The 143,574-nt window shown below is 44.1% G+C and overlaps 5 protein-coding genes across 9 annotated transcripts in view; 2 read left to right on the top strand and 3 right to left on the bottom strand.

The window, feature by feature from the left end:
* The window catches only part of tmtopsb (teleost multiple tissue opsin b), a 36,085-nt gene extending 31,243 nt beyond the window's left edge, over nt 1-4,842 (bottom strand). Inside the window, exon 1 of the mRNA XM_053861068.1 lies at nt 4,471-4,842. Coding sequence (XP_053717043.1) covers nt 4,471-4,825 — 355 coding nt within the window. The 5' untranslated portion in view covers nt 4,826-4,842. The remainder of the gene's footprint in view (nt 1-4,470) is intronic.
* A 25,440-nt stretch (nt 4,843-30,282) lies between these two features.
* Nucleotides 30,283-53,258, bottom strand: tnk2a (tyrosine kinase, non-receptor, 2a). 2 transcript variants are annotated; one of them, XM_053859809.1, is made up of 21 exons: nt 53,098-53,258; nt 50,195-50,275; nt 45,904-46,066; nt 45,050-45,120; nt 44,556-44,762; nt 44,297-44,446; nt 44,140-44,235; nt 43,360-43,541; nt 43,178-43,304; nt 42,962-43,108; nt 42,806-42,900; nt 41,216-41,410; nt 40,923-41,014; nt 40,810-40,854; nt 40,504-40,739; nt 38,046-38,249; nt 37,315-37,985; nt 37,041-37,167; nt 35,526-35,621; nt 35,126-35,253; nt 30,283-32,366 (listed from the first exon to the last, which is right to left on the bottom strand). In XM_053859809.1, exons 3-21 carry the CDS (start codon nt 46,064-46,066, stop codon nt 32,360-32,362), a joined length of 3,039 nt encoding a protein of 1,012 aa, XP_053715784.1. In that variant the 5' UTR covers nt 50,195-50,275; nt 53,098-53,258; the 3' UTR covers nt 30,283-32,359. The 2 variants fall into 2 exon arrangements, with proteins under 2 accessions (XP_053715784.1, XP_053715783.1); XM_053859808.1 differs by lacking the exons at nt 50,195-50,275; nt 53,098-53,258 and adding an exon at nt 47,075-50,168.
* A 308-nt stretch (nt 53,259-53,566) lies between these two features.
* tfr1b (transferrin receptor 1b) lies at nt 53,567-65,736 on the bottom strand. Its single transcript, XM_053860957.1, has 19 exons — nt 65,625-65,736; nt 61,838-61,886; nt 61,582-61,771; nt 61,294-61,513; nt 60,801-60,938; nt 60,257-60,341; nt 59,467-59,589; nt 59,317-59,412; nt 59,104-59,243; nt 58,757-58,920; nt 58,561-58,680; nt 58,353-58,438; nt 56,867-56,930; nt 56,708-56,775; nt 56,568-56,635; nt 56,306-56,396; nt 55,345-55,572; nt 55,118-55,267; nt 53,567-55,037 (listed from the first exon to the last, which is right to left on the bottom strand). The coding sequence occupies exons 2-19, from the start codon at nt 61,868-61,870 to the stop codon at nt 54,825-54,827; spliced, it is 2,277 nt and encodes a 758-aa protein (XP_053716932.1). The 5' UTR covers nt 61,871-61,886; nt 65,625-65,736; the 3' UTR covers nt 53,567-54,824.
* A 3,091-nt stretch (nt 65,737-68,827) lies between these two features.
* On the top strand, nt 68,828-114,995 carry sh3kbp1 (SH3-domain kinase binding protein 1). 4 transcript variants are annotated; one of them, XM_053859745.1, is made up of 19 exons: nt 68,828-69,050; nt 87,505-87,662; nt 100,094-100,208; nt 102,159-102,265; nt 102,417-102,561; nt 103,122-103,201; nt 104,099-104,188; nt 108,586-108,688; nt 109,622-109,716; nt 109,849-109,944; nt 110,142-110,193; nt 110,276-110,347; nt 111,270-111,417; nt 111,503-111,573; nt 111,683-111,789; nt 112,284-112,394; nt 113,165-113,373; nt 113,578-113,641; nt 113,702-114,994. In XM_053859745.1, exons 1-19 carry the CDS (start codon nt 69,047-69,049, stop codon nt 113,738-113,740), a joined length of 1,866 nt encoding a protein of 621 aa, XP_053715720.1. In that variant the 5' UTR covers nt 68,828-69,046; the 3' UTR covers nt 113,741-114,994. The 4 variants fall into 4 exon arrangements, with proteins under 4 accessions (XP_053715720.1, XP_053715721.1, XP_053715723.1 ...); XM_053859746.1 differs by lacking the exon at nt 110,276-110,347 and having other exon boundaries at nt 113,702-114,995; XM_053859749.1 differs by lacking the exon at nt 87,505-87,662 and having other exon boundaries at nt 68,899-69,050; nt 113,702-114,995.
* A 1,311-nt stretch (nt 114,996-116,306) lies between these two features.
* map3k15 (mitogen-activated protein kinase kinase kinase 15) lies at nt 116,307-143,280 on the top strand. The gene is made up of 29 exons (XM_053860712.1): nt 116,307-117,168; nt 122,089-122,228; nt 122,401-122,424; nt 124,353-124,546; nt 124,614-124,782; nt 124,843-124,949; nt 126,703-126,873; nt 126,944-127,056; nt 128,616-128,775; nt 128,841-128,991; nt 129,051-129,158; nt 129,229-129,278; nt 129,394-129,489; nt 129,600-129,687; nt 129,875-130,008; nt 131,553-131,680; nt 131,743-131,873; nt 131,945-132,050; nt 133,133-133,290; nt 134,435-134,618; nt 134,683-134,860; nt 136,063-136,237; nt 137,310-137,495; nt 137,967-138,072; nt 138,145-138,385; nt 138,724-138,836; nt 141,029-141,135; nt 141,202-141,278; nt 141,359-143,280. The coding sequence occupies exons 1-29, from the start codon at nt 116,865-116,867 to the stop codon at nt 141,450-141,452; spliced, it is 3,993 nt and encodes a 1,330-aa protein (XP_053716687.1). The 5' UTR covers nt 116,307-116,864; the 3' UTR covers nt 141,453-143,280.
* The last annotated feature ends 294 nt before the right edge of the window (nt 143,281-143,574 follow it).

Genomic DNA, 143,574 nt, shown 5'->3' with positions numbered 1-143,574 from the left:
TCATGCTCATCCTTGCTCTCCTTCTGCCTGGTCTCCCTTCGTCCACAGGCTGGTTCCACATCGAGGCTACTCACGTGAGGAGAGTCTGAACAGAAACCCTGCCACCTCTGGACCCAATAAACTGAATGTACAACAGAGGAGTCAGGGTTTCATGCTGCAGGGAAGGTGGAAGCGAAGGTCCACGCTCAGCTTGAGACCAGTTATTAAACAAGCAACTATAGTTCAAGGGTCTGGGTCACTCAGACAGGGTCAGACATGGACGGGTCAAATTTACCATGACTCCAGTGAGTGAACCGCTCGACTCAAACGACTCACTGAATCGAGAGACTCGAGTCCAACCATCCCTCTGGGAGTCTCAGTTCTCTTTGGTCCCACTGGGGCAGAGCATGTGAAATGCATGAGCCACTGACGTCGGGGCGCAACGGCAGGCAGCGCCGCTTCACAAACGGCCGAGTCGGCTCATCGAGTTATTGACTCTGGAGATAATGAGCCCGAGTACCTGACCCAGGGACATTTACATAGGGAGTCCAGGAGTGATCGGGATTTAAAGACTCCTTCATCGTAACATGTCGATCAACTGAGCAATGAAGGAGGGGCAGGACGGAGGAGTCTGTACAGCAAAGTTCAAAGGTCACTGGTGCTTCTTCACACTGGACAAACCTTTAACAACACTGCATCTTCGGCCTCCTTTGTGTTTCATTTTCATGAAGTGTATGAGAGAAGCACTTTTGATACACAGCAACGTTCAGAAGTCTGGAAGTAGCTATGACCTTTGAACGTGTTTGTGCTCCAGCTGCCATCCTCACCTCATACTTTGCTTGATTTACAGAGTTGTTTGATACTTGTTTGTGTGTATTTTTGAATAATGAAATGTTAGTGATCTTGTTTCGAGCATTGACTGAGCTGTACAGAATGTCATGAATTCTAGAGACTATTGGATATTAATATTGGAATTATATAATATATGGCGTTTTATGGGCAAACAAGCTTCATGCTGCCAAAATATTGGGCCACATCACCTAAAAACAGTGAAATCACAGCTTATTTTTTATGTTAAAGCGCTCCAAATGTGCCATTTTAGAAGTCATCCTCTCATAGCTTTAAGCCAGGTACAGTGGAATCTGTGACCTTTTTATGGCGTGGACAGCACCTTATGGAGGTAGGAAGAAAAGCTATTTTCCTTGTTAAGTTTGGTTTTTAATTTAAGGTATTTATGGTTTAAAAGGTATTTTTTAAAAACAATACATTCATATCAATAAGAAGATAAAGGTCATGAATGACTCCAGCCTGGAAAAAGAGGTCGCTTGTTCATCAGGTAAAACCTGTTTGACAATAATTCTTCAAATCCGAGCAAATACAGTGTAAAATAAAATGTGTAAAAAGAAAAATCAGATTTAGAGGTAAATAAGTAACATGTTATTCAAATGTATACAAGGTAACTAGTATATTACTACAATAGAATAATAATACTAACTAAAAAAATACAAATAAATAATAATAATACAGATATCCAACAAAAACAGTGACAAACAGTGAGTCTTCATCTGCACATCTAGAGCAGCTACTTCCAATCGTCACATCCATAACATAAACCTCTCCAAATATTCTGGAAAATTCCAATGAAAATAAATGTTTTTTAAAACAGAATCATCAACAGCATGTGCCTGTCAACTCAAACTCCCTCAGCTACAATCGCAGCAGGGCAGACATCCTGTAGAGAATGTGTGATTTCCCTGCTACTGGCTTCAAGACGGCCCTCGAGACGCGGCTAAACAGAAGCCAGATATCTCTGTTTCTCTGAGGCTGTTACAGGGGTTTAACAAGGAGAATGCGTAACTGCCTTCTGCGCTAAAGTGTCACAAATGGACACTTCAGTTCTCCGTCTTCAGATTATCTGAAGCCACTCATCCTTATCTGTCATTTTCCCATGTATTCAAATTAGAATTCGATCCAGGAGGACTGAGCGTTCTCCAGTGAAGTCTCAGCGTCAGTCGTGGTGTTCACTTCCTCACCAGCGTCTGAGGAGCACAGCACGACCGCGCTCAAACATGCTCAAACAGGCGCGTCACATTACTGGAGGAACGGCGGGAGAATCAATGCTGCAGTGATGACCTGGACACAGGCCAGATCATGGTCATGCCTCATGAAATGAAAAGAAAATAACTCGATGCGGCTGTTATGAAAGGACAAGACTGCAATTTTGCGTTTTATTCCTTCATTTCCTGCTGCTGTGCTCAGTAAGCGGGAGCTCAGGGGAGCATGTCACCAGTACAAGGGGCAAGAGATCAGGGGAGACCCAGGACCGTCCGTCGCCAGCGGCACAGCTACGTGGTGGTCAGTGGCGGAGCTACGTGGTGGCCACGCCCACACCCACCCGGGCGACCAGGCTCTGCGGGTCAACAGAGGGGACCCTTCGTGCAGCGCACTCTTTAGAATGGCCGTTCAAATGATGCATGTTTCATCCATGTTACTGTAAATACAGACCTACAATGCTCATTTTGCATTTCATATTGTTCCCTTGTTTGCGGTGAAAGGTTCGCAGGTTGCATATGGACCTTTGACCTCTTCAACCTGACAGTGGGAGGAGCACGAGACGGCGTAGAAACTCTCAGCCTGATTATGTTTCATCTTGTTTCTGTATACGGAGGTTTGAAGGATGAGACTATTACTCAGTGCCTTTGGCTGCTGACACGAGGTGATGTCTCAACGGGAGTGTACATCAAAGGCTGCCAGAAAGGCTGAGAAAACTCATATAACAGTCATTACAGTAGGAGCCGGGTCTTGTGCAGGAGCACCGCTCAAGCACAAACTCACCAGCAGACAGGGAGCATGAGCACTGAAGAGCTGACGTAACACAGAACAGATGATATTAAAGGAGGAATAGCCGATGGATGCTCCAATGTTTGGGATCTGTGTCACCATATTTCATGTTACGTGCTTGGAAAATGACATTAGAAGGATTAAACACAATACAACAGTCGAGATCAAGTTTCTATTAAAGTTGTAAAGGTTTATTTAAAAAGAGAGCTGAGCCAAAAGGCAAAGGTCTCCATTTACTGATCGCTTTTGGTGCTGACCCTCACCTATGGTCATGAGCTGTGGGTCATGAGGGAGAGAAACAAAACTGAAAAGGAGTCTCCTTTGATGGGTGGCAGGCATCTCCTTTAGAGGTGAGGAGCTCTGTCACTCGGGAGAGGCTCAGAGTAGAGCCACTACTTTATAAGGAGTCAGATGAGTAGGCTTGGGCATCTCATGAGGACGCCCCCTGGAGGCCTCACTTTGGAGGTGTTTCAAGAAGCTGGGAGGAGACCAAGGGGTCGACCCGGGACCAGGTGGAGGGGTCATATCTCTTCACTGGCCTCTCAGGATCCTCCAGTCGGAGCTGGTGGATGTTGCCCAGCAGAAGGGAATTTGGCATGACCTTCTGACGCTGCTGCCCCCGCGACCCGGTGACCGATAAGTGGGTCAGAACAGATGGATGGATAGAGGTTTATTTAAACACAAACTCATTATTTTTTCATAAATATTCAAGTGATACACATGCCAGAGTTTAGTTATACACTCTGCATGAATAAACATGCCAAATACACAGAAGGGAAAACTGACTAGAGACTTTCCTCCAGATATGAGTAACAGCTCTGTTGCAATGCTTGACAAAACTAGTTTCACAGTCAAATCTGCTCCGCCTCATCAGACTCATTTCCACTTCCTTAACCTCTGAGAGTGTCTTATGAACTTCAGGAAAACACGTCGCCTACAGGCGAGTGCCTCAACCCTCATTTGTGCCGGAGAAGCAACGCACAACAACCTCCAACTTCTTGTGCCATCACCCAAGCGCTGCTTGGACGCACCCACTATCAAGAAATGCTATTGATTTCAAATATTTATATATTGATTGATTCAACTTAAGAATAGATTTTATTGTTGTCTATTTGATGGTTCTTTTTTTTTTTACCAATTGCAGTTTCTTGAACTATTTAAATGTTTAAATATTTAAAGAGTGAAAAGTGCGATTAATATTGCAGCCTTGCTATTTATCTTTAACACGCCAGTTATTTGCTAAAAATGCCCCGATGTTGACCTAAAAGTTTTAAAAGAGAGTCTCCGGAGGAGGATGACCTGGCAACAGACCCACATATGAGGACGGAAGTGCGAACTCTGGCGCGTCTGACTGTGACGCAAAAGAAAACATCGGTCCACACATGAAGGCGCATCAGGTCTGCTGTGCAGCAGAAGCAAACATGCATCCAGGTGAAGCACCAGTTGATGGAAGGCGAAGAAGACAACATCAGCCACTGAGATTGAAGAGGAGACCCTGACTTCACTCGTTCTCAACTGACTTGTCTCACTGTTTCACTGAGTTGATCTCATTTCTATGTCATTTCAATACGCAATACGAGGTGCAGTCTATTTGTCTATTAAAGTGCTGATCAGGGATGAAAGAGTAGATGACGGTAGGAAGGTACTGACCCAAACAGGCGTTGATGAAGCCGTACCACACGCAGCCGCTGCGGCCCAACAGCCATCGTCCCTGCGTACTGGCCGCGAAGCTGAACGGGGTTCCGAAGACGCTGACCAGAAGGTCGCTGGCGGAAATACTGACCAGCAGCAGGTTCATGGGAGTCCGCAGAGCCCGGTACCGGCAGAAGAGAGTGACGACCAGCAAGTTACTGAGCAGCCCCACGGTTCCGATGAAGCCCAGACACACGGAGACCACCAGGTGCCCGGTTGCGCTCAGCGTCGGAGGAGCTCCGGAAGCGGATACCGAGCCGCCGCCTGCCTCCGTACAGAACTCGCAGCTGAGGTTCACGCTGGAAACGATCATTCCGGGTCGAGCCGCGAAGTTTGGACCAGCCCGAAGTTTGCACCGCGGGACGGAACCATCCGGCTTCCGCGCGCCGGGGCTGGAGAGCGCGCGCACACACGCGGCGACTCTGGGAGCTTTGGCGACTGGTTTCACCGAGTCCGAGTGGGTCCGCCCTCCTGCGGTCTGGTCCGGAGAGGTGAACCCTTTCCACGCATGCTGCGTCTGAGCTTTTATCACCCGCAGCTCCATGGAGCGCAGCCGCGGGGACAGACGCTCCTGGATCGCTCGCGGACCCTCTCTCTCTCTCTCTCTCTCCTCCTGCGCTCACTTGCGTAACAGCCAACCACTCGCCAGACCGTCGTCGCCAGAGCCGACCCTGGACCCGTTTGGGCCCCGGGCAATGTCTTCATGTCACCCACCCTCATCAAAGTCAAGGGGGTTTCCACCATATCTCGGAGTCTAAATATCATAAATCAGCTGCTAGAAATAGTTTTCTTCAGTTGCTGATGAGTTCTAGTTGGAGGGGTTCACGCATCTCTGGGTCTTGATCACGAGTGATGGGTGTCATGAAACGGTATCGCAGGATGGATGAAACAGTGTCCTAATTTTCACTAGGTGGCGCTCTTTTATATTGAATGAGTCGTTCAAGTCCAAACATTTCACAGCAGACAGCGCCATCTGGTGGCCTCTGAAAATCAGGACACTGTTTCATGAAGCCTCAGCGACCCACCGCTACTGCAGCAGGTTTCTTCAGATGCCCAAGCCACCTCAACTGGCTTCTCTCCATTCTAACTTGAGTCCCTCCCGAATGACTGAATCCTCTATTTCTTAGGGAGGAAACCTGTTCAAGCCCCTTGATCTTGCTCCTGTAAAAGCGACTGCCACCTGGTTTACATGCAGTGCAGTTAAAATCAAACTATGAGTAGTTCACGTCCGTGACCAGGGGTGGCGCCGTGAGCTCTTCAGTCCTTCTGTCTGGGCTGAAAAGCCAGCAGGCGTCTTGCTGGTCAGGTAATGCGACGCAGCAAGAGAAGCTTGGTGTCACAGTCTATGACCTGGATGGCGGTGGTTGAAGCTAACGCCTCGCTGTAACCCCTGTAACCCCTGCGTTTTAAGTGTTGTTTTAGGGTGACAGTAGAGGCCCGTTCGGGAGGGGCGAGCAGAATACAAGGGTGTCACAGTTGGTCTAGGTGGACCATTTCCCGCGGCACACTAGTCAGGTGTGTCGTGGGAAGTGAGCTAGATTCACCCAAGCGAGGCGATGACATGGATTCGGTCACATTCTTTCTATACACTATAGATCTATGCTGATGCGTTGATTCGTCCGTCACTCGCTGCTCTTCCCTCACACTCACAGCAAAGAACTGAGTTCTTTTTAAACCTGATGTGTCTCTAACTTGACCTCACATGCTCATGACAGAACGATGGAGTCCTTGTTGGAGCCTGATGCGAAAGACTGTCTGGAACGCGGAGCTAACACAGCTAACAGAGCTAACGGCTAACCTGACGTCTCCCTTCAAAACTTTATTGACACTCACTGACCAACAAAGTTTGCTTCGTGGTTTTAAAAGTGGAATAAAAACTAAATGCAGAACCAAATAAGCACGCTCCAAAATGAGAAGAGAGAAAGAGTCACTGTTGTTATGAAGCTGAGGCAAAGAATGTTAAAGATTTGTCTGGAAATTCCTCAAACTAGAATAAAATCATGCAAAAGACCTTGTGATAAAATCATAACAGATGTATTTTTGCCGTATTCCCCCCCTGACTAGTAGCATTTTTAAACAAACACATTCTCTACAATTTGTTCCTGCTAATATCATAACAAAATTGAGTGTCAGCAGCTACAATTTTTTCACAAATAAAAAGGGATTTTCCACAGGATTTTCGACAAAACACTATTGTGTGTTGGCCGAGGTTCCTTTGGTGACATGCCTCGGGATTTTTTTTCAATAAACCAAGTGCGCCATGGCTTGGAAAAGGTTGGAAAACACTGGTGTAGGGAACTGAAAACGTCACGACTGGCCTTCAGACAGATTCCTGACAAGGTTGTTGCATGAACATAGAGTCATTTATATTCAGCTCATTTATTGACAAAGGCTTTTTCAGGCTGTGATCCTCAGCTCCACCTGGGTAGATGAAGGTAGACAGTCAGTCGGTGATAGCTCTGATTGGCTCCCAGCGTGATACCAGTGGTCAGGAAGCGGAATTAACTAGTAAGCGCCGTAAGATCAATGGCATCACCTGGATCCCAGCGTGCCTTCCCTCCTGCGTCCCTGGTGCGGAGCTATTTTTCAGCCCGACAGGAACACGTGGGGAACCATCTCTGAAGAGTTCTCCCAGCCAAGGAGTCGTTTGCCAAATATGTCACCAAGCGAGATTCCACAGGACGGTTTATCTCCAGAGAGAAGAGGGTGATTCCTCACGGGCCGAGCACCATCACGACGCCGCGGAGGAATCTGAGCTAATAGAGATGATTTATCATCAGCTGGAAGTGTTGGGCTGCATCAGAGGGACGAAGGAAAAACCCATGGCATTCAGGCAAATGAACGCGGCTGCGGTCAGGGCGCCGCGTTCCACTGCCATCACAGGAGACGCGAGTTTCAGGGTCGCTCTGACACCTTCCTGAATCACATCGACATGACGTCAATCACGCAACATTTTTCAGGGAAGAAAAAGCCAAAGTAAAAAGGTTTGGCTCATATTCAAATTCATTCGAACCCTATTGGTTGACTGAGTCATGTGACATGACTTTTAATGACCTTCCCACCTCTGATATTTTGTCCGGAATAAAAACACCTGTTAAAACTCCTGGATAAAAAAAAAAAAAAAAAACGAAATAAATCAATGTGAAAAATGACACGTGAGAAAAATGTTTCCAGCAAGAGAAAGAGGAATCTGAATGTTTTTACAGCCTTCGATTTTGTCCCAACGCACGTCAGACTGTGCAATATTTCAAACAACAATATTGATTCTGTCTCTGCCAAAACCAGTTAATGCCGCAGATATTAATGTGTTTGTGTTAGTGAATTGGTTTCTGTCGACATGATGACATGCTGGGAATTCAATAGAGCAAGGAAGCTAAGACTGAAAGACTAGACAAACCTAGCAGAGCCTCAGGTTCGATACTGGACGTCTCTGAAAAGCAAGGCAGAGTTTTATCCGATTTTATTGAACTGATCCAAACAGCTGAATCAAAGTGAGTCATCTGGAATCGTCCAGGTTTTAATAAAGGATAGAAATGACTCAAGTAAGAAGAGAGGAGTGAGATACCGGGGGAAGGGGTGAGGGTCGATCATCCAGAGTGATGGACAGAGATGGAGGTGAAGAAGAAGGTGCAGGCAGGATGGAGAATGTGTTTCCAATAACCACATAATCTTTCTTCTTTGTGGCGCTTTTATTCAATATTTCAGATCTTAAAGGCCAACATTGAAGATGGATCCGTCTGTCCACGCGCTGCGTTCGTTTCTTACATATTTCTTCACAAATCTTGTGCATACAGACCAAACGGAGCAGCAGCACCGGAAACCATGTGGGCAGTGTTGCTGTTACCACCCGATACATAGCTCTAATGAGTCACGAAGAAGACATAACAATGGGGGAAACTCTCCGTCCTCCGGTGGTGATACATTTAACCACCTCACCGACCACCTCCTCCTACAACTCTGCCTCTGTTTCCTCTTCTGTGCAAGAGCTACATGATCAATGCTTCTTCCACAGTCGCCATGTTGGTTTGGGAGTTAGTTGTGGTCTTAAACTTTTGACTATGGGCTGCTCCCCCTGGTGGATATATTGGTGAACAGCAACATGTAAAGAACGGATGGAAGCATGTGATCAGTGATGGTAACATGGTTTGACAGACATTTTCATACATAAAAGGCTGTAAACACGCGCATCCCAAAACACTTGCTGATAGTTTGCTGGGCAGTTGCGTCAGGTCGTCTTCCACCCTGCAGTTTTATGACTTTTCCTTCTGATGCACTAGAGGTTTCATACTTCGATCCAGCGAACCAACATCCCACCAATCCCTCTACAGCCCGGCCGTCCTTCAAAATTACAGAAAACAACACTCTGTTGTTGCAGTAGTCACTGACATGTTTGTTTCGAGACTCTGGAGTCAGAGTCAGAAGAGTGAGAGGTGAAGATGCTGAGTAAGTGGAAAGTACCAACTCAGAAATGAGTTCATGAGAGGGACGTGGAGTAAGTTTGGAGACAAAGTCCTGGAGGACAGATGGTTTGTGGAGAGGAGAGACAGAGTTGGACCAACAACGCTGGACAGGAAGACCAGCAGTGACAAATGACTTTGAATGTTGGAAATGAATAATAAAGTTCAAGATAGAAGCAGAAGAAAAGCACCTCTAAATGCTGAAAAATAGAAACGACTCAAGTCACTTCAGCGTTCGTACTGCACGATACTTTGAAGTTTGGAAACAGTCGCACCCGTTCGCCCTCACGGCGACATGAATGATGGATTAAACAGAAAGGCTGAACCGAATGTCTCATGAATATTGGAGCCGTGAAGAAGCCGATCCTGGTGGCTTTTCAAACCTTTAGCGCTCATTTGGCCGCTCAGCGCTTCCCATCTCAGACGCTCTTCAGAGTCGTGGCTCTGCTCAACCCCTTTGTTTCCAGTTAAATAATTACGGAGTCAAAAAGACTTGACACTCGAAGAGCTTCTGTGACAGGAACCGGAGGGGAAATCCTCCGCCTCACATTCATTCTACTCCACTTCCAAAACACTCTGTATGCTCTCAGACTGTGGGAGGAAACCAGAGTGTCCAGGCGATACAGAGATAACACAACATTTCCACACAGCGAGGACACTGGTTTAATTCGGTCCTAGATCTAAACCCTCCACCTTCTTGCTGTGAGGTTGCCAGCAGGTAGGTAAAGTCCTCAGTAGTTCTTCTCGACGTATCTTGACACCATTGGACTACAGTCGAGCGACCCTCCCGGTAACACTTTATCGGCAATCTCAGCATTGAAAGCGAAGTGAAACAGTGCAGGAATAGTATGCGACCGACCGGATATCATTCATCTGAGAGTGTGAGTAACTTGAATCCCGTAATCCTGGAGCGGCGGGCTGCTCTTCACCACCTCGGCATGCTACGCCGGCCGGATCCAACGCAGTCTCCCCCCAGCAGAGGCTCCCCGGCTACATTGGATCTGTCCCCGGCTACATCGGAGGTGGTGCGAGAGGAAGCAGAAGCGCGGTTGTGGCGGAGGACTTACAGCTAAGCTAAAAGCTAAATCGTTCGAGATATACGAGACCATCGTGGACTTCAGGAGATCGAGACCCCTCCACATCGACGACACAGCCGTGGAAGTCGTGAGCACAACAAAGTACCGGGGGGTGCACATCACCGACAACCTCAGCGGGTCTCTCCACACCTCCTCCCAGGTGAAGAAGGTACAGCAGCGCTTGCGCTTCCAGCGGCGGGTCAGAAGAGCCATTCTCCCCCCTCCCGTCCTGACCATCTTCTACAGAGGAACCATCGAGAGCCTGCTGACCAGCTGCATCTCCGTCTGGTCGAGGAACTGCAGGGCCCCAGACTGGACCACGCTCACCAGCATCCAGGACCTGGCGGACCTCTCGGACCCCACCCACCCGCACCATGGACTGTTCTCCATCTGACAGAAGGTTCCGTAGTATCCGCCGCAGAACAACCAGATTCAGGAACAGCTATGTCCTCAGACTGTCCATCTGACTGTTAAACACTGAATGGATGTAACTACCTCCCACTCGTGCGATAACCTCCCCAGCTGCTCCAGTGCTTCCGTCTTTGTTTGTTGGTGCAGTTTACATTTTGGCCATTCAGTTATTCTGTTTTCTGTTTCGCACTTTACTTGCACTTACTTTGCACTTGTAATAATAGTTTTGCATCATTAGTATTTTATTATTATTTGATCCGGAAGCCAAGCAACGACATTTCTTTGCCAAGGTCTCACTGCTGTGTTTTCTTTGTGCCATGACAATTGAAGGAAGTCTAAGTCTAAGTCACGACTGTTTGTGAAAAAGGACCAAACCAAGTGCTTGACCTCCTGTTCGGTGTTTGAGTCTCGAGGATTCACATCGAGACAAAATAATTGTTGAAGCACAATCATAAACGTAGTCGATGAAGCTTCATGAAGCCTCATTTTCAAAGTCTGCTAGATGGCGCTATTAGCTCTAAAATCTTTGGACACGACTGTAATAAGATCTAATGTCATCTTTAAACCAAGAGCGCCACCTACTGACCGCTGAACATGAAGCTTCAAGTCTCAAAGGCCAGGATGGATTCATCTGCTCACTACAACAGACCTGTGTAACCGAGTCGGAGAATACATGAGTCAGAATGAATGAAAACGCCAGCTGAAGAATTTGTTGTTTTTTTTGTTGAAGTGACAGATGAGCATGAAAAATGGATTTGATTTGTGAGAGTGCGTGTGTGTGTGTGTGCGTCTCAGCATGGGGTCCGTGTTTCATAATTCAAAGGAAAATAATCAAAGCTCATGGGGGGAATCTAACGAACTTGACAACCAGCGACGTTCCTGCACACCATCTGAAGATGGAGAACCTCCACACACTTCTGGCTTTAAGTGGACTTTATTTATTTGAGGAAGCAAGCAGCCGAGAGTGAACGTTTTGGACGCGTTTTGGAAGCACAAATCAGGTTCGAGGAAGCCCTTTCACTCGAGAACCTGATTTAGTCACACTGTCCATCTGAGTCCTGTTCCATGGCGTAATGTATTGACCTAGAGAAAGTGGACCTTTGCGTCTTATACTGACACCGACGGCGACCTTCAGCGTTGCCTGTTGACGCTTTGGGTTTTCAACTGAAGCACCTGTTCCTTCCGCGGCATATCCTGACGCCGTGGGCTGCAAGTCGGCCAGGCATTCCAGTCCCAGTGACTTCTGTCAGTAAGAAAGATCTGCAGCCCTTATGACGCATCAACATGCTACGTGAAGAGCGGCCTTCGGCGTCAGTATAGGACGCAAAAGTCTACTTCCCAATATCAATATATAATATATATATTACATGGGCGTGAGGATGGGTTGTCCAAACCGGTTAGCTTAGAGTCCACGATACTTTTACTGCCAGACATTGTACAAGCGCTCAAGAGAAGGTACAACCTGGCACGTCTTCGCCGTCATCAGTCAGATGAACTAACTAACTAATCGCTGGATCTCGTGATTCTGGATTCGCTTGGATGAACAGGTGAACAGGTGATGTTGGACATTGCGGCTTCAGCTATTTCACCTGCGGAGGATCAACATGTGCCCTGTTTGACGTGTGCTCTTATTTGGGCTGTAGTAGGCGGAGCCCATTTGTGTCACACCCCCTGTTATGCTTTAGATTCAGTTCGCTATAAAAGTGATTCAAGTTCACTAGCAGTTAGCATGAGGGGACTAGCAAGCTAAAGAGCAGATTCTGCTCAGCACTGAGCCAGAATCGTGTTAGAAAGTCAGAAAAAAAGCAAGAATATAAATGTCAGGGTGACTGACGTCCCTCATCTGCGCAGCGCAGTCGACCGTGTCGGTCATAAAAGCCGTAATAGGACTCGTGCAAAGCGAGTGAAAAGCTGACGACAGGTGTTTCTGTGGTGTGAGGCAGGAGTGGCTGCAAGAGAACCTGCCGGCAGCGGTTTGTTCTGGAGTGTTTGCAGAGTGTGGAGCGGACCTGTAACGCCATTCCACTACAGATGACATCAGAACCTGAAAAAGCACTTCAACATCAATAATACATCGGTTCTTTCCCCGAGATTTAACACGGAGGAGTCTTTGATCCTTTTCCGCGTCAGGCTCAAAAGCGTCAGGTTTGCTGGAACTGTAGAAATTTCCCACGTCTGCCTCCTCTGCTGCGCTGCCGCTTCATCTTCCCGGCTGCTCCTCATCATGGCGGTGATCATCGGTGCGGAGCGTCATGTTGAGTGGCAAGCGTTGCTGCTGTGAACAAACTCGTGGCCGGAGGCCAAAACGCAGCTTTGATCACTGACAGGGGAACTGGCAGGTGTGCTAATCATTGCTAGCATCATTGTCTGCGCTCGTCTTCGCTTCCGCAGACACCAACACGGAAAGCAGGTCGATATATTTTTAAAGATACTGGTGCATAGTAACATTTTGTGGGATGAATTTCTGTGACACTGTTTCTTTTGTGGTACACAATTCAGACACATTTATGTACCACTTAGCAGTAAAACTGCACAATAATAATAATAATAATATGGATGGCTCTGCGCAGGAAGCAGGACCACAGTCCTCGGGCCACACACCAGACGTGATGCCATTTGGCCGTAAGGTGAGTGGTCTGGCAGCCACTTACATCTGAGCCAGTGTTTTCACGAGGTCAGACATTAACAAGGGCCCTGAAGATCCATATCCCATAATAAGTGACGGCGAAGCCCACTGGGCTCCCAGTTTCTGTATATTAATGAGTAAAGTCAATTACTTCCCCGTGTCAGGGCCTCAAAGGTGCCTGTGCTCTGTGGAATGGTGAGGCGGATCAGAGAATGACATCACTGGAGACTGTCCAGTCCATCGTGCTGCATTTTGGTTATTGTCCCCAGAGTTTTCAAGCAGTGGAAGTGAGCGGGGAAACCATTTCCTCTGATCACCATGATTTCACATTCGCAATATTGGCGTGAGGTTAAGGGGGGGCTGAGTTGCAGCGCCTCCCCTGGTCAAAACACGACAGCGACAGATTCTTCTTGAAGCGACAGAACCAATCCTGTCGAGCACAAACTGTTCCAGATCAGGTCCTAGGAAGGTACCAGAGTCGTTCATGTTCCAACTGATCCACCTGCTGGAGTCGCGTTCTTATTTAGCTTTGCAAAGCAGTGAGGGAAGAGTGGTTTGTACTTTCTTTACAACCTTGTCTCACTGAAAAATTCAACATAAACACCTCAAAAGCTTGGTTTCTGAAGGGCATGGCTTTGGTCACATGTTTCTCTCCTGTCTGAACACAAACATGCTGGACATCCGTTCTATTTTTGCTGGAAATTGCGAGATTTTAACTCAATTAATCACATTTCTAGCGATAAATATGACATAGTAGCATTGTGGTGTTTCCGTCTCTGCCCAGTAACTCCGCTGTAAATTGCAAGATTTGAAAATAATGGCAAGATTTAGTTTCGATGACATTTCTAGTAACAAATATGTTCTTTGCTTTCAAAGTTCATTTCCTGCCTGACTTTGTCACACCATGACCGGCAGGTTTCAATAAGGCAAACAGCAAAACATCTGTTTACAGTTTCATTTCCATTTGACAGTGGAGACGGAGGTCAGAGTTAGAAACTACTGTTCCTCAATAAGTTCCACGACTATCGCCAGGGAAGTTGAAGTGTTGACACCACAGATGTTAGCCGCTAATGTCGGCGCTAGCCTGTTTGGCTGGCTCTATCGACACTATACTGAAATGAGTAGCACACACGGACACGTTTGCTAGCGTCTCAAAAGTAAGTTCCCCACGTTTGATAACACACCTAAGACCCACGGTAAACACAAAGAATGACTCACACGTCCAGTACAAACACTGTCATTTCAGCGTCTCAGCTCTTCAGTCGTCCTGATGTCAGACTCTTGACTGCGAACTCTTGCCTCTGCCACGATGATAATGAATGTTCGCTGCTCAGTTAGCTCGCCGTAAAAAGGTTTTGCTAGACATGAGGGTGGGCGGGGTTATCTCGCTCTCAGGACACGTCCTTGGCTACGTTGTCTGTACTGAGAGACTTGCTGACATCCGTCTGCTCAACGTGAAATCTGTCATCACAGAAAATGTGACGATAACATATTTAAATATCAATATCACCTCTTGCTGCTCTAAGGAAGAGCATGAAAGATGTTCAAAGCCCTCTGTCGTCCGCACCCCAACACCCCTCAAACTCACACCACACATCCTGGGGTGAACCCTCACCACCCAAGTGTGCGCAGCAATGTCAGGCAAGGCAATCCTTGTCAGGCAAGTCTGTGAAAAGGCCCGGCGCGAGCAAGGCTATGCAGCTTAGCATCTAGGACAGAGGTGGGAAATTCAATTTCCTAAAGGGCCACATTAGAAACTGATTGTGAGGTGACATCGTCAGAAGAAAGACAGGGATGACTACAAAACATGATGGAAAAATATCGAAAATATATATTAAGTGACAAGGACAAAATGAATCCTAGAAGATTAAATGTGACTCAGGATGTTAAGAAGTGTAAATATGCCATGGAACCTGTTGAAATATTTCATTTTATATGAGCTTAATTTGAATATGATTCTACATAACTATGGACTAGACGTTCATATTTTAGTTCAATATTTTCAATATTCCATTGATGTATTTTGAGGAACGAGAAAAACACGCAAAAATGGCCAATGAAAAGAAGAAAAATGTAGTCTTCAAACAAGAAGCTGCTATATTTACTGCTGAAGTGGTGGTGGTGACTAAAAGAGATTATTTAATTAGTTGGTTTAGTCCGATGTCAAAAGGGCCATGAAAATACAGGCATCGGGCCGCATATGGCCCCCGGGCCACACTTTGTTTAGGCCTCCTCTGGGAGTTGGTTTTGAAAAAGCATGTTTAAAAGAGGTTCAATGGAACTGGTGAAAACCAAGGCGAGGGCTGTGATGGAGGCCTTCAAAGACACGTTTCACAAACAGAGACAACATGAGAAGCTGCTCCACTCGGTGAATGTTTTTACATGAAAATAAAATTGCAATTTAATTAATTCATGATACACCCCCTTTATTTGATGGCTGTTTTATTTATTTAATGACTTTTTTTTTTTATTCATTGATGTATTTATTTATTTTGTCGCATTAAGTCTCCGGTTCATGAAATAAATGAATAAACTGTATGAAATAAATATATAGGGAAATAAAATACCCTTTTAATGATTTAACAATACATTAAAATATTCAAGGACTATTTTATTTATTTAATGACACATTTATTTAATTACTTATTTATAGATTTCACTTTGTAGCTTTAGAGCCCTGGTTCTATTAAAAATAAATATATTGGGAAATAACGTTTCAATAATGAAATGATAAATTGAAAATAATAATAATAATTAATATTCTATTTAATTCATGACAAATATACATGCATACACATTTATTTAATTTATTTTACCTTGTAGCTTTTGATCCCTGGTCCATGAAATACAGTAAGTATGGAGGGAAATACAATTTTAATAATTTAATGATACATTAAAATATTTAATGCCTATTTTAGTTAATTCATGACACATTTTATTAATAATTGATTTATTTCATTTTGTGGCTTTCGGTCCCCGGTTCATGAAATAAATAGATAAACTGTATGAAATAAAATACCGCTTTAATTATTTAACAATACATTCAAATATTCAAAGCCTATTTAATTTATTTAATGACACATTTATGTAATTATTATTGATATATTTCACTTTGTATCTTTTGATCCCTGGTTCTATGAAAGAAATAAATAGGGAAATAAATTGTATTTTAATTAATTAATGATACATTTAAATATTTCCTGCCTATTTTATTTAGTTTATTAGTCATTTATTTATTTTGTTTTGTCACCTTTGGTCCCCAGTTCATGAAATACATAAATAAGCTGTATGAAACAAATGTACAGGGAAATACATTAACAATACATTGCAATATTTCATGCTTATTTTATTTGATTCTTGACAGATTTATTTATTGATTTCAATGTGTTCTCACACAACATCCATGTTGGTTGTCTGTCAGAGGGAAGGGAAAGAAGCCACCCAATGGAATACATGACCAACGTGGATACTACGCCGATGCTTGAGAGGCGGGGCCTGTGGGCGGGGCGGGAGGAGGCAGAACGCCCCGGTGATCTGAGCTCACCAAACAACAGGTCGGAGAGCATTGGACCCAGATCGTGATAGTGACGTCTTCTTGCTCCGCCACCTTCAGGGAAGTCAGCGGAGGAAGCGCCATATTTGGGAGTCAGAGTGGGGGAAGCCCCGGGGCAGACCCAGGACTCCGCATCCTGGTTGGGGGCTTGTGTGCAGACGGCCGTCCGGACCCTGGTGCTGCAGTTGCTGACCTCTGAGTTCAGCTCGAAGCACTGTCCCGTCTTCTTATCTGACTCAACACAGTTGGACAATGCTTCATTGTGACAGAGTCATGTGCTGTTACCGCCTCTTTCACGCTCCCGTACCAGTCACAGTGCTTTTCCAATTACCCTTCTTCTTCGACGGAACACACTGATGATCGGGAACAGCGTTGCGTAACAGACGCCTCGTCGTCCGGCGGCGTTCGCAGAATCCATCATCCACTGGGAGACACAACCGCTGCGCTGCATATAGACGGATCATTACTGCAACCTGTTGAACTGTCAGTCAAGTTCGCAGCGCACCGTGGTCCGTGCACGTGAGAATCCCTGGCGAGGAAACCTGGAAATATCCACAGGGGGGATGGAAATATCCAGAGAGGAAGAGCGGCCGCTGCTTTAACAAGGCGCAGAGAGCTGCCGCTCCATAACAACTGCCGACCTCCGTGTGTGACTCTGGGCGGCAGCAACTGTCCTGCACCTAGTTCTCCGGACCATCACTGTTGTTTTCTTCCCAGCAAAGCCAAGAGTTTGGTTCCATGCCTGCTGCTGCTTGAGGTACAAGTCAAGGTCGTCAGGCTTTTAGCTCTGATTTCTTCTCAGGGCCGCAGGTCCTGGAACACAGAACGGACTTCAAAGAGAAAAAACGCTGAAGAGGACAATCTGTCGGAGGAAAGAAAATGCAAAATAGATGGGTTTTATGGATATTATACTCATCATTCCGGATGAATTGATCCTGCCTTCAATTCCTTAGAGCAGCGTTTTTCAACCATGGTGCCGTGGCACACGAGCAGCCTCCAGCTGTTTTTAAAGCTGATGCGCCTCTAACTTGACCCACACACTTTCACCACAGAACCATGGAGGGAGGGAGGGAGGGATCCTTGTCGGACCCGCTACACCAAAGACTGTCTGCACCGCAGAGCTAACGGCTAACGCGACGTCTCACTTCAAAACTTTATTGATACTGATACTGATACTGATACTGATACAGACTGTCAAAGTTTGCTTTGTGGTTTAAATGTTGGCGAAAAACTAAATGCACAACAAAATAAATGCGCTCCAAAATGTGAAGAGAGAAAGAATCATTGTCTTTATGAAGCAAGTTCAGGCAAAGAATGCTAAAAACTACAATAAAGTCATGCAAAAGAGAAGTACAGTGGAGCCTCGGTTTTCGATTGTGCCAGACTTCGAACAAATCGGAGTTCAAACAAAAATTTCGAGATTTTTTCTGCTTCGGATTTCGAACATGCGCGGACCGAGCAGCTGAGCCACGAGGCGCTTTGTTATTGTGTATAACGCAGCCTCTGTATGCAGACGTGTCCCGTTAGCTCCATTTACTGACTGTTTTTTCTTCATATTGAGGTGTAAAACCTTTCCTGTCTCCACACTGGACCGTGGTAGAGGGTCACAGGGGAGGTGCTGGAGCGCTCACTCCAGGGTTTGATGTCCTGTTGTGGGCTGGAGCTGGGACAGGGATGAGGCCAGTCTGGGACAGAGCGTGACTTGCTTTATGACTTTGTCACAGCCAAACTGCACAGAAGCGCACATTCAGTTTGACAGTTTGACTGGCAGAGCAACTGTGGATCCCAGTAACCCAGTGCTTCTCAGTTATGTTTCTGTTGCGCCCCCACCAGGAAACACTTCACGCCCCCCGCCCCCCAACTCTCCACCACCTCTGTACAATTTTGTCACTTTAGGCTATAGGGAAATAAATGATCGTTTTAATTATTTAATGATACATTAAAATATTCATTTAATTTATTTAATGACACACACTTATTTATATATTTCACTTTGTAGCTTTTGATCCCTGCTTCTATTAGAAATAAATATATTAATACAATTTTAATAATTTAATGATACATTGAAATATTCAACATTTAATTATATTTAATAAGTGACATATATATCACTTTGTAGCTTTTGATACCGTGTTCTATAAATTAAAGATGGAGGGAAATAAAATGTTCATAATTTAATAAACGTTTTGCGCCCCCCCAACTTTCCGCCACCTCGATAAATAGTATCATATGTCTACAAAATTATTATAAGTACACCTCTGCGTAACACTGTATCCTTGTTAACATTAAAGAAAAAAGGAAGTAATGTAGATCAACTTACAGTACAGAATAACTTTCACATTGTTTTTGTCTGTAACAGAAAAGACTTTAAGTGCATCGCCTGAAAAGTTGTGATGACTCAGTCAGTAACATTGCAAGCCATCGTGACCCCAGTTATCTTCAGTAGTGTAGAATATTCTGACACTCGTGAACGTATCGTCCGCACACATCCGAGATGCGTCGATCAGCGCTTCACACAAGAGAGAGCAACTAAGAACAGCAGCCGAAGCAAACCGCAGCTGTGTACGGTGTACGGTGGCCTGGAGCGGACAAAAAGTATGTATATCACGCTAAAGTGGGATTCATGACAAAGGATTCATATTTGCAGAACGTTCTTGTTCACTGAAAACATGTAATGAGCCTGTGTCTCAGATGGTTTCATAGGAGCCGAATCTAAAGTGAAAGCCACGATGATCATGGTCCGCACCACATCTCAGAACAAACTGAGGCTCTTGACTGGACAACAAGTTGGCCAAAAGAAAGAAAGGCCACTTCAGCAGCTGATCTGGGACGAACTTCAGAAAGCCAAAGTTGTCGTGGCTGATGATCGCGCTCTAACTCCAATTTCAACTCAAAAACCAACTAGTCGTTTTGAACGTGGAGCACAGATAAGGTCGGCGTGTGTTGGCAAAACCTGCGCCGGCGTAATGTATTTATTGACGTTTGGTGAGGAAACAGGAAGGACGATAACAGAACGTGAACTGGTCTGATAAGAAACAGAGTTTTAGGTCGGGGAATTGTCGACGGCGGCTTTATCGCGACAGGCAGCCGCACTGTCAACCCGGTTGTAAGGAGGCGCCAGTGCGCAGTTGGAGTCCGCACTGTCGTGCTTCCGCTAAGCTGATTCTGGGGGATTTACATTTTAATTCCCTGAACAACAGGAAACAACTCGGGATATCAACGCAAACGCAATAGCAAACGACTTGGACGTGAAAGGGGATTTATTCATGTTCAGGTTGGACTGTTTTCGGAATACAGATGGTGAAATTATTCTAATGTTCAGTTGCGAGGGGATAACACAAATTGGGGTTTTGAGATGATCAAATGTCTTAATGTCTTTACTTTGTTTATAGAAGTCTAGTGTCTGACATGATGCTGTAACTTAGCCAAGGAAGCTTGTAAACATTTGAGTCTTCAGTGTGTTGCCGTGGCCTCAAGCACTCGAGTTTCCTCCCACAGTCTGCAACACGCAGAAGAATGGGGTTGAAACAACCCGACCGAGTTTTGTCTCAGAATAACACGTATGTTTACGCAGTGTGGGAGGAAATTTGAGTGACTGAAGGAAACCGCACAAGCACAGCGAGGACTGGAGACCCAAATGTTCAATGTCCTTCCAGTAGCTGGTGATGTTCATTTTGTCCATTCGCTGCAACGTTCCCGACATTTCCAAGAAACATTTCAGTCTCTTTCGTCCACCCCGCGACGTGGCATCATATTCCCTCCCTCCTTGTTGAGATGACGTGCCCACAAATGTTGCCACCAAGGGTCAGGATTCGGACGTGAAGGATCCTGAATCCATTCCTAAATGTCCAAATTCCCATGATGGAAATGTAGAATAGAGGGAAGTAAAAGCACAACTGACTAGTGCAGCGTCACCTGAACACTATACGGGGAGGACGTAAACAAACATGGCTGACGCCAGACCCATCTCTCTCCAGGCTGTTTCTGACCCTTTACATCCCATGAGCAGAAATGGTAAAATATAGATATGCTCCCGCTACACCAAGGTGCCGTACAATCTGATTAGAAAAGTTATTCAAAAACGTATTTCATGTTTTGAACAGGTCCATCATTGCTATCAGCTTCACAGCATGAGGTCACTGACACCAGTGAGCCAGCGACCAATCAGAGGGTCAACAGGATAATTTCCCTGCGGACATTTAGAAATAGAAAGAGAGAGAGAGTGTGTTGGTCCCAGTCATCTGCAACAACCGTGCGGTGCGCTTTTTAAAAACCCAGCAACTGTCATTGTCATTTGCACAAATGTTCCCTTCGGTGGCTCTCGTTCCTTAATAGCTCGGCGATGCCATTTGCTCGGAGGGTCTCCGTCTCGCTGACCCTCGTCACGACGCACGGGCCTGCTCCCGTCTTCATCGCGCATCGCACTGACAGACCGACAAATGGCTGTCTTCTGATGAAACACTTCTCGTCCGCTTTTGCCGAGGTCACTATTACGCGTGACAGAGGGCATGTGGGCTGACGCCTTTTCTCCCGCCATCTTAAAATATGCGCTTCGTTTCCTTTGAGAGGAAATGAACAGAGGCGCTGTCACTCCACAGAAATGAAAACATCATTTTGCCAAATTGCTCTTCCACCTAAGAACACTGTAATTCTCGGGTCCGATGGTTTCACCGAGTCTAGCATCTGTCCTCCTGATGTGGGAAGAAGGACTTGATGTGGCTGGTGGTTGGTCCAGACTGAACTGCATATTTGCCTTCACACAAACCTCCTCAGCTGCCTTCATCACCGTCCAGTAGCGGCTCATTTCAAGACTGGCTTCCTGAGGAACCAGGCGAGCTCCTCAGGCGAGGCACTCGTGCATTTATAGGTCCACCTGCAGAAGGTTAGCTGAGCCTGTGACCTTCCTTTCTTGTCGTCCACGTCATGTTCCATGTCAGAGCTTTTATTTTGTTGTTCCCTGGTTGAGTTTAACTGTTTCCCTTCGTCCACACCCTGGTGCCAGTCTGCTGTGCCAGATGGTTGCTTCGCTTCTCGTGGTAAAGTTCTCCCTGTTATGTTTTTTGATACTATTGGTTGGTGCATGTCTGTTTTCTGTCGCCTTCTTAGTTTATTCTTCCCGTAAAGTTTTTCCTTCACTCTTTTGCTGTATTCCCCGGGTGAGTGTTTGTTTACTCACGTTTTGCTTTCTCCAGTTTTTCTCCCTCGTGTGTGTGTGTGTGTGTGTGTGTATTCCCACCACCGAGTGCGTTCAGTTCTTTGGGCCTCGTGAGTTTTTGCTCCACCTGTTTTCAGGCTTGACTTTGATTTGTCCATTGTCTGTTTTCGGGTTTTTCCTGTGTTTGTTCCCTCGCGCCGGGTTTTGGTGCTTTGGTTCTTGTTTCCTCGATTATCGTTTGTGTTTGTTAAAATACCACACCATACCATATTAATTTATGAAGCACTTAAAAAGCAATGCAAGGTCGACACTAAGTGCTGAACAAATGTTAAATCAGGATAAAGAAAACATTAAAAACAATAAATACATAAAATAAAAACAGGGCAGATACACTAAAAAGGACTAAAAAGATCAGCTGTGCGGTTGCATAAAAGCCAAAGAGTAAAAGTGCATTTTAAGAAGTGTTTTAAAAGTACGTGGGGAGGGAGGGCATGGCATAGCCGGGGCCACAGACTGAGAGAGCCCGGTCTCCTCTCATCTTCCGCTCAGTTTTAGGTACCTGCAGGAGCAGCTGGTCAGCTGACCTCCGTGCTCCTTACACTTTATCTGTTTTCCTGCTCCTCCCATCTCACCCTTGGATATGGTCCTCTGAGCCACCATGACAGTTCATGATGTCAAGTATCCAGTGATACAGTCATGCAGTTCCCCTCCAAATATTTTGACATTTTCAGCAAATTTAGCGAAAGTGCGCTAAAAGAAAGTGCGACTTTATGCCTGTTTCCTTTTGATATTATTTCGCAATCCTTTCGAGGAGAGTGCGTCATGAGAAGATGTCATCAGACAGCGCCTCTCTGCCACAACACAACACACTCGGCTGACGTTTCTTTGCTGGTTCCCATCCAGGAAAGGTTGAGGCAGCACCCACATGAATCCGATCATTTTCCATGCCAGTTTCAAAACGGTTCTCAGTGAAAACCAAACCCCTTTATTGCCGTCCACACGGATCTGCTGTTTACCAGCGATGTGGTTCAGCCCTTGCTACGAGTCAGAGACATGAGAGACAGGAGAGAGTGTCCAGGGACGCCTGTTTCTAGCTGCTCAGCAGGTCACCTGCTTCCATCCGCACCACAGGGAGGCATCAGCTTGATCCATGAGATGGTGCTTTGAGACCGGCTTCTCTGAAGAGTGTGGGCTGCTCACGTCCGAGGCACGATCATAATGACAGTGTAGCTGAAGATGCAGTGAGTGCTATTCAACAGTAATACTGAACAGTCGCCACTGAATGTACGCTCATTTGTAGTGCGCCAGTACTGTTGTGAAGCGGCAACTTTCAGGAGACATCCGAGGCAGACAGGGTCGTGACATCACCGTCTCTCTGCAGAAGCTGTTTCCATAGCAGCGAGACGCGCACGAGCCCCTGCTAGCAACTGTGCAACCACTGTTCCATCCGACATAACAGTCGAGACGCAAGTGACCTGACCATCACTCGAGCTCCACAAGTCGACTTCTGGACCTCCTCTTTTGCTTCGTACCTTTTCTTTAATGGACAGAAAAAAGAGACATTACAGTACATGGATAATGTCCCGCGTCCCACGTGACTTAGAAGGGTGTTGGAAGCATGGTGCAGAAAATACATGAACAAGGATATTCAACCCGAGTGAGCAACGGTGAAGTGCAATGAATTTAAATAATGATAATAACAATCATAATACTGACGGCAGTGAACGATTCAAAGCTAAACAAAACATTTCTGCCTTGAGGTACAACACAGGATCTGATTCGCGGGTCAAGGTGGGTTCCTGCATCAAGGAGCAGCCTGTCGTGACTGGAGCCTCGTGAGGTTTGTGAAGTTGGAGCTTCGAAGAGGGCGAGCGCAGAACATGTACACACACACACACACACACACACACACACACACCGATATGTAGATACAGACAGACAAGACGGAGATCTTCAGCGCTTGATCTCCGCTCCATTCAGGGATGAGTCATGTTGTCGTGCCGGCTCGGCCCGGCTCTTTTCAATTAGCAGTGACCGCACAACTCCGTTGGTTGGTTCGGTGCGTCGTGTGCTGGAGACATGCGCCCACATCAGCAGTGGGAAGTATTTATCGATTTGGATTCTGAGTGAAACTGCTCCGACCGGCTAGGTCTGGTCTGGAACAGTGTTGGGCCTCAGGAGAGTGGACCACCGGTGTGTGTCCTTTCAGGGGAGAGGAATGGAAACACTGCACCGGAGGACAGTGAGAGGAAACCAGAGTGCAGGAGTAAACCCATGCAAGTATGGGAGAACTATGGTGGCCGAGAGGCACAAAACACAACACAACACAAAACACACAACGGCTAAAACATTGTGATTGTGTGCTTTGTTTTAGCGATTGTGTGCTTTGTTCAGTGATTGTGTGTTTTGTTTTGTGACTGTGTGGTTTGTTTTGTGACTGTATGTTTGTGATTATGTGTTTTGTTTTGTGACTGCGTGTTTTGTTCAAGCGATTGTGTTTAGTGATTGTGTGTTTTGTTTTGTGAGTGTGTTTTGTTTGATGTGTTTTCTTTTGTGTTTGTGTGTTTTGTTTTGTTTCGTGATTGTGTGTTTTGTTTTGTGATTGTGTTTAGTGATTGTGTTTTGTTTTCTGGCTGTGTGTTTTGTGATTGTGTTTTCTTTTGTGAATGTGTTTTGTTTTATGTGTGTTCTTTTGTGATTGTGTGTTTTGTTTTGCGATTGTGTCTTTTTTTCTGACTGTGTGTTTTGTTTTGTGTTTTGTTATGTGACTGTGTTTTGTATGGTTTGTTTTGTGATGGTATGTTGTTTTGTGATTGCGTCTTTTTTTCTGACTGTGTGTTTTGTTATGTGACTGTGTTTTGTGTGTTTTCTTTTGTGATTGTGTTTTGTTTTATGTTTTCTTTTGTGATTGTGTCTTTTGTTTTGTGATTGCGTCTTTTTTTCTGACTGTTTTGTGATTGTGTTTTGTTTTGTGATTGTGTTTTGTTTTGTGAGTGTGTGTTTTGTTTTGTGGTGTGTGTTTTGTTTTGTGGTGGTGTGTTTTGTTTTGTGGTGGTGTGTTTTGTTTTGTAGTGGTGTGTTTTGTTTTGTGGTGGTGCGTTTTGTTTTGTGGTGGTGTGTTGTGTTTTGTGGTGGTGTGTTTTGTTTTGTGAGTGTGTCTTTTGTTTTGTGGTGGTGTGTTTCGTTTTGTGGTGGTGTGTTTTGTTTTGTGGTGGTGTGTTGTGTTTTGTGAGTGTGTGTTTTGTTTTGTGGTGGTGTGTTTTGTTTTGTGGTGGTGTGTTTTGTTTTGTGAGTGTGTGTTTTGTTTTGTGGTGGTGTGTTGTGTTTTGTGAGTGTGTGTTTTGTTTGGTGGTGGTGTGTTTCGTTTTGTGGTGGTGTGTTTTGTTTTGTGAGTGTGTGTTTTGTTTTGTGGTGGTGCGTTTTGTTTTGTGGTGGTGTGTTGTGTTTTGTGAGTGTGTGTTTTGTTTTGTGGTGGTGTGTTTTGTTTTGTGGTGGTGTGTTTTGTTTTGTGGTGGTGTGTTGTGTTTTGTGAGTGTGTGTTTTGTTTTGTGGTGGTGTGTTTTGTTTTGTGGTGGTGTGTTTTGTTTTGTGAGTGTGCGTTTTGTTTTGTGGTGGTGTGTTTTGTTTTGTGGTGGTGTGTTTTGTTTTGTGGTGGTGCGTTTTGTTTTGTGGTGGTGTGTTGTGTTTTGTGAGTGTGTGTTTTGTTTTGTGGTGGTGTGTTTTGTTTTGTGAGTGTGTGTTTTGTTTTGTGGTGGTGTGTTTCGTTTTGTGGTGGTGTGTTTTGTTTTGTGGTGGTGTGTTGTGTTTTGTGAGTGTGTGTTTTGTTTTGTGGTGGTGTGTTTTGTTTTGTGAGTGTGCGTTTTGTTTTGTGGTGGTGTGTTTTGTTTTGTGGTGGTGTGTTTTGTTTTGTGAGTGTGTGTTTTGTTTTGTGGTGGTGTGTTGTGTTTTGTGAGTGTGTGTTTTGTTTTGTGGTGGTGTGTTTTGTTTTGTGGTGGTGTGTTTCGTTTTGTGGTGGTGTGTTTTGTTTTGTGGTGGTGTGTTTTGTTTTGTGAGTGTGTGTTTTGTTTTGTGGTGGTGCGTTTTGTTTTGTGGTGGTGTGTTTTGTTTTGTGGTGGTGTGTTGTGTTTTGTGAGTGTGTGTTTTGTTTTGTGGTGGTGTGTTTTGTTTTGTGGTGGTGTGTTTTGTTTTGTGAGTGTGTGTTTTGTTTTGTGGTGGTGTGTTTTGTTTTGTGGTGGTGTGTTTCGTTTTGTGGTGGTGTGTTTTGTTTTGTGAGTGTGTATTTTGTTTTGTGGTGGTGTGTTTTGTTTTGTGGTGGTGTGTTGTGTTTTGTGAGTGTGTGTTTTGTTTTGTGGTGGTGTGTTTTGTTTTGTGGTGGTGTGTTTTGTTTTGTGAGTGTGTGTTTTGTTTTGTGGTGGTGTGTTTTGTTTTGTGGTGGTGTGTTTCGTTTTGTGGTGGTGTGTTTTGTTTTGTGAGTGTGTGTTTTGTTTTGTGAGTGTGTGTTTCGTTTTGTGGTGGTGTGTTTTGTTTTGTGAGTGTGTGTTTTGTTTTGTGGTGGTGTGTTTTGTTTTGTGGTGTACAAGGATGAAGATACTGAACGTGGAGGACTTTGAGCTGAGTGAATGGTGCTGATTCTCCATCCCAGTTCGGGCCACGTGTCCCGGCTCCAGCTCACAGTCCTCCACATCACCGACCAAAAGTCACGGACAGAGAATATCAGGACATTTACGATGAGGTGAGCCGTCAATACTTGAGCATTTGCAGCTGGTAAAAGTGTGAACCAGGACGTGTCAATAAATGTCTTCGCTTGAGACACGCTGCGTTTGTGATCCAGAAAGAAAAACAACACACGATATATACAGTATATAATTCAAACCATTTGAGCCTGATTGAGCTCCACAGCCCCAGAGAGCTTGGAATGAAATTCGATACCAGTTTATCGTCTCCCTCCATGACGTGCTGGGTTTACGATGACTGTCCATGTCTGCGTTAACAAGGAAACCATGAATGGAATAGACAGGGAAGACTAGAGCCAGAAGCCGAGTGATGAAGAAGACTCCGTGTGTTGCGATTCAACAAGATTCAGAATTCCACGTGTGACAGGCGTCTCACTGAGAGAGTAGGGTGAGGAGACTCGATGTAGAGCGGCTGCTTCACTGTGTTGAAAGGAGCCAGTAGAGTTGGACATCTCATGAGGACGCCCCCTGGAGGCCGGCCTTTGAAGGTGTTTCAGGAAGCTCGGAGGAGACCAAGGGGTCGACTGAGTACCATGTGGAGGGGTTGTATCTCTTCTCTGGCCAGGGAGCATCTCGGGATCCCACAGTTGGAGATGGTGGATTATGGGCAGGAGAAGGACGTTTGACGCAATCTTCTGAAGCTGCTGCCCCTGCGACCCTGCAACAGATAAGCAGGCGAGGACGGGTGGATGGATGGATGATGGATGGATGGAAGGATGATGGATGGAAGGACGGATGGTTGGATGATGGATGGATGGATGGACGGTGGAAGGTTGGATGGATGGATGGAATATTGGATGGAATATTAGATGGATGGATGGAAAGATGGTGGACGGATGGATGGACGGATGGAATATTGAATGGATGGATGGGTGGAAGGATGGTGGACGGATGGTTAGATGAGAGAAAGGATTGATGGATGGATGGATGGATGGATGGCAGGAAGGGTGATGGACAGATGGTTAAATGGATGGATGGAAAGGATGGATGAATGGAAGGATGGAAGGATGGATGGGTGGAAAGTTGGATGGATAGATGGATGATTGGATGGATGGATGAAAGGATGGATGATGGACAGATGAAAGGATGGATGGATGGATGGATGATGGAAGGATGGATGGATGGATGGATGGAAGGTTGAATGGATGGATGGATGGATGGATGGAAGGTTGAATGGATGGATGGAAGGATGGATGGATGGATGATTGGTTGGATAACTCAGAAAGCTATTTGGATAACCAAGTTAGTTCATAGTATAACTTGAGTTTCGGGGCTCACTCTCCTGCGGTGACGTAGGATAAATGAAACGTGGACCCACATCATCGAGGGCCTTCACACAGTTTCAGGCTGCTGGAGCGTGAAATCCAAAGTGATTTCCGTCGGATATTTCCATCCAAGGTCAAATGGGAGGCTCCCACGCACGCGGCGGATGGAAAAGGTGACAAAAAGCCGAAGATTTCACCAGGAAATTGCTTCTTTTATCTGGGCTGTTTGCGCAGCAGCACATCAGTCGGGCAGCGCCGGACACCGCGGCCCCAGAGGGTCAGTCGCCAGGGCACTCATTCAGAACTACTGATTCATGCTCCGACCTTTGGCGACTGGAAAAACCGAGGCGGTGAATCACTTTGCTCAATAGGCAGCTTTGGGGAATTCAGTGTCCACTTGATAGAAAGGCCCTGGACAGATGAAGACGCTCGCACAAGTCACCGCTGTTGACTTCAACTGTGGAGTCCCGGGCAAACGCTCGGACTCCTGGCCCATTTTCATGGAGCCAAACCTCTCTGATCAATTAGATCAAGATCACTGGTTTTGATCTGGAGACCAAGTCTGACCGTGTTTGGGAAAATGTCAAAGCTTTGGAGTCTTGGTGACCTGCCCAACTTCAAATTGGGTCTCCGAATGGTGAGCAGTGTCACTGAACCACTTGGAAACATCTGCCTCTGGAAGGGTCTCCAGCACTCTTCACAACCAAGCTGTGCACCCTGAAGCGGATGGGCTTCGGCTTCAGAAGACCACCTGCCCGCTGAGGTCAGGAGAAGCAGAGGCGGCTGTTCGCCGCTTGGACGAGACGGTGCTCGGAAAACCTCGCCTGCTCTGAGACTGGACTCCTGACGGACACTTCTAGAGGAAGAATGTCACGAATGATCTGGCTTCCACGGTCACCAGAGGAACGGTGCCTTGGGATGCGACTGGGAGATTCACCGCGCAGTAGGGATGGGTGAGAACTTATCATGATACGGCGTCCTCTTCCACGTCCCCATGAGGGTTCACTGACACACTCTCACAGGCAGCGCTAATGCTATGACCCAGCATCAGTTAGGGACCATCAACAAATTCTAAAGCGCTCAAAGTATTGGTGAACTCTTCAATAAGGCAATGAAAAACAACCATTTTAGGAGAGAGAAAGTGAAAAGGTTTTTCATCGCACAAGACAAAAGACTGACAGTTTGGATTGAATTTCTCACCTCTACACTATTACATTTAGACACAAACAAATAATGATGTTGGAGACAAACTCCACTAATAAGTTTCATCATAAAACAGTTTCAAGACTGTAGTGTGTCCAACACATGGAAGAGAATGAAAATGGATTTATCCTGATAACTTTGTTGTCCATATCGCCCAACCCTACCGCGGAGCGACTGTTGGAGAGGTGACATGAAGAGTTACAGGTCCTCTCCTGGAGTCCGCGGCTCCAGTTGACCAGGGCCTCACTGGAGGACCAGCAAAGCTCCCAGATGCATCAGGTCACCAGGCCTCACAAATGGTGTCACCAGGGAGACTCATGCTGACCTCGGTGACCCTCGTCCTCAAGTGACCCACGTCCTTGAACCACTCATCAGGACGTGGCAATTAACTGGATGAGCTCCACCAGCGAGCTGCAGCTCCTCAACAACACCTGTCACATGGACTTATCTGGAACACGGTGAGACCTTGTGGTTACATCCTAATTACTCTTCCTGACAAGTGGCCGAGTGCTGACTGCTGTTGCGCCGGAGCGAGCGTCCGCCCGGGGATCCCGCCGTCAATTTGGCAGGAAGTGATGGGAGGGAAAGTGGGCCGGCAGAGCCATCATGGAAAGGTCACAGGTTTGATCCCAGAGGAAGCGGAGGCAAGACATCCATTAGCGACGCTGCCGCACTGTTGGAAGCTCTCAGCCGGTGGCGACAAAGTGACGGGGCCAGGTCGATCGATGGCTCCGGATTCTTTTGAGTTTTTAGATTCAACAAAGTGCGTCGCTCACTGCCAATCTTTTCTGCACCGAAATCATTCAGAACTCAGGTTTCCAGTGGTGACTGGATGCCACAAATTGGTCCACTGGTTTGGTTCGTATCCTGCGCTCTGGCTGAGCTTGGCACCAGCTTGGCTACATGAGGGAATAAGCGTCAATAGACTGATCAATAAAGTCAGTTTCTCAAACTAGAAAGGCACTCAAGACAGCGCACACCTCCGCCAGTAAGCCACGCATCAACCCCCACTTTGTTTTTTTTTTATCCTATGTTGTATATTACATTTATTTTAACTGTATAATTTACATTTCACTGCTCTTAACTCAGTCGCACAGAAGGTGAAAGTCGCAAGGTTCTGTCAACACACAAAGAAGATATATCACAGCCCTTTCAAGTGAATGAGAAAACCTTCACAAAGCCTGATGAAACTACAGAACAAAATGTCATCGCTATCATTCAGTTTCAATACCAATGTAGTGTCTTTTGTCATCAAGCGAAGTGAAAATGAAAGAGCGTCAACAGTACGAGACATTCTGAGAAGGCTTTTATTACAAAACAAAACAAGACGTTTGCATGAAAAAGCTTCACTTTTGACATAAACCATTTGTTTAATAACTCAGTAATACTGACAAAACGGTCCCCGAATATTGCCGCAGACACCTAGCTAACATCGCTGAGGTCAGCTTTGGATCCGTCACCTTTGGGGAGGCTGGTTCTTTTGCTTAAGTCGATTGTATTTAAGCTGCATCATATCCAGTGTTAATAGTTGTACCTACAGTAGCATTTCAGCACATTAGCTAGTTAGCGCGGAAGCCACAGGCCATGCTAACAGACCCCACACTTCAAGGAGGCCTTTGCTGTTTAAAGCAAGTTAAAAAAGTTAAAAATAAAATTCAAACTACTCTGTTGAGCCTCGCCAAGAAAACGGAGCAGCTTCGTTGAATCACAGCTAACAGTTTAGCAAAGTGCACGTCTTCACTGCTAAAGCGAGTTCACACATTTCAGCATCTGACCAGCAGTTTGAATGTAACACCATTTAAATAAAGCAACACACAACCCTGATGAATGAGTCACATGGAGAAGGTCCCGGCCACACTGTCGGACGGAAAAGCAACAAAACCATGCTCAACACTGGAGCGAAGGGGACTGTTTTAACTGTCAAGTCTTTAGCCACATCTTCAGCAGAAGCTATTGGATATGACTCTTCAGTTCTATTTTTGAGAGTAGTACGTTCAAATGTCCAACATTGACAAATTATTGTCAGATATGCACAAGTCAAAGTTAGTTTTTGCGTTTGACCTTGGTTCATATATGTTTAAAAGATGTGCATCAGCACCAGCAAATCTGTGGGAGGCGAGTCTTGACTGTGTGTGAAACTTGAGGTCCACGGTCCAAATGGCCGAATGGCCTGCGACAGAGTTTAATACAAACAGTTGCTCAAGTATATTTACAGCGCAACTGACCCATATCCTCTTTGATGTACGTTAAACTCATCGATGTTCTGTTATTGGACGGTATCCTACGATTCCAGACGCCAAGAATTAATCCGAACTCTTCCAAAAATCGATGAGTTCGAGTTAAGATTATAGGGGTTTAAAAACTAGGGCCGTCCCGATATTATCGGCCCGATATCAGGATAAATTTCGTATACTTGTTAGGAGTTTGCGTATCCGGCTTTCCCCCATAATGAAAACAGATAACGCCATAATGTTCGCGGAAATCTGAAGCGTATTTGTTTAACTTCAGTTGAAGCATGCTTCATACAGGCATCAGAATAGCAGTTATGGATGTGTTCATTTCATCACAGCAGACGTCTTATAGCCTGAAATGCGTGGCATATACTGGTTCCCATTTTTACCGGCATCAGGCAACATGTTGTGTTTGGATAACATCGGCAATTCCTATTTAAAACTAGCCTCCAATAGAGAGACCCTGTAAAATGACGTGGGTTTAGCACCTGTAAAGACTACTTCCTGTTGGAGTGGAGACTGTGTTAAACACAGGAACGAGCCCGACAAATATGAGCGCATAAAAAAAAAAAATCAAGATTCATCACTCAATTCTAACTTTGTTCATCTGCACTTGAGGCTCTCGACTGATCGACTGGTCTGTCACTGCTTCAGAACACCAGCACAACAGTGTAGAAATGATGCGTTCAGGGGCCAACAGAGATGAAGGAAACGGTTCAACAGTGCATGCTTGATAAATATGAACAATTATGACTTTGCTCGTGTGTTGATGCCCATATTTTTTTGTCAATTTTTATGTCAAACTAATGCTTACTTTCATCAGCTCACACGGTCGAACGGTGATGCCGAAGACGTTGAAGTCTGAGTTTAAGCTTAGACTGTGTGTTTTGCTGATGTGACTCAGAGTCCATGGTCATTCATTGCACGTAAACTGCAGAGAAAAACGGTGGACCGTTTACAGCAGCAATTCAAGTGGCGGACCTTTCCATGATCAAACACAATAAGAGATCGTTCAAGTGGAAAGAAAAAGAGCGCGGCTCCGGAGGATTCACAGTCGCTGTCACACGTCTGAGGTCCTGCGATGACTCACTCAGTATTGATGTCGCACCTCATCGACTTGTCGGCAGCTCCACGGTCTCACTTCCTGTGACACAAAAGTTATAAATATGTATTACAGTCATCCCACTGTTGTTTCAGAGCGTGGCATACCTCAGTCCGAGAAACAACGGCGGGGTTATGAGAACTGAGGCGAGAGGCCACCAGGCTGATCCCAACCGGAAACATACGCTGGCCTCATGTCAGTCCAAGTATATATGGCTGTGAAGTGGTGAAGCTTATGTCTCACTTTCATATTAGATTTTCACTGAAAACATGATTCTCATACTTGTTATGATGGTGTCGCTAATTTAATAGAAATATATGAATTATGTAACGACAATTTTGGAAGAAAAATGAGGGACTAGATTTAAAAAGTAAATCAGAGAGTATGAATTGGCCAGAACGATCATAAGTTTATTTCTGATCTTTGTCTGTGGAATCTCATTTACTCTCCGTCATCTTGGGTGTTTTGGTGATGACGTCACACTGTATCATCTGGTGCTCCTGAAACAGGTGACTGAAAAGTGCTCCTTGTTTATACACTAAAGTTAATACACAATAAATATGTGTTTATTTATTTTTCAGTGATAAATTAATGTGGACTTAATGTGTAAGATGCGCGGCTTCAGGTGAAAATATTTCATGCAAAAACATGCCAAAATAACTTCAGTCAGTGTACTCATTTTATTCTTCTCATCGTATTATTTTTCTATTAAAATAAAAATGTTTAAGTCAAATTGATAAGAAAAATGTGGAACCCTTGGAACACGCATACCTTCTGTCGCATACCGTCAGTTTGATTTCTCAGTTTCGTTCTATTGGCTAACTACGGTTTTATTTTGATTGTGTAGTCGCAGCTTCCTGTCTGCATCTTGTCCATCGTGTTATTTATTAGTGACTTCTTCCCCTGATGTGTTGCTCTCCTGGTGTGTATTTTGTGAGTGCGTACCATGGTACTGTCAAGTCTGAGCGTCACGTCGAGTGAAGTCAAGTATTGTCAAGTATTGTCAAGTTTGAGATCCTTCCTTGTGAAGCTCCTTTTGTAGAAGTTTTGAGGATTTAAGTTTTTATCCTTCTGAGTGAGGCGCTCTCTGTTGGAGTTCTGGCGGTTTTAACATGGACTGAGTTTCTACATCACCCTGTTTTGTGGTGCTCCTTTTGTAACTAGTTTCAGTCTGGATTAACCCTTTGTTGAACTCTGAACATCTGCCTGGTCTCCTGCATGTGGGTCCATGGTGATCGTAACATCTCATCAGTTCTGCCCTGCTACGAGCTGAATCGACCGTAGCCTCGCAGCATGCTAACTGTTGCGGCTCCACCTTCATTTTTTCTCCAAAAAAAGAGTTGACAACTTTCTGCTGCACTCAAGAGAAGTCTACGTAGTAGCATCATGTGACGTCACCACCACAGCCCGCGACACAGAGCTCTCCGACAGAATCCCAGAGACAGGAAGTCAGTAGACAACAACTTCAACTCTGCCTCTTTCAACCAACCAATTACTTGGAGCAGATCCCTCCCCCCAGCTGCCACACACGTCAAAGAGACTTCCGTCAACTCCGTGACTTCTCAGCTCACAGCTGGATAGCTGCGAATATCGTGGCTATATTTACCTGCCATGTGGAGAAAGTTGCAGCTTTGATTGTTCCCGGTGGGAATCAAGAGGCCATGCGTCACTGTTTATCCTGAGCAGAGGAGCTGAGTTCGGTTGATTTAAAGATCCCAGGTTGGTGTGAATGCCTCAATGATAGAAGCCTCCCTCATTGTTTTGCCCACTTCTCCTCTCACGTCGCACCATTCCTCTCCACAGTCACTCTGTAACCAGGAGCCGAATCATCCAAACTCTCCTCTCGTAAAACATTCACTGACTGTGGCAGAGTTTTTCTGTCGCTTCATCTTTGGTGTTTTAGTAAAAGCCGAGTTCCTCTGCCGAACTTTCATACATCATTCACAAGCTGCTTAATGATAGTGTTCATATCGACTGCAATCTCTCCTTCTATCGAGCTTATCTCTCCCTTCTTCTGTTGTTTGCACAGGGCCAGGAGTTAGAGACACTGAAAGCGTGCGAGGAATATATATAAAGCATGGATGGTTTTTAAACCCCTGAAATTGCGGTCAGTTTTCTTCACACGTGATTGACTACTTTATTGACAAATAAACTCTTGCATTGCTAAAATTACATTTACAATAGATTAAAAATGTGTGATTAATTTATGTGTGCAAAACATGTAATAGAATTTGGTTTCCATATACTTCTATAAAATACAATGTGATTCTGACAAGGCTCTCTTAAGTGGGTGAAACGTCGGCGCCATCTTGTGGCGTCGCTCGAGGGACCAAACACTGGCGCGCTGTACACTGAAGCAGTGGAAGTAGCAGCAATATCAGCCAATAATGAGGGTTTCGTCAATGCTTTTTGAGGAAGAAGAAAAGGTTTATGTGAACCAAGGACTTGTTTTGAATCCAACGACGTTGCCGTTGAGGCGACGACTCTGACTATTGTGAGAGGATGAAGTGTCTGAACGGATCAGAGACGGACAGCAACACTGCTAATTAGCTGCAAGCTAATTTGACAATCATATTTATTCTTGTTGATATCCTGACTTCTTTCCCCAATTTACTGATACATTTAGCCACTTTTTGCCAGCCTCTGGACGGCCAATAAGAACATTCACTTGCCCACCCAGCTTTGAATGATCTTTTTCCCAAAGTGAATGGCAGCTGGAGCTACAGGAGGAGGAGCCCCACTGGGACGTGGAACAGCAGCTGCGCTGGGCTGCAGCCCTCATCTGGAGCAGCTGAACTCACCTGTGGCGGTGCGGCCCGTATGTGTCCAGCATCAGTGTGCTGGCCTGCTCCAGGTTCCCGTGGTAGCGTTGAAGAATCTCCTCACACTCAGATCTAGATCGCAGACCCAGACGGAACAACTGCTCCACCTACAGCACAGGAAGTAAACAACCGTAGGAGACGTCTCTCTTTGAAGTCTGACTGGAGAGAGATGGGGTGGACTCACTAAGCCCCATTCAGAGAGTTTCAGAGAGCGATACATTCAAATCGACAGTCTCGAAGTTCACCCCTCAAGCAGCTCACAAACACCCGAACCACGGACGACAGGTCCGAGCTGAACATGCCCTGAACTCCCAGTCAAGGATCTGCAACTACATTTAGCGCCGCTATCATTTTGTGACATGAGAAAAGAGGCTTGTACCTTTAAATGATTGATGGCCTGAGTAACGCTCCCGTTGTGAATCTGGAGAGCAGCGCGACACTCCTCCAGCGTGACACCGTGCACAGCTCCCTGGACCTGTGATCAAGGCGACATGTTCAAGCGACAAATTCATCGTCGGACTCTTGACAATGCCCATCAACAATCTTGACTTAAGAGGACGTTAACATTAGCCTGGATGCTAGCCAACTGTTGTTTGTTAAGAAGAAATAAAAACATACTGTTGGACATACATGTTGAATTGTTCATGTTGTCAGACACAGTCGACCATTTGGCTCGATAACGTGTGATACGAGAGAAAGTCAACAAACAGAAGAGTTGTCCTCGCTACTAAAATGTCCCTGTTGTCCTAATCAACATTGTTTTTCAATAAAGTACTTCAGTATCCTGGAAATCCCTCCACACTTCATCTTCCCACTTGGTTTCAAGTCCGCTCCGGAGCTCCCTCGGTTTGAAGGGATCATTTCAAGTGGTGAACGGCGATTAGGACACACTGCACTTACACGTAAACTTGCAAAACCGAGTGTTAGGGTGAGAAATGGGACACAGCCAAACACTACCTTATCCTCCCGATACCTGCCCTCCTCCCACCATACCTCACAACCTACCACTGTCCTTGCCAACCTACCTTCCTACCTACCCCTGTCCCTAGCTAGCTAGCCAGAAACCTCCCCACCTATCTTTCCTGACACCTAGCCGCCTACCTGCTTACCTCTTTCTACCTCACCACCAATTCTAATCGCACTTGGAACACATTTCCGACATTTGCTCACACCTTTCTTGCAAGCACAGCTTGATTTAAAACTGGGAGACACTGGCGTCATATTTCATTCTTTCCGACAAAGATAGGTTGATCGGGAATACTAAACATTTCATGTCTACCCTGGTGATTCAAGGTGTCATGACACGGGATTAACAAGTGAAGAGGCGACCACAGTTAATGGCAGAGTCAGGACCTGTGCCAATGTTAATGGGTGCTCACTGTCCCTCTAACCACAGGGGTGTCAAGGTTTTTATACCAACCTAACAAGCTTCACACACGGACAATCAACTGATTGGTTCAACTGTGTGCTTCGTATCGATTGGACCAAAAGCTTTTGCACTCACATGGCTCTTCAGGGATTCAGTTTGACACCTGCATGCTAAACGCGCTTGATGACATTTGGTGAGACTGTCGGCACGTTGGAAGAATAATGTGGATGTGGTAGAATGAAGAGGATCGGTGGGAGCTCAAAGGAGGGAGAGGACTTGAAATGAAGAAGGCGGCCCATTGTTCTTTAGCTAAAAGTCTGAATAAAAACTCTTGAGGTGGAACTTCTCTCCTCCAGGCAGCAGAGGAAGACACCAGCACATAAATCCAATTTACTGTTGTGCTCGCTGTTAAACTGCGCAGAACTGATCCGAGCGTTACTCGTGACCAATCGAGGAAACTGTGATATCGCGGTAACAGTCCCAGTTTCCAAACATCAGGAATAAATCCTTCACCACTTGTCGTACCTGTGTGAAGCTCTGCTCCAGTTGCGTGCTGGCAGCTGTCCCTCCACCGTTGTTGTTGTTGCTAGAGGAGTTTGGTTTGGCTCCGTGGATCATAGGCTTGACAGCCGCCATGTTGGCTGTTCCATATCTGCGCAAAGACAGAACAAAAACATGAGGCAAGATTGCTCACATGACATGTCCATTTAGCTTGCGCAGCATTGGCGAGCTAATGGCTGCGTTCCAGACAATTTCACATCTTTGTTTATTGTTTCTATTGAATGACAATTTTTAACACCTTTCAAGAAAAGCTGGCCTCTCAGGCAGCGGCATAGGGGCGGAACTCTGGGGGCTGTCAATCAGCGACGACAGTCCACGTCCTTCTCGGTAAGGAAGGGGCTCCAGCAGTGAGGTGGACGAGTAATTGGGGGTTGAAGAGTAAGAGGAGCCGGGAGTCGTGAGGCTAGAAGAATAGGATGAGCCTTTGAGGGGAGAAGTGGCTGAATACGGGGAGGTGCTGGACAGGAGAGGACCCAGCAGGCCGGAGGCCCGGCGAGGAGAGACAGAGAGTGGAGGCGGGGGCAGAGCCACGGGTGAGGAGGAGAGTGGCGGCACCAATGGCAGGGGTGAGGACGACCTCGAGCCCGGCTGAGAGAGGGCGTGGTCTCTCGGTGGAATCTGTGGAGGCGTGTCCTCAAGATCCAGGGAGATGGAGCTCGTACGTCCAGCTGGTTGGGAGGGGCGGGTGGAGAGGGTGAACTTCGAAGGTCTCATTGGGGGAACAGGACTTCGAGGCGGCAGGACTGGTCGATCCTCAAACACTGAGCTGAAGGAGGTGGAGGAGTTTGAGGGTGAGGGAGGAGGCAAACAGATCTGCCGGTGAGGAGCTACCGGAGCCAGAGACAGTGGGAGAGGGGAGGAGGGCAGTGAGCGTCCTGTTGCCATGGGAACCTGCAGTTTCACCATCACCTGCAGAAACAAACACAGTCAAAGCCACTCTCATCATCACCATGTCCATCACTGATCTACCTCCCGCTGAAGTTCTTGAAAGAGGTCAGCAGACTGCGACTCGTTGCGTCCCGGCACAGGAGCACCGGTGGCGACCAGAGGCTCCTCGCTCACTCCCTTATTGATGGAGCGCACTTCCTGGTCTTCAGACAGCTCTTCCTGTTCGGCGGCAACCTCGTCGTAGGACGGCTGCGGCAGAGGCCAGTCAAGGATGGAGGGCGTGTCCTGGCGTGCAGAGGATGAGAAGTCGCTCAAATCAAGTAAAAGACAAAGTGAACGCAGAGATAAAAAGAAAGTTCATGCTGAATTTGTTTGATGCTACAATTGAGAAGGAACAAGAACAACAAACCTTGCAAATTGAAATGATATAAGGCGAATGGAGAAAAGAAGGGACACATGTTTGGGATGGGTGACATTAGAACCAATACAGTGCTGATTCATGGTAGCTGGGAATCAGCATCAGTACTCAATGGCACTATTGCAAAGATGTATTTATGTATGAATACATGTTAGTTTGCTTTTTAACAAAATGCATATGTTTAACATATTTATCCCACAAACATGTTTAACACAGAACCTAAGACCAGCTCTGGTGTCAAACCCGAGGCACCAGATGTCATTACGAGCGTGCCCTGGTGTGTTCATGTCCGGCAGGGAACTGGATCAGTCTTCAGCTCCCTCCATCACACGAGCACTGGAAAACAATGTGCCATTCTCTACTGTAGTCTCTACCTATGAAAGTACCAAAGTCAGTACCCATCCCCACACATGCAGGGATGTGTAGGGAGATATCAAAGATGATATCTTAACATCATCTTTGAAATATCCAGTCTGACATCAAGAGCATCGAATTACTGAAAATGAAAATTACATCTCAGATCAAGAGAGCCGTCTGAGCTTACAAGAAAAAACACACTTTTAGTGATAAAATACAGATTTTCACATCAATGCATGTTTTTAAACCTATCACATCCAATTATGGGGCATTATGATGACCCCTTATTTAAGAATCCAGTATTTCTTTGTGCCATGTCTCACTTTAAGACACCTTTTACTCTTCTTACAACTTTTTTTCCCCAATTTTTGTTTGTTGTGTGTGTCTCACTGCTCTGTGGAGAGGACAGATCTAAGGACTAGACAGTCCTGCACAAAAGTTCATGCACTATAGAAGCAAAGTATTAAAGTTCTGGCAAACAAACATGATAGTAGTTACACGGTCATGGGGTCACAGCATAGGATGTACCACATATGTAACTATACAATTGCAGAGTACACACACCCTTCATTGTTACGTGGCGTGACGCAACACAGGGTTTTTCCACAGTGCACCATAACAAGGGGTGCGACAACATGTTGTCTCTTTACTGGAACATTATGCAAACTGTAAATATGACATAAGATCATTCACAATTCACATTGTGTCATGAAAGAATAAACAACAATAAGAAGCATCTCTCCTTGCACACAACAAAGAGACTTTAGGTGCAATGTGGAGTGTGTTTGGGGGTCCCTTCACCAGGCTTAATAATACCGACGCGTGGCAGGGTCACATGGACAGAACGTGGTGACCTGCCAACGCTTTTCCACAGTCCCTCAACGTTAGCAAGCTGTAGCCTGGGTAACCATGACAAAGAAAAGCACCTTCATAGACTGAAACTCAAACAAGTCCTTTGTTCACTTGGTGAATCAACGTCACTGACTGTGACATTGTCGATTATATGTTTGTGAGTCGCAAGAGTCATCACGTGATTCCTGGCGTAAATGAATGAAACATGCAGGGCTGTGTAGTGGCAGGAATCTGGTGATAGGAAATGTGCGCTGATACAGGAGTGGTGACGCGACATATCTTGAGACGCCTGTGACACATGCTTTTCTATGGATATTGGGACAAATAAAAAGTTGCTTTCACTTTTTGGAATAAAAGTCACAATGAGGGTTTGGAGAGTTGCCAAATTTAGCAACAAGGTCACCAGGTTGGCAACATCATACAGACTAGTTGTAGAAAAGGTTAGCACACCTCCAAATCACAAACACATCTAAGTATTTATTACGTTATGAGGAACGAATTTAGCAACTTCAGCCTCTTTTAAAATGATATTGGACCCCTATTGAACACAGCAGTGTGAGTCTGTTTGCACTAAGCAAAATAAAGAAATAACTTTAAAACAGTTATTCTTTAAGTATCAATATCTATCCCACGCTGTTGCAAAAACATCGACACAGTACTGGGCCATCAATATTTCCTTTGACCCTAATGAAAGTTTGAAAAAAGAAACTGTTTCATATTGACGCCCATATTCATTTCAAAAGCAACCTTGTGTTATGCAACGTGACAAAACACAATGTGAGTCTGGGCCATGCAGCTTGATGTGTTACAGTAAGTAACGCAACATCAGGCAACAGGGCGTTTTGGCAATGCAACCCAGCGTTGTGCATCACAGACAGCGCTCAGCATAACTGCATTCATTATTGCACCTACCTTGAGCGTGTCCTCGTCAGACTGCTTCGTCTCGGTCAGCGGTGACGGCGTGGTGGAGCTGAAGCTGTCGTCGGTGAAGTCGATGAGCGACACTTCACTTTTGGCCGAGCGCACGCTGGAACTCTCCCAGGGTCGCAGCTTCAGGCCCAGGGACACGCCTTGTCTCTTACGGCCCGACGAGGCTCCGCCGTCGTCCTCGTCGTCGTAGTCGTTCATCACAGAGTCGTAGAACGGCTCTGAAGAGAGCGGGAAGACAAATAAGTTGTGTATCTGAAGGTCGGATTTTGACAGGGAAAAGGACCTTACTCTTGAGGAGGACGGCGGGCTGAGGCGGCCGAGGAGGGGGTTGTTCTGAGGGGCATCGAAGAAGGCTGTTGCATTATCACAAGGACCAAAGTTTCTGTGTGGCTGACACTCACTTTTGGCACGATTGGGAAGTTTGGTTGGCCTGGCTGTGTATGGAGCTGATCCCAGAAGGTCAGGTGGGTCCATAGGGTTCCCCAAATACAGACTGAGGTGTGAGGAGAAAAAATGTTTGAATGTAGAAACACATTTTATACTTCACTTAGCAGAGAGTAGGTCCAGCTGGAGAACCAGTGTGGTTTACTGCTGCCCTCATGTGGAGAGTCACAGTACGAGTCCTCTCCTGCCACAGTGCTGCCCTCTGCCGGACAGAGATGTCACACCACTTAACAAGAGCCACATGACTCACGTGTCGATGCGATCCGCGTGTCCCCAGCTCCGATGGGGGTCCGTGTCTCCGTGTCCCGTGTGGATGAAGGAGTGCTTGAGCGGCCGGCTGATGTCTTGGGCTGACAGACCGGCGACGGCCGTCACCACGTGTCGAGGGAACTGACCCACTCGAAGGGTCCGTCTGTTCTGGCCTCTCCACCAGTAATGCTCCGCCCTGTGGACCCCAGACAGACAAAGGTCAGGTCATGGGTCGTTTCCTCTTATATGATCTATTAAACAACATTGCAGACAAAAAGGACCCCCAAAAATAAATGAATGCATAAACCAAAAATTAATATAATAAAGTATTAAAAAGTCTCGATTGACAAAAAAAAACTTCCCTTTTAACCAACAACTGTGATATTAATGTATATAAAACCACGTGACACAAGCCAGTCCACGGCAACATGGACATGTTCAGTGATGAAACACAAATAAATCAGACCATTTTGTTTTCTGTCAGTCTTTCACCCAACACACATCCATCCAAGCGGAACCATCAACTGGCTGTGTTGCAGGGAAATATTCTAAATGGTTTTGTCGATCGCAAAGTCTCTTTGAACGCCATGATATTACTATGCAAATCGAAACAGTGCCCTGGTTGTTTTGCAATTTCGATCGGCCATCATGATGACATCATAGCGCTCGGCATCGATCTAAAGGAACATGCCTACATTTGCAATCGCAAGTGAACAGAGTGAACCAGCTGCAGTGAAAACTGTTGAATATGAAATGGTCATTTTTTTCGCATTTAGTTGGACAGTGATGCCACATTCAGTCTACAAATTCAAACCAGTAGCAAACCCGAACTCAAGGTCTCGGTCAAGCTGGATTTAGGATTTTTAAATGAATAAATAATAACAATAACTTCTCCCTTCAGGGGTGGCCACAGTGGATCATCTTCCTCCATCTCCTCCTGTCCTCTGCTTCCTCTTCTCTCAAACCTACAAACCTCATGTCCTCCTTCACCACCTCCATCAATCTCCTCTGTGGCCTTCCTCTCCACCTTCTGCCTGGCAGTTCCAACATCTCAACATCTTCATCTACCAATGTACTGGCTCTCTCTCCTCTGTACATGTCCAAACCATCTCCATCTATCAATCTCTGACTTGGTCTCCTAAACACCTGAGCACATGTGCTGTCCCTCTGATCCTATCATCATCCTGCTCACTCCCAGAGAGAAGCTCAGCATCTTCATCTCTGCTACCTCCAGCTCTGCCTCCTGTCTTTTCCTCAGTGCCTCTGTTTCCAAACCATACAACATTGCTGGCTTCACCACCCTTTTGGACACTTTCCCTTTCATCCTTGCCGACACCCTTTTGTCACACATCACACCTGACACTTTTCTCCCCCACCTTCTTCATCTCTGCATCCTGTCACTTCACCTGGATCCCTCTCATTCACACACATATATTCCGTCTTACATGTCTTACAAGTGGACTACAACACTAGGAATTACATCACTAAATACTGACTATACCAGTGAACACCCATGTCATGACTCATTTTGAGACTGTGTTTAATATCAAGTGTGAAATTAATGACCGATCCCCTCAAAGTAAAAACTGACCTTCCGTCGATGATAGTGATGACGTCGTTCATCTGGATGGGAAGCTTGTCCTCCTCCTCGAAGTCCTGCAGAGCCCTCATGTCTGTCGGCATCGTCTGCAACACACAAGCCGGTCTGGGATCTGAGCTAGGACTGCTTCAGCTGGGTTTTAACTACCTCCAGGAGAAAGTCCCTGAGGGCCACAAAAGTGGGTCGATCTTCAGGTTTGGGGCTCCAGCACTGCAGCGTGACGTTGTAGATGTCCTGAGGACAGTCGTCGGGTTTACACAGCCTCTCAGCCTCAACGTCCACCTTGTGGAGGATCTGAAACACAGTGGATGAACATCACAAACTGCTCCGAGTGTACTCAAGGAAACAGGTGTTTTGGGTCACCTGGCTGCCGTTCAGGCCCGGCCACGGCTCCTGTCCGTGGGTGAACATCTCCCACAGGGTGACCCCGAACATCCAGGTGTCCGAGGCGTGGGAGAAGCTTCTGGACTTCAGGGACTCAGGTGCGCACCTGCAGGGAGGGCGTGAGTCAGCGAGTCAGAGGGGATTGTGGAGACACGACTCACCAGGGAAAGGGGATCTTGTGCCCTTCCTCCATGATGTACTGGTCAGTGTGTGTGGGGAGCGCCCTCATCAAGCCAAAGTCTCCGATCTTCACAGTTTCGTTGGTGGACAGCAGAACATTCCGTGCAGCCAGGTCTCTGTGGAGGAAGCGCCGCTGCTCCAGGTACGCCATGCCGCACGCCACCTGCACGTGGCGACACAGGAAACCGTGAACGTGGTGAATGAATGTGGTCTGTAAAGGCAGTCGTTCATTGATGACATCACACTGTGGTTCAGAGTCTTCAACACAGTGCAGTCAGCAACGATTTAGTGGGCGGCCGTGCAGTAACAGGGGCGTCATGGTTTGCATGTTGCTGGACTGAGCTCGGACAGGTCGATACCTTTCCTCACCATGGAGGAAGAAGAACCAGGGGTTCAGTTGGGAGTCAGGACTAACTAGGTGTATAAACTGGTCTGATAGTGTCCAGTTCTTCAGATATGTCATGTTCATGTAATGTGCTCTATCAATGGAGTGTCTGGGCAGACCTTACTTCTTGGGTCAACTGACACCGGCCTGTTCTTTTCTCTGTTCTGACAGAGGAAGAAACAGGTTCGGATGCTGAAAAGTTCAAACTCGTGGACCGTGACGTCATTGGTGTGTGTGCCATATTTACAAAATGAGAAGAAGGTTGACGGCGTATCGGAAATGAATGACATGTTGCGGTGCTTCCGTGATTTGATGGGTTTGTGTACTTGGTGATCTGTTGTCGTGTGAAGTCCCCCATCGTGGCGACTCGTCTGACCTGAACGGCGTAGTTGCAGAGCGAGGAGATGAGGATGTGGCCTTGTCTCTTCCTCAGACGGTCCAGCAGAGACCCCAGCGGTGCCAGCTCGGTCACCTGGATCACATGACCACATGAGCCGAGGCTTTGGTGAACACATGATGGAGGACTGGCTCACCATCTTCATGGGCTGTGTCAGAACGATGCCGTAGAGCCGGATCAGGTTCTGGTGGCTGAGCGAGTGCATGGCGTTCACCTCTCGGATAAAGTCGTCCAGGCCGTCCGAATCCAGCACGCCGGCCTTCAGGCACTTCACGGCCACTGACAGCTGCGGCAGAGTTAGGACAGTCAGCGGACTGAGCACCAGAGGTACCTCAGGTGGCGCGGCTTGAGGCACAGTTTCTTCCTTGCTTGTAAACACAGCTTGAGTCTCTCACCACTCTGCCGTTGGGCCCGGTCCACTCTCCCCTCCGCACCACTCCGAACGTCCCGTCTCCCAGACGCTCAAACAGCTGTAGCTCCGTCTCTCGGATCAAGCAGGTGAGCGACGGGCTCGACTCACCACTGGGTGGCGCTGCTCCGGATGAAGCTCCCTGTGGGAGGGGCTGCTGAGAGTCGGCATCGGGGCGCTTTACAGGGAACACCTGCAGACACACACAGATCCAGAGTAGTGAAGCAGAGTGTGGGGACTTATTCATCCCACCTCACGGGGACCAATTCTTGACAAAACACTGTCATTGTGGGGACCTTACATCTTCATGGGGACCTTCTGCCGGTTACCACAGGTCCAAACCTCAATTTGAGGATGAAGACAGACTTTCTGTTTGGTTCAGAGTCCTGGTTAAGGTTAGCCATGTGTTTTGGATTTGTGTTTTGTGTGAGTGGCCCCCACAAAACACAAATCCGAATGCGTGTGTGTGCAAAATGTTACCTTGCTCATCCAGGATTTGCGTTTATAAAGTGCTCGTCTCCTTTTCACTGCTTCCCATAGCCTCCGCTGGCCTGGACATCACATGAATTCATAAGAATTAGAATGAAAGTAAAGCATCAAAAATAGTGGTTCCACTAGTTCCTCTACCAGTCAGTGTTTTCTCGTCATGTTTGTCACAGACTGAAGACATCAGAAATATGAAGCAGAAAATATGGAATTATGCAGCAAGGAAAAACAGCGTAAAAAAACTATTTTAGACGAATCAGAGTCGCCACCATTGACAGCTGCAAACCACCATCCTTCTTCATGAGCTTCATGATGGACAGATTGAACTGTTTAAAATAAATGTAAGCATAGCCAGAAAACAGTTTAAACAAAAGAAGAATGTCAATTGAAAAGTTGGTTTACGTTTGATAATAGCAATTATCTCCTCAAAAAAATCTGATTAGATGTTTATTTAAAAAAAACAGAGAAAATTAATGGAAGAAAATAACAAAATTCATACGTAAATAAAATGAAACACAAGACAGAACATAATTAATATATTATCATTTTTTTTATTAATGTATTACATACTTATTAATTTATACTAGTATTATTTCTATTTATTATTATAAGGGGATGTGTTTATTCATTCACAGCTATCAAAAAGAAATGATTATTTATCAAGTTATTGTAAGTAAAATGAACATCATATAGCGTCAGATAAAAGGAGAGCTAATAAATAACGTAAAAAACACAAGGAAACTTAAAACCAACATCAAATTAAAGTGTGAATCTCCACAAGAATCATGTAACTGCTAATTATTCCGAATTTAAAACACTTTAGTGAGTAGTGTGAATCCGCTGGGCACCTGGACGTCCCATCCCGATCTTCTCCAGGTCTTCATTCTTGACGTAGTCGAAGTGCGACAGCCGAGTGACGTTGAGCTCGTCTCGTATGCGCAGGAAGTACTGCTGCAGCTGGACGTCAGTCAGAAGCTCCAGCAGCCACTCGGTGCCTTCTTCGGTCTGCATCTGAAACACACGCAAATACCATCGACTCACTTCACTGTCTTGATCAGAATCCACCGGAATCTCCAGGCAACAGTTCTGTTCACTTGTGTCTTCAACAAGGACTGGAGACAAAACATGACGGCCACACACTTCAGGACGCTTCAAAACTAAAACAGGCAGAGCACAACAGTGACATAAAAATACACTTGAATGTCTAAATATGAGTAAAGATCAGGCACAAGCAAATCATGGAAAAAAGGGACGGAATTCTTACTCTTATTATACCAAACAACTATAACAACAAAATAAATAAATAAAATAAACATAATAACAAATAACATAAAGTGATATTTCTTCATCTAAAAATGTTAACATGATTCAGGATTTTTATGAAAGAAATCATGCAAGAAAAACATCAAATTGTATTATAAATAAATGTTATTTTATAGAAAATTAAATGTTTGAATGTTTAGAATGAATTAATTCATTATAACGAATGTGAATGTTATTTATAGTGGCTCAGATTGAGGAAGAGTAAAATAACGGACAAAAAAATAAAAATACATAATGATGGACAAAGATGTTTCCAAAAGGCCCTGGCAATTGGTGGTAAAAAATTTATTCATGGAATATATTTACATATGAATGAGGAGAATATAAATTGGAGATATTTACTACAGGGGGAAAAAGACATGTAATATTTATTATGGAAAAAATGAATAATTAAAATTTTTTAAGAAAAAATCCAGGAGAAAGGGAGCATTTAAACAAAACAAAAAAAAAGTCACAAAACAATAACTTCTTACAGTGAACAATTCAAAACGAAAAGGTTGTGAAAACATTGATATATTTGTAATATTCATGTTGCATTGGAAATGAAGTTGCTCATTCTGCACAAGCTTGCAGTTAAGCCTTCTGCATCTAAGCCATCAGAGGGGCCCCTCCTGGGGCCGACCCCCGGCTCACTCGCGATCTGTAGCATCACATACGAACCACAGCGTGAAACGGCACAAAAGACAAACACTTTACCATCCGCCCCCCGACACTTCTTCCATCTTCATCTCCCGCCTCCTCCTCCTCCTCCTCTCCCCTAGTGAAGGAAAGTCTCTGGTACATGTAGCTCTCGCCCATCCTGCAACCGCTCCTCTCGTCCTCTGCCTTGGCTCCTTCTGCCGCCTGTCTAGCTGCTATTTAGAGGAGGCGTTAGCGCTGTCGTCATGTTCTCCTGGCTGCGATCTGCTTCGCTAATCTCTCCGCTCCGTGACCTTCTCAGCCTGATCAATCAACACACCAGCTGATCTGCTGCTCTTTCTTCTCCTCCTCCTCATCCACCTCCTGCCGTCAGCGTGCTTTTGTTCTGAGCCTCAACATTCCTTCTGCTGACTCACGGCACATCCCTCACCTCTTCTCCGCATCCTTCCTCCGCTACTTTAACTCCCCCCTCTGGCAGCAGCGCAGAGCTCGTCGGCTGATGTTAAATAATTCAGCAGCTCTGGGCTGGCTAGGGAGGGAGGGTGGGAGTGGGGGGAGAGGGTCTACCAGGGAGGAAAATGTGGAGACAAATAGGCGACCAGATGGAAGAGGAAACAGACTGACGCCCTCACACACGGAGGGAAGAGACGGCCAGTTCCCAGCATGCATCTGATGGATGCATCTGCATCTAGACAAGCCACACTCTGCAGAACCAAAACACGCAATTTTATCAGAATTGTGTGCTGAAGTCATGACTCAGGAGCCACAGCGTTATCAAACCAACAATCCCCATCTGGTCCTGGGTCCACCTCAAAGCCTCCCCTAGTACAGAACACAAGCTATTCTCACAGGAGGTTTTCTGTCCCTGCCATTCTTCCATTAAATAAGAACAATATAAAGCTCTGCAAAACATGCTGTGGCTACTGCATTTGTTGTCGCAACGGAGCACACAAAACTCCTTCCCAAGAAGCTTCACGAAGCCTCAGCTACTGGAGCAAGCGCTCAATAGTTGTGTTGAGCTAAGAAGCTACAGACCACAAAGGTGTTGAAACCAAAACAATTGAAACAATTCTCACCGTCTGGGATTAACAGAGCCTCACACTTCTATGGGATTAGTAAAATGAGTTCGATGTACTTCCTGTTTTCAATCACATGTAACACTGCCAGAAAAGAACATTACCATATGGAGTTAAATTAATATGGACATTATATTGGCTTAAAGTTTGTTCCCGCTTGAGGTTAAACAGAAAATATAAAATTATGAACAATAAAAAAAGATAAATTAAGAGAGGAAATGCTTGTATTATGGATATAGAAAGGAACATCAGGAATAAATTAAATTAAATTAAATTAAATTTAAAAACTAAAATAAATAGAAAATACATTTCGAATTCCAGTTGTTAATTATTTACCAAAAACTGCTTGTGCAAAAAAATTGACTGAATTACACAAAATATTTGAACTAAAAAGTAGCCCTTAGAGAACACACTACTATGTTGCCACGATGCTCATTTAACCTGGATAATATTCTGGCCTTATAAATACTTCATACTGTTGCTAGTTTGTGTAAAATGAAATTATCAAAATGAATAACAAATGTAGAAAAATCAGGAGGGCTAACTTGATAATTACGTTTGTGAGTGAAAGTAGAAAATACAAATTAAGATATTTTATTACCCAATAAAGTAAGAGAAAAAAATACAGATATAACTTTAACTTTCAATGATATTTAACTTTGGGAAGCTGTCGTTGCACTTTGGGCCAAATGGAAAAAAAAAACAGCAGGGAGAAGGGAGAGAAAAAAATGTAATGGGTAATGTGAACCTCATTGAGGGGAAAGGCAGTGAAGATACAATGGTTAAAATGTAGGGAACAATAATCCATGGAATTATATAAATTATTTACAAAAAATAATTTAAAAATATGCTACATAATATGCTAATATGCTGCTAAGAGGAAACCAAAGTGCATCTGTATAGCAGAGTAGGATGAGACCATTCAAATAACACAACAACACATAATATTATATTTGTGAATCTTGGAATTAAAATAAAATTAGTCACAAAAAAATAAGAACAATCTGGGGAGGAGAGACAAAACACATTCAATAAAGAGCAGGAAAAGTGACACATATTGTTGAGATTAAAAATTAAAACTACAAATTTACCTTTTTTTCGTTTGAAAGAAGAAAAAAGTAGGGGAAAAGGAGATATATATATTATATATATGGGTTTTTTTTTAAATGAAACATATCAAACTATTAAAGGGATTTTATATTTCATTTACTAAAATAATTACTATGAAAATCTGCAGTTCATCTGTGGCAAAGTGATATATATACATACTAATACTAATACTAAACATGAAAACATTAGGTCTTAGGAATGTCGTACTTACTCCGAATAAAAATTCATTTAAAAAATAGATATGAATAATGAATGATTAGACAAAAGAAAAAAAACATTTAAAAATGAAAAAATTAGGTACAAATCATGCAATTATTAATAAGTTATGAGCACTGAAGCTGATTGACCATGGATGGTGTCTTGACCTCTGACCTGGAAGGAAGTGGCTCTCACCTCAAGGCGCCCACTGGTGACCTACATGAGCAAGCATATGGAGCCCTCTTCATAGCATCACACTTAGTATACAGCACAAATGTAGCTGACATCTGGAGGCGCGTTGCGCTTCTACGCGCTCTGAAACCTCGGTAAACGGCCCTCGCGCTCTCAGCTGGTGAATCAAAGTATCAGCGTGGAGACTTCAAGAGAAATTATTCAAAACGATAAAATAATTTCTGGAGGCAACAGTGTGGTATGATTTTTTTTAAATACATAGCTAAAATTGTGTTAAGGATATAATACAATATATAAAATATAAAACAAAAAAACATAGCGCATAAAAAAGCATTGAAGAAATTGAAATACATGATGTGTTCCACTCAACAGAACGTGAGCAACAATCCCTCGTGAGCTGCGTAAACCTGGTCAACCAATCACAGGAGACGTCTCATCTCAACTCTGTATAATCCTTTAATCTGGTTTGGGACCAGACTCCACTGTCTCAGACTCATCTTCACTATGACTTCTTACCTGTGCAGTGTACTATTTCCTCAGTGACAGTGAAAGCCACCCTGTTAACATGACTCCAGTCAACATCACTTGTAAGGCTTCTCACCCTGCCTGGATGTCCAGAGGTGCCAGGCGTTGCAGCCGGGGTCACTGAGGGTCACCTGAGGCTCCACATGGACGAAGACATCTGGGACAGATAGATGCACAGACACTTTAGTGAAGCAGGAAATACATAAATATAGGTTTTAAATTAGATCCATTTAATTACATAAGTAAAACATCCCATCATCCCTGTGCATCCTGGGGCCTCAATTTTGTGGCCCTCAAGAGATCAAAGTTAAACTACAAAAGAAGTGGTACTTTTTATAGTCCACTGAATGTTCAATCTACATATGTCACATAATTTTTTTTTTTTGTACTTCTTCATTCTGGGGAAGTAAAAGCAGGTGAGACTGATATTATATTATATTATATTATATTATATTATATTATATTATATTATATTATATTATGCCCTAATATATATGTAATAAATAGATACAATAAAGAGGAAAAAGATCCTCCAATCTTTATGATTGTCTGTAAAAATGGACTGATGACTCGTCCAGGGAGTCCTGCCTAGTACCCCTGGTAGCTGGGACAGCGACCTTATGGTGGGAGACACACCAGCTCACACTAGGTCTGTGCATTGGCAGGAACGTGGCGATAGGAAATGTACCCCACTCTAGCAGCGTTGATACAATGTATTGCAATACTTGGATGAGTAAGGGGAAAAACACAAATACAGAAAAATGAAAATACAGAAGTTGTCTGAGCAGCATCCACTTGTTTCACGTTAGCTGTGAGGCTACATTAGTGCGGTGCTGAGATAGTACGTTTGTTGTGTCTCATGAGTGTTGGCTATCCTTTGAATGCCATGGATGCCGGTCTTATAAAACATGGCACTCATAAGAGCTCTTCGATTACAAGACACTGAAGGGCGGAAAGTGAGCAGATGCAACTCATAAATATCAATATAGCGTACTTCAAATACCAATGCTGTGTTGTTCCATCAAGAATTGCAATATTTGCAAACATCAATATTTTCTTACACCCTGAGCGCATACCACCGAGCTGCTCGTTTCCGCGCCATTTTTTCACTCAATATTATTGCCCTACATCATCGTTGCAAGTCCTCACTCTGAACCCTGCTCTCATCGGAAACTGCTTCCAACACAAAATGGAGCGTTTTCCTCTACGTGTAAACAGGGGCTTAGACCAGTTCTGCTAGCGCTCATGTGCACTGGATCATTTTCTGGCTGTTTGTGTGTCTAATCTTGGAACTGCCACCATCCCATTAAGTAGATGCTGTAACGGTTTGGTCTCCAGTTCAAGTCCCTTATTATTTTAGCAACGGCGACATTAGCTCCGCTGCATTCGCTGGTTTCCATCGGAGCAGGTCCCATGATAGCGCCAGTGCCATAATGAAAAACAATGGGGAAAATGCTGGGGCTGCGACGATGAGAAATTACCATGTATTTATTAAGGCATTTATATACTTAGATCGATATAGATAGACAGACAGACAGACAGACAGACATATAGATAGATAGATTGAGATAGAGCGACAGACAGACAGACAGACAGACAGACAGACAGACAGATAGATAGATAGATAGATAGACAGACAGACAGATAGATAGATAGATTGAGATAGATAGACAGACAGATAGATAGATAGATAGATAGATAGATAGATAGATAGACAGACAGACAGACAGATAGATTGAGAGATAGACAGACAGACAGACAGACAGAGATTGAGAGATAGATAGATAGACAGACAGACAGACAGACAGACAGACAGACAGACAGACAGACAGACAGACAGACAGACAGACAGACAGACAGAGAGACAGACAGACAGATAGATAGATAGATAGATAGATAGATAGATAGATAGATAGATAGATAGATAGATAGATAGACAGACAGACAGACAGACAGAGATTGAGAGATAGATAGATAGATAGACAGGCAGAGATAGATTGAGAGATAGATAGATAGATAGATAGATAGATAGACAGACAGACAGAGATAGATTGAGAGACAGATAGATTGAGAGATAGATAGACAGACAGACAGACAGACAGATAGATAGACAGACAGATAGATAGATTGAGATAGATAGATAGACAGACAGACAGACAGACAGACAGACAGATAGATAGACAGACAGACAGACAGACAGATAGATAGATTGTGATAGATAGATAGACAGACAGATAGATTGAGATAGATAGACGGACAGACAGACAGATTGAGAGATAGATAGATAGATAGATAGATAGATAGATAGATAGATAGATAGATAGATAGACAGACAGACAGATTGAGAGATAGACAGAAAGACCGATAGATTGAGATAGATAGATAGACAGACAGATGTATTGAGTTAGATAGATAGATAGATAGATAGATAGATAGATAGATAGATAGATAGATAGATAGATAGATAGATAGATAGACAGATAGACAGATAGATAAGACGGTAAGAGGATTTACAATCACAAATGGAAACTATAACAAGGACAAAGTCTCACGACTAGAATGCTAAAGCTAAAGAAGAGGATAACTATGAAATCAGGTAAATAAATAAAAAAATAATAAATCAACATTATCTTTGGCACCTCCTCCTTGAAATTCCCATCTAAACATCGGATGACTCTTAAATTGTGCGACCAGTGATGGACTGTGACGTATGCAGGGTCTCCCCTGCCTCTCCCCCCGTGTAGCTGGGACACGCTGCCTTTCAACAGCAACATTTAGCTGTTAGCTCATTTGAAAACCAGAAAAGGACACGTCATGAGATGAATGAAAACGAGGGAAGACTCTTAATTGGTCAATATGTACATGTATGTATGGAACATAGCGGCTATATAAATATGCAGGAGCCCGTCGGAGGTGATAAATAGGTAATAAGTGCAACAAGATGATGATTTAGCAGCCAAACACAAGAACATCACCAACCTGTGCGCGGACAGTGAGCAGCTGCGGTCCCCAGGGAGAGGCTCGCTCTTCCCGGCTCACTCGGCTGCGGCACTCCGCTCCTGTTTCGGGGGAAGATTCGTTCAATGTAGCGGCTTCTTCGCCGATAATTCCGGGACTGTCCTCCGTGCGCCTGACGGCAATTAATGACGTCACGGAGCGTCAACTCAAGACGCAGGGACGGGACCGCGTCAATAAAAGCACGTTTCATAATAAAAGCACACACTTCCGCTTAACAAATGACAAAAAAACTTTTTAATTAAATTAACTTTTATCTATGTACATTAGTCATTTTTTTTATTTAGATCAGGAGTCTTGAGAGTCAACTACACCTACTGCCAGGGCTCTGTGTGACAAGGGCTCCCAAACTTCTGAAATAACTTCATATTGTGGATGAGAAACTAAATACCTTTAATACACTTTGATTTGAAGTTTTCCTTCTAGATAAAAAGGAATCAATGCAGGACCAGTAAGTGCTGAGGGGGTTTTATTTTTAAGGGAACATGATCAGTGGAGTTCAGACCCAACAAGCACAACAGACAGCATGTTGTCAAAATCAAGATTTTCTCCATCAATGGATTTGGAAGAGAGACAGCTGCACGACTGCTCAGGAAAAGCAAATGTAGATCAAATTACAATTTGCACTCAAGTCATAATGGAATATTTTCATATGCATGGTTGAGCATACTTTTGCAGGTCTTGATAAATGACGTCAGCTGAACTTTACTTTATGTTCAAATGACACATTTTGAAAAGGAACATGGATGCGGAGAGATGTCTACATTGTATGTCAGTGACACAACCATGGTTTCTATGGGAACCTTGAGAAAGAGGAGCTGCTCCTGACACAAGCACAGTGCGATATCTTTTAAGTCAGTAACACGAGATGTGGAAGCAGGAGGACGACTGCAGATGCACAGTGTGACGACTAAACCTTCAAGGTCGAGCGGGCTGTAACAAATAAATACATCAAGTATAAAACTCTGGGAAACACTGTCCCCGATAAGTTGTTCCACTCTTCCAAGTGAAATATGAGAGGCACTGCTCCCGATAAATACACATATAAAACTGGACATATATGCAGAGAGAAAACATACGTGGATAAAGACAAGCATCCACGCGCATGCGCACGCACGCACACACACGCACACACGCACAAATACACCAACAGCCACACGCGGTAGATAAAAACTACCTTCATTACTCATCATTATGAGAAACACTGTTCTCGATAATGTATTAATTATGGAAGACACTGCTTCCGATAATGCGAATCATCAACTGCTCCATTGTACACTCTTATCTGCGGTTGATTTCATCTATAAATAAAGTCCAAAGTTTGGTCATCAGTTTAGCTGCTTTCTGTTGGACAAGGGAGTGTAGGAATATAAACATAAAAAGTAACCACTCTGTCTTCATTTAGTCAGTTGAGGAGCCGTTTGTCTAGCAGATACTGCCGAAGGATCCGACAGTATAACCGTCATAATTATGGAAGGCACTGCTTCCGATAATAAAAAACAAAAGAAAAATCAAGAGCAGCCGAGGCCACTGAGAGACGCACACCGAAGGGCTACAGTGGAGGGGGATTTTGGAGTAAACATAAAGTATCAGTAGTACTTCCAACAGATGTCGAACCTCCTTCTGCTTGTTTATCTATCAGACACACACACGGACGCACGCACGCACGCACACACAGGAGAAGCTGTGGTTTAGGCTGCGGTCTGGAGGTCCCAGACATTTCCCAACATGCCGTTGGTGCAGCCTTGCACGGTCCAGGTGGCGAGAGCTAGCTGCACGCGAAGCTCGTCCATATCGGTGGTCTCAGCGATGGATGACAAAGTGTGAGAGCCGCGCCCCAGTAGGATGTGCCGGAAGGGTGTGGTAAGGGGGGACACGTACGGAGACAGCAGGCCATGTTCGACCTACAGGGGGCAGACCAGTGATAAACAACCATTAAAGAGCTAGAGAGGACCAGAGCAGGCCTTCTTCAGCAGAGACGTACACGCATGATTCTGTCGTTGAGAATGCGGCAGGCCTCTGCATCGTTGAGGTCGGTGTTCTGGGTGTCGAGGATGAGGCCGCGGGTGGCCTGGCTGAAGGATGCTGCAGCGGTCGCCAGCCATGCCGGACTCACATTCTTTAGTTGTCCAGACTGTGGAGAGTAAAGAGGAAGTCACTAGGACGGTAAAAACAGAGCTGAAATGCTAAACTGGAAGTGAAACCACAGACCTGGGTGAGCTTCCTGATGCGCACGTAGACTTTGCGCACAGCTTGCGTCAAAATGTCACTGTATTGGTTTACGTCCAGGTTGACCAGGTGGTCGTGGGCCAAGCGAAGAGCCATCCGACCGGCAAACTGGGCCGCCAGGACGGTCAGGTCGCTGGTGCGTTGGTTGGTTTGAAAGTTGAGGTGATCCATGTTGTCCAGCTTGGTTCCATAGTATGGATACACCTCAGACTACAGACAAGAACAGAGGACTTCCATCAAAACAGGAGTTTCCAGAAGCTTTCAGAGCTCGTCAGAACCATGGAGCATCAACACATACAGCAAAACTTGCTGTGGAGCAGTGACAGGCACTTAAGTATCAACTTGGCCATGTACTGAAGATCACAGCAGAATAAATAGCCACAAGATATTGATGGAAGGACAATGACGTTTTTGTTTTGTTTTTTGGTTTTTTTTTTTAAGTATTTCTATTTAAAAATAAGTTATGACATAGACAATATATTTTATATTATATATAATTCTATTATATATCATACATATAGATCTAAAATAAAATTGTTAGAGGTTTAGAATAAAATAGATATTGTATAAAGTATAAAATGACTAAATCTAAGAACATCAAAATTCATAGTTTTCTCAGCTAACAATGCAATATGGGAACCCCAAAAATTACTACACTATACTACACTAATAATAATAGTGCATATTTGAAGAAAAATAATCAGAGGGAGGGAAACAAGGAATTTAATCTTTTTTAAATTAATAAATGGGAAAAGGATAAAACTGCACGTGTAAAGGCAAAACGTTCTAAATATTTTACATTTGCATGTTTGGTCCCATTAAAAAAACTATTTACACTCATTTTAGTAATGAGACAGTAATGTAATGTTAAATAAACACATGGTGGTGACAGATAACCAGATGAGATACTAACACTATGCAAAGTTTGGAGGTCATGACTCACGTTGGGAGAGATGAAGTGAAAAGAGATGGATGGAATGCCAGAGAAGGTCAGAAATGGATAGGAGGGGTCATCCAGCGACACTGGTCTGATTCTGTTTATGGAGAAACAAAGTCGCTTTAAAATCAAAAACACATAAACTCAGCAATATCAGCCTGCACGATAATGTGTCAAGAAACTGGTTTGCATTGATAAGAGGCCACATTAAAGCATACAACAGAAGATGTCAGTCAGTTTTAGTCTTCTCACACGGATCCTTACTTACACTCTGGACACCCAATCGGTTTGTCCCATCAACTGGTACAGACTTCCAGACCCAGTGGGGCTGTCCACCTGTGGGGACACGGCGCACAATTAAGCTACATATTCAAAAGGTCCACGATGGGTCAGCAGAAGTAATATTACCGTCTTCAAGGTCTTCTCTATGAGACCGTAGAGCAGGGGACTTGCAGATGCCATGAAACTCCCACGACCTTCGGAGAGAGGACGTTGTCAGCTGCCATTCACAGGATCAGTTGCCTTCGGCGTCAGTGTGTGTTTGTGTACACTGCATGTGGTACATACCCATGACCACCCCGTCCAAGTTGATGTAGCTGACCACTCTTTTGTCCAGCAAGGTCATGTAAGCCTGAACACACCACACAAATATTGACATGAAGTACTCAAGTGAGCATTTAAAAACACTCGTACTTAACTATTCTGAATGGAAGCCCTTGTTGCACTATAATGTATATAAAACAATTTATATAGGATGTATCAAGTGTCACATGAGCCTCACAGCACCAAAACTCACAATGTAGCATACATATACTTGAAAAATGAATGTTGGAGCACAGTTTATTCTCAATGTGGCTACATATCTGAGTGCTTTAGTTCCGGACTACAGAGTGCAGCGGAATATTAGCCACACCAACTAAATTTAAGAAGGAAAATAGTAAAATCGTACATAAGTTGCACTGGTCTATAAGTCACAGATGCAGTGGTGATGTCGGCTTAAAATGCATGGGGAGCACTTCTAAACTAGTTTAGAAAACGGGCTCCAGCAGGAGACTGACCCATGAAACGATGAACAAAGCAATGTCCTGAACTTGAATCAACTCCTCACATCTTTTATTCAAATTAAATCGCTCAAAATGTGTTATTTTCGCCCGTGTGACAGAAGTTCCAACACTACAGCCGGTCTCAGCTGCTGCTTCTCGACTCCGGTCCTCTAGGACAGTGATTTTCAACCACTGTGCCGCGGCACACTAGAGAGATCGTCAGGTGTGCCGTGAGAAATTATCCAATATCACTTTTTTTTTTTTAATTAACATTTATTAATAATTTTCTGCAAATATTATGTCACTGTCCAGTGTCCGTGCTGTAAAGGCTGGCAGAGTAATGTAATATTTGTCCGTGTGGCAACACGTAGCTGATTGCCTCGTTCCTCCAAGAGAATTAGTGATGCACCTGAGCTGTTGAAGAAGAGCTTCGTGTGTGTCTTTCTTCTATTGCTGCCAGGATATCGGCTTTGTGTTCATCTAAACAGGCCCAGGTTTCACACTGACTGAGTATAAATAAATGAAGAAATTATATTGTAATTAAATATACGGTACTATACAGAGTGTCATTTTGTAACATTTTTGGTTAGTGGTGTGCCACAAAACTTTTCCAATGTAAAAAATGTGCCGTGGCTCAAAAAAGGTTGAAAAACACTGCTCTAGGAGATCGGCTCTGTGGGTGGCACTGTGGACACGCGGACGAGAAGAGCGCATTTTGAGCGTTTTAAGGTCAATAAAACGCCCATGATTTTGATGTAATGAGGCTCAATATTTTGGCAGCATGACGCTCTTTAGCCTGTGGAAATCCATGTATTAGCCATATTTATTGTACAAGCCACGAGAAAAAATAGCGGCATATAGTGCAGAAATTACAGTACTTTAAAGTAAGGATACTTGTTTTATTTAAGAGCATTTTATAAGTCTTTAATTTTGGCATCCCACAAAGAGAATCTGAAATATCTATCAAACCATTTGACCCTTCTTTATTGTACTGCAAGTCAACCTCTCACCTCCAACCACTCGGTTGCACCAATGCTCCCATATTCTCCAGCACTCCAGCTTGCAAAGACGATGCTCCTTCTGAGTATCACTCCATCTGGATGAACACAGAATAAAAGCTGAGTTTCTTGAGGACATCAGTCAAAGGACTTGTGTCGGATCCTTCCAGGACAGTCTTCAGACCACATGTACACATCAGTTGAACAGAACGTCTGTCACCTGTCTCCACCATCTGCTGCACAGCCCTGGCCAGCTCCAGCAGCACCGAGGTCCCCACAGTGGCCTGGGTGTAGCCCCGGCCCCAAGCATCTCTCTGGGCTCCCAGAACAATATAGCGATCTGCAGGGCATAAGTACGGGAGAAGTTACCACCAGGTTGGGGGGGTCAGAAGCCACTGACAATAGAAGAAACTAACCAGGATCGATGTACCCCTTGATGACCCCAAACACGTTGTACAGCTCCCGGTTGACCAACACGTTGTTGACCTCGACGGTGATGTTCTTTGTTCCACCCAGACTGTAGGTCACGTCTGTGATGCCACCTCTGAAATCAGGGACTGAAGCTGGACCGCCGATTTTCCTGAGGTGGAAGAAAGGTTTCGATTTGGCAAACTAAAACTGATAAAATACTTGTGCCCTTTCCAGGTTTAGTTTGAGCTCAGACGGAGCTACATGATCATTTGACCTCAGATCCTTACTGTGCTGAAATTTGCAGCCATCTGGTCTGTTTCATAATATTGCCAACATCTGGGTGAGAACTCACTGCAGCAGAGTTTTAGCGATCTTCCCTGTGACACTCTGGACTGGGATCTTTGGGAGGCCGGAAGATTCTGTCGGCGGGAATTGGGTGTTGTTGAAGGACGGGAAGCCAGGAGTGTAGGGATCGCCGGAACCCAGGTGAACCTGGAGAAGGCATGAAGTGATCAGAAGTTGAATAAACTGCTAGCAACACCGGGACAAAAGTGTGTGCCGTTACATGTCCGAAAAGTTCAGTGTCCACTCTGTAGTCGTAATCCTTGGGGTCCGGGAAGATCAGGACGGCAGCCACTCCTCTGGCTTCTGCGTTCTTCACCTGAAGGAATCAGTTAGAACCAAACAACAATTGAAGAGGAGACCTCAAACTCACCTGCTCGGCAAACGTGATGCTTCCGGCTCTCAGCAGCAGAACAGTGTCCTTCAGCTCCACGTTGCTCTTTGTGAGGAGGTCCAGATCCTGTGGACGGCCGTAGCTGCCATAGACCAGCTTCCCCTGAGGACACAAACATGCCAATAGTCGCAACCTTCACTGACCAATAGTTAAAGAATGTTAAGAATGGTCAAACAGGTAAAATCTTCACTCCAGGACGAATAAAGGCCATCTTACTCTTATCTAATCTTAGATAAGCTTTGCAGTAAAACCAAATGATAAAAATGAAAATGATTAAAACAACAGTCTAAAAAAGTATATAACAATCAGTGAATGTTAACACATTTTAACAGTTATAACTTTCAATCATGAATTTATCGACAAAAGCCAAAACATGAAAATAAAGTTTGAGTTCATTCATTCATTCATTCAAAAAAGGTCAAATGTAAAACTTAACTGAAAAAGAAAAGGTTAAATAAACGTTCAAGGAAAACTCAAAAATCATGTTGAAATTATTACACAAAAACAACAAAAAATGCAAGTCGAAAGGCACAATTTACAAAATCAAAAAATAAACCGAAATTAATTAGAAAGCATGAATGTGATGAAAAATACATTTAGATGGTAAAGGGGCACAAATAAATGGCTTCATCAGATAAAAATCTCAACTGTCAAGATCCATCATTTTAACTGAAAAAGTGTTCAATAAAGCAGCTACAAAATTCATGTTAATAAAATACAGCACAAATAAAACAATATAATTATAATTTAATTGTAAAAATAAACACACCTGAACTTGTCCCGTCTTACTGTAGGCAAAATAGCCCTCTGGTTTATACACAGTGCCATCAAAAGTGACCAGATTGGGACGGTTCCTGCCACACAAAAAGACAGAATTAAAGCACTGTAATAGGTCTTCAATTACAACGCCACCTGGAGGTCAGCACAAGCAATGGCAGTATTTGAATCCTAACATTGCAAGTAATCTTTTTTCACTGCTGAAAACAATCTTTCAAGGTCACTTGTAAACATAGTATTTTGTGTTTCCTGACAAAGCCTTCATTGTTTAGACTGGTGCAACACGAACACACAACCTTCACACAGTATCAGGATGAAGACTGAAAGGGACAGGACATCACCGTATCCTTGACAACAACATTCACAGAGGAAATCCATTCGCATTAGAGTTAACTCAATGACCAAGACCAGCATTAAAATATATCTTTCACTAGGCTTTTCATCAACACATTGTTTAGGTTTAGGCAAAATGGTGAGTTAGAAACACAGCAAAAGAGCTGTGCGACTGACTGGAGAAGCTTCGACCCCCCACATACCTGTCTGGCGCCTGCAGCTGAACATAGTGACGGTCCGTCCACGGTTTCATTTGCAGTCTGTTGAACTCCTCGAAGATGCGTTGTGCCAGGCGGTTGTCGTCATCAGAGCCGGCAGATCGGTCGGGAACATCGTATTCGCTGCAGAGAAAAAACACAGCAGCTTGTCTCAGGCGTTTTGGGAGATGTTTTCATTACAAAACACAAAGATGTACTTTTGAAGTTGGCTCAGTTTTAAGATTATTGTTTCAATTATTGCCCTATTTAATTCTCTGCCTGATTACCTCAATGCATTTTTGTCGGTACCGTATCAGTACTGTACAGTATTACTGTTCTGAGTTGTGGGCCATGTTTAAATTGTTGGTGTTTGATTTTGTCTGCCTCCCCTGTGAGTTTGGAAGGATGGGTGTTGCATACGGGTGTCATACATAATCACGCCTTCAATATTTTGTTTTGGACAGATGGGCAGATCTTGGCTACACAAGAAAATACTTACTTCAAAGTCTTGGCAAAGTTCTTAGCACTGAGCTTCTGTGTGAACAGATCGGCAATCTTGGCCCAACTCATCGGAGGCTCCTCCACAGGTACCACTGGTTCTGGAACCATTTCACTCTTCTCGACCTCTGTAGTTGGCTTCCCCACTTCTGAGACCGACCCGCTGGACTCCGGTGCCACTTTGGTTTGTTTGCCATGAATCAAATACGCCATCAAGTACCCTGGAGGACACAGTAGTTCAACATTACAAACGTGATAGGTTCCTGTGCTCCTAAATGAGGCAACCTACCAAGAAAAAAGATCATCACCACGCCCAAACCACAGTAGAGAAGAGCACGCCGGTTAGAATGATCTGACTGCTGGCTTGGTGAATCACCAACATCCTCAGAACCGTCCTCCGTCATTTTGACCTCAATGTGTTCCTCGCCATCGTCCCCACCGGGCTTCCGAAAGAACTTGCTGTATCGGCGCCCTTTCATCTTGATAGGAAGAAAGAAGTTCAGTGAAGGCTGCTATCAAATAAGATGACAGTGAACCCAACTCACCATGTAGTCGAACCCAGACCTGATGCGATCCATCGAGTCTGTTATAAACCTGGAAGTAAGAGAGAGAAGAAAGTCAAAAAACCCACGGTCGGGGAGTGACTATGGAGTCAAACAGAGCTGCTATTCAGGACCGTGCCGTGAACAGAACCAGTGTGTGCCCACTTGCATTTAGGTGTGACTCACCCAAGAGAGGCACATTTTTATGAATGAATCCATGATACAGTTTTAATAGTAACAGTGATTCATGATCTGCAAATGGTAATAGAGGTTCTTTTTCACATGGGTGTATTAGAAGTCAGGTAGCGCTTAAACTTCCTCCCCAAACATCCAAACAAAGCTGCCCAAGACAGTAATGGAGCTCACATTTGAGGAGGAACAAGTCCCTGACGCTACTGTAGGTAAGCAGCATGGTTATGTTTTCGACAGCGCAGGTTTGTCGGCCTGCCTTGTGTTAAAAATAACTAGGCGCGTTATGGACGGATGTGGATGAAATTTTCAGGAAATATGGATGAGAGATTCAATTTTGGGAGGGATCATCGGGATCCAAGAATTCTTAAAGCATTTTTGGAATTTGTGCCAGACTTGGATCCAGGTAATTTCCTTTTTTTTTTTGGTGATTTCTCAGACAAAGAAAGAAAGAAGCACAGGGTAAGTTTTGGCATTTGTCGGACTGGTGCCAATACAATAACAACGCTGGTTTTTAACCACGAGAAATACATCTGGTGCCAATCAGCAGCTGTCCTCGTCCTGTCCTCATCTCTTCATATGTCCGGCCAGATGTGGGAATTCAATTCTGGATTATTCCATATTTTTCAGCGGTGACTCAACCACCATAATCATGTCCACTTCCATGATGCGTTTTCCATGTTTCCACATTTGATCACGGGAGAATGCAAGTTTAATAAAGATCAGTCTGAAGGCATGGTGGCTCATATTAAAGTGCTACACAACCCTGTTACATGTTGCAGAAATCCTGAAGCTATAGCCCCTTCTGAAAGCTTGGTACCTTGTTTTTTATTTTTTAAAGGAATTGATCCGTAATAGAGATGTGAATTCTGTTACTCCACGCTGTCTATGAAACAGCATAACAATAAAAAGTAATGAACATGAACTTGGCCAAGTCAATAGAGCAAGTCAATAGATGCAAACCAGAAACTAGTTTGGCAACAATTCAGCGGAAAAACCTGAAGGGCTTACTTAAAATGCTCGGTAAGACCTGTCACAAAATGCTCCATATGGAACCTTTATCAGAACACGCAAGGGCATATGTTGTCAGTCTACAATTATTGAAATAATTCAGTCATTTTAAGGAAGATTTTAAAGTGACATGGTGCATTAATAATTGCTTCAGATTTCAGAATTTTCATGCAACCAGAGTACTTAGATTAGATGTCCTTTATTAGTCCCACAGAAGGGAAATTCACCGTGTCACAGTGGCCAATAACAACATACAAAAGAAATTAAAGATGCACAACAAACATCAAAGGCAGCCACAAAACATCAGCATAAATAAAACACAAAGATAAAAAAAAAAAACCTCAAGACAAATAAATATGCAAAATATATAGACACAAAGTATAAGTAAAGAGAAAAATAATACATTAAAGATAATCTAAATTCTATAAATGATAAATTATATAAATAGATAAATAAACAAATGATTAACAATCAACAATGGACTTCAATATTCATCTCCACATGGTTCCAAAATCCAGCCAAAAACAAGATCAAGCCGACTGCTTCAGGAACTTCAGATTTCAATTCATGACAAACGAATGAATGAGGAAGCTTCTGTGTTTTTGTTCGCATGTCAACCCTCACTAAAACTCATCAAAAACATTACCCGATGTTGGAACTCTGATTTTAAATTAATTCTTTAAAGCATTTTTTAGTGACAAAATATGTGCAGGTTGAATGTAACAATGGAAACAATCTTGTAATTTCATTTGACTCCAATTTTTCAGCATTAGGTATTTTCAAAGTTCAGTGTTGCTAAGCTGTTGACTTGACTGTGTAAACTGACGTATAGTAGCACAATGGAATATACCTTTTGAGCATTAACAAGCCTCTTACCTTCAGCAACAGTACTGATATTCCTGAATTACTACAGATCCAATTACTGTCAGTAGCCAGTATGATTCCGGAATGCTCCGCAACTAAACTGTACTAGATCTTGACAAACGACAATCGCATCTTGTTAAACCGGTATCTTCCTTTAAATAGTAAAAGCCTCAAAAATGCTCAACACGTCATGACATTTGGCTATGTTTTGCATTTACACAAGACTTGTGGACACTGACAAACTTGATGAATGTTTCCACAACAGTTCATGGTCCTTGTTTGACTTTAAAAACCATGTCAGGTGCAGCTGAAGCTGGAGAAGGAGTGGCACTTCTAACTGCAGAGAGTGATGATGCAACATGAGCCGAGGCTTTCACTAGACTACAGAACGTCAGCGAGGAGGAAGAAGGATATTCTTTTAAAAAACAATTAGATCTTATCAGATGACAGGAACAGTGAGAAAGGAAGTCTACCTAGAGCCAGAATTGTCCTCAGTTAAAGAAAAACAGAATTTAATTAGGTACATATTGAGATTATTATATACAAAAAAAACAATCCAGTTTAGACAGAAATGGAATAATGTTATAGTCAATTCTTACCATCAGAAAAGAATCATGTCAGGACATCTAATCTGATGTAATCTGAGCACAACACTCTTGCTTCAATCAAAGCAGTACTCAAGCAAAACTCTTCAGAAGAACCCACATGGTTCTCTTCCTGAGGATCACAGCCAATTGCACCATCATCATCGGGCTCATCTCAGATGGAGATGAGTCGGCTTACAGGAGGGAGGACGAGCGGCTGGTGTCCTGGTGCAGCCACAACAACCTGGAGCTCAACGCTCAGAAGACAGTGGAGATGATCATGGACTTCAGGAGAGTAACAGCTCCTCCGTCCCCTCTCATGTTGGCTGGTTTACCTATTCCTATTGTAGACTCCTTCTGCTTCCTAGGAAGCACCATCACCGAGGACCTCAAATGGGAGCCGACCATCAGGTCCCTCATCAGGAAGGCCCAGCAGAGAATGTTCTTTCTAAGGCAGCTATAAAAACTACGACTGCTGACGAAGTTGCTGGTGGAGTCCATCCTCACCTCCTCTATCACTATCTGGTACAACAGCGCCACCTCTAGGGACAAGAGCAGGCTGCAGCCCATCGTACGTTCTGCTGAGAAGGTGATGTGTTGCATAAATAGAGAAATACTGAGATAATAGTTTATACTTTTCATACTTTTCAGTCCAGTGAAGTTATTTTTCACTAGCAATGTTACTCATAAACATCATTCTAGTTCAGACAGAAATGGAAAGCATCCTGTAATGAGTAAATATCGATCTATAATAACCATCAGAGCAGAAGTACAGGGCCCTGCTCCTGCAGAGGCTGCGATAAAAACGGGGGCTCCACATCACGAGACTCTTTAAAGACTATATCACTACATAAAGATCGTTTTTGTGAGGATTTAAAGAAGTATTAAGCTAATTGAGGGGGTGGCAATTGTAAGTCAAAAACACATGTAATCTCACTTAGGGTTTTTTTTTTTAAACCATCATTAATCCACAAGAGGAAGACGGTGTTTAAATCTATCGCAATAATTAGATATTAATCGAGCTAAACCTAGCTACCGTGACGTTTGTGTCAGGTCATCCTGTTCAGGCGGGAAACATTACACAGTGGATTCATTTGACAATGAAATGACTCAAGGTTATAAAATGATGAATGAAAACCGACCTTCTCGCAGCTAACCTTCTGTCTTCTGTCAAAGAACATGCGTCCGTGTCCTACTTCCGCCCGCCCGTCACTTAGCGCCGCTTATACCACTGTGCACGCCGCGCTTCCTGTTACGTCACTGTCCACTGTCCACTCGCACGTCATCACAGGGGTGGACTTAACTCGCAGAGGGCGCATTCTGGCGACCGTATTATTTTATTCATTTATTATACATTTTTTAATATATTTGATACATTCCAAATAACCAGGGCTGAAACATCCATGTATCAAGTTATCTTGGAGTCATGACAATAAAGAAACTCCGCCAACCGCCACATCTGTGACCATGGCAATAAATTTGATTCTGATTCTGATTCTGATCAAAACTGCTCTTTTAACATACATATGATATACAATTTATAACGTTTAGAGAATTTTTGTTTGCAAACTTTTTAAAAAACACCAGATTAATTATGAAAACACGTTTTTGTCTGTGTCTTTATATAATATAATATAATACCATTTAATAATGCTTAACAAATCAATTACGGGATTAATATCATTTTAAAATAACAACTGCGTATTTGTGTATCTGAATTTTTACGGAAAGCTTTGTTGCTTTTCTGACATTTCTCAATTTACTAAAACATTTATTCTGCTCACTTAATACAATAAAATCGGATCATCTTCAGAACTGTTTAAGCTCATCTTAAATAAACAAATTTGCTCTTTCATAAATATACATTTTAATATTCCACGCATATCGCCTCTAAATAAGTCGAATGCCTAGTTGTTTATACTTTAAGTACTTTAGCAAGAGTGTTCACTGTAGAAACCAGCGAACGTGTCGAGGAGGAGGAAGTTGTAGAAATAGCTCGTTGTTTTCAACACGGTATTGAGTCCATCTTCTGTGGCTTGAACAGCTTCTTCCCCTCGGCCGCCAGACTGTTGAATTCGTGAACAGCCTTAGTTGTTTATTTTATTTTATTTTATTTTATTTTATTTTATTTTATTTTATTTTATTTTATATTTCTGTCAGCACTTTATTCCAAAACACTTTCCTAGTTGGTGGGCTCCCCACTGACCATGGCAATAAATTAAATTCTGATTCTGATTCTGATTCAACTTCCAGTTATTCTGTCTGCATTGCCAGAATAAACCCGTGACACTGTATGCAGCAACAATGCCTAAAGTGGAGATTCCCTGACACACAGACGTCAACTGCAGTTATAACATTCAGCGTGCAATGGCATTGTTATTCCAGTTGATGTCAGTCTTGCGCTAATATTTAGTCCGCAGGATTTTTTTTTTATGAACAAGCGTCTTTAGGAGCCAACGACGCTTTAAGACAAATTATTCGTTGAATAGTTTCTATTTAACAAATAAAACAAGATAGGATTGGTATTCAGTAAAAGTGAGAATACATGTACATTTTCAAGTAAGTCTAGGTGATACTGGGAGTGAGGTCATAATGTACTGTACCAAGAGTAGTACAGCTATTCGTGGAGCTGTAGTAGAAGAGGAGGCGATAAACATTAGATGTGGAAATTAAACTAGTGTTTAAAGATGAAGAGTTTCATTCTGGAAGGTCACAAGACAGATCAGACCACTGACCGTACGTGACAACCAAAATAAAAGGTCATCACAATTTAGTCGCTTTTCAGTATTATTTTCGTGCATTGAGTCAACACTGAAAAATAGAGGACATTTCAATTGGTGTGCTCAATTTTTTTTTTTATTAAAAAAGTAATTTTTATCTATTTTGTTTTTCATCTGTCATTGCCATTATATTTAGAGCATATACATGACAGTTTTTTATTTTTTGCACTTTATTTTTCTTCCATACTATTTCGATGTATTTGTTCTTGCTATTGTTATAGTGGCAGTATTTAATGCGGCCCCACTGTGCCCCCGAGGAGGGCTGACTAGCATAATACACTGCCTGGCCAAAAAAAAGTCGTCACCAAAAAAAAAGGGTCATACAGTCTAATATTTTATTGGACCGCCTTTAGCTTTGATCACAGCATGCATTCGCTGTGGCATTGTTTCGATAAGCTTCTGCAATGTCACAAGATTTATTTCCATCCAGTGTTGCATTAATTTCTCACCAAGATCTTGCATTGTTGATGGTAGAGTCTGACCGCTGCCTTCTCCAGCACATCCCAAAGATTCTCAACAGGGTTCAGGTCTGGACTCTGCGGTGGCCAATCCATGTGTGAAAATGATGTCTCGTGCTCCCTGAACCAGTCTTTCACAATTTGAGCCCCATGAATCCTGGCATTGTCATCTTGGAACATGCCCATGCCATCAGGGAAGAAACAATCCATTGATGGAATAACCTGGTCATTCAGTATATTCAGGTAGTCAGCTGAGCTCAGTCTTTGAGCACATCATGTTGCTGAACCTAGATCTGACCAACTGCAGCAACCCCAGATCCAGGATCCAGGTGGTGACTTTTTTTTGGCCAGGCAGTGTATACAGTAAGTAGAAAGCAGTAACTCTACTCCTCACAGAAACAGTTGTGGTGTTGCATGTAGTCATGAGAAAGGGGTACGTGCCGTTAAAAATAAGTGCTGCAGCGGATGATTGAATGTGTGTTGCAGTACTGGTATTATTAGTATTACTAGTGGCTGTAGTAGTGCAGTACTATTAACAGTGGCCGTGGAGAGGAAAGGCTGAAACGAGGTAGCAATGGCAGTATTAATATAGGGAAGCAAAAATAACACAGCTGAATGAAAGTTGACATTGAAAACTTGCAGTAAAATATTTGATATAAGCCAGAGCCGTTTTGGATGAAGAGTAGCAGTTGTTGTGGCATTGATGGTGTCTGTAGCAAAGAGTGGAAACCTCTTAACAATGACATGAATCACAATGGGAGAAGTGAAAGCAGGGATGGAAGGATCATTTGAGGTGCGTATGAAGAAGATGATGAGGAGGATGTGGGTGTTTTATAGGCCTTTTGTTTTCTACTGAATCTCGACAGCAGCATCAAAGGCACACACCAAACAACAGGCAACGCAAAGCTGCACCACATTGCACATTCAAACAAATAAATGAAATAAATACATGTTGGAAACAGAGTTTACTATGATACATCCATTGCGTCTCGTTGTGATATTTGTATTTGAGTGTGCTTCAAATACCAATATTTTAGCGCAGGGATTTGAAAGAGAGTGAGAATTCATATTTTCAGGGAGGTCCGTGAATGCACCAGGAGAGGGAGTCGTTCATCATCGCCTCCTGTTTCTCGCTGGAGAGAAAAAGAGGAAGGAATATGGTTTCGTCTGACGCTCCTCCCGTTTCAGCGCTGCTCTAGCGGCTCTCCAGTACGAGGACACAGCTCGGGCTCGGTCTGGTTCATCCCCCCCTCACTTTTTTTTTAAATCACCTGATACAAGCACCTTCTCTGTCAGCAGCCACCCTGAACGCACCGGGACTTATAAATGGGTAAGAGCCGCTCTCCTCCTTCTGAATTATTCGTTGGCTTCCTAAAAATAGGCTCTGGTGACTGCGCATCTGGGAACGAACGCCGCTCCAGATGCGCCGCGGGTTCAGCCTCTCCCCTTCCTCCCCCTCTCCTCATCTCACCTCCTGCATGCTCGCGAACGCTCACTTTGTTGCAGCTAACCCCACTTTAGCCGCTAGCCACCTTCGGACACCACTCGTTCGGTTCGGTGGCGGCAGCAGCGGTGGGTCGCCTTGATGAGTTGCAGATGTTGACACGTTCGCATGTTGTTGTGAATGAAAAGAGGCCCGTGTGTCTCCAGAAATATGCTACACGGATTAGCACTTGGAAGGTAATCTAGCAATTAGGGAAAAGCCTCGCATCCAGTCTTCAACCACGCAGAGTTTCCAGTACTCGAACAACTGTACAGGGACGTGTACGTATATACATCCATCTTCAATCATTTTCAAAAGGCTTTTACTTTGAAATGACACACGAGCTTGAGTTCAAACCTCCTGGGTGACTTCCAGGGGTGCTCAAGTTCGAGTCTAGACCAGTGGAATAGTGGCCAACCGAAGGGATTCAATAAAATATCATTATAAACATAGACACTTCCACGCTCCATAGGCACCATTTTCAAAAGGCTTTTACTTTGAAATGACTCGTGAGGTTGAGATCATACTTCCTGGGTGACTTCCAGAGAAGCTCTCGTTCGGGTCTAGACCAGTGGCATAGTGGCCAACCTAAGGGATTCAATAAAATATCATTATAAACATATACACATCCACACTCCGTAGGCACCATTTTCAAAAGGCTTTTACTTTGAAATGACACATGAGCTTGAGTTCAAACCTCCTGGGTGACTTCCAGAGATGATCAAGTTCGAGTCTAGACCAGTGGAATAGTGGTCTACCTAAGGGATTCAATAAAATACCATTATAAACATATACACATGCACATTCCATAGGCACCATTTTCAAAAGGCTTTTACTTTGAAATGACACATGAGATTGAGATCATACTTCCTGGGTGACTTCCAGAGATGCTCTAGTTCGAGTCTAGACCAGTGGCATAGTGGCCAACCTAAGGGATTCAATAAAATATCATTATAAATATATATACATCCACACTCCGTAGGCACCATTTTCAAAAGGCTTTTACTTTGAAATGACACATGAGATTGAGAGCATACTTCTGGGTGACTTCCAGAGGTGAGTGTAGTTCGAGACTAGACCAGTGGCATTGTGGTCAACCTAAGGAATTCAATAAAATATCATTATAAATATATCCACATTCATTTTTCAATAAGCATCATTTTCAAAGGGCTTTTAGTTTTAATTTCACATGAAATTGAGTTCAAACTGAGTTTTTCCACGGGTCCAACGAGTTGGATTTCTTCAAACAATATGGTATATTCCTGTGTCTTTTCTTTGAAATTGTCATCGCATTGGCATTACAGTAATTAAAACTGCTGTTACACGAGCACCGTGGAATTGCAGAGTTTCGTTTTGCTGCGGCCTTGACTCTGGTACCTGTACTCACTGTTGGCCGTTTGAACTGTGACTGGACCTTCATGTTGGAATGATCAATGAAAGCGTTAATTGGCTTTGACTTACTGCTCCAAGTCAGAACCGGAGTCGCCATAATCGCACTCTGAAAATGATTGTTTAATGTTGAGGTGGTTCAAATGTCATGTTGTGTACACACTTCTGAGTACACATATGTGTTCTGCAGCTCAGGGGTGTCGAAGTATTTTAGACTGGGGCACAAAATTGTAAACAAAGTCCGAGACGCCGACGTACTGACAGAATGGTCTAGTCCTGACATAAGGTGATGATGTCACGCGATGCCCTTTTGCTTCGTAATATTCGAACCTTAAAATGAACCATGATTGATTAATCTCTATTCACTAAGTAGTTATATAGACAGAAACTTGAACAAGAACTTTGTGAAAGTGGCATGGCTCCTGGAGGAACCCAACCTTAACTGTATGGCTTATTTTTACTTACACTGCAAAATAAACACATAAAATAAATAATTATAATTGGTATGAACATCTTTGAAGACATTTTTTAACAACAAACAGTGCATGAATGAGTGGGATTATTCTCTTCCTGCAAGAATGACCTGGGCGACTTCCTGTTCTAGACATTTGACTACTTCCTGTTCTGAAGACATTTGGCTACTTCCTGTTGTGTCGGTAGCACAGTGTGATTCAGTCTGAGAAAATATTGGCAACGTTTGTCGATTGGTGCTGTAAATGTCTGATGGCCACAAAAATGCCTTTTAGAAGTTAACTTGCATGACAGTTGCATTCCAGAGCAGAACGACATAGAATTGTTTTTACATTGGCTAAATAAATGTTCACTTGTCGAGCAGTGGATAACAGGACGAGAGCGTACGATATCAGTCGGCCCTTTCAAAGTTGAAGGCTAGTTTTAGCGTAAAGTATCTGCCCTTGTCCTCCCTCACCACCGACTCCCCAAACAAGACATGTTTTAGCTTTCTTCTGGATGGGACGTACTAGGAGTGGAAACAATCCAAGTCCAGATAAAGTCTTCAAAAGATAAAAGCATAATCCACAGAAAGTATAATCCATAAAGATGGACATGAGGCAGAACTTTCGACAAAAGAGACGTCGTGAGATTAAGTTTTTAATAACAAAAGAATACAGAATCCAGTAATCCAGCATATTTTGGAGAAGAGATTACAAAAAGTACTCAAACACATTGGCAAGCCGGGCTAGCATTTTACATGCCTTAGGTGGAGATTGAGACTGATGCGGTCTTCAGCTCCATCTATCGTAGTTCGTATGACTGCCTTATAAGAAGCCCTCTTAGGGGAACAAAACAGGAAATGGTACTAATACCAAACCGATAGATAGTGAAACATATAGGTGTTTTTATGACACTGCTTTGCTTTACTTAACTAACCACCTCGAATGACCCGTTTCCTGTTGGAAACCCAGGCACTTTTTGCAAGCCAACAAAGGTGTGTAAGCGAATATAGTTACTGTAATTTCCATATTATTGACCTGAATATAAACCAAAGAAAATGGATTTTATACATGTATACTCCCCACTGGTCTATGAGCCGTTGGTGCAGCAGCAGTGTACTGGCTTGAAAATGAGCAAGGATATGTAACCCCACTGAATACCTTTTGAAAATGGAAAGGACAAGATCACAAATGAGTAGCTCTGAGGGACATTTGGAGAAGTTTGGAGACGTTAGGGAGGGCAGATGGTTCCATGGACACATGGAAAGGAGAGACAGTGTAGGACTAATGGGATTCATTATGGCTGAGGACATGAAGGTGTGTGGAGAAGGGTCTTATTGTGCTAACCTTGTTGAGAAAACAGGAAAAAGTTGGGAGAAGTTGTCCTTGAGGTGGGGGCCGAGTCCAATCGAGTGGCTCAAAATGAAAAGTTTGTAGCGAATTGTGCTGCCGCAGATGTTGAAGAAACATTCTGCTATTGCTCAACAGGTCACTGGTTGTTTCCGTTGACAGAGTATTGCTTTTGCTGCCACAGTGTCACTGACACAGGAGGAACAGCTTGCAGACCTACATTTAAGTTGCAAAAGGGGGAAGTTGGTCAATGGTGGGGCTGCAACTGCATCACCACACATCTCACAACTTAAAGGTAGCTCCACATTGATGGGAGGTTTAGACTGCAACAAACCTAGTAGAATCCCAGAAGAGTGGAGAGTGAAGTATAAGCTGGTACCCACAGTGAAGAGTAACCAAAGCTGCAATCCGGTCTATCATGAAGTCATTGATTTATACATGAGTCAGCCGAGCTACTACGAAGGTAATTGTCCTGAATCACGGTTTAGCTGAATCACACACATCCTGGTGACACACTGAGTGTTTTACCTCCTCACCAGCATTAATGCAGAGGCAATGTCAGCAGCTTCTAGCTTCTGATCTCCATCCACTTGGTTTGAGTCAATGAATACTTGCTGTAACGCACCGGGAAACAGTTTTTGGAGCACATTGAACTGAGCAAATTGAAGTCCTGGATGAACGGTGGACTATCTAAGCATCTTATAGTCAGCTTTACTGGCTTACATAGTCAATGTCAAACCATTTCAATCTGCAGGAACTGATCTATCATGCTCTTGCTACCCGTTCACCACTCAACATGGTCTACTTTCATTTCTCCACACTCATACGGTGCCAGCTTGCACGAAAAAAAAAAAGTTTGCCCACGCAGGTGCCCTCCAGCTCTTGACTTCATTACGGCACAACTAACTTTTCTCTTCTCTGCTCTTACTGCAGATCACGATGTCAGCACTAAACACAAGAGTCTTTAGAGACTCCAGACTACTGATTTAAATTCCTCTTCTTCACTTCTCCCTGTTTTATTTGATACGCAGTGTATGTTCAGTGTTTTTCCTGAGGCTAAGTGTGATCGCCCACGTTTCTAAATTAACATTTCTTCATTTAAAGATGTATGCGTGCTGGAGGTGGACTGGATTGCAAAGATGGCAGTTCAGTTCGATGGGAGACAGAGTGTTTTTCATATATGTGGAGGAAGAAAGGGTCAGGTTTGTAAAAACTACCTGAAATGACCTCATGTTTTTTGGGCATTTACCAAGACCCATCCTGCTGAGGTGTCTATTTAGAAGTAACTTCGAGTAGCTTGATTAGTCATGCATCTCTAAGAGCCCTTTCACTCTGTCAGGGTTCTGGAACCGGTGCTGTTGCCTTCTACCTTCAGACCAGTTTAAGCGTATCTACAGTGGGCGGAGATAAAAAGTGTCTCTCGGACTGAAGTGAACAACACTTGAAATGGCAAGTCGCTCCGATATTCTGAAAAGGTTTGCTTCATGAGACCATTTGTTTCCACTCAAGAATCATTGATGCGATGAGACGTAGAAGATGATTACGTCGGACGCATCTGGTGTGAAACGATTGCGTGTGTCTTGGTTTTCAGATGTGACTGCTGTCTAAGTTCATGCAGCTGTCTCACGCCAGAGCGAACGATATTTTATTTCATTTAACATTTCTGAGGTTTCCTCAGCTTCCTCATTCTGTAAATGGTCACGGTTCACAAACTCGAACCAACTTTTGTGGGTACCAACGTTGGACCCACTTTCCAGGTGAGGGACCAAGTGAGGTCTCAACATTGACTGGACTTAAGTGCTTGTAGCCAGTGGGGAGATGGTCAGATTGTTTCACCATTTTCTCTGCATCAGACATGTGCCCCTTCTTGAACCAATTCATCTTTGATTCTTGAGAAAAAAAAGTACTCTCTCCTCTGTTCTATGCAACCCACTGGTTTGCAACATCCCGGGATGTGCTCTGTCAGTTTTTTTTGGGGGTTGAATTGTGGATGTGTGAGACATAAGTGAGAATGGGGGAGCGAGTGTAAGTGCTCCAAGATGTTTGTAGCTCCTTGTCAGCTAACAAAAGCATGCTGGAAATCTGTGGTGTTCTTGCTCCCTGTTATTGCACATTAACAACTTTGTGTATTTATAAAGAGTTAGTAAACAGCGCCAGATTGGGATTGTAATTTCTGCTTTCACCATATTCGCTCAGCTCAGGTTTTTTGTCGATCTTAACGTTGTAGCACTGCAGGAAACTCTTGTCTCGATGACCGGTGCTGTCCGGTATAGATCCCCTTAACTGGAGCTATGGTTCTTCACTTGCAGTTGGATGTAAAATGGAGTCTTATTATAAGAATAAAACTGGAAGTAAAGCACAAACTTGGCAACGACAGAAGTGAAAGTCTGGGACAGTGATTTCAGACTGGTCCAGTGTTGTTTCCTGTCTCTAAGCTTATGTTAGATATTTCTGCTTGTTGTTCTTTAAAAAATGACGAGAGATCAGTGAACTTGAGATCAAGGGAAATTTTACTTCGAAGGAGTCAGAGTTCACAGAAGCAACGCTGGTTTACAACAGCGAAGGCTGACTGGAGACTGATGCTTAGAGGTGTCCTTTATACAGCGAGTCCACATTCCTGCCATCCGAGAATGTTGAGAGGCCATCCTCCAGTAAGGAGACGCGTGCATTTTGGGAAAAGCATCAGCTTAAATATAGAAACTAAGGGGCCTCTGAAATGCAATGCGGACATCAGCATGTAAGCATAGAATTACAAGTAAGCAGCAAATCTCTTCAGTTCAAACCTACAGGGTAAACCAGGGGTGAACCATAAATATGATCAATCAATCACATTTTCTTTATCATTTCCCTCCTGTTTATCATATTTATTACACAAAGAAAGTCATCATCTGTATACATCTTCATTTGATTTTCTGTATCAGAGTCATTAATCCTTGTGGAGAGACGACACGCAGTTCCTTTGAAATTTGTGGTCCTTTTATGGTTGTCGTGGAGTGGGAAAGGGTTGTGATGTGCCATTGGTCGAAGTGGTTACAGTCCTTATTTCTTTTCACTGTCCTGGTCCTTTGAAGCGGTTGCAGTTCTTATTCCTCCTCACTGTCCTGGTTCTTCTGGGATATCTCCTTCCCGCCCAGCTCGACCTCGCTCTCGGGTTGTTGTTGAAGTTGGGTATACAGGTAGGTACGTTCCACTGACTTCGCGATGATCCTTTCAATCAGGCTTCGAAGACATGGAATGCAGCAACAACCTATGAGAGCAAATACAAGAAGAGCGGCCAGTATCGATAGAAAGAGGTTTTTGATATATCCCCCCCATATTCCAAACACTTTGGTGAACCAATTGGAAAATGTATCATCGATACCACTGTTTTTAGCCACTTCTTCTGATAAAGACTTGAGGTCTGCCAGGGCTCGGGAGACACTTCCTCCAGGAGCTGTGTTGTTAGGAATAAAAGTGCAACAATGACCTTTAAACATAGAACAGACTCCACCTTTTTCTGCCATTAAGAAATCTAATGCCAATCGATTTTGCCATGTCATGAGAGATGTTGGTGCTAGTTGATCTCGAAGTCCTTTAATACCGATATAAGTAAGGTTTATCAAACGCTGTTGGTTGTAATAAACATAGTTAATCCAAGCTACGTTTTTATTTGTTTCAATAATAGGTCCTGCTACTGGAATGGCTGCAGTCCATCCAGCAGCAATCTCACACTGAGCTTTGAATTGTGATAGAATACCTCGTGGTACACCAATTGCGTCGATATAAGTTTCAGGAGCATAAACAGGAAGTGTAGGTTTGACAGTTAAATAGATTGGATTTCAGCCAAATGTATTATCGACTCAAGATAGCCAAAATCTGTCACGCTTTTTTATGCTTTGTGTTGACCCAAGTGTTGCGTCCAATGATGCAGCAAAGATGTTGTTTCAATTGCATGGAGGATCACAAAGGTACACTCCTGCTTGCATGTAGGTGTATGGTAGTTAAATATGTTGGCAATATGAGTAACCATAGAATTGTAAAGTCAACAGATCAAGTTCGAATGTTGTTTGTTGGTTTTCGCAAGTGCGCAAGAACACTACTGGGCATTCTTGTGGATCATAGGTATTTTTTAATTTCCCTGTAACTAGGAGTCTCCCACTCCCTATAACAGTCCCTAAGATTAGCCACGCTCTCGCCCAATTTTGCCACACTGCCAACCCCATCATCCGTGGTTTTCTTCTGCCAGAGGACCGTCTGCACGATCTATCCCGTTCGTACACCGGACCTTTTAGACTAACTGGTCTTGTCAGATGGGGATGCTAGGAAACTGTCCCTTAGTCTTGTTCAATTTGTGTGGGAGCTCTTTTACAGTGAGCGTTAGGTATCCAAGTTGACCTTTCCTGAATTTTAACAGCTGTGGGTGTAGACAATACAACCTTAAATGGTCCCTCCCAACGCGGATTGTGCCAATGTTTTCTTTTTGGTGACTTCACAAAAATCCAAAAGGGGATTGGATTTTTCTACAATGGAGCTATCTTCTGTCCTGTAGGATCGATAGGTATTTGTGTTTTTGCTGTACAATCTGCAAAGTTGTTTCCTTTTGGTAATGCATCTTGTTTGTTAGTATGTGCTTTACATTTACAGATTGACACTTGTTTAGGGAGAAGAACAGCTTTCAGTAGTCGTTCTAACAAGTTTTTATGTTTTACAGGTTTTGTGAGTAACGCTCGTTCTTTTCTGATCTTTTCTAATCATTTTAGGTGAGCTTGTGGTGTTGCAGTAGTTACCCAGTTCAGTGAAAGCTTAAAGTAACTGTTACTGTACTGAATGCCACTGTCATCAGGTACTGACCACTGCGCATTTTTAGCATGGTCTGCAACATGTCCCAGATCGACCCATTTAGCTCTTTCTGGCTTTATTAATGAGATGTGTAGCTCATGGGGCATTTTTTCCCATGGTTGTGTTGCTGGTGAGATGCATACAGTTGCAAGGGCATGACCTCTATTTGTCCACACAAGATCTTTTATTATTATTCGTTGTGGACCAAGTAAAAAGAATCCTTTTTCATAGTTGTCATCTGGCCCTTTTTCTCCTCTGTAATTCATAATTACACATAACTGGTCTGATGACATATGTTGTCCTCTTTGGATTCTTTGACTGGCTTCCTTTAATAAATCTTGGCTCACTGATTGAGGTCCATTACTTACAAGATCAAAGGAATAATATATTTGTGGCTTTGAAATGGATTGGTGTACCATGATTGGTTTTAATCTCATCACTTCCATTTCACCTGTATCTTGATTTGGAACCACTCCTATTCCCATTGCTATCATAACATCTCGTCCTAAAAGGTTATACGGGACTCTTTTTGACAACACAATTGAAGTTTCTAATTTCTGACTGGTGTGTGGATCTTCAATGGTAATGGATCTAGATCGATTCTCTGTGGTCATTGCTCCATTTGCAGATACCACATGGACTATACGTGAACTTTTGGGCACATGCTTAGCCTCATTTTGTTTGATCACTGTTGTAGACGCTCCAGAATCACAAAGAAAATTAATAGGCATGCCATGTATGATCAATGTTGTTTGTGGCATTATTTTTGGATTAATTTCTGACAGAAAAATCTTTTCAATGTCTATTGTTTGTGAAAATTGTTTTTGAAAGTTATTTTCATCTGACTCTGAATAGAAGGAATCTACTCCTCCCTCCTGTTCACCACAATGTGGTGACATACTGTCGTATAGTCATGCTTGATACTGCTGTTTCTTTGGACAGTTACGAGCAATATGTCCCGGTTTATGACAGAAGAAACAATTTCCCATTTCTGCATCATGCTCATAACTATCTGATTTTTGTGTTGAAGTCTGTTGTATTTTACGGTTTGGTGATGAGTAACGAGGGTGGCGGTATGTGCGACCTTTAACAGACTGATAAAAGATTTCATCTTCGTCGTTTTCAGAAACTAAAAAAAATTTTGTCGGTGCGGCGCGTTTCTTTTCATTTTTGTTTGCAATCATGGTCTCATCATGTTTACAATGAGCAACAACATCAAGAAGTGGCGCGGTATTGACAGTAATCATGTGTTTTCGTACAAAAATGGAGATCTCAGGTCTACAGTTAGGCAAAACCCCCTGTTTAAGTTGCTGTGTGTAAGGGGTCATTTCATGTATAGTGGTTGGTTCCATACCGCAATTTAGATCGAATACTGCTTTGTATCGCGAGAAAAATTTTCAACTGCTTCATCTTTTTCTAGTTGTTTTTTCATTTCTTTTTCAATCTTTCCTTTCTGCCTTCTATTTGCTTCCTCACTCCACATAACAGCACACTCATATTCATTTTTATCTAGAATTTTCTTATTTCCCTTAGATCTTTCATTTATTGATTTTCTTAACTCTTCACATTGTTTTGGGTCAAGTTTTCCAGAAAACTTATTTCCATAATGTTACATTTTTATGTTTATTTTTGTACATATGCAATTTTTTATATTATTATATATTTTTATGTACAGTAGATAGTTTTCATCTACTCTCCATTATTTTATGTCACCCTTTAGTAGGACTCGTTTTCTTTTTTGAAATTAGGGAAATTAGGGAAATTAGGGTACCCATTTTTATTTATTTATTTATTTATTTTTTATTGTTTCTTTTTTTTTTTTCCTCTTTTTTTTCTTTTTCTTTTTAAATATTAATAAAGGATCCTATATCTTATATATATTTTATATTTAATATATGTATTATTTATAATATTAATACTTATATTATATTATATTATATTATATTATATTATATTATATTATATTATATTATATTATATTATAGCGCTGCGTTTATTATTTATACTCAGGTATATATTACATGCACTCAATTATAGTTATGCACTTACTCCAACTTTTTGGACTGCTTTCAGCTACAGAATCATTCAGTTGTTTAGGTCAGTATCACTGTTAGATTTCGACAGTCCTGATGTTTTAGTACAAAGACTATACATTCACTCCGACACATTCACACCTCATGGTTATAGTACATGACTAACGGAACTAGAATTCACTCTTCATGAGACTCTTATTCTATTTTTGATTCCGATTATTACTTCCCACGCTTAAGTACGCGTCTACCTCAGAGCTAAAACTCCCCAATATTTAGTTCCTAGTATTACTATCCCACGGTTATGGTACGTGCTGAATAATTAACTTATCCGAAGTTATTATTCTTACCCGGCCTATACCTGGCCCTGACGTCAAACACACACGCTGGTGCACTTGTCTCACCGTTCACTGATGTTCGTCCCTGGTCTGGATCCCGTCACTCCGACAGACTCGACTTCGACGGCAGTCACTGGCCTCCTCTGTAATCCAACGGGGACGGAGGTCTTTGTCTTTGCTGTGCACAGTCTTTCAGCGTCTGGTCGTCGTCCTCTTGTCAGTCGAAGATGTTGGGATCCGGCTCGAAGGACCAATTAAATGTTAGATATTTCTGCTTGTTGTTCTTTAAAAAATGACGAGAGATCAGTGAACTTGAGATCAAGGGAAATTTTACTTCGAAGGAGTCAGAGTTCACAGAAGCAACGCTGGTTTACAACAGCGAAGGCTGACTGGAGACTGATGCTTAGAGGTGTCCTTTATACAGCGAGTCCACATTCCTGCCATCCGAGAATGTTGAGAGGCCATCCTCCAGTAAGGAGACGCGTGCATTTTGGGAAAAGCATCAGCTTAAATATAGAAACTAAGGGGCCTCTGAAATGCAATGCGGACATCAGCATGTAAGCATAGAATTACAAGTAAGCAGCAAATCTCTTCAGTTCAAACCTACAGGGTAAACCAGGGGTGAACCATAAATATGATCAATCAATCACATTTTCTTTATCAGCTTATATGTGAGAAATGTAGCTATTCCAAAATCCCCAAATTTCAACGGGGCTATATCTTTAAAAGCCTTTTCCAGAGAAGGGAATTGCAACTTTTGCCAAAAGTAACTTTTCTTCTCCTGCTGCTGCCTCTGGAGCCACCTACTCTACAAAGAGCCAAATGCAAAAAGTTTTGCGCTGTCAGAAGGGATTTGACGAAATGGAAATTGCCAGATTCATATGCAGATGGAGAAAGTCCAACTCCCCAGATGCTGTAGAAATGATGAACAGACAATGGCTGTAAGATTCCTTTAATGCGGGGGGATTCTGCTGAAGTCTGTGATCTGAGGGTGAACGTGGGTGTGTTGGACTCCCAGTAGGCTGAGCTCCAGTGCGAATGTTTCGCAGACAGCAATACACAGCTGCTCTCAACATCATCAGCGATGGTGCTGAATAATTACTGAAGCTAAACACAAGTCTGCTTATAAACCTGTGAAATGTCATCATTGCTTTTCTCTGTTTCCTCTTTATCTAAACCAACCGCAGCTGTGAACGGGCCCCCGGCCACCTCTGTATGTGTTTACATCCATATGAGAGTTTAGTGTTTCTGGCTGGAATTTGGTTTCGACTGCATTCTTGCTATCTTTCTTTTCAAGGTCCTTTTAGCTCCGCAAGTCATTTGTGCAAAGCTTGACTAATGGATTCTCAGGCAAGGTTTAACACAGTACAAGCCAGATTTAGCTTTGTCTTTTGGCTCTTTCCTCACAGTCCTCATGACTGAAGATGTTCACCAATCCGTCTGTTGCCCTCACTTTCCCGCCGTCCCTCACTCGTGACCCTAAGATCGGTCCCTCCAGCACTGTGGTGAAAGTTGCAAACACTGATAGTTCTGGAACAACATGACAGGAAATAAAAGCTAAATAGCCTGTACAAAACTAGTGTCCATTTTTATTCACAAAAAAAAGCTCTAGGTTGCAATGATTATAACAAAATATGTTTTATTTACAAATACTTCAAGTACTAAGAACCCACACTAGGGATGGGCGATGTGAGCAAAAAAATATAATGATAAATGTCATTTTGGAGATCACAAGAAATTATTATGATAAATACATTTGCATTCAATTCCTTGTGTTGGACACTACAGTCCCTCTTGAAACAGTTTTATGATGAAACCTATGAGTGCAGTTTGTCTCCAACATCATCATTTGTTTATGTTTTAATATAATAGTTAACTGTAGAGATGAGAAGTTCAATGTTTCACGTCTCTGGTAGAATCCGTTCGTGTCTGACAGACTGCTCTGCCAGCTTTATTTAGGGGTTAAATTGAGCCGTCTGTCTGCTGTATCTCATGTCTCTGAACAGTTGACTTGAACTATGGAGCAGTCTGGACACATTTCCTAGATGCTATTAAAGAAATATTAGAAACAATGTAAATGAAAGATCATTTAGTCCTATTCTATTCTCAAAATCATTATGCAAACTGTCTAGTGTGATGAAAAGTATTTTCACAATTCTCTTCTTTTTTTTTTCCATTGACATGTTTGATGATTTCATTAACACTGATCGAATCAGAATTTGTCAATGGTCCCTAACTGATGCCGGGTTGTAGCATTAGCGCTGCCTGTGAGAGTGTGTCTGCGATCAGTGATCAGAACAAAAGTTCCCTATATTAAAAATAAGTTCAAAACTACAGTCGTGAACCAAAGTCCACCAAACTCTCCCCAACTGTCACACACTGGTGTCAGCTGTCAAACGCCGCAGAGCTGGAGACTGTGGCGCGCCATCATCGTCCAGTCGTGTTTATGTCAAGTCCAATGCAGCGACTGAGCTGTGTGTTTATCCAATTTATTGCGAGATGCAGAATGCTCATTGCGAGGAATGTTTTTGTAAATATATTGTGTACAATAAGTTATTGCCCATCCGTAACACACATACACAATAAATAAACGCACATGCCAGATATAAAAAGCTAAAATAAGTCCTTCGGGTGTAGTGCTCCACTAGTGAGTTCGGCTTTTTAGTTCTGTCTATTTGAAAGGAGACTTTAGTGATTAGTGGAATTTGTGGAAAGTCGCTGTGATTGAAAATCACAGGCAGCGCCTCACAGAACTAGCATGCATTAGTTGAAGCTACAGTCGTAACATTGCCATCTCCTCGAGTGACTGTAAGATGCTTGAACTCGGGAAGGAGCTCAACGGTGGACAGGAGGTAGCATCCTTTTCCACCCAAGGCCTCGACAGAGAGGTGCTTGATCCTCGTTCTAGCCACTTCAGCTGCAAATCATTCCAGTGCAACTGAAGGTCTTGACTGGCTGGAGGCAACAGCAGCATGTCATTGGCAAAAAGCAGTGATGAAGGACTGTGGTCGTGAAATCGTCAAGATCCACATACTGAGAAATGTTTCTGTGGATTGTATGAACGAGCTGCCACAATGTTAACGTCTGGTTCCATGTATAACAACTAAGCTCCTGCTGGACTAGACTTTTCAAAAGGAATCGTGGTTGCAAAATTCTGTTTTCAACACCACCCATTTCTGCTCTATCAGTCTGCTTTGAATGCATTTACAGGAACTCTGGGCCAACGGAAACCACAGTGATTAAGTCAATAAGTTCCTGCTTATGAAGTTATTAAAGACTGACATGCTGGCATCTGACCATGCATATGAAACTAGACAGTACCATATTGTACGTCTGAATAACAATGTATTTTGGCATCTCACAGGAAAAAAAAGAATACCCACCAGGTACAAACCTTAGGGTCCCAAGTGCTGTGCTCTAACCGTGCCACATTGGCCATTTTGTTCTGCAGTATATTACAGTCCATATACCTCGACTTGGTGTGTGATAAACATGTAAACTGACAACCCGTTCAGTCACGAAAGAAAGTTGATTCATTTCTGTAATTATATGTTGAATTATCTGGTTTCGTTTTAGACTTTTAGAATGTTTTTAAATCCAAATAAACCTACGGACAACCACCGAAAATGTACTTCTGCATCCTATACTGACACCAACGGCAGTCGTCTGCATTGCATGTTGATGCATAGGCATTTCAGTGGAGTACAAAAACGTTTTTCCTCCAGGCGGCAGAGGCGCGAGGAGACGTTCGGCTATCTTCGCTGAATCACGTTGAATGTCAGTTCCTATATATAATCCCTTATGTGGCTGTCCAGAACGTCTCCGTTACTGAAACGCAGAGTTGTTTTGAGGGGCTTTAAATAGCAAATCACACATTGTTACATGAAGAACAAAAGGAGTGCCTTCTCATTGCTTACCTAACCCTAACATCCATTTTTTAAGTGACTTGCTACCCATGGTGTCAGGATATGGAAGGCGGAACTTGTGCTTCAATTGAAAGCCTAATGTGTCAAGGTGCAACACTGACGGCTGCCTTCAGCTTCAGCTGAAGCATATGCATTGCTGCTTATGACACCTTTGACTAATCACAACAGAGGGCGTGGTCTGGAAAACAACCTGAGAAATGATCTACTACTATAGAAAATGAATTTTGATTCACTTTAGTAGATTATGTTTGATATGGGTAAAGGCTTACACAGTTTTTGCTTGATATTTAGCTTTATATGGGATATACAGTATTATTGCGTGCAGTCACACCAAGCCAAGAGGGCATTTCACGCAACAATGTCATCGCCAAAAGGCAACCGATGCAACAAGAATGGGGGATGAATTGAAGCGATAGATTAGGTTAGGTGAGGTAGGTTAGGTTAGTTTAGATTACCTTTATTAGTGGAGACCGTTTGGTTTTAATGATCTCCGCACAGACAGTTAATGTCCTTCTTCTTTCAGTCTGAAGCCCACGGCATGAGCTAAAGAATTCAGTTGTCTGAATTGTTTTGGAAATAGTGAGTGAAATTGAAACCAAAACAGTTCTTGGGCTAAAATTGTTCAGTGCGGATGAGCCACTATCATGATTCGGTCTTGAACTTGTGACAATGTGTCACCAAGAGGTATCGTCTGTTGTTTGCCTTGAAAATATTGAATTCAAACTGTGCACAGGGTTCAGTGAGAGCCCTTCCTGTGTCAATCACACCACTGAGTTCTCATCTCAACTTCACGTTTACTACTTCACACCCGGTGATGCGTGTTCCCTGCGCTCTCAGCTGCAAGCTGTCGTCCTCTCTGCCGTGTTGGTATTTATCTGACAGTGGTGGGCGGATATCGGCTGTGCCCTGTTCCGACACTTGCTTTCTACTGTACGTTGTTTGTCAGCAACCTGCCATCTCTTTCTACACATGTATCAGACAGTGCTGCTTCCCCACCAGTGTCTCATCAGAGAAGCTGGAATTTGTGCCACGTCGCAGTCGGGACTGGAGCTAATCTTCCGAGTTATCTCAGGCCAGAATCACATCCTCTCCATCTGAGCACCAGGCCGAGTTGAACTGCTCTCAGTGTTGATCATTGATGTCTTGTGGACACTCAGCTTCAAGGGTGACCTCTTAGTAGCAGGAACGTCTTGCTCAGTGTATCTCTGAAGCTGGGGGCACCACCAATGCTTCCGAGTGTGAGGAACTGGTTCGTTACCATGGTTACCCCAAGCCCCCGGAACTTCCTCAGCCATCCTGTTTGGCTGCCCACACAGTCAGACCACAACACTGAGAGGTGGTTGAGAACATCTACTTTCTGCTGATGTGTGACATTGCTCAGCAAGAAGTTGTCTTCCACCTTCAACTTTCTTATTTTGCTGATTTTTTTGTGAATTTTTTCTTTCTTTATGTTCATGACATACTTGCTAGTGTGTCGTGACTCACAGTAACACCAAAGGTTTTATTTAGCTTTTTTTCTTTGCAAGCTAACAGGAGGAAATGTAGAGCATTACATTTGAAACGGTTTCTTAAAAAAGTGCTTCTGCTTTGAGCAGTTCATGGATTGCCACATCTCTACATCTCTTCATTCTCTACTCGTTACACACTCATGTCTTTGTACATTGGTTGTCTCACCTTCATTCTTCAACACCGACTCTCCTCTCCACGAACCATCTGACCTCCCCAACTTTGTCTCTAAACCTCTCTACATTTCCCTCTGATATGTCCATGTCTGACACACCTGAACCTCTATGAAAGTGGTGATACTGTTGACCCTCACTGGAGTTAAAGTCCTGACCTGAATGGCTGTTGTCTACTTCGTCTTCCATATTTTATTTAACTTTGCTTTGTGGGTGAAATATTACATGTTGTTAAGATGGATCCATCAAGGGGACAAATCTGGTGAGGGATATTCATGTGAATGATGCCTTGATGACGACCTTCAAGAACATGACTGGAGTTTTCTTCAGTTTTTTGGAGTGAGGTAAAGCACAGAATCTTGTGTTGTGCAACGTTAAAAGTATGTCCCATTGAGCTCCATCGCTGTTAGCCTCATTTTATTTCACCCTTGTTTGAGGCCTTCAAAGACGAACTCTTGGTTCAGATTCTAACATGTTGGGGAGGATGCGTCATCTGTGTCAGATTAGTTTCTTTGTTTCCATAGCACCTGAAGCACCCTCAGCCCTGCACTTTTGACTGCCCACACAGTTCAGACCACAACTGTATTCCAACAGCACAGTCAATCATGGCAGGGGTCGTGAGCTGTAAGTTCTGTGTGGGGTTTTTTTTCAGAACATTCTCACTCTCAAGGAGCTATTTTGGGACTGTTTACAAGTCATATTTTGCATCTGTCGTGAGTGAAACGCAGTCATTTCAGGCGCTCTGTGTGCACTATCAAGAGAATACTCAGAGTGAAAGGAGCGCCACCCCGTAGCATTAATCTAGACCCAACAGAAGTTGTCCTTTTATGTGAAGCACTGCCCACAGCGTCACTACATGCCATGGAAGCCTAATGGCTTGTTTACCCTCCCTTGATTTATGGAATTGCAATTTAACACGTTACTGTTTCAAACCCAGTAATCAGTTTAAAAATAATAGTTACTGAACGTAACCTCAGTTCTATGAATACGTGCGAAAATTACACAGTGCGTTACTGTTTTTGCCGTTGTCGGAAGCGAAATATTAACATTTTATTTCTTCAACTGCGTCTTTGGGTTTGATGTCATTTGCGAGACACGCCAGTTTTCACACGTTTTTTTCAGAATGCGGGCAGTTCAGAATCCAGAGTCAAAAGTTGATGACAGTGACTCCAAAACAAACATGGCGACTGTGGTGTGGAAGAAGTACTGATGATGTCGCTCTTGCACAGATGAGGAAAACGGAGGCAGTGTTGTAGGATGCGGTGGTCGGTGAGGCTGTTTAATATATCGCGACCGGAGAACTGAGAATTTCCGCCATTATTAATTCTTATTTGTGTCTCATTAGAGCCACGTATGGGCTAATAACTAACACTGCCCCCCCACCTTTTTTTGGTGGTACTGCTCCGTTTGGTCCGTGTGTATTATTGAGCGTGAATGAGCCTTAATGCGTCAACATGCAGCACTGAAGGCCGACTTCGGTATCAGTCTGGGGCACAAAAGTCCACTTGAAAATAGACAGTATTTGACACCTTAGGAGTGCGTTTATTTCAGCGGTAATCAAATGTTGCACCCCCATAGAGGTGCGTCATATAAAAATAACTTTAAATGTTTATATTTACATAGTTAAGCTTAGTTAATATTTGCAAAATATCTGCCTCACTCAAAACATACTGTTGGTAAACATGGCAGATGGGCCACACCAAATGATCAAGAATATCGAATTAATGTTCATAAAAACTTTGTTGCTTCTCCTCAACACAAAAAATACATGATGTCACACTGACTGCGACGGTGATTTGAGGGTGGCTGTGTTTCTGTGGGGATGGTCTCTTGCTCTCTTTGTTCATGTTTGTCCTTATTCATTCATCACTAAAACCACTGTTCAGGTCGAACAAAATACAAAATACTCCGACAAGTGTTTCATGCTAACATTGTTAACGCTCATTTGACATCATGTTCATGTCATGTTCTCATCGAGTCATATGCCTCCTGAAAACGGCTAATGTACATCATGTGTTGCCTCTTTGTTGCCGTTCCATGAATCGTACGTTCAAGCAGTTATTAATTCTCTCTCTAACAGCAAACAGTTTCTTTGAGAACTTGAAAGAGATCCGTGTTTAGGTCCTGGCTGTGAAGGCTTGGATCTTCATCCAAAGAGCAGCTGGTCACATTCCAGCTAAATTAGCTTTCTTTGTACGATCCGCTTGTTTGTTTTGTGGTTTCTTGCGACCGTCCAATGATTATGATTCAATGAAATTAAAAGCGGTGCAGCTCTCCTGCTTTCATGTGCTTCAATTTGATCATCTTCTCTTTGCACAGTGGAGGCCGTGGTGGAGTTCAACTATGAGGCTCAGCAGGACGATGAGTTGAGCCTGACAGTGGGCGACATCATCGTTAACATTCGACGCGATGACGGCGGATGGTGGGAGGGAGAGCTGGGCGGACGCCGGGGGCTCTTCCCTGATAACTTTGTCAGGGTGAGTTTGAAGTCCATTCTATTATCAACACAGTCTGTCAGCTGGTAACAGAGGGATGTTGAGTTTAAAGTGTCACTGACACGCTTCTGGAATGCTGCATGAATATGCACTATGGAATGATGACAAGTCACCTACAAAGGTGGTTCTGTAGAATTCCAATGCTAAATAAGTGTAAATCTGGTTCAAAGTGAATCAAAGCCAGAACTGGAACCAAGCCTTTGTGAGGTCACTGGAGGTGGATCCTGTCGGTGCACCATTAGAATGTAGGTAAAAAAGCTCTTCAGCTTCAGGATCAGAGGAGAAATGGTGTTCTAATGGAGCATGGAAGCTTGTTCTTCTTACCAAAATATGAAGAGCGTCATAAGAAACAGGTGAAGCCAGTTTAAAGAATGAGGGACGAGTGGCAACCATCTGCGTTTGGCTGCTTTGCAGGATGATTTTGCCCTGAAAGTCTGTCTCAAACAGGTTTGGAAACCAACTGCAAACGCCCAGGGTTTTCCAGTGTAAACAAGCCATGATAGCAAGCTATCCAAACAGCAGAGAAGCTTCCACAGCAACGTGGTTGGAATCAAAACAAGGCCTTGGTTCATATGAAGCTGCTCTTCTTCCTCAAAAACTGAAGACAAATCCCTCATTATTGGCTGATATTACCACTACTTCCACCGCTTCAGTGGTGTTCGGTACCTCCGGTGATGTCACAAGATGCATCACGTGATGCGATGGTGTGATCAACAAGCGACATATTGTCCAGCTTGGATTCTTTCCCAAGGTTCATCCCTGCTACTTTCCAGACTGTAGAACAATGTGCTGTATTTATTATCTAACCATCACAATTGCCATCTGCTGCAAGCTTTAATGATGAAAACAAAACACTGTGAACTACTAGAGAGAACTCTCAACAGTCCCAAAGACAGGAGAAGTAAGGGGTTGAAGATGTAGAGTCATAAAGGGTGTGCATTGTTATACTCGTGTCCATCTGTCCAGACACAGTTGAGGATGGTTAGTGTTGCCGAACTAGGTTGTGTACTGCTGCTACACTAAGCCGAGGAAGGAGGAGTGGAGCGGTCCGGATGTGGATCAGATCCTCTAAAGGGGGCTTTGACACTGCGGATGTGGACTCAATTTCACCCCCCACTGTGGCACTTCACTCCTCTCTGGGCTGCATGCCACATACCTGGTTTGTGATCCACAAAGAAGCGCGTCTCTGTGAAAAAGCTAACACCGGTGTTGCAGTCCGTGTCTACTAACCCGAGATCGATTCACGACTAGAGCAGAGTTTGAGGGGCGAGACTGAGACCAAACTGAATACAAAACCCAGAAGCATTAGTTTATTTGTTCCACTAAAAAATACATTTGTTTCTGATGAGACCAACTCACCTGCAAAAGAATCTTCTGTCCATTTTAATAAAGTGATTCATGAGTGGTGAGTCACCCAGAATGATGAGAGGAGCTGAAGTGTTTCATTTATAATCAGAAATAGTGTTGCAGAACAGTAGGGGAAGTGTAGAAGTATTTTTGCTCCTGTCGAGTGTGTGAAGGAGGAGCGTGCGGCTGGTGCAGCGTCGAGTGGCTGGATCGATGAAGATCTGCTTTTCTCTCCTCACCATAGCCATGACATGGAGAGCAAGATCTTTGGTACATGCTGCCAAATCGAGTTTGCTCCATGTTGTGTCTGAGAGACAGAAGGTCATGCACGGGAGGCTTTGAACCCCGGCTTTGACTGAAGCCAGGTCACATGGCTCGGGCGTTGAAGGTCCCTCCGCTGAGGTGCTGATGGCTGGAGTGGTTACACATTTCATTTACTCTGCTCTTCTCAAGTGCTTTCCTCTTTCTTCATGAAACTAGGCCGTGTCAAGTAATACAAATTCATGAAGCCTATCATTTCAGCAAGGTCCAGCTTTTTGATTAAATATTTTTTTCACACTACAGGTGTTAATAGCTAGGTCTTTATGCAGTGATTTTGCACACACTCGGAGAACTTCAAGCTGCTACTTTGTGCAGTGTGTGGGGAGAAATCAGTTGCATGGAAGTGGTGAGAAGTCAGAGGTTCAGCTTTCGTTGCACCGTTGTGCTGAAATAGCACTCCCTGTCATGTACATTTAGGAACCGTCGTGAGAAACGGCAGTTTTTTCTGCAGTTTTCTATAGTGTGGTAAGACTGAGTGCTGGTCGTGGTGTGAACAGGGAAGTGTCGTTCAATAAGAAGAAGTGTGAACTGATAGGGCAAAGCAAACGTTTGTGAGCTTGCTGTACATGTTGTGTGTCCGTCACGACTTTAAGAACGTTTGTTAACATCGTGTGACGTCAGTACAGGGCCTTTAAGAGGTGCTAAGATAGTGACTCAAAAGGCTCCCACTGTGCCCTTCTCATGAAACCCCGATATTTAGTTACGGGAGCTGTTTTCAATCTCCGTCTTTTCTCAGCAATAGAATCACGAACAAACATCCTTGTTCCATACCCTGTTCAGACCAGTGTTTTAGAAATGAGGCGCAAGTAGTCTAAAAAAAAATTAATTTTTGGGGGGTGAACGAAGGTCTTTGATGAAGGCGTGTATGAGTGTTTATTTTGTCCCCAGAAAACGTGTTTCTTTGAAGACGTCGGGGAAGTCGTAGAAAAACATCACCCATCTTTAGATTAAATTAGATTAGAGGCCGGAGCGAGAGAGAAGCCTTGGGATGAAAGCTGCCAGCCATTGCTCCATGACTCGCATCGTGCTTCACTCTCCCACCGATGCCAGACCACATATCGATATATGAATGGCCAATTATTGTCTTTAAATAGTATAAATCAATGTCCCAAACACATGTCACAGTTGGAGCTTGAAGATTCTCATCAGTCTTCTCTGCAAACACATTCAAACTTTGATATGAGTATTGTGTACAAACGTTAATCAGTAACAGCTTTATTGGTATTTCTATACTTCTTCTTCTCCTTTTTTCAGGGGTTTATTGATGTGTCACTCACATTGGTGAGAAAATGAATTTGTTATGGAGCACAAACCTAATCTGAGCGTGGGCTTTTCGGTCGCCTTTGTGGATGCTTCCTTTTTTGCTCAATTTCTCAGTGTCCTCCTTAACTGTTGCGACAGCTGCTGTATGCTATAGAACATTTCAGAGATGATGCGTTCAGGTACCCTGGGAAGTATAGGAGACTTTTGTGTCGCAGTTTCATTTATCATTCCGTGGCTTTTTTTTGTTTTTTGTTTTATTTTTGGTTGTATTTTAAATCCCCTTGCTAGTTTGAATGGATCGTTTTGAGTCACTCTTTTGAATGACATTAATAAGTATATCACTGTTACTGTGAGTAATCACTTAAATAAGTGGAGTGATCTATTGTCTTTTTAGTTCAGTAAAGAAGTGGATCTACACAGTTACTGAGTATAGTAGTTTTAGTCTCTCTCTTTTAGTCTGTCTACACACTATGAAATAACTGTTGTGAATGTAATTTTATTATATTTTTTATTTCCATGTTGCCCTTTATGATTAAGACTCTCATACTATTTATTTTTTTAAATGCTTGATTAGTGTAAGAATGTTTTTGTAAGTGTCCTGTGGTGGACTTGTGACCCTCTGTGGAGACCCTTGTCTTGTGCTAAATAGCTAGGGTGGGCGCGGTTTTGTCCGACCCTTTAAAGAGAGAAAATTTCAAACCAATTTCCTACCATAGTGATGGCTTTGAAGGCATCATCTCTGATTTCTGGTTCTTGGTTGTGTGTAACAAAGTTTTGTTGTCCAGTGAGGATACCTTTAGCACACAGTCAGAAAACAGCAAAATCTTATTTGGACACTTTCTGTACTCACAGATATGCACGTAGAAAAGTTCAATGAGGTATTTGGCCACTAGCTGTCCCTCAGGAAGCTTCTGGGGTTGACCACAGCCCACAACACATCAGTCAAAGTAATATGTAGCGTGTGAAAGGAGCCTTGTCCTGTTACACAGAGAAATTCATGTTGATATTCATGAGCCCAAACTCCACAGAGCTATGATAATGTGATTTTGAAGACCATCAGGTGACTCACCATGGACTTGTTGGTGCTCACTGCTGAACACACAGTAGGGCGCCTGTGAGTAAGGCAGCCGTACCAGACGGTCACAAGACTGCAGTTACAGGAATCAGTGACATTAAGCTCTGTGACGCTGTTGACAACGTGTTTGTTTAGGAAGTGGGGGGTTGTGTGCTGACAGACGCGTTGAAAAAGACTACAGGAAGTGATGGCATGCAGCACTCATGCGTGAATTCAGCTGACCGCGGGGACAGGATTCTCCGGCAGATAAAGGCTGCCATTGTTTTAGTGGACAAGAGATGATTCAATCAAGAAGGTTCACCGGTGTCTGTGAGGTGGTGTGTTTTCAAGTGAAACCTCTCTTTAACAGGCAACGTAGCTGTCAGATGTTCCTGTTTGGGACTCATGCAGCCTGAAGCCCACTGCATCTGGAAGGATGCACCCATTGGTCTGGATTTGAAATCAGATTCCCAAAGGACTGTTTGGATTAAAACAATCTAAACAATAACCATAAAAGTTCTGTGGGAGGCTTGTCCTATGTGGGAAGTTCAAAGACCACCTCAGCGAATAGAGCAGTAGTGCGCTGGTGTCGCCTCGCCTCATGCTGTATGTGGCCTTCTCAGTACATTAAATGCTGAATGGTCCGATTAAGAAAATTCGAATGCCTCCTGAAAGCACAACACGAGAGCTTGAGAGTATGACCTCCGCCTGCCATACTGAGGGTAGATAAATCCTTTCACACATGGTTTCAGTGATGAGTTTCCGGAGAAGAGGTGAGACAAACAGACCATGGTGTTGCAGTGCTGGTTTGCAGTGCCCTTTATTGTTTATTAGGTGATATATTTACTCGGAATTCTGTTTCATTGTAGCTGGAAGGCTAGTTTTGTTCCAAAATTTTCGCTCAAATTTCGCTCAAAACCGCGGCGCGACTTCTCATTGACAGTGGAAAGACCACCAGGCTGCTCAGTCCGACCTAACTGAAAACACCTGGGCATTGCTCTCATCATCTGGCGAACTGAAATTATAAGCCCAGGAGTGAAAGTTTGTCGTAGTAACCAGAGATTTATCATCTCAGTTTGTTTACTCACATTGTTTTCAAGGTTTCTCTCTGTTGCTCTAGCGTTAGTGGAGGGCTTAAATAGGGGGCTAGTCCTTCCCTGGGGATAAACCAGTAGTAAAGTCTGACTGAAAATTATGGTTGTAGTTTTGTGTTTTTAAAAGCTGACAGAAATGCTGTTCTGAGTTCACTTCATAAAGAAAAGTGGACAGTCAAATTCAGTCATTCATGAATGAGTGGCCTAAGAATGCGCCTTTATTCTCCCGCCAACCTCAAGCTGCGATGAAGGTTTCTCGCTTGAAACGACATTCTTGCTTTCTATTTTTGTTGGTGGTTTGAGTGTTGCCGTTCAGCATGTCACCTGACCAGCTTCAATGAATGGCCCTTTGACTACTTGAAAAAAATGTCTTTTTATTTGATGTCTTTTTATTTGAGTGCCCTTGTGACAGCAGGACTAAAATCTCCTGTCATTTCTCACTTCACCCGACATCCCTTCCATTGCTGATGGTGCTCATGTCTCTCTGTTGACCTGACCTGACACCTCAGAGTTTACTCCGTAAGTGGGAACATCGGTAGCATCGAGCAGCATTTTAGGGCTTTCGTAGGTCAGTCCAGCCTCATGTCCTCGATGTCTATAAAGCAGGTTAATGCAGTGTTAATGCAGCAGCTGGGAAAACAACATTGATTCCAACAGAATGACTCAGCGGGAGACCATTTGTGGTAAAACAGCCCCTCGACATTCAGCAGTTGAGTGAGCTTCTGTTAGTATCATCAAGGGCCTATACACAGTTGGAAACAAAGCAGAACATTTTCAGCTATGGTTGGTTGTCTGAGATGTCTATAATATATACATTACAAAGGTAGATTTGTAATGTTCGTCCATTGTTAGTGTTATCTGCCACTAAGTTTTACGCCTACTGTATTTCCTGATGCCTTTTTGGATTCATGGGTGATGTGACCATTTATACCATATGTACGGTAGAAAAATGTCATTTCCCTTTCTATCGCCATTTCATCAATTCAGGTGACTTTGCAGCGTAGTTTAGACTATTAGTCCCACTGCTTTACTTTTGCAATGCACATACCGAACTATGACCAGTCCATGACATGGTGCAGTTCTTTCCAGCTTCGCTGCGTGTGACAGCCAAACAGGAGCAGTCTTTTTTTTCACTACACGAAACTCTCAAAAATGATGTTTGTGGATACTGAGACTCTGAGTCAGGGTTGGTTTTGTCAAATCCAGCGGTCCATTGTATTAGTGATTCTTAACCATAGGGCCGGGGCCCATGGTTGGGCCAAGAGCGCCTCCTAGAGGGCAGCTAAAAGTTTTTTGTTTGACTCCAGCTGTGAGGGTCACGAGACGCTCAGTTTTAATCCAAAAGCCACCTGTTGAAGCAGTTTTGAAATGGCGATACTATTGTTCACACTGCACTTATATCCACTACAAACTCCACTACACTTGGTAGTGCCACTACAAAGGTAGAAAAAGTGAAGTGTCAAAATATGTTTCATGTTAACTTACCATGTTAAAACATGTTCAGTATAGACTCAGATTCACTTCAAAATAACACCACACGAATGCCATCCTAAAATTGCATCAATATCTCATGAAAAAGGAATGAATAAATAAATAATAAAACAAATTTCGTAACCAGTACATTTAAACTGCCAGTAGCACTCAGAGCTTAATGTGTATTCAGAAAATAACTCAATAATCAAAAGATCAATAATAAGTTTGCCTGAACTCCGGGGCTGTATAGATGGACATTATGGAGTGTTGTAATTCATGAATAAATTGAGAAGTATATTATGAAAAATGAATCAAAACATACATACATACAATATGGGGAGTAAAAAAGAAAAAATATTATTTGGAACTCTAAATTGAAATACTTTTCAATAGATAGATTTACTATTTTAATACCCAGATGGAAATTATTGAATTTTTTGGCATATTTTCACTTTTATTTATGTGCATCTTTCCCTGTGTATTTCCAAATGTATTTTCCAGTTGTGGCACCCCAGGACATTGCTAGCTGACTGCGCGAGTCTGCAGCTTTTAGACACTATTTATAGAATTTAATTGTGAGTTTCTTGTGTCTGAGCACCAACGGGGGTTAGTGTGAGATGATGTGCGCTGTCATGATCATCACCAGGAAAATCAGTTTCTGCTTCCCTGGACACGTATCATCACGTTTCTGTTTGCAATTTAAGAGCTTAGCTAATATACTGTGGAAAAGTTTTCAACAAGTTTGACCTTTCTTTTGCCCGGCTAGAGGCTCGTACCATAGTCAGGTTGGAGACTTTTGGAATCGAATAGAATCGTAAACTAGAACCACATTGATGATGCTGATCACCTGCTAATATGTTTTAGAGCAGGGTTTCTTAACCTTTTTGACCTCTGGGCCCATCGTTCCCAGAACAAATAGGGGGGCCCGGGGCCCATTCAAGGAATAGAACTGATTCATTACTCTTGATTTCATTTGTGCTCAATAACCATATTTAATCTGCTCACACGTAAACAAACCAAAACCTTGTGAAATGACATGAAACCATGTGATCCTCGCAAAGATATTTATTTGTCATTGAATAGTCCAACCAGCAGCAGAACCAGGTGCAAGTCATATTCATCAAAAATACTAGAGAAAAAAAAGGAAAAAATACACTTGATTGAGTCTGTTGAGAAGAAATAAAATAAAATTGTACAATAAAATTAATTTCATAAAACAATGTCAAAATAAAATAAATTTTCTTGCAAAATAAACTGTAAAGAAGATATAAGTAAAGTGTAAATGAAAGTATTGGCATAACATTTTCAAATTAATTTTAAAAACTGCTTTGACAGTTGCTTTCAGTTGTTTTTACTCTTGTGGAGGTGGCATCACTTTCTTTTTCTTTTCAAAACTTCTCTATACTTGGTAACTATCACAAATTTGCAGCTGTCAAGTCAATATAATGACACACTACTGCCACCATACGTGGCTAATGTATTGAAGCTGAGGTGTAAAACAAAGAAACTTTCAGTGGCTCGTGGCCCAACCATGGGTCTCGTCCCTGTGGTTGTGGAATCACTGTTCTGGAGAACTTGAGCAACTTATTTAAAACGGTCTTGCTGGAATCCGTCCCTCCATCCTCTGGTGGACAAAGAGGAAACGCAGCACAAACGAGGAAGACAACATGATTCATCATATCTGCACAGGAAACATCTGCATTATTGACACTGAGCAGCTGGGTTTGTCAGGGAGCAATGGGCTGACAGCACGGATGCAGGTTCACAGACGCTTCAAACCACACCGCTGGGCTGGTGTCTCAATTATCACCGCAAACTTTGGCCCATTATTATCTCCTTCCAGTAATAAAAACAAACCAGCGAAGCCACACAGGCTGCTTGACCACAACGTTCTGTGGGTTTGTTCTGACCAGGGGTGCAGCGCATTCCCTTCCTCTTGCCTACATGTTCCTGTTTTTCGAGTTCCTCTGATCACTTCTTCATTTATTCAACCGTTTAACGCAGATTCTTCGACACTTACGTCAACATGCACTTGTGTGTTAAATAAATTGCCATTGATTTAAAGTCAAGACTTGCCAGGCCTGATGGAGGTGTTCTTTCTGTTCAGTATTTTAATAAGCTCCCTTTGTACAGTGCAGTGTGTCCTGGCTAGCTGGGACTCCAGCCTCTTGCTTCTGCATCTTGGCATAAGCTACGTCTATATTTCATTGTTCCTGTGTTTATAGTTGATTTTAAGCAATGTTTGGCGAATGGCTGCTCAGTTGTTGTAGCAGTTGAATGAATGAATGAATGGATTTTCTTCAGCTGAAACTTTTATTGCACTTGTCATTGGGGGTTCAGTATGAATAATCTGTTGCTGTTTTTGACGGGCAACCAGATAGCTGTCACTGCAGTAGTGTAGATGGATGAATGAATGAATTGCTTCAGCTGATAAGTGAGTGCATTTTATGTGGTTGCCATTGCTCATGATGAATGAATGAATAAAAAGGCGTTTATGCAGAGCCTGAGCTACTGTGGTTAATCTTGGGCAACCTGATGAATGAATGAATTGTTATTAAATCGTTGATGTTTCGCTAGATGATAAAAGATTTCGTTGTTGTTTCCGACGGTGAATGAATAAATCATTCTGGTTGGTAGTCGATGACTGAGTGGCCTAATGTAGGATCGAGGAGTGAATGAATGAATGTTTATTTAAGCATTGTTTTGCTTCTGGTGAATGAATAAAGGAATCTGGAAGTTGTTTCATGAGTGAGTAAATATCAGACCCTATGAATGAATGAGTAATTGTCATTTATCAAATGCTGATTTGCTTTAGGTGACGAAAGAAAAAATGAATATTAATGTTGTGGAATGAATAAATAATTGATATTTCTGATGGTGAATGAATGAATTTTTACTGCAGTTGCTGTCGTTTTTATTGTTGTAGATGTCAACTTAGTTGTAGGTTCTCATTCATCCAAATAGCAGCGAAGGACCCTTTGAATGAATGGTGGAGCGTCACGATCGCAACCTTCGATTGTTAATGGTGAATGAATGAGGAGGGCATGAACGCCAGACATGTTTGTGAAAGCCTGAATGAGACTGAAGTCATGGTCTGTTTCTGGACTTGCAAATGTGGTGTCTGGAGCAGAGAGGAGGCCGGTGCCACCCGGGCCGTGTTGTGCTGGAAGGGATGGACCTGCTTCATGCTGGAGAGCTTTTCTCTCGCTTACATCCAAGTTTGAGCGTTTCCTGTTGAAAAAACTCCCGGCCTGTAAATAACAGCGTACGACCTCCACCTCTGCCAGCTGCTCTAACCATCCCATCATTAAGTCGGGTCGCCAGCCTCCGTACCGTCTCACACTCTGCAATCAGCTGCAGCTGTTGTCTAGGAAACATCTCGTCTCGTGTATTTTTGGATCTCAGATGCTGGCTGAGACTTTCTCGCTGCACCAGGACTCACAAGTCGACCGTGCGGAGCTTTAGAAGCGGTGAGTCAGTGGATCTGTCTGCTTGAGTGAGCGCCGCTCGCCACGGGCCAGAGCTTACGAAACACTGTCATGATGAATGTGGCGCAGGGATGTGAACCCTGCGATGCTCGCTGTGTGTGAACGTCTGCACATCCCGGATGGAAGCGTCCTCCGTGACGTGTCCGACTTTCGCTATCTGCTGTGTTCTCTAGCGGATTTGTCACAGGATTTCTGTTGGGTGAACAGAAACCTGCTCGGAGGCGGGCGCTTCAGTTCGCTGTGGACTCCGGGGAGGAGGGCTAGTTTGAGCTGCAACGGTAGACAGACATTTATCCTCCACTGTTGGTGTCGTTGTCGTGACCAACTAACCCGAGACAGAGTCTCGACCGAGACCCGAGCATACTGAGACCTTGACTACGAAGGCTGGAGACAGAGACCAGGTTAATAAGAGACCAAGACTTTGAGAGCCCAAGACAGAGACCAAGAATAAAGGCAACAAGACTTTGAGGGCCAGAGACTGAAACCAGAGTATTACGAGACCAAGACTTTAAGGGTCCGAGACCGAGCATGCAGATGCCTAGACTTTGAGGGCCCCTGGACTGAATCCAGAGCATGCAGAGACCAAGACTTTGAAAGCCTGCGACCAAGAACACAGTATTTGGAGACCAAGACTTTGAGAGCCCGAGACTAGGACCACATTATTAGAAGACCAGAGACCAGGACACACAGAAACCAAGCCTTTGAGGGCCCGAGACAGAGACCAGAGTATTAGGAGACCAAGACTTCGAGGGCCGGTGACTAAGACCAAAGTATTAGGAGACCAAGACATTGAGGGTTCGAGACCAGGACACACAGAAACCAAGCCTTTGAGGGCCCGAGACAGAGACCAGAGTATTAGGAGACCAAGACCTCGAGGGCCCGTGACTAAGACCACAGTATTAGAAGACCAAGACATTGAGGGACCGAGACCAGGACATACGGACACCAAGCTTTTGAGGACCGAGACCAGAGCATGCGGAGTCCACATTAACTGCAGTTTCTTTTCCAGTGAGAAATAAATGTGTGTGCCTATATGACGAACAGTCTAATGCGTCTGATTCAGTTTGTTTTCGACTGGTCTCCGTCTCATGCCCTTGTAGTCTCTGTCTCTGGTCAGGTGGTCTCACTCTCAAGTACAACGCCCTCCAACTGCCCTTCAGATTCATTCTCAATAACATAATGATGCGGCACACCATGACATTTTCTTCGTATCTTATTCTGAAATGTTTGTCATTTCCAGTTGCTCGGAATGTTTTGCGCTGTCTAAAAATAAGTCCATTCATTCATTATTCATTGTGTGCTGAAGCAGATGTGTGCTCTTCGTTTCTTGCACCTCATGTTTGGACAGCACAATCCCAACGATTCAGCAACTCCGGTTCGATAAAGGAGCCATTGTTTGTCAAACCAACTGTCTTGTTCTCTGAAGCAGTTTTCCAAAAACTCAACGTCCTAGTAGACCGATGAGGCCATGGTCTTGTGGCATGAGTTGCTGCTTCAAGAGTGCATTGTGACACTCAAACGGAAGGTATAGAAAAAAATAAAAAAGTAATAATACACATTCTTGCATTAAAAAAAATACTAACCAAGGTGTTCCCCTTAACTGAGGCAGTTGTTGACAATTTTAAATTAAAAACAAAGAAAAAAGCTGAATTGGTCCAATGACCTATTTCTGTGAAATATCTGCATGATTGTGGTGTTGTGGAGCTAAATATTAATTTGAGAGTGTTACCATTTTTGTCCTAGGCACCTTCGTTTATCTATTTTTTAAAATTATTATTATTAATTTGGTTAAACACCAACTCAAAAGTGAATTCTTTTTCTTTTTTCTTTTAATCATCTATCTGTTAATTTTCACATTAACTTAACCCAGTAACAACTAAAGGGTAACCCAATTAAAACAATATTCACAAACACAAAAAAATGCATGTAAAATAATAAATAAATAAATAAAAATCAAAACCAAAGCAGTCTGTTGAGCTCAACCCTGTGTTGGTGTTAACCTTTAATGCAGTAGCTCATTCCTTTCCTTGACTAATTTTAAATTCATTTGTACATCTTCTCTCTTATTTGTATCAATTGTTTGCCTTTAAAATCCTCAAATATACTGTTTTTTTCACGTTTTTAACATGTTATTATGATCATGAGATTTAGCTATAAATTCACATTATGGATTTTATTAAATTAATTTGCATCTATTGCACTTTATTGCTGTGTTGTTTGCCAATTTCATTCCATTTTAAAGCAGAAGAGGTGTTTGTAATATTAAGCACACTATCATGTATAATTGGTATTTTTTTATTTATTGAATATTGAATAATTTCACAATTATATTATCAGGTTTTACTGAAATACCAGTGTTTTGCCTCCTCACAGGAGATCAAGAAGGAGGCCAAGAGAGATGGAGGGCAGACCAACATGATCAAGTCGGACCTGGCAAACGGCCGGGCCAGTCCCGTGCTGGACTCGGGCATGCGGCCAGGCAAGAAGGGTGAGTTACTACGCTCTTATGATCCTATTCGTGTGAGGAACTAGTGAGGGTCAAACAATCTTGACAGTCTCGTGATGCCACTCTCAATGTAGATTACTGCCACCACCTGGCCGCTTGTGGAACTTCTCTGGATGATGGGACTCGGACCGGGTCAGCTGAGAGTCATTTAATGTTGCTGTTCGGCGTTGGTAACATTATGACCACCAGCCTAGATGGTTGTCAGAGGATTGTTGGGACGTTATGTACAGCTTCTGCTGTCAGCACTTCTGTTCTGTTGCTGTGTTTCTAAGTATCTGTGATTCATGAGATTCAACTTCTGCCTCTTCTGGAGCATCAGTGAGCTCAGTTTCCTGACATGTATGTCAGTGAAGTCGCCTCCATGCATGCTTCAGTGAGCCACAGCGACCCCTCAACCTGAGGTTTTCAAGCTTGAGGGTCAATGCTCATGTTCTCCATAGCTTTTGTCCTATAATCTAGTTTGCTGCCCAATGTGTGAAAACAAAAAGCAGCTCTGATGTTTAAAATGATGCGTATTCCTGAAGTTAAATTTGATTTTGTTTAACACGCGAGTGTGGTTTGATGTTTGACACATGACTAAGCGGTCTAATCCATGGCTCCTTCTCTGGAGTCATCGTGACTCAGGATCAGCTGAAGGACAAATAACTTGAAGGCTAGACTCAGCAGAGCGAGTCATTAACGTCCACTAACTCAGAGTTGAAAGGTCAGGAGGCCAGACTGGCACTGCTAAATTCCAGATTATGGATCGCTGCTAATCGTGTCCCATGACACTGTTTGTGTTTCACATTCTTTCAGTTTATAAGAAATGAAGAGCAAAATTACTGAATTAGATGCTGCTTCATTTACTATTTAATCTGAGATTTAAGTGACTTCATGGACCAGAGATGGTGATGAGAAACTTTGAAATTAAACATAGAAACAAGTTCAAATGCTGTACTTAAAGGTGCTGAAACTGTTCTTTTATTGGGACATTGCAGTGATAGATTCTCATGCTAATTTAATATATGTATGTGGGAAAAATCATCTTCACTTTTGAGAAATAAAGAGGAATCTGACAAGAAAATTGCAAAAATAAACAACAAAATAATGTCATTAAATGGTCTGCTTTCTCTGTTTAAGTGGTGAATATATGGGTGAAAGAGCAGAACATGTCGGTGTGATTTAAAGGCACTTTTATTCAGAAACGTTGCCTGGTTGCACTTTCTTAAAAATAGTGACATATTGAAAGCTTGCAATTAATTCAATATTTCATAATCACTGCTCGGGGTAAAACACACAACATAATATATGTTAAAAACTGAAAATAAGTCCAAAATAGAAGACATTTATCAAGTAATATTTAATGTTTCTAATGCTTCTATGGAATAATTAAAAAATGAGAATATAAAAAATCGTGAGCATAAGCACTGACAACTCTTGAGCTGCGTTGAGCGGATGGATAAATCCAGGCGAGAGACCATGGAGGTCAGTGGTCGAGCCTGATGTTTCGTTTACCTTAAACAGGTGACAAAAATTCAAAGTGCTTGAGTTATCCCTGCCATTCATTTCATGTGTGTTGTTAATAAATAAAGTATAAATATTGGAATATATTTAAAAAATGTACGTCAGACAAATATTCTTGTTTTTGTTATTTTAGTGTTCTGAAATTTTCTAAACATGTATAACAAAAAATCATATTATTATTATTATTGTACATGTGATTTGGGCTACTTTAGCTTTCTCATTGTTCTCTTTCTTTATATATCAGTTTTTTAGTTTTAGAAAAGCAAAGTTATTTGAAAGTACTCTTTTCTATAGTTGAATTCATTTTTGTTTTGTATTCACTGCAGTAAAGAAAGGGAGGTACCGTAGTTGAACTCTGGTTTGGGTACGTCCCAGGCTCCCACAGTCTGGGCAGAGTGGATTGACTCCAGGTGTGTTTGTGTGTTTCAGCGGAGCAGATTCGTAAGCGGCGGTGTAAAGCAGCGTTCAGTTACGTGCCTCAGCACGAGGATGAGCTGGAGCTGAAAATAGGAGACATCATCGAGATCATAGCCGAGGTGAGTGTTTCTGTAGTTGACCAGGTCATGTGACTGCAATCTGAAAGACCACCGCTAGAGGACGTCAGACTTCCACACTCTTTTTCTGTGTCTTTAACTGTGTTGCTGTGTGTCGTCATGTCTGAAACAAAGGCTGTGTTTTGTGTGTCAGGTGGAGGAAGGCTGGTGGGAAGGACTTCTGAACGGCAAAAGTGGCATGTTCCCCTCCAATTTCACCAAAGAGATCATCCTGGACTCGGACCCCCCCTCCGTGGACTCCCCCTCCTCGCAGGATGACGTTTGCAGCGGTCGCAGCAGTACGGTTTCTCTCTCTTATCGTGTGTGTGTTGTAAACATCTCCTCCACTCCCACACTGAACCGAGGATACTTATTACTGTGATGGATTAGTTTCCCCGGGATAAGGTCACCAGGGGTCAAAGAAATTATTCACCACCTCCATTGTTTCTGGCCAGCGTCCTCCCACGCCAGTTGAAGCAGTGCTGCTTCATTGTTAACTGGATTAAACATCGTTGTCTTGGCTGAGTTGGCATGTAATGTATATTGCTGTGTGTGTGCGAACTTATACTTGTAGGGACCAATTCTTGGAAACACACCTGTTTGCGGGGCCCCTTGCTATTGGGGGCTATTTGTGGGGATCCACAAGGTTTAAAACTCAATTTGAGGATTCAAAATAACTGGGACATTATAATTGAATTTAACTTTGGTTTAGGTCCTGGTTAAGGTTAGTTATGAGTTATGGGTGGTTAGGTTTAGAGGCTGGGGAAAGCATGAAAGTCAATGAAATGTCCCCACAAAATAAAAACATGACGTGTGCATGTCTGTATATATGTGTGTGTGTGTGTGTGTGTGTGTTTAGGCAAGGACAGTCCAGGTAGTGAAAGTGATGGAGCAGAGAGTCGGTCAGATGGGGGGTCCAGTGAAATCCAGCCCAAGAAGGTGATTTTTTATTTAATTAATGACTGGTTAATGCTTTGTTTTTAGTGATGTGCATTTGTATTTACAAATTTGGGATCTGGCTTATCCAGTTGGAATTTGAATTATGTTTAATTTGGCGTGTCCTAGTTATTTTAATGTGTTTAACTAATTGGATATCAATTTCGTTTGTAAACAGCCTTTGTTGTTTATTTTATTTTATTTTATTTTATTTTATTCCAAAACACTTTCCTAGTTGGTGGGATCCCCACTGACCATGGCAATAAATTTGATTCCGATTCTGATTCTCATTTAAAAATAGTCGTTTTCATAACCGCATTAACGCGCCTCACAGGAAGATGGCGCTGTTTCTCTGTCATTTATACAACTAGCGGCTGATTTTCTGCCTGGTAAAAAGCACTTGAAGTTATTCATCCTCCTGTGCTGAATAGTAGTCAGGGAAGAACAGTGCAGCATTTTAATGAACTGATTTGAGGAAAGTTATGATTTTTTTTTTCGTTTGTTTGCTTTCTGGGTGGGGAATACTGTATTTACTGACAGCAACCTGTTTGTGGTGCTGTGTTGTCGTTTAAGTGTGGACTCACTCTTCGACTTTTTAGTTAAATATGTTTATTTGTTTCCTCAATATTAGCCTGTCATTGTACAACCAGTTTCCAGTCACCAAGAAGCCAATGCTAACAAGTGAAGCGACATGAGTAGCACGTTCACTCACACGCTCACTGTCAAATTCAGATTAGTTTGTGTTCAAATTAGTGACTAAATATGCGTAATTATTGTTATTATTTATGAGCTTTTATTCCTATTAAAAAACAGCAACGGTTGAACTTATTTTACATTTAAAATCTTTTTAAATAATTGATCTCTTGACAGTGTTTGTTGTCACTTTTGCTCCACTCGCAGGTTCGAGGTTTTGGTTTCGGCGACATCTTCAAGGACAAACCCATCAAGCTGAGACCCCGGTCCATAGACCTGGATTCAGAGGGGGACAAGGTGAGGCGGCCCTCCTGCTTGTTCCTCAGACATGTCGTGGTTATTAAATCATTGTTTTAAGAGGGAAGGAAGTCCCTCCTCAGTCCCTCCTCTTCCTCTGCTTTAGTTTTACAGCACAGGAAGTGGTTTAATGGTGACACACGCTCCCGCTGAGGCACACACACACACACACATTCACAACACACAATCTGCTTGGTTTTTGACAAGCAAAGCAGAAGTGAGAGCTCCACGGAGCATAGAGAGGAGGTGGACGAGGGAGGTGAAGCACACATACTGACACACACACACACAGTCTCCTGCTGCCCCTGCTGATGTAGCAACACTTGGTCTGTCGGTCTGGGAGCTGAAGGTAGGATGGCTTTACTTCTCCCTGTCTATTTTAATGATTGTTCTTATGAGGCTTAGAGAGGTTATTGTCACCTTGTGGTCGTCACTCTGTGGCTCTGTTGTCGGCCTTCAACGGTCGGCTTTAAAAGATGAGATTAAGGACTGTGGTTCTCAGTGGTTTCTGTGAACGTCTAGTTTGTTACACCAACCTTGATCGCAGATGATGACGTGGGGAGCTGTGCTAAACAGCTGAGGATTATTACAAGTTTCCAGTTGACAGAACTTGTGATGGAAGGAGGAAGACATAAAACCTCCTTGACCTGAGGTGCAGTTGGCTCTTTGACTGATCTGTGTCTCCATGTTGTGTCTGCAGTGCATCTGTGATGTCATTGTCTTCACGTTTGTCTGTGTCTCCATCTGTGTCTGGGTCTTTGTATGTCTGGTGTGTGTCTGTGTCTGCATGTGTGTCTGGGTCTTTGTATGTCTGGTGTGTGTCTGTGTCTGCATGTGTCTCCATGTTGTCCTCATATATGTCTGCAATGCATCAGTGACGTCAATGTCTTCATGTGTCTGTCTCTTCATCTATGTCTGTGTTTTTGTATGTCTTGTGTGTGTCTGTGTCGTCATGTGTGTCTGTGTCTTCATGTGTGTTTGTGCCTTTGTCTGTCTCCGCAGGCCTGTGTCCTCATGTTTGTGCTTCCATGTCCTGTCTTCACATGCGTGTTTGTGTCTCCATGTGTGTCTTTATCTACATGTGTGTCTGTGTTTTCACGTGTCTGCGTGTCCATGTGCGTGTTTGTCTCTCCATGTGTGTCTGTGTCTCTGTGTGTCTGTTTCTCCACATGTCTGTGTCTCTGCTTGTGATTGTCTCCATGTTTGTGTCTGTGTCTCCGTGTGTGTCTGTCTCCACACGTCTGTGTCCCCACATGTCTGTGTCTCCACGTCTGTGTCTTTGTGTGTGTGTGTCTCCGCATGTGTGTCTGTGTCTCCATGTCTGTGTCTCTGTGTGTCTGTGTCTCCATGTCTGTGTCTCTGTGTGTCTGTTTCTCCACATGTCTGTCTCCGTGTGTGTCTGTCTCCACACGTCTGTGTCCCCACATGTCTGTGTCTCCACGTCTGTGTCTTTGTGTGTGTGTCTGTGTCCACATGTCTGTGTCTCTGCCCATGATTGTCTCCAATGAATCTCTTATGTGTGTCTCTCCATGAGTCTCGATCTGTCTCCTCTGGTCGTACAGCGCGTGTGTTCCTCTCCAGATGTATTTGTGCCCCATGAGTATCTGGAGCTATAAATAGCCTCGAGGAGACTCTCCTGGTGTCCTTGTGTGTCACTCCTGCCTGTGTACATGTCTCCACACCAGTTCTTGCCACATGAAACACAATGATGTCAAATTATTGGAGCAGTTTTGGTGATGAAAAACCTACCTGTTGACAATGTCCAACTGAGGAAGCTCTCACAGATGAGTCGAACCCTGGTTTGATGTCCCATAATCCCAGTTCGATTTCTTCTGAGATATGTTATTACACCACAAACATCATGATCTTCTTTGTCGTCCACCGTCTTCAGACATTGTTGACAGTATAACTTGTGTAACATGTACACAGGTCTGACCCGGTGTGTTGACATAACATATAATAGAGATTTTGATTTAGATCTGAAACGGTCAGGAAGTCCGTTGTTTCTGATGGATGAAAACCTGTTTCACCGTTTTTATTATCGGACGACACCGACAATAAAAACACGGACTTCACACACTTCACCTCCGTATTTCATCGATCATGCCGAACTCTAATTCGCTTCAACCACGACTCCATTGTTCTACCTGTCGTGGTGAGCGGCAGCCGATCTTAGACCGAACCCGGCGCTTCAGTCATCCGTGTGTCTGACCTCGTCTGTGAGCCATAACGTTCCCTGCCCTGACACTGGAGTGTTGAGTTGGTTCTGACTGATGTGTGTCGGCTCCGTCCCGCTGAGCCGGAGGCTGTGATGTTGCTTTACTGCGAACCTCGTCTCTCTAATGAGGAGAAGTGCCACCTTCCAGGATGCAGAGAGTCGGGTGCGGTTGCTGAGTCATGATGAGTGGAGTTTGGGCTTCTTTTCCTTGTTGAGGTGGTAAATATAGGTCTGCCTTTGACACCTCCTCCAGACCTGCTTCTACCTACTCCGTCATTAAGCTAGCTTTGTTGAGCTCAGAGCTGATGCCCTCTTTTCTGCCACAGATCAACAGGTCATTACATTCGGGTGCCATTATGAGTTGCCAGTTAGATCCATGTCTTCAGAAGAGAGCTGCAGTGCAGGCTCCTCTACCTTCCCATTCTCTCTCTCTCTCTGAGTGTGTGTTACGTGAGTGAGTTTTGTGACCACCGCTGCCACCTGCTGTCCTGCTCGTTTCAATTCTGCCGACAATGGCATCAAGTAGGGATCTGCTTTAGTCATACTTGGCTCTCTGAGTGTTTTTCTAGTCACGAGTTTGTTGAGTGTTTTATTTTTAGAGGTTATGTGGTGTTCAAAATGTTATTGCAACCAGCTCCCTGCCACCTCCTCTTTGCTCCTCCCCCTCTTATCTTCTCTGACAGCTCCAGCTCGTGCACCCCGCTTCTGATAGCTCCTTATTTTAGGTACCTCCTAAATGCTGCCTGCAGGTTTATAGCGCTGTTCTCCATCCTGAAATATCGTCTTCACTTGGTCTCTTTTCTGTCCTCTCTGTCTCTCCTGGTCGTTTGCATCAAGAAAAATCTAGTCCAACTCTTTAAAGCAGTCAGCTTCCCTTTACATTTGTCAATGTTTTGCACCATTGCGTTAAAACCTTGGAAAAGTAAGAAGCAGGAGGGAGAATTTCTCATTGATATATGAGGGAAAACGATGAGTCATCACTTCTGATGAGTCATTAACCGGGATGAGTCAGAGTTAAAAACAGCTTTCCTGAATAAGTCAGGGCTCTAAATAAGTCATGCGACTTGTAGAAGACGCTTTGGCGCATGGAGATTCCTCTTCCTCAAGACGCTTCAGTGATGTTTTCATACGTAGCATTTGAGTGGTTATTTTTGTTGGATTGGATGGATAAAATGTGACTATAACACAACAGGACTGTTGTTCATCCTCTTTAGTCCGCCTCTCTTTTCCTCCTATCCACACATCTGCCCTGCCTAACCTCTCCCTCTGATATGCTCATTCCCGATGACGACCTCAGGATCTTCTGACACGGCTTCCTGCCTTTTTGACAGTCAAATAGCGTGTGACATTCAAAATGTGGTGATACAAAATGAAACAATGTCAATGTCACATCAATTAAATTGCTCTGTTGGTTGAAAAGAAATGTCAAAAACACAATATAGTGATTTATTCATTTAGTTTTTCTTCTTTAAGACGTACTGAACCCTGACAAACATTGTTAGAAAGTCATTAGAGAGCTCAATTTAAACGTTTACTCTTTGTTCGACTCCTTTTTTCTTCATGAAACTTCATGTATTTAATATTAGGTTTTGTAACTCAAGTCCCCCTTTCTGTCTGATTCCATTTGGTTTTCATGGGTATGACGTCAGTTATGTTTTCAAGTGTAATAAAATAGAGGAAGAACACAAGTGATAAAGTGCTTTTGTCCAAGTTCTCTGAAAAAAAAAAAACGCTACAGCAAAATGTGGCTTTGATCTGTGACCTGCTTAATGTTGGAAATAAAACAATGTCAATGATCAAACAGTGGCGCCTTGTCAGCAGCTACAAGTGTCGCTATAAACCCAAGATTTGAAGCTGATGGTGAAGCGATGTCTCGCTGCTTGTGGCACCACATGGGTCTGATTATGGGGTGGAGGGCGTCGGGGGGGAGGGAAGCTCACAGAGGGGCTTGTGGGGCCGAACAGAGCGGCGTGTGTGTGTCTGTGGACAGAGCGGCCCTGTGAGTGTGTGTTTTCCTGTGGAAGAGCCACCCTGCTTCCACAAACACTGTCCCGGGATCCACTCCAGCTGTGAAACAACTGCTTCTTTTCACCGTCTCCACTACACACACACACTCCTCCGGAACCCGGATCATGCTGGTGTTGAGGATCTGACTTTCGTCATTGCTTTTCTTCATCAGTTCTCTGAAGGGAAAGCGGTGAGCGTTGCCACGGAAACGATGAAGACCGACCCTGATGGCAAAGCAAAAGCAGGCGTCACATCTTCACATTTCAGAAGTTCAGGTTTGTTCTGCTTCTTCGTCACGTTTTCTGGCCGAATGTGGGGATGACAATGTTTCATCACACACAGAGTGGGCACCAAAAGTTGCTCACTCCGGTTTGAGCATTCAACCCTTTATGACCTTGAATTTGTTTAGGAAATATATCCTTAACTGATTTGTGATGAGCGCTACCACCTCACAGCAAGAAGGTTGCAGGTTCACCTCCAGCTTGGGGCAACCTCATTCCTTTGTGTGTTCTCCCTCTGTTGCTGTCCTCCCGCTCTCCTTCCTGGGTCCAATGGTTCCCCCCACTGCCACCCACCAGCAGTGCTCACACACACATCAGTCATATGTTTGCAATGTGGTGGGTTATTTCCAAACTTCCTTTTGTCTTCTGCAACATCCTTCAGCTGTGGATGAAGGCACTGTTCCAGAGTGGCGTCCACACACTGTGCAGTTATTAGTATCAAAGTTAGAAGTCTGAGGTTGAGCCTTAAACCGTCATGCTTTGTTTCTTTGGCAGCCAAAGAGAGCAGGAAGTGAGGTGCTTCTGTGCAGGAAGGATCGTGACTGCATTGGTATCAGATCAAGTCTCAAGGGCGAAGAAGGTGTTAGTGCGGTGTGTGATTTCACCAACGCGAGGCACAAGTGACACAGCTGCTTCTGCCTCTCGACCCTTGAATATCTGACTTGAGTAGTCAATGTTCTGATTGGAAACAGTTGAACGTGAGGCACTGGGGGAATATTAAGACCCACTCACATGTTTGTATTCCTATCTCAGTGAGGACACCTCATTGGCTTTCATGCTTTCCTCAACCTCTCCCCCTAAACCTAACCATCCAAACCAAAAGGCTAACCAGGAGTCTGAACCAAACTGAAACCATATCATAGTGACCCAGTTATTTTGAACTTGTCTTGTCTGAGAAATGAACGTTTGTCTTCATCTCATTTCCAGGGCGGGAACTTTGCAAAGTCCTTTTCCCGTACGAAGCCCAAAATGAGGATGAGCTGACCATCAAAGAGGGCGAGATCATCACCATAATAACCAAGGTGTGTACCGGCGTGTGTGTGTGTGTGTGTGTTCGCAGTGGCACCGGATGGAGGTGTGTCTGATGTTTGCATCCAGTGGTCAGATTTGATTTGTTTCTTTCCTGGATCGGTTTACATGAAGCGTGTGTGCAGGAGTGTGCTGATGCCGGTTGGTGGATGGGGGAGATCGGCGGGAGGCACGGAGTCTTCCCTGATAACTTTGTCAAGCTGCTGGAAGCTGAAAAAGAGGTACACAGTTCCACTCAACCTCTCCGCCTCAAACCCACCTGATAAAGAGTAAATAATAATTCAGTTTTCTTTACCATCTGAGAGTCTAAAGGCTGAGTCTAGTCGTCCTGTCGTTGCTCTCAGGGGTAACCTGAGGCTGGAATTGACCAGGAGGAGACATTCTAATCTGATAGTTGCTTCTATGTTCTTGTCTCCAGAGACCAAAGAAGCCGCCTCCTCCCACGGCACCGTCAGTGAAACACACTCCAGGTAACGTCCTGTTCGCCCTCCCTCTTTGGTTTGATCACGACTTGACAGAAATGTGCCGCTGAAACAAAACTCTGGCCTGTAGAGAAAAAGTTAGAGCTCAAGAAGGTTCCCCCGGAGCGGCCTGAGTATCTGCCCCTGAGGGATCAAGATCGAGGTACCCTCTGGTCCGGCTCAGTGCCAAACTAACCACGTGTTCCGCCACTAACACCCTCGCCGTCCTCGACCGTCGACATGCTTTTTTGAACGATGAGCTGATTCATGAATCCGGATTGATTTTTCTTGTTGATGATTGACGCTTCTTTTTTGAATCAACTTTTTATTCATTTAAATTTCATATGGGAGAAATATATAACTGAAGTAATAAAATGAAAATTCATGTGTTTTTAAAAATGAATGAAATTAAGTATTGTCTATTTTTATTTTGTAATGTGCCATTATATATATACATATATATATATATATTAGGGGTGGGATTCGATTAAATAAAATAAATAGATACATTTATAAATTTATAAATTTATAAATAGATAAATTAAAACAAAATCTACTTAATTAAATAATTTGTGATGAATTAATCTCAATTAATCACAGTTTAATAGTATATGAATATTTGCCATAAGGAGCCACATTTTCCATTTGAATGAATTTGGTATATTACTGAATCAAATGATGGAGCCATACATACATTTAAACAAGCAAATATTGTTTATTTTGCATCAGTTTGACAATGGCACAATAAACCATGATGGTGGCTGTATTCAAGTTTTTATATCACCTTATTTAAACTGAAGCTCTTTTAATGTCTTGCATATCCGATGCATCAGTAAAACCAAATATTTTACGTGTATTATCATTGAAACATGAGTCAAAATATTTAAATTTGGGTCATGAAGGATGTGCTGTAGGTCATGTTAACTAACTCTGGGTTCGGTTTGTCTGTGGCTTCACCCTCCTCTGCCTCCAGACCCTCTGTCTCTCAGCAGCTCACTGCAGACTCTGGACCTCCGTCTCCTTCCCCTCATGTGCTGATGTGATCCTCTCACTCTCCTCTGTTGTGTGTGTGTTTGGGTGTGTAGGAGACGACCTGAAGCTCAGCGACATCCCTAAACCTTCCGTCCCGTCCACCCTCCCTAAGAAACCCGCCCCTTCTAAGTCAGGCTCCTCCTCCTCCTCCTCGTCTTCTTCACAGCCGCCGCGTCGGCCCGAGAGACCGCCCACTCTCTCGTCAGTACACACACACACACACACACACTCACTGAGGAGATTCTGCCTCCTATTCCTGACCTTGTTGTATGGTTCACCTGCTCAGGTGTGAGAGCACCAAGCCAGAAGGCGGGGCTTCGACACCCGATTCTATCCCTGATAGGTCACATGACGCCGGTGAGTTCACACGGCGGCGGCGGCGGTTTCAGTCCAGGATCAGTGGTGCCGCAGAAACCTGCTTTAAAAATGGACCTGGTGACGATGTAAGACTCGTGTCTCCGTGCAGACTTGGACCTGGACGCCGTTGTGTCGACGACAGAGAAGCTCAGTCACCCGACGGCGCTGAGACCACGGGTGACGGACCGCCGACCACGATCCCAGATCCTCACGCCGGTGAGTCGCGTGTCACTGGTATAGCTCAGAGTTAGTGCTGACACTGAGCCACTACATTATGACCCCTGTCTGTGAGAACTTGGCTCCATGGTCCGTTGTTACAGAAATACAGTGGTACCTCGGTTTTCGAGCATCTTGGACTTCGAACAAATCAGAGTTTGAACAAAAATTTATAGATTTTTTTGCTTTGGATTTCGAACGAAAATCCAGAACTCGAACGCCCCCGAAAAAAGCTGGAAAAAACCTAACATGTGCGGACCGACCAGCTGACCCACAACGCGCTTTGTTATTGTGTATAACGCAGCCGCCGGCTCGAGAACCGAGGTGCCACTGTACAAACAATTCACTTTAAAATGAGCATTTTAGGTTTTGGAGCAGTCGATGCATCACCATGAGCACTGATCTTCCTGAAATCAGACATCGATTCAGCTGCATTCTCACCTGTTATTGTTGAAAATCTGCTCAAGTCGCACTCGTTTCCTGGTGTTTTGCAGTCGAGCATGTCCATCCTGGACCTGAACCCCGTGGCAGTGGAGGACAGGAGGGAGAAGGACAGAGATCTGGACTCTAAATCACTCGACATCTCTCTGAGAAAAGGCGTTCACGTAAGAATGTGTTTCCTCCAGCAGAGGGCGCCACACGCTTCCATTCAACAAGCAAAACAGTACCTGTTCAGTCAGGTGACATTTAGGCAGATAATCTGAGACCAGATTTACGATAACATGCTTTTAAGGAAACACATTTTCAAAATGCGAAACAGTAATATATTTAAATGAAGTGATGTCTCTGCTTTTTTAGACACTAAAAAGGAGGGATGTTTGGGAAATAACTGGACTGAATTTATCTTGAGGACAGTTGGACTCTGCATTGTTAGCACACTTTAAGCTAGTTGAGTGCTAATGTACATTAGCAACTCTCCAGTGTTGATGCTAATTGTTGTTATTCAATGGTCTGGACTAAGTTATTAATTCCCATCAGACAACTTTTTGCTCTGAGAGTTAGGATGAACTCCTCTGCGCTCTTCTTTAGAGCTTAGCCAGAAGCGTTTCCCATCAGCTGTACGACATTTCCACCACATTTGAAGGTGTTTTTTTTGTTTCCTCTGTTCTAAAATACCGAGTACTTTCACTGAGTTCCGCACAAATAATTATATTTTTCATCCCGTTACGTTGACCGAACAATAACAATTAGCATTTAGCCGCAATAGCTTTCTTTTACCGCATACACATTCTCATCTTCTTAAACTCCCTGATATGTTGAATATTTTTCTCACTTTTCAACAGCCTGGAGTTCACAGATAGGTAGAAATAAAGCGTGAGGAAATGTTTCTCATGTTGACTCAGAGCTTGAGGTGCTGGAATGGTCTCTTTCCCAGGGACTCGAGAGTAAAGCGCAGATCCCGTCGAAGCCTTCTGTCCTGGCTCCGCCCAGCAACCACCGCCCCGCCTCTCCGTCTTCCTCTGGGGGCCTCAGTCCGTCTCCTGAACTCCGACACTCGCCTGTGACTCCGCCCACGTTGGAGGAGCTCAAGAACCAGCTGCGTGACCTGAGGACCTCCGTCGAGCTGCTCAGGAGCCAACACAGGTGCGTGTGAGACAAGCACGTCACAATCCTGCCCCCTAGTGGCCACTATGGTGAGGAGGAGAACTGTTCTGGGGGAACAGCCACGCTAGGTGGCGCTGCTTTCCAAACAGAACCTTGTGAGGCCTTATGAAGCCAGGTGGATCCTCTGTCATGGCACTTGCTGGGGAGGCTCTCTGACCGGTGGTGTCTTCACCTGTGTGGCAGGCAGGAGATGAAGCAGTTGGCCAGTGAGCTGGACGAGGAGAAGAAGATCCGCATTAGTTTACAGGTAAAAGCGTCGGCGCTCGCCTCCCAGCTGCGAGAAGTCACGGCTGTTTTCTTCCTTCAGATGGAAGTGGAGCACATAAAGAAGAACCTGTCCAAGTAGAAGAACATCACTGGTCACTTCAGCCCAAATCCAAAAGTTAGTGCCAAAATGTTGACGGACGGAACCACAGTATCGGCCTCCTCCTCCACCCCTCTGTTGTCGCCTTATCCTCCTTTTGTTTTGACTCTTTCAAACTGGTGTCTTTCGTTACTGCTTGCTGTGCCACTGGTACCGGCCCGCCTGCGGCCGTGCGTTGCCATGGTGACCCAGCGTTCACAGCGAGCCGGTGGAAGGAAGTGGCTGCTGTGGCGGTCTGTGTCCACGCTGCGGCCTTCACGAGTCACCGTGTCTGTGTGTGTGTGTGTGTGTGTGTCGGCATCGTCACTCGGAGATGAAGGTTTCAAGTGCAATGGATGGATGTCAGGATGAACACGAGAGTTTTATTCTCCAGAAATCCCTTTAAATATCACTCCTCTCCGTTGTAGCCAGCCTGCAGCCCGAAGCGTTTCCCTTAATCTGGGCGACATTTCCACCACATTTGAAGGTGGTTTTTTGTTTCCTCTGCTCTAAAATACCGAGTACTTTCACTGAGCTCTGCACAAATAATTACATTTTTCATCCCGCTACGTTGACCGAACCGTAGCTCGCTGTGCTGTGCACTTTTTTTCCGGAGCAGTTTGAGATCAGTGAAGTCAGTGTGAAGGACTTGTTTCGAGCACATTGAGATACACTGCGACACACTTTGTGTCGGAGGCTTCCACCACTCACACACCAGATGTCTTAGTTCTTTACGTTGCACACACACAGTTGAAGCATGTTTGTTTTATTTTCCGCCAAGAAGAGGCGAGTGAAAGTGGAGCTGAACCAGGGACGGGTTCGTGGATGATGTCCTACTGCCTTCTTGGGAACCTTTATTTTTGTTACTTGAGCACTTTTATCGACGGTCGTCTCGAACCCCCCCTCCCCCACACGTCACAAACCTCCCTGCTGTTTGTGGTGCTATTGAAGCCGTAAGGTTGGAGGCTTGTTTGTGTCCCGGGAATGTCGAGCTCCTGAGCGAAGCGCGTGTGGCTGCATGTCTGCCTCCTCTCCTTCTCTGTGCACAGAATCTATGGCAACCCATCACTGTGGCCTTCCTGTTTCTGACTCCGAGTCTCTCTTTCTTTTGGTTCTGACCACGCAAGAACAACAACCAAGGCTACAACAAGGTTTCTTGAATTGGTCCTCTCTCTCTCCAGGATAGTCATGAAAAAAAAATCTATATTCTTTTATATTTCAGTGTAATAAAGATGCTATTGTGTACTTCTGTGTTTGTAGTTCCCTCATTTCTTCTCCTGGGTTCCAGATTTGGAAAAAAAAAAAACAACTCAACATAAACTCTAACTCAATATGAGTCACAAAATATATTCATTTCTATTTTGTGTCTCAATGCAGTAATGCAATGCATAATTCTAGTTCAATTCACAGCAGTCATCTTTACATTCAGTTTGCTCTTTCAGTGATTCACCAGAGCAATACTTCATCTTTCATGTGTTTTTATTATTATCATGCAAAATATCTTTTGGGAAAATGTAGTATTTGCATTAAGAAAAAAAAAGAAGTTATTATTAGGTCAGCAGGCTGCTAAATTTGCGGGCGTTTTTGGCCCAGAAAATTAATAATTCATTTAAAAAAATGAAATAAAATAAACTTTTATGTGTACATTTTATGAATGCTACTAACTTTTTAAAAAAAGTCTATTTTCATTAAAAAATGCAACCTGAGAAAAAAAAAAACAATTATAATACAAATACTATACTATATACCAGAATATATACTATAATAAATGCGAGAACATATATTAGAATTACGAAGCAAAAAGTCGACTAAAGAAATAAAATACAAATATTAGCATATACAGTGGTACCTCGGTTTTTGAACGTCCCGGAATTTGAACAAAAATTTTTTTGCTTCTGATTTAGAATGAAAATCCAGAACTCGAACACCCCGAAAAATGACGCAAAAAACATAACGTGCGCAGACCGATCAGCTGACCCACGAGGCGCTTTGTGTATAACGCAGCCTCTGTATGCAGACGTGTCCCGTTAGCTCCATTTACTGACTGTTTTGTCTTCATATTGAGGTGTAAAACCTTTCCTGTCTCCGTACTGGACCGTGGTAGAGTGTCACAGGGGAGGTGCTGGAGCGCTCACTCCAGGGTTTGATGTCCTGTTGTGGGCTGGAGCTGGGACAGGGATGAGGCCAGTCTGGGACAGAGCGTGACTTGGTTTATGACTTTGTCACAGCCAAACTGCACAGAAGCGCACATTCAGAGCTGGACACGCACCGGGCACCTCTTCCCTTCTGGAGAGACGTCACTAGCACTACAGCATTTGACATTGAGCTTGTTTAAGCATAAGTGTAAACTAAGTCTAAGCCTCACTTTGAGGTCCTACCTGATGAACTTAATAATGAAGCCTCGTTTTAAAACCAAGAGCGTCACCTCCTGGGCTCTGAAAACGAAGCTTCGTGAGGCGCTATCAGCACGTTACGGGGGAAATCATCCACAAAGAGGGCGTTTTGAAGTGATGACTTTTCATGACAGTGTCCGTTAGACTGGGCCTTGTTCAATCCGAGCTCGCTGCATTACCACAGAACCCGACTGGACACGGGACGCCATAAAAACACATTTCATGTTGACGTGTCAGGATGTTTGAGGGAGAAAATGAGAAGTGAAAGTCCTGATGTGAAAAGTCACCGGAAGCTGGTGGACTTAACTGGCTTCGGTGCGCCTCTAAAATGAAAACATTCTTCTGGAGTCATGCGTAAATGGCGTCACAGTTCATTTAGCAGAAGACTCTCTGCTGACTCACCAGAATCCTTCTGGACAGTACAACTCTTACTCGTGCCGTTTGCCTCCAAGCGCCTGTGTGAACCGGCTGTGTTTGGCGCGAACGGCGCTGAGAATAACCGGAGCAGGGCGCGCGTTTAAATATAGTGGCCCAGGGAGACATGGAGGTAGCGTTTCCGGGACACTTGTCCAGCGCAGCAACGCGACGCAGTCAAGCTGAAGACGCGGTGATGGAGTTAATGAGGCGGTGATGCGCGCAGACAAACCCCGGCGCGCGCCGCTCCACCGACGACAGGCTCGCCGCCGGTGACCGGGAGCAGAACGCAGCCGCCGAGGAGGGTCTCGAGTCGCACCATGGAAGCGGGCCAGGGCGCGCAGGTCACCGACATGACGGGGGAGCACGCGGCCGGCGTCGGCGCGGCGGACCGCGAGAGGGGCGAGGTGTCCAGCCCGTGTCCGCCCGCCAAGCAGCGCTCCCTGCGCGCGGTCTACGTGCTGAACGACGGGCTGAAGGCGGTGATGGCGAGCAGCCCGGAGTCCGGAGCGCTGCACTGCCTCCAGCGGGCGTGCGACGCCGAGAGCGCGCTGCTCACCACCGTCACCTTCGGGAGGCTGGACTTCGGGGAAACGTCGGTGTTGGACAGTTTTTACGACGCAGGTTGGTTTGAAACTTACCCGGAGACGACAGTAAACAAAGGCACTTGGAACAAATGCACAAACAGTGACACACGTTTACAACATTTCAAACAAACTTTGTTGGCGAACATTTTGTGTGTAAGTGTATTTCCAATTTCCAAGTGTTTTCAGAGTTTGTAAATGTGTTTTTAGAGTTTTGTTTTCTGTCGCGTGGTTGGTAGAAGCGAAACATTCCAGGAAGCACTTCCAGATCACTTCCGTACAATTCTTCAGAAAAGTTGAATATACTATAAACACATTTACAAACTTGGAAATACAGGAAACTCAGGGAAAAAATGTTTGAAATGTCATAAATGTGTTTCACTATTGCTAAATTTGTGCCAAAAGTTTGTTCATGTGTTTTGAACTTCTCAGCCACCGTAGAAAATGAATGTCAATCCCATAATAATAAAGTGTGCAACGGTATACAGTCAGGTCAGACAAGAAGAACGAGTTTCAAACCTGTAGATAAATGGAGATGCTGCAGCGCAGAGAGATGTGACGTGTAGAAACATGTGTTTTAGAGAGCAACTGACGCTCAGTATCAATAATAACGTCACTAACTGTGTCCTCAACTGACTCTTTTCCTGAGAATTCGGAAGTCAAAGATGAAACAACAACAAGCCACGCTGAGAATATGTGGCTAAAATTCTGTCTTTCCAGTTGGATTTCAGTGTATGTCACATGGATCTCAACAACTTTTCCACAAGTTCCACTCATGTTTTCTGCGTGGAACAGTTCAGAGTCAGTGTGTCCTTGAGGACGACCTTGGCAGTGTCATATTTCAAATGAGCGCTCGGACAGTGTGACCTTTTCTTCTTAGTATCCGGACCTGTCTGAACTTCTCAGCTCCACTTCACAACTGTGTACAGCCAGTTACATCACACCTTCTCACACTCGCAGCTTTAACGAAATCAGATCTCTTCTCTCAGATGGAATCTATTCATAGCAGCAGCCGACGGTGTTCACGCCTCAGTTGAACACTTTAGCTGACAGCCGTCGGTCTGGTGGTCTCTGACTTGTTGATGCTTTCTCCGACCTGACGCCATTGTGTCTGTTTCCTGGGAGGATGTAGATATAGAGTCAGGGTCATGGGAGGTCCAGGTGTGTACACCTTCCCCCACTGACGGTGATCCTTCTCTGGCTTGTGTCCATGTGGAGCATTGTTCCACGAGTCTCCCTCGGGATCTGCTGCGACCCAGTGTCTCTCTCTGACATGTTTTTCATAGCTCTCCCAGATAGCAGGAGTCAGTGAGCTGGCTTTGGTGAATGGCCAGCGAAGCCTCGGCACCTGACTCCAGCTGCCTTCCTCTTGGTGATGGTGAAGTCCAAGAGTTTGGGGGTTGTGCGTCCGGCCTACGCCCTAAACTGCAAAACATGAAAAACCAGACGCCCTGTTTCCTCAGCAGGACGACCTAAATGTATTATTAGTGCCTGTATAATGCCCAACGCCTAGTGTCATCTCACTGGTTTACATTAAACTGTGTTTTCACCCGGTCATTTCGCAGAATATGATCCAAATTTGCAGATTCTTGAACCTGTCCGTAACCGTATTTTGGCCATCACGGTCGCCATATTTGTTTACTGCCGTAATCTTTGTTCGTGAACATTTTGTTTCTAGTGCATTTTCAAGTTTAAATTTGATTTGTTTTCACAGTGTAAATATGTTTTTAGTGTTAGTAAAATGGACAGAACATCTGTTGCGCGGTTGGTAGAAGCGACACTTGCGGCATGGAATCGTGTTGCTATTGATGCGAGGTCTGATGACAGGAGGAAACCGCGGATATGTTCCAAACTTTAAACAATTGTTCACTAAACTTACTCATTGCTTTCTAATCGGAGGAATATTTGGCACGGTTATGGGTTGGGGGCGGGGTTTTGGACGCCCTGTTTCAAAATCCTAGCTAAAAGCCTGTTGGGGGATGTTAGCACCCGACTACACTGTAGAACTGCTGAGCCAGCCAGGACCCTCAGAGCCTTTCCTGTCAGGGCTCCTCCTCTGAGAAGAGTCTGCCCAAGGAGACCCCAAACACACGGTGTAACTCCCTGTGAAGAGCATAGTAGAAAGTGCTATCAAAATAACGCTTTATAATGATTATGAAGCAGTTTTTGAAACTTTACTTTCATTAGTTTTAACACCTGTTTTAATACAAGAATCCGAGGAGCAGGGCGGCCAAACAGTACCACGGTGTAGGGGGACCAAAGGATTTGAGATTTCTTTCAAGACATAAACGGATGTGGTATTGAGTCACTTAGCTGTTACTGCATTTTCAGAAACCCAAAAGACCTCCAAACGTCTTGGTCTCAACCTCCAAACGTCTTGGTCTTGTCTTGGTCTCAACCTCCAAATATCTTGGTTTCATCTTGTTCTCGACCTCCAAATATCTGGGTCTCGTCTTGGTCTCGACCTCCAAATATCTTGGTTTCATCTTGTTCTCGACCTCCAAATATCTTGGTCTCGACCTCCAAATATCTTGGTCTTGACCTCCAAACGTCTTGGTCTCGACCTCCAAATATCTTGGTCTTGACCTCCAAACGTCTTGGTCTCAACCTCCAAATATCTTGGTCTCGTCTTCGTCTTGACCTCCAAATATCTTGGTCTCGTCTTCGTCTTGACCTCCAAATATCTTGGTTTCGTCTTCGTCTTGACCTCCAAACGTCTTGGTCTCGACCTCCAAATATCTTGGTCTCGTCTTTGTCTTGACCTCCAAATATCTTGGTTTCGTCTTCGTCTTGACCTCCAAACGTCTTGGTCTCAACCTCCAAATATCTTGGTCTCGTCTTCGTCTTGACCTCCAAATATCTTGGTCTCGTCTTCGTCTTGACCTCCAAATATCTTGGTCTCGTCTTCGTCTTGACCTCCAAATATCTTGGTTTCGTCTTCGTCTTGACCTCCAAACGTCTTGGTCTCGACCTCCAAATATCTTGGTCTCGTCTTGGTCCTGACCTCCAAATATCTTGGTCTCGACCTCCAAATATCTTGGTCTTGACCTCCAAATATCTTGTTCTCGTCTTGGTCTTGACCTCCAAATATCTTGGTTTCGTCTTGGTCTTGACCTCCAAACGTCTTGGTCTCGACCTCCAAATATCTTGGTCTCGTCTTGGTCCTGACCTCCAAATATCTTGGTCTTGACCTCCAAATATCTTGGTCTCGTCTTGGTCTCGACCTCCAAATATCTTGGTCTTGACCTCCAAATATCTTGGTCTCGTCTTGGTCTTGACCTCCAAATATCTTGGTCTCGTCTTGGTCCTGACCTCCAATCGTCTTGGTCTCAACCTCCAAATATCTTGGTCTCGTCTTGGTCTCGACCTCCAAACGTCTTGGTCTCGTCTTGGTCTTGACCTCCAAATATCTTGGTCTCGTCTTGTTCTCGACCTCCAAACGTCTTGGTCTCGTCTTGGTTTTGACCTCCAAACGTCTTTGTCTCGTCTTGGTCTTGACCTCCAATCGTCTTGGTCTCAACCTCCAAATATCTTGGTCTCGTCTTGGTCTTGACCTCTAAACATCTTGGTCTCGTCTTGGTCTCGACCTCCAAACGTCTTGGTCTCGTCTTGGTCTTGACTTCTAAATATCTTGGCTTCGTCTTGCTCTTGACCTCCAAATATCTTGGTCTCGTCTTGTTCTCGACCTCCAAACGTCTTGGTCTCGTCTTGGTCTCGACCTCCAAATATCTTGGTTTTGTCTTGTTCTCGACCTCCAAACGTCTTGGCTTCGTCTTGGTCTCGACCTCCAAACGTCTTGGCTTCGTCTTGGTCTTGACCTCTAAACATCTTGGTCTCGTCTTGGTCTTGACCTCTAAACATCTTGGTCTCGTCTTGGTCTCGATCTCCAAATATCTTGGTTTTGTCTTGTTCCCGACCTCCAAACGTCTTGGTCTCGTCTTGGTCTTGACCTCTAAACATCTTGGTCTCGTCTTGGTCTCGACCTCCAAACGTCTTGGTCTCGTCTTGGTCTTGACTTCCAAATATCTTGGCTTCATCTTGGTCTTGACCTCCAAATATCTTGGTCTCGTCTTGTTCTCGACCTCCAAACGCCTTGGTCTTGTCTTGGTCTCGACCTCCAAATATCTTGGCTTCGTCTTGGTCTTGACCTCTAAACATCTTGGTCTCGTCTTGGTCTCGATCTCCAAATATCTTGGTTTTGTCTTGTTCTCGACCTCCAAACGTCTTGGTCTCGTCTTGGTCTTGACCTCTAAACATCTTGGTCTCGTCTTGGTCTCGATCTCCAAATATCTTGGTTTTGTCTTGGTCTCGACCTCCAAATATCTTGGCTTCATCTTGGTCTTGACCTCTAAACATCTTGGTCTCGTCTTGGTCTCGATCTCCAAATATCTTGGTTTTGTCTTGTTCTCGACCTCCAAACGTCTTGGTCTCGTCTTGGTCTTGACCTCTAAACATCTTGGTCTCGTCTTGGTCTCGATCTCCAAATATCTTGGTTTTGTCTTGTTCTCGACCTCCAAACGTCTTGGTCTCGTCTTGGTCTTGACCTCTAAACATCTTGGTCTCGTCTTGGTCTCGATCTCCAAATATCTTGGTTTTGTCTTGTTCTCGACCTCCAAACGTCTTGGCCTCGTCTTGGTCTTGACCTCTAAACATCCTGGTCTCGTCTTGGTCTCGATCTCCAAATGTCTTGTCTCGGACTGGACACTCTTGAAAATGTCCTGGTCTGGGCTGGTGTGGTCCTGACGGCAACAGGAATAAAAGGGCCTCTCTGCTGCTGTAATTTCTGTCAGTTATGAGTCTGTTCTATATCTCCTCACAACACTGAGTCACTGGCCTGTAAATCGATTGATCCTGATTGAAAGTTGATCTTCATCATTGGAATATCCAGTGATCTCATCTCAGTGACCTGAGTGGCAGCTCAGGCCAAATGCTTCAGTTTATCAACGTTGTGTCCTTTCAGACATCGCGGTGGTGGACATGAGCGACGTGTTCCGGCAGCCATCTTTGTTCTATCACCTGGGAGTGCGGGAGAGCTTCGACATGGCCAACAACGTCATCCTGTACCACGACACCGACCCCGACACTGCCCAGTCACTGAAGGTAGGCGCCACTGAAACCCGAGCCGCCGGGCCGGCACAACAAAGTGGCATTTTAAGTGCCGGGGTCAGCGCCTGCTCAGATGAGTGGAACCTGACGTTGGGCCAGAATCAGATGTTTGAGATTGTGACGGTCAAGTCAACTAACTAACGCTAGTCTTCTTGTCTCCACGCAGGACATGGTGGCTCAGAAAAACACAGTAAGTGTGTGTTCATGTCTGTGAGATTTATCCCCACCTGCTCTTTTTGGAACGTGTTGTGTGGCTCAGATGAGCACAGTCCACTGTCATATTCCCAAGAAAGCAATGTAAAGGTGCGGTGCTCTCTGCGTGTGCTGTGGAGCAGGCGGGCCGTCCTCCGCCCCTCGGCTTCCCCTGGGTCCAGTTGCCCCCTGAATACAGAGGTTCTGGTTTGCGTAATAAAGTATGTGGCATACGCTCTGCTAGCATGTTAGCATGTGCTATCATTATACTAACCCGGATAAGAACATTAACCCATGAGTCACCTCCTATTGAGTCTTGACTGACTGTATTTGAGTCACTGTGGCTGAGGTTGATGGACAGCGACTCACATTTCAGGGACTCAGGTTACCAGGCCATCTTTATTTATGTAGAGCAAACAGAAGACACACGCTGGCAACAGCAAGTGCTGTTCACTGGGCTGAAAATAAAACGTTGAAAACAATAACAAGGGACAATAATAAAAACAAACAAGCTCTGCTGGAGAAGAGGGAGCAGGGAGTAGAAGTACACGACGAGTGGAGTTCATTCCAGAGACAAAGCTTTACTGCTTTCTTTTGGCTGTTAGGAGCGGGATTAGCTGCTCAGCTAAACCCGTGACACTTGTGAAACGCTGCTCAGAAGGTGACACCATTCAGTCTTGCAGAATACAATATAGTTAATTGTTTATTGTTTTGTCAGTTTGAAAATGTCCTATTTAACTCTGCACGCTGCACAGACAAGCACTGTACTGCGACTATCTTCCTAGTATTGGTGTGAAGAGAAGAGAGGAGAGGATGAGAGAAGGAGAGAGGATGAGAGGAGAGGAGAAGAGAGGAGAGGAGAGGGGAGGATGAGAGGAGAGGAGAGGAGAGGGGAGGGGAGGGGAGAGGAGAGGAGAGGAGAGGAGAAGAGAGGAGAGGAGAGGAGAAGAGAGGAGAGGAGAGGATGAGAGGAGAAGAGAAGAGAAGAGAGGAGAGGAGGGGAGAGGAGAGGAGAGGATGAGAGGAGAAGAGAAGAGAAGAGAGGAGAGGAGAGGAGGGGAGAGGATGAGAGGAGAGGAGCGGTAAGGAGGGGATAGAGGGGAGGCGAGGAGAGAGAAGGGGAGAGGAGAGGAGAGGAGAGGAGAGGAGAGGAGAGGAGAGGGGAGAGGAGAGGAGGGGAGGGGAGAGGAGAGGAGAGGGGAGAGGAGAGGAGAGGAGAGGAGGGGAGAGAAGAGGAGAGAGAAGGGGAGAGGAGAGGAGAGGAGAGGAGAGGAGAGGGGAGAGGAGAGGAGGGGAGGGGAGAGGAGAGGAGAGGGGAGAGGAGAGGAGAGGAGAGGAGGGGAGGGGAGGGCAGGGGAGAGGAGAGGAGAGGAGAGGAGAGGATGAAAAGAAAGGAGAGGAGAGGAGAGGAGAGAAGGGGAGAGGAGAGGAGAGGATGAGAAGAAAGGAGAGGAGAGGAGAGGGGAGAAAAACACGTGAAATATGATGACAAATTTTAGTTATTAAAATGGATTTAAAATATCTTACATTGACATTGATGACAAATGACATGGGATGAGATCAGAAAAGATGAGATAGATGATGTGAGATAAGACAAGACAAGACAACGAAACACACGATTGATAAAGATAGGTGATTAAAATTGATGTAAAAAGTCTGACATTCATAATAAACAGCTGTGACTTTGAGGCTCCAGGGGCCTGAACATCTCATGCTTCTGTTCAACACAACTGCTGTCTAATTCAAATGGCTCTGCCTTGTGTGGGCTGAAGTGTTGATGATGCATGGTTGAATTTCAATGAAGCAGAATCTGAAGTCCAGTTTCACGACAGACTTGGTTGTTTATCTTAGTTGCCTGGTGTGTGTGTGTGTGTGTTGTTAAGTTGGGATGTGCCGGGCCAGTGAGGTCTTTACTCCTCTCCTCAGGCCTCCAGTGGGAACTACTACTTCATCCCGTACATCGTGACCCCGAACCACGAGTACATGTGCTGCGAGAGCGACGCCCAGCGCCGAGCCAGCGAGTACATGCAGCCCAGCTGGGACAACCTGTTGGGCCCTCTGTGTGTCCCGCTGATGGACCGCTTCAGCAGCCTGCTGAAGGACATCCACGTCACCTCCTGGTGAGACGCTCGCCGCTCGTGCTCCCTCCCTCCGTGGTCTCACTCACTCACTCGCTCCGGACTGCAGCGCCTCCTTCAAAGACACGCTGCTGAACGACATCAGGAAGGCCAGGGAGAAGTACCAGGGCGAGGAGCTGGCCAAGGAGCTGTCCCGGATCAAGCTGCGCATCGACAACACCGAAGTGCTGACGCAGGACATCGTCATGAACCTGCTCTTCTCCTACAGAGACATCCAGGTGACTGAAGCGGAACGTGCTCTTGTGTCTGTGTCTCACTGCTCCTGATGTGACCTGAAGGACTACGACGCCATGGTGAAGCTGGTCCAGACTCTGGAGATGCTGCCGACCTGCGACCTGGCCACCCAACCCATGATCCAGTTCCATTACGCCTTCGCCCTCAACAGGTGACGTGACAGACGATGAGATTCTTCTAAACTGTGACTGAAGACATTTGTGAATGTTACGTGACTCGTCTGTCTGTGACTACTGGATGCTGAAGGTTGTCATAGCAACACCACCCTTTCCCCCTTAAGCTGCCTCAGAAACTGAGGATATCTCAAAAACCGTGGCAGATACAGAAAAAGCGGTTGTGCTGTGACAATCCGGAGACTTCCCTCCATGCCCGACCCGATATTCATGTGTGTGCAGCAAATGGTGGCGAGCTGAAAATGAGTGACGTTCAAGCTTTTTAAAGCAAATTTAGTGATGAGATCAGATGAGAAAAGAAGGGAAGAAGAGAAGACAAGAGATGAGAAGAGAAGAGAAGAGAAGAGAAGAGAAGAGATGAGAAGAGAAGAGGAGAAGAGAAAAGAAGAGAAGACAAGAGATGAGAAGAGAAGAGAAGAGAAGAGAAGAGAAGAGAAGAGAGGAGAGGGGAGGAGAGGATGAGAGGAGGGAAGAGGAGAGGAGAGGAGGGGAGAGGAGAGGAGAAGAGAGGAGAGGAGAGGAGAAGAGAGGAGAGGATGAGAGGAGAGGAGAAGAGAGGAGAGGAGAGGGGAGGAGAGGATGAGAAGAGAGGGAAGAAGGGGGGAGGAGAGGGGAGGAGAGGATGAGAGGAGAGGAGAGGAGAAGAAAAGAAAAGAGAAGAGAAGAGAAGAGAGGAGAAAAGAAGAGAAGACAAGAGATGAGAAGACATGAGATGAAATGAGAAGGGAGGGGAAGAGAAGAGAAGACAAGAGATGAGAAGTGAGGAGAAAAGAAGAGAAGACAAGAGAGGAGAAGAGAGGAGAGAGAAGAGAAGAGGAGTGGAGAGGAGAGGAGAGGGGAGAGGAGGAGGAGAGAAGAGATGAGAAGAGTAGAGAAGACATGAGATGAGATGAGAAGACAGGGAAAGAGAAGAGAAGAGAGGAGAAGAGAGGAGAAGAGAAGAGTAGAGAAGAGAAGAGAAGACAAGAGATGAGAAGTGAGGAGAAAAGAAGAGAAGAGTAGAGAAGAAATGAGATGAGATGAGAAAAGAATGGGAGAGAAGAGAAGAGAAGATGAAAGAGGGGAGAGAAGAGAAGAGATGAGAAGAGCGCAGAAAAGAGGGGAGAGAAGACAAGAGATGAGATGAGAAAAGAAGAGAACACATGAGAAGAGACGAGAAGAAATTACATTTTTTTTAGATTTTGTATGGCAGCATATGTAGCCGAATTGTGGCTGAATGAGTCACAGTTTTTCAGAGCACATCACATGAGAATGGACATGTGGGTCTACAAAACTGGAGGGAAAACTGTGTCTGTAACGCACTGTTTTCTCACAGCGAGGACAGAAACCAAAAGTTTGACTTCAATTGTCTCCTCTGCTCCACTCTAATGCGTTTAACTACACACACTTTTTGACCATTTCTCATGTTGTTGCAGGCTGATTTGATGAAAAACTATCCAAGGTGTTACAGATGTGAGATTACAGAGGAGGAGTGCAGCAACATTTTAAGCTTTGAATGGCGTCTCAAGGCCAAAATATAGAGGAGCTGGGAGACGTTAAATTAGTGGTCAAATTCTGATGTTTTTGTCCTCCTCCCATTCATCTTCAATGGGAGATATTTTGTGACAAATCCCGGAATATTTTGGGAATTCTGACGTCTGAGCCAAGTAACAGTTCTTTGAGCATTCGCACCTGAGTAGAGTCCCGGGAAGAAAAGGTTGGATTCCTGAAACCGTCTGGGTCCATGTTCAGGAGGAACACTCCGGGAGACCGGGAGCAGGCGCTGTGTGTGATGCTGCAAGTGTTGCAGTCGTGTGAGCACCCGGCTCCGGACATGTTCTGTCTCTGCGGCCGGATCTACAAAGATATATTCCTGGACTCGGACTGCAAAGACACCAAGAACCGGGACCTCGCCATCCAGTGGTGAGAGCAGCCGCCCGCCCGTCACATGCAGCAGCACGCAGCACTAACACTGTCCACCAACTCACTGCAGGTACAGAAAAGGTTTCGAGCTGCAGCCCACTCTCTACTCCGGCATCAACCTCGCTGTGCTCCTCATCGTCGCTGGTCAGCAGTTCGAGAGCTCAATTGAACTGAGGAAGATTGGTAACTGAAGTTCTCTCGTGTTTTCATTTCACTGTTTGCTGGTTTACCTCTGTTGGTGCCAAGCTTGGTCCTGACTGGCTGCTTGGCCGCTTTGTGCCCAAAATTGCAAACTGCCATGTCATATTGTGTCCTCTGAATCCTCTACAACTTTGGGAAATTTCATCCATCCACCCCCACAAAATTAAATTAAATTAAATTAAATTAAATTAAATTAAATTAAATTAAATTAAATTAAATTAAATTAAAAATAAACCAGTGTTTTTCAACATTTTTTAAACCATGGCAAACTTGGTTCACTGAATGTGTCCAAAATGTCCCCAGGAAGAGGCGGTCAAATTGCAAAAATATGCCACGATTTATTTATTTATTAATAACTGTTATGATTTTATTGCAAGGTCTTTTGCATGACTGTATTCTACTTTGTGGAATTTCCAAACACATCTTTAACATGGTTTGCCTCAGCTTCATAACAACAATGATTCTCTCTTCACATTTTGGAGCTGAGAACTGGTTCAGTGTTTAGTTTTTTTTGCCAACTTTTAAACCACGAGACAAACTTTGATTGTCTGCGAGTTTCAATAAAGTTTTGAAGTGAGACGCAGGTTATCCGTTAGCTCTGCTAGCTCTGCCGTGCAGACAGTCTTTGGCGTTGAGGGTCCGACAGGGAACACGCCATCGTTCTGTCGTGAAGCTGTTTGGTCAAGTTAAAGACACCTCAGGTTTATAAACAACTGAGTTCTTTGCTGTGAGTGTGAGGGACGAGCAGCACCAAGTGCAGCTCTGCAGCGAGTGACCGACGAGTCAACGCATCATCATAGTGTATAGAAAGAATGTGACTGAATCCATGTCATGGATCGAACACTTCCTACCAACTATTCATGATTTCATGTCCTCACATTGCTCACCTCTATCTCTATCTCAAATGAGGTCAAATCGGAGCTTTTCCCACGGCTCACCTGCAAGCAAACACCACCATAATATATGAATATTAACCTTAAATAAGCCTCTGATTAGTTTATTAATATCATATAAAATATCACAGTTTTGAACTACTTTTGTGATGTGTTTTATTATACTTGTAAAAGCTCAAAGGATAAAAAAAACTAGATTTTTATTTACTTATTTGCGAAAAAAAAGTGTATTGGAAGCCAAGCTGCCAAATCTCTTTAATGTTTCCCGCGTCTGACCCGGGGTCTCCCCTCCAATAGACCCACACTGGAGACGTCAGAGTGATCCGATCCTGTAGCCGTCTGTCCGTCCAGCTCACGCGGCACCTTTCCCTCACTCGTGAACAAGACCCAGCCACGGCAAACACATGACAGCTGTTCGTAATTGAACTCCCCCTGCTGCAGTCCGTGTTTCATAAAGTTGCTGAAACAAGTCTCTGATAATCGAAGTGACGCTGCCAAACAGGAAGCGTGCTGGACTCATGGGCCTGTTGGATCCAACAGTCTGGTTGCATCAGTGAATTCAGTTCAAACGTGACCTTTAAAAATGTGTGGAGAGACGGAGGAAGCGATGGCTGAGGTTCCAACATACTTGCTGGTGTGTGTCCTCAGGGGTGCGCTTGAACAGCCTGCTGGGCCGCAAAGGTTCCCTGGAGAAGATGAACAACTACTGGGACGTGGGCCAGTTTTTCACTGTCAGCATGTTGGCTCACGACATCCCCAAAGGCACCCAAGCTGCCGAAAAGCTCTTCAAGCTCAAACCGCCGCTCTGGTAACGGAGCTGCGAAGTCTTCAAGATGGCCGCCCCCTGACCGAAGCCTCTCCATGATCTGGCAGGTATCTGCGCTCCGTGGTTCAGAACCTGCAGCTGATCCAGCGCTTCAAGAAGCAGGCGGTGGAGCACTCTCCTCAGCGCGACAGACTCAACTTCTGGATGGACATCATCGTGGAGGCCACGCAGGGGACCACCAACCGGCTTCGCTTCCCTGCACGTAGCGCCATCTACAGGAGAAAAAAAAGAGCATTTATAACTTGTACCGTGTTTAGGTGTTGATCCTGGAGCCAACCAAAGTCTACCAGCCGTCTTACGTGTCCATCAACAATGAAGCCGAGGAGAAGAACGTCTCCATCTGGCACGTTTCTCCACCTGAAACAGTAAGATCTCATTACTAGTCGACACCTCACGCACTGATGTTTACGTGTCCGACGTGTGTTTGTGTGACAGAAGGGAATCCATGAGTGGAACTTCACTGCCATGTCCATCAAAGGAATCAGGTAAGGCGGCCTTGTCCGGGACACGAGACACCTGAGACGTCTCACTCACAAACTGAACCCAATAGTTTAGTTATAAAGTCCTCATTCTTCTCTAAGACGGTTTCTCTGCCGGCAGCATCAGCAAGTTTGACGAACGCTGCTGCTTCCTCTACGTCCACGACAACTCCGACGACTTCCAGATCTACTTCTCCACTGAGGAACAGTGCGGTCGGTGAGGACACACACCTCTAGATGTGTCTGTCTAGGTGTGTGTGTGAGTGTGTTTTGCTGTTGCCACCTCACCTACGTGTGTGAAACTCTGCGTGTCGTGATGCCTCCAAGGTTCTGCTCCATGGTGAAGGAGATGATCACGGACGGGTCGGGGAACGCCGTGGAGCTGGAGGGAGAGGGCGACGGAGACACACTGGAGGTCAGACTGGTGCCGTTCATTGACCTCTGGTTTAACAGAAATCCTTTTTCATGGAGCAGGGGTTTGTTATTGGAGCTTTCCAGTCGCCATTCAGAACCAACCCTTCACATCCTTCTCCTGAATGAAAGGCATGGGACCTCATCTTATTTGTGACGTCAGACTGAAGCATGTTGTGTCTGGGTTACAGTACGAGTATGACACCAACGAGACGGGAGACCGGGTGGTGTTGGGTCGGGGGACCTACGGGGTGGTGTACGCAGGCAGAGACCTCAGCAACCAGGTCCGCATTGCCATTAAAGAGATCCCTGAGAGAGACAGCAGGTAACTGGTTTTGGTTTGACCAAGTGTGGATAAACAGCAGGAATGAAAGAGCTATTTTATTGGTGTGTGTGTGTGTTGCAGTGCGAATATGACACTGAGATATGATGCTGTGATTTTCCTTATATGAATGAAGGAGACAAAGAAACTGCAGAAAATCAATGTAGGCAAAGTCACAGTCCAAATCTCTTTCACTTCTAAAGTGGTCAATAACATCAAATGATTCTAGTAAAATGTATTACACAATAGACTTTGCTGTGTATAAGTCCTCAAATATATGTTGTATGCTAATCCTTAAGCCTTTTACTTACTTACTACAATTGTGTACTTTAAGGCTGAATTGAGAGACGCTGAATTAAGTGAAGATAGGTTCCGCATCACTGGGACTTTCTGACTTTGTAATAGTAGTTTAAATGGGAAAAAAGACAAAAGTACAAGAGGATTTTTCTGCTTATGAACTCTAAAATTATTAACTGTTAATAGATTAAACTTGAATCTTGATTAATTGAGGCAACTCGCGGTTAATGGCAAATGAATGTAATATTTGTATCTGTTCTACATGTAAATTCAAGGAAGATGTGGCCAATAATGTTTACAATGTTGAGCCTCTTCATGAGGTTTTTCTACAGAATGTTCTGGATCATGTTTGTGATGTTGGGTTGTTGGAGGAAACAAATGTTTGCACGAGGAAAGCATCACTGTCCAGACTGGTGTTTCATTCAGGACAGAGACAAAACGTGTGAATCAGTTGCCATTAATCGCAAGTTAACTCTGCTTCAGTGCGATTAATCGAGATTAAAAATTGAGTCCACTGACAAACCTGCCTGGATTGACATGAATAAGCAAACTGAGGCGACGACTGGGAACTGTTTTGCATATTTACATTGACTAACTTTCACCTCTGGACTTTCAACGCTCACTTTTTAGGTCAGACTGAGCAGCCTGGTGGTTTTCCCTCTCTCTCTCTCTCTGACTGCGCCTGGTTTTGAGTGCACTAGCTCTATATAAAGGAAACACATGCAGGCAGACTGCAAGGCCCAGAAAGGATAAATGGAGACAGAACTGAAGTACATTTACTGTCACCTGTATGCAGCACATATGATGCAGTAACACTTTTAGACAGTGTTTCCTAGGTTACATCATCATGTGAGGAGTGCTGGTTATCTGAAGTGTCATCATGTCAGCAGCGACAGGATCGATATACCTTCCACTTCTGTGATTTATCTTGTAGAAACATCTTTGAAATTGGGCTGTTGTGTAGCCCAGTGCTTCTCAATATTTTTATGTTGCGCCCGCCCCAGGAAGAAGTAAACGTTTCACACCTCCAACTCTCCGCCGCCTCTGTAAATAGTATCATTTGTCTATAAAATTATTAATACACGCCTCTGCATAACATTGTATCCTTGTTAACATTAAAGAAAGGAAAAAAGGAAGTAACATAGATCAACTTACAATACAGAATATCTTTATCCACATTGTTCTTTACTTGTTTGAGACTTTTCGTGCAACAATTTGCCTGAAACAAAAACTAATTCTCCTGTCTTCAGGTACTCGCAGCCCCTTCATGAAGAAATCGCTCTTCACAAATACCTCAAGCACCGCAACATCGTCCAGTATTTGGGTTCTGTTTCTGAAAATGGATACATCAAGATCTTCATGGAGCAAGTGCCTGGAGGTGTGTGAGAGCAGAAGGCTCCTCTCTTCAAGCTCCTTCTGTGATACCGTCTTCTTCTCCAGGAAGCTTGTCTGCGCTACTGCGCTCCAAGTGGGGTCCGCTCAAGGAAGCCACCATCATCTTCTACACAAGACAGATTCTTGAGGGACTTCGGTATCTCCACGAGAACCAGATTGTCCACAGGGACATCAAGGTACACGAGCCTAGCTCAAGAGTATGGCGCTGGTCATGGTCTTCATGGTGGTCTGCTTGCTCCTTCACAAGGGCGACAACGTGTTGGTCAACACCTACAGTGGCGTCTTGAAGATCTCAGACTTTGGCACCTCGAAGCGCTTGGCGGGAGTCAACCCCTGCACCGAGACCTTCACGGGTAAATACCATGCTGTTGATGTGAAACCCTGGCATCAGCGCTGCTGACTGAACTGTGAGCGCCGCATCAAGTGTCCAATAAAATGTCGAGAGCGGTGATGATCGCTGATGGACGCACTGGTCTCACCATCTGGCCTCATGCACAGAGGAGGGTAATTAGATGAGCCAGTCAAGCAGAGGCTGAGGTCTGTTTGTCTGTCAACAGCAGGTGTGTGTCCTTATCTGGGCTCGGCTCTCTGTGTAAACCTCTCTCTCTAAACACGGGATTCCAATTCTGCTCAGTTACCCACACAACTGCTGCCTTCTGCCGGGCCCTGAACTCAGCATCATGACCTTTACTCAGCACAGCTTTCCACATTTCCGTTGTTAAAAAAAAGGAATGAAATGTTGTGACGTCAGATCATCTGAGGTTGGACTAGAGTAATGATGCCAACCACAACTCAGTCTTCTTCTTTGGTTATTTTCCATCCATGTTGACAGAGCAAATCCCTATCTTCTTCATCCTCTAGTCACATCTTCATCTCCTCCTCCATCATGAACCTCTCTTCATCCAACTCTCTCCTCTCCTTGTGTCCTCCCTAACTCCAAGCTTCTCCACATGTCCCTCTGATCTTCTCCTTCCTCCCACAGCGTGTTCATCTGTGACTCCCTTCCACTCACAGTCCTCTCCACCTCTTCCACCCTGCCTGCACTCTCTTCTTCACCTCTCTTCCTTGAACCATGTTCACTCCTCCTCCTGCCTCCCTCTTATTCACACTCACTGCTGAGCTTCATTCCTCTTCTCTTCAGTCTCTCCTCACCCTCACTGAGAAACACAATTTAAAACTGAGAAGTGAATAAAAGGCTTGTCTGTCATCACAGTTATCTATGACACTATTAAAGGCAAAGCTCTTGTGATCGGTTAGAAGCTCCTCTGTTCTACTCCACTTCCTCTCATCAACCAGCTTCATGAAACGGCAAACGCTTGAGAGCGAAGAGCAAAGAACTGAACCTCTGCATCCTAAAATTCATACATTCGTGTTCATTTTAGAGACCCATCCAAATGTATCCCTGCGATCAAAATCCATGCATCTGTGTGAACAGGAACTCTGCAGTACATGGCCCCTGAAATCATCGACAAAGGCCCTCGAGGTTACGGAGCCCCCGCTGACATCTGGTCCCTGGGATGCACCATCATAGAAATGGCCACTGGGAAACCGCCATTCCATGAACTGGGAGAGCCTCAGGCGGCCATGTTTAAGGTGGACATTTTGACTTCAAACACTGTCTTTCTTTCTTATTCTTTTGATTCTCTTATTTCTGTTTTTGTGTCAGTCATTTACTGAAAACAAGTGTTGGACCCAGGTGAACCGGAGATTATGTGTTTCATGGTGAGACATGAAACACATAATCTCCGTTGAAGCAATCTTGAAACACCTGTCAACATATAAAAAAAAAGTCCAATTAATCGCACCTAAGCGGAGTTAACTCGCGATTAATGGAGAACTAAACACACATTTTTTTATCTGCTCTTAATGTAACTTAAGAGGAAGATGTTATCAACACCAGTACATTAAAGTACGTCAGTACGTTAACAATTTTTATCTCAATGAATTGCACCAAAGCTGAGTTAAGTCGCCATCAATAGCAAAACTAATCACACATTGTGTATCTGTGTATATACATGTTATTACTTTGCCATTAATCGCGAATTAACTCAGCTTCAGTGCGATTAATTGAGATAACACATTTAATGTACTGACAGCCCTAACATTTAGGACCACAGGCAGTACTTCAGGAACAGCACCTGTCAAGAACAATTACTAGTCTAGAAAGAAATATATATATGTTAACGGCAACAAATATGATTCATATTTCCAGAATTAAACACGTTATTATACTTGGATATCATGTACGTCTGCCAATCATTTTCACCCGTGATATGATGTTGATTTTGTTTCCCTTTATGTATTTTATCTATCCAATTGTGTTAAATATATTCCGAGTGCAATGTGCTCAATCGGCAGCAGGTGGCAGTAGCGTTAAGGAACTATTTCTATGTGTGAAAATGTTTTGAGTTATGTTGCGCACTAACAAACAACAACAACATTCTTTCCTTCATTTCCTGCTTTGTAGTTTTTTTTGTTGACTTAATTTTGTTGATTTAATCTACTCTCATTTAAAAAAATGAAGCACGGATTGCGTCAATCTCTTCAACCACATGTGCATAACTCCATTACAGCTGTCTTGGGAAGAAGGCTTAGAACTTTAATGTCCCTCACCTAAGGCTCTGTATTTGTGTTTTTGTCATTTTACACGCTTTGAAGAGACTCAGATGAAGCAGTACAGAGTATTGCAGTGCAGTTATAGTGAGCGCTGAGGTCAGTATCTGTTTGTGTTTCCTAGGTTGGAATGTTTAAGATCCACCCTGAAATCCCAGAGTCTCTGTCACTGGAGGCCAAGTCCTTCATTCTGCGCTGCTTCGAGCCGGACCCCAACAAACGTGCCATCGCCTCTGACCTGCTGAGGGACCTGTTTGTGAGACACCTCACCAAAGGAAAGAAGAGCAAGATCGCCTTCAAACCACCAGGTTGCCACGCCAGAACACCCGGCACCGAACTTTGGTGCTAAATAACAAGCTCTCTCTGTTGCAGACTATATCCACAGTGTGTCCCTGCCAGTGCAGTTACAGTGTGAGGCCGCCGGGAGCAGCAGCAGCGAACACGGCTCTGTGAGTCCAGACTGCGACTCTAAACACGATGTTTTCTTCCAGAAAAAGAAGAATTCTGGCTCTGAAAACCTGCTCAAGCCCTCAAATTCCAACTACTTAAGGTATGTGAGGTTCATCTTTTGTTCCAAAAAAAGAAGAAAAGGCCAGTTGGCAGAATATTGATAAGAGAAAGACAAATACAGTGGTACCTCGGTTTTCAAATGTCCCAGAATGCAAACAAATACAATACAATACAAACAATACAAATACAATACAAATACAATACAAATACAAACAAACATTTTTTTTTTTGCTTCGGATTTCAAACGAAAATCCAGAACTCGAACACCCCTGAAAAAAGCTGGAAAAAACCTAACTACGCTTTGTTATGGTGTATAACTCAGCCTCTGTATGCAGACGTGTCCTGTTAGCTCCATTTACTGACTGTTTTTTCTTCATATTGAGGTGTAAAACCTTTCCTGTCTCCGCACTGGAGCGTGGTAGAGTGTCACAGGGGAGGTGCTGGAGCGCTCACTCCAGGGTTTGATGTCCTGTTGTGGGCTGGAGCTGGGACAGGGATGAGGCCAGTCTGGGACAGAGCGTGACTTGGTTTATGACTTTGTCACAGCCAAACTGCACAGAAGCGCACATTCAGAGCTGGACACGCACCGGGCACCTCTTCACTTCTGGAGAGACGTCACTCACTCGGCAACCCCTCCCACATGCAGCGGCCACACACATAGAGGAACAGCCACCTGCAGCAGACACTCTACATTCACTCCTACAAAAGACTATTTTAAGGCTTGGAACGCATCATTTCTTTTTCCCTTAATGTAATGGGAAAAATCCATTCAGATTTCCAACAAATCGCTTCTCGAACGGCCGTCTGGAACGGATTGTGGCCGAGAACCACTTGTAAAAATAAAAAGCAAGGGACCCAATGCAGCTGTAACAATCAAACGTCCTGTTTTTATCATTTGCTGGCCGCTGACTTTTCTCCCCTCAGAGTGAAGGTTGGTGTGTGTTCAGCAGCAGGTGGCCTTATTGCACTCGCTGTGCTCCACTGCCTCTAACAACTCTGATCTAATAAGCCCTCGTCGTTTTACCATCCCGACTCTGCTTCCTCGTGCACACACGCATCAGTCACGCGTGTCTGCATCGCCTCAGACCGGCACAGGCAGGTCCTGCGTCGCGCTGACTTGGCACTTTACTGGCCACACAGAGCAGCCAGGAGCAGTTCGCATCTGCAAACACACCGACAGCTTGACGTCGTAAATCAGTTGAAGCTTCTTCATGTGTCTCGCTCTGTGTGTGTGTGCTCCAGTGTTCCAGATGAGGTGTCGGTGTCCGAGGACCGCAGTGCGCCCCCTTCTCCTGAGGACAGGGATGGCGGCTTGTTCTTGCTGAAGAAGGACAGTGAGAGGCGAGCGATTCTGTTCAAGGTCCTCAATGATGACCAAGACAAGGTCATCTCCAACCTGAAGGAGAACCACATCCAGGTGTGTGTGAGATCGAGGGAACTGAAACTGATTCACCCTGTAAACTGCGTCGTGTGTCCGGCCCGCCATGTGACCCGCATGCCGGCGCGACGACCTGTGATGAAAAGTCCCTGGTGAACAAGTTGTTATCAGCATGAGAAGGGGTGAAACAGATTTTAGAAACACAGTAAGATTCTGAAAACTGAGAAGCAGAACGTCCCATGAGTCAGTCGATTACATGTGTGTTCATCATTAACATTGTTCCGGTAGGTTTTTAGCCAGTGCTCTGTGTAAAACCTTTAATGATTTCATGAAAACTTCAGTTAGAAAATGTGACAATTTTTATTTGATTTTTATTTTAGCATTGTTCTGGTAGGTTTTTAGCTATGCTCTGTGTAAAAGGTTTTTTTGAGAAAATTTTTTAAGCCCCATTTAATGAAAACTTCAGATTCCAGTTAGAAAATGTAACAATTCTTATGTGTGAGACAATTTTTATTTTTATTTTTATTTTTATTTTTATTTTTATTTTTATTTTTATTTTTATTTTTATTTTTATTTTTATTTTTCCAGCAGGTTTTTAGTTATGCTCTGTGTAAAAGGTTTTTTTTGAGAAAATATTTTCTTTTTTCATCCCCATTTAATGAAAACTTCAGATTCCAGTTAGAAAATATAACAATTCTTATGTGTGAGACAATTTTTATTTTTATTTTTATTTTTCCAGCAGGTTTTTAGTTATGCTCTGTGTTAAAGTTTTTTTGAGAAAAATTTTTTTTTTCAGCCCCATTTAATGAAAACTTCAGATTCCAGTTAAAAAATGTAACAATTCTTATGTGTGAGACAATTTTTATTTTTATTTTTATTTTTATTTTTATTTTTATTTTTATTTTTATTTTTATTTTTATTTTTCCAGCAGGTTTGTAGTTATGCGCTTTGTAAAAGGTTTTTCTGAGAATTGATTTTTTTTTTTTTGCAGAAGTAACTAATTTAAAAGAAAAACAGGAACAATGACATAAATGAGGGAACTAAAAAAGACCGGGAAGCCATGGTGTCGACAGTATGTTCCCACTGAGTCCATGATCATGTGACCCTGCAGGGCAGCGAGGAGCTCCAGCTGTCAGTGGAGCACATCAAGCAGATCATCTGCATCCTTCGAGACTTCATTCATTCCCCGGAGAGACGCGTGATGGCGGCGACCATCTCCAAACTCAAGCTGGACCTGGACTTCGACTCCACCTCCATCAACCAGATCCAGCTGGTGCTTTTCGGCTTCCAGGACTCGGTCAGTTTCTGTCAGCCAGAGCCCCTGAACACACTAGTGCAGGGTCAAGTCAAAGGTGACGATGGTTGGATAGCTGCGCAAGTTGGTGGTGCCTTGTTACAGTAAAAAATAAATATACATCTATCTTCATGCTTATATTCAGTCAGTCTGAATGAATTATGACCACAGTTTTTGGATGAAAGTATTGACCAGAAAACATTGATTTTTATTGACGGTGATTCTCAAGCAGCAGAGAAAAAGTAGTGTACACAAAATAACCTGGTATTATATGTAACATTAGACATAACTTCAGCCTGATTCAATAAAAACTTCAGATTCAGGTGAGAAAATGTGACAATAATTTTAATTTTAATTTTAATTTTAATTTTAATTTTAATTTTAATTTTAATTTTAATTTTAATTTTTAAGACATGAAAACCAATGACTTGCATCAAATTTCCTTCTCACCTCTTCAACTCTTGGCGTGTTCAGGTGAACAAGGTTCTCAGGAATCACCACATTAAGCCGCACTGGATGTTCGCGATGGACAACATCATCAGGAGAGCGGTGCAGGCCGCCATCACCATCCTCATACCCGGTGAGCACCTGCTGCCCTCTAGTGGCCGCCGAGCAGATCTGTCTCTGAGCGTCTGCCCTCTGACCCCCGCAGAGCTGCAGACGCACTTCGGCCCGGCCTCCGAGTGCGAGGGCGCCGAGAAGGAGGACGAGGTGGACGAAGAGGAGACAGAGTTCAGTCCGGTCCTGGCCACGACCTCCGACGACCCCGGGTCGGCACCCGACCACATCCACCCCACAGCGGCGGCGTTGACCTCCGCCCACCCGCAGGACCACCATCGCTCCCCCCACCAACTGGGGGCGCAGTTGGGCCGCCTCAAGCAGGAAACCAGCAGGTGAAGCCGGTTTTGTTTTCACTCGGCAGCAAACCAAGTTGTGTCAGCTGCGCTGTTGCATCAAAGGAGGAAGTCATGAGTGGGGAAAGTGCAGCGGCCACGCCTCACGCTGGAAAGCACAGAGTGCTTGTTTATGGCTTCACCTTTGAGTGATGTGATGTCGACGTCATCTTATCTCGAATCGACTGAAGCCACCAACTCTCCCTCGCTGTGTAAATACCTCTGTGAAATACTGTCTGGGAGTGACTCCTCTGACCAGGCAGAGCTGCTGAAGATGTTTCAGCTTGGATGAGCTCATTATTTACTACAACAACCAGAGTTCTCTTGGCTGACACCAGGCTGCTGGAGGAGCTGCTGCAGAAAGAGAGAGAGTACCAGCAGGTCCTGAAGGCCACGCTGCAGCAGAGGACGCAGGACCTGGAGCTGGTCCGCATCCGGAGCAAACCGCCAGGTACACACATCTTCAGATTCTCACCCCACACGCACCAAGATGCAACCCCTGCCGAGTCAGTCATCGCGTGTGTGGTGCACCTCACCACCCACCAAGAATCACCCCCCCACCCCACGAGCCGGGCCAGATGAAAAACCGAGGTGTGACCATCACAACAACTGAAAAGTCGTCTCACGACATGAATGTGTGGTGGTGGCCATGAGTCTGGAGACAAGAAGCATCTGGTCGTAAACATTGAACGTGTTATGAATGTCGGCCCTGACCGTGTTTAAAGCCGATTATCTGGACGAATTCACTCTTATCACACTCTAGAGTTGAGGACTCTGTCGTCGGATAATCTTCAGAGAGAGTCAGGATAATGAGGGGTTTTCCATCCTTGGACTTGGATTTGATGGGAAACTATGTCCTCGCCACCAACACGATGATCAGTTCAATCTAGTGACATCAGCTAAGTCCAGGGGTTCAATTCCTAAGGGTCCAAGTTACATACTGTGACCGTTGAAAGGGCCCGTCAAACCCAAAGAAAGAAGGGTAATAGAACATTTCAAATAAAAATCAAGTGATGACGTGAAATGGCACTTTAAAAATACACAGAAAATATTGGTTTGTTGTGTTTTATTTAATTTGAACCACATTCCATTCAAACATTCTCAATGTGTCTCATACTTTTCACAATCTACTTTCAATTCTGATGTATTTCGAGAGACAAGAAATACTCCTAAAATAGCCAACGGAAAAGACAAACAATTCAGAAAAGTAATCAAACGAGAAAGTTATGTTTCACTTGCATCATCATGAACAAAAAACAATGCACAAGACAAAAACGTCAGGGACAATGTCAGAGTTTTACTCTGACTCCAGGAGGGCCACATAAATACAGTCAAAGGTCCGTATTTGGCCCCCGGGCTGCACTTTGCACAGCACTGGCTTAGGAGGAAGTGACTCGAGAAGAGTGAACTCTGTGCTGCATGAAATATTGTGATATTTTTTGTGCTTCAATTCAGACGATTTTTGAAAATGTAAATTTCCATCCGACTCCTTTTGGTCTTGGTGATGACGTCACACTGTATAATGTGGGGCACCCGGCACTGGCGACTGGAAAATGTGAAAGAAAGTTCATCCACCATTCGTTTGTGTTGTCTGGATGAATTCCTTATGTTTGTCCGTTATTTATTCATCAGAATTTACACGTTAAATATGAAACAGTACCGACCCGCAGACTAGAAATAAGTGAAGAGAAAATGGGGAACTTGAAGTGAAATTACATGAGTTCAAAATGCTGCGCAAGGAGCCATTGCTCTGACAGTGGATGAGCGAAATCCTCCAGCCGCTGCTTGACTGGGTCACAATGTTTGAGTGGCGAACCTCTAACAGCAGAGCACTGACTCTAGTTTTCTGAGATGGACCTGCCTCAAGTACATGAGGTGCAGTAGCTACTGCTCTGCAGCTTTCTTCCTTTCACGTCAGACACCATCTGATCGACAAAGGCGAGTGATTTACACGTAAAGTCGGCGCAGAGGTGCTATAACGTTCCACAAACTGCTGCACTACTGGATGGAGCCAGGTCGTTTGACTCTTCCAAGTGCTGAGTCGGCACTAGATTTTACAGCGATGTATGCACAGAATTCCTCAAGAGTAGGTGGAAGAGAAGCTGGTCCTAGTTGCAGTGATGGGCCTTTTTTTTGCTTCTTCAGAAAACAAGGGGCTACAATTCGCCATGTTGACGTTCCACTAACTTTAGACCCGCCCCCCTGCACACGTGAGCACGAGTATCGCCAAGTCACATTTCGAGTGCACGGACCTTGACTGTTTTATCATTTCCACTAAGACCCTTTCTGTATTAAAATGAAACGAAAGTGAAGGTTTGAAGACTGAGCCTCGTGCGTGACTGTGGCGACTCTTGATGGGAAATGCCAAATGAAGAAACCTCCATTTATTGGTCAACCATTCTGGACACTCATTCACTGAAGAAGGAATCCTGTTGTGATGAAATCCTGGACGTTCTGGAACCGAAAGTACGTCAGTCACATACTGAAGTTATTTTGAGGGCAGTACTTCAGTTCTGTCTAAATGATATGTTCATTGTCACTTATGTATTTCGTTGTTGAGGCCATGGTTAAGTCTGTGGTCTCTCAAACCAAGCTCAGCCGTTGTGTTTGAAGGCTTTGTGACTCTGTCTCTCTCTCCTCTAGAAATGTCTCCTCCCTCCATCTTCCATATTCCAGCTGACCATCAGTCCGACAAGCAGCTGACGGACTGGCTGAAGGAGCAGGGAGCCGACCCCGACACGGTAGACAAGGTAGCCCCAGAAAGCCCCGGGTGGCTCTGAAGTGTGGTGACTCTTGACCTGCGACCTCCTCCCCAGTTCGTCCTGGAGGAGTTCACCCTGATGGACGTCCTCAACGATGTCACCAAAGACGATCTCCGCTGTCTACGTCTCAGGTGCCGGATCATGTCACGTGACCTGCAGAAGTTTTCTGTCTTTAATGGTCAAGGTGACCTTCAATCTGTTCGCCTTCTAGGGGCGGAGTCCTGTGTCGGATCTGGCGGGGCATCCAGCGGCACAGAGAGCGGGAGCGACTGAGGGTGGACGAGTGTTCGGAGGACGACGCCTGACACGTGGAAACACACACCAGCCTCCGACATGCGTTTGATAATGATGCCATGAGCTTCTCTTTGTGCCTTAAAACTCACTAATTCATGCTTTAATCACTTTTTTTAAAGGCTCACGTATGAACTATTGTTTTGTCATTCATATGTACCGTAAGTTCCGGACTATAGAGTGTACTGGAATATTAGCTGCACCCACCAAAATTAAGAAGGAAAATAGCTCTTGTTCCGACATAAGCCGCAGCAGTCGATAAGCTGCAGGTGCAGTGGTGCTGTCTGCACCGTAGAAATGTCAGTGGTGCTTCAAAATGCGTGAGGACTACTTTTAAACTGGTTTGGAAAACGGGCTCCAGCATGGAGACTGACTCATGAAACAAACTGGGCAATGTTCTGAACTGGAATCATCAACTCCTCACATCTTTTATGGACATTGAAGCGCTCAAAATGCGCTGTTTTCGCCTGCGTGTCCCAAGTTCTGACACCACAGCAGGTCTCAGCTGCTGCTTCTCCTCTCCAGGAGATCGGCTCTGTGGGCGGAGCTGAGGACACACAGGTGAAAACGGTGCATTTTGAGCGCTTTAAAGTCAATAAAACGCTTGTGATTTCATTGGTTTGATGCGACAAGGCTCAATATTTTGGCAGCATGAGGCTCTTTGTGATTATTATGATGTTGTATAAGGTTTCAGACCGCGAGAAAAAAGTAGCAGCTTATAGTCCGGAAATTACGGTGGCTTGTTTGCTCCTTTCCTGCAGCACCAGAGGCGTGACAATACGTATTTCAGGTGACGCGTCTTCGGCCGTAACTTATGGCAGCAGTTTAGTCTAGTGAAGAAGACGACACGCTGCTTTCTTCAAAGACTCAATTCAATCCGCATTTTTCTTGCCAAACAAGACGACAACACGTTCAGCTTGAGGAGGCAACCGGTCAAGAGACGTTGCGTCTCTTTGTTCGTCACAGTATGTTCGTCACAGCCTGATTTATGTGGGCAGGTGTGTGTGTGTGTGTGTGTGTGTGCGTGTGTTGCGGCTCTCTGACCCAGACACGCCTCAACAGTTTTCCTGAATGACCTCAGCAGCAGGTCTAGGTCTCATATGGCGTCACTAAGGTTTGAAGCCCGGACGAAACAGTAGGCCCTACACCAGACACCCAGAAGAAAGTACGTGTTTGTGTTGACAGTTGGCTTATTACAGTCATAATGACTGTTATTTCAATTACTACTCATGAAAAGCTATTGCCTCATAAAAGCCACTTGTTATTGTGTCATGACTGGTTCCTTTCTGTACAATCAGAGAGGATGTTTTAACTTTCACTGGGTAAATTCCCGTCACCTAATGTTGTTACATCACTGCGAGATGGTGCAGGCTGTGTTGTACGTGGGTGTGTGAACACAGGGTCTCGGAAGGTTAAGGACCAGGGCCGACCAAATTTTTAACTCCAAGTTTTCCTGACAAACTCCGGCTCCAGTCCTGAGCTGCAGCAGCAGGACTGGAAACTCTGAGCAGGAGTTGCTCAACCCTGCAGCCGACGCATCTTCCTGTCGTCATCCGCCGTTCACTGATATTTAAACACAGAGTGCTGTAACACCACCAAGTGATAAGGACGCGAGGCAACTAAAAATAGACCCTGACATCAGCCCCAACTTCTGAGCAGATTTTACTGTCACTTTATCACCGACCTGTCACACGGTCGATGAAATATTGTTCATGGGAAACATTTACTGCCTCTTTAACCGCATTATGACCCGTAATTCTGCTGCACTTCTGTTCTATGTGATGTTTCTTTTCTGTTTTTTTTTTTTAAATTCTTTATTCTTCCCTGCGATGAACTTGAATAAACCCTGAAATGTTTCAGACTCCGTATTGGTGAACTTGTTACGTGACACCAGGGAGGACGATCTGGTCCGACCAGTTGGTTCCTTTGTTTCCTTCCTCTGTTCTTCGCTGGTGATGCAACTGCACCAGTTTGATCCATTTTAGTTTTTAAAAATGAGCTGATATGACACGCCCCGATTATTTACGTGTTTCCCTCGACCCACAAGTTTTATCTGATACAAGATACAAATGTTCCGCATTTAAATGTTTTGAAAAGTCATGAATGAGATCCAGACCCCAAAAAGCACATGGAAAT

This window comes from Synchiropus splendidus, chromosome 3 (assembly GCF_027744825.2).
Source record: "Synchiropus splendidus isolate RoL2022-P1 chromosome 3, RoL_Sspl_1.0, whole genome shotgun sequence".
Classification (NCBI taxonomy): domain Eukaryota; kingdom Metazoa; phylum Chordata; class Actinopteri; order Syngnathiformes; family Callionymidae; genus Synchiropus; species Synchiropus splendidus.
The sequence above is the reverse complement of the archived record's forward strand: the minus strand, read 5'-3'. Positions and strand labels throughout refer to the sequence as shown.

Coding starts and splice junctions, on each gene's coding strand:
- tnk2a (XM_053859808.1), bottom strand. CDS start 47,176: ATGGGCGAGAGCTACATGTACCAGAGACTTTCCTTCACTAGGGGAGAG. Junction 44,447..44,555: donor CCGGGCCCAACGGCAGAGTG/GTGAGAGACTCA, acceptor ACTCTGCCGCAG/CTGTCAGTGGCCGTGAAGTG. Junction 35,622..37,040: donor TGGAGCAGAGCTTCACACAG/GTACGACAAGTG, acceptor CCTTGATCACAG/GTCCAGGGAGCTGTGCACGG.
- tfr1b (XM_053860957.1), bottom strand. CDS start 61,870: ATGGATCGCATCAGGTCTGGGTTCGACTACATG. Junction 58,921..59,103: donor ATCGCTAAAACTCTGCTGCA/GTGAGTTCTCAC, acceptor CTTCCACCTCAG/GAAAATCGGCGGTCCAGCTT. Junction 56,931..58,352: donor GTGCAACCGAGTGGTTGGAG/GTGAGAGGTTGA, acceptor TGGTGTGTTCAG/GCTTACATGACCTTGCTGGA.
- sh3kbp1 (XM_053859745.1), top strand. Junction 102,562..103,121: donor CGTTTGCAGCGGTCGCAGCA/GTACGGTTTCTC, acceptor GTGTGTGTTTAG/GCAAGGACAGTCCAGGTAGT. Junction 110,348..111,269: donor CCTGAGGGATCAAGATCGAG/GTACCCTCTGGT, acceptor TTGGGTGTGTAG/GAGACGACCTGAAGCTCAGC.
- map3k15 (XM_053860712.1), top strand. CDS start 116,865: ATGGAAGCGGGCCAGGGCGCGCAGGTCACCGACATGACGGGGGAGCAC. Junction 124,783..124,842: donor TCTCCTACAGAGACATCCAG/GTGACTGAAGCG, acceptor TGTGACCTGAAG/GACTACGACGCCATGGTGAA. Junction 124,950..126,702: donor TACGCCTTCGCCCTCAACAG/GTGACGTGACAG, acceptor GTCCATGTTCAG/GAGGAACACTCCGGGAGACC.